Below are 144,179 nucleotides of genomic sequence, written 5' to 3' on the forward strand. Positions count from 1 at the left end.
ATTGGTATCCGGAGATTTTGGTGGCCATTGTGCGCTGGAAATGAAGCGAGGAACCTCATTTTCTAACCATTCTTGGGTGGCACGTGCTAAGTGCGATTATGCTGAGTCCAGTTGAAATGTCCAAGGTCTGCGGCCAAAATGTTTGTTTGCCCACACCCTCCAGAATATTTTCGTTATAATATTCGGCGTTTATTCTGATGGTACGGTCGATTAATACGAGCTAAGAGCTCCCATTGGCTCTTATGGCGGCCCACACCATTACCATGGCCGCCGCTTGAATTCTGGTGGGCGGCAAACCGAAGGTGTACATTTTCATCTGACCTCTTTGGCAAGTAAACACGATCATTTTGTTTGTTTACAAACTGCTGGACAACGAATGTTTTCTCATCGCAGAAAACCACATTCGGCAGTTCATCACTTTCGGCCAAGCGAAGCAACTCCTTAGCTCGTTTGAGTCTATTTTCTTTATGTTGCGGTGTAAGTTCTTGCACTTTTTGGATTTTTCAATGGATTTACCCCGAGCTCATTTTTCAATATTTTCCGAATAGAATATTGCAATATGTTCAGCTCACGAGCTATTTTTCGGCCACTGCGACGCGGGTTTCGATCAAGTTGCTTCTTTACATTTAGAACCATTTCTGCTGATGTTGCTGTTTTCTTCCGTCCACATCCTTGACATCGGGCTACGCTACCAGTATCACGGTAACGAGCGATGGTACGAGACACAATAGATTTATTCACATTTAAATGCAGGGGTGCTCTAACGATATCCACTTGTGGCTTTCCAGCCAAATATAAAGAAATCTCACTATCACGCTTGAATTCCATCACAAATAACTTTTTTCCTGAAAAATTCTCACCAGAATGCTTTTGTACGTTTGTAAACAATATAATGAGCTGTCACTGGAATAATTTTAACAGCTGTCGGACTAGTGCCTTAGAAATGACAGCAGTCTGAAGTTGGTCGCAGTTTTTTCATCTGTAAACCCCTTCTGATACCTCAACCGCAAAGGGTCACAATTTTCAATACTTTTATCTGTCATAACTTCCGAAACAATTCATCGATTTTTTACAACTAACTATATCTAAATATTTCTCGCAACCTGCATCCTGAGATGAATATGAAATTTATGATTTCGCATAAAATTGGATATAAATGTTCGATTTTCTTGTACCCATACCAATATTTTTAGGTTTATTAGATGAAGTATGAAAATGGAATACTTCGGTCGACTATATCTGGGGTTCCTCCCACACATTTTCTAAAAACTATTACATATTTCGTATAGAGTGAAGAGACTAACCAATATAGACCAAACCTGCCCAGTCGCAATATTGGCCTATTCTTTCGGAACCTACTCCATAGAGGGTCAACAATTTTTATAATCATAAGTCAAAAGATATTTAAATAATCTACCATCTTTTTGCAGGGGTAGGTACCAGAAGATGCGGTATTACCTAACCTAAGGCAAGTCCGACATAAAAATTAACAAAACAGAATTTTTACGCCGATTTACGTAAAATTGATGAAATTCAAATATGGCAAATATACTAAATACCAATATTTTTTGAATCTATGATAGTAGAACAAAAAAGTGCCGCATTTACTCATTACATTGTAATAAGTAAAATATATTCTTGTTTTAGATTTTTTATTAAATAACCTTTTATATTTAACCTACTGGTAACTCAATGTCCCTCTTCATAAAATATTAATAGTTTTGAGTTAATAGATGAATTAAAGGCTGGATCTGAGATATAAAACCCATTGTGCCTCGTCCCAGCCTAAAAAAAAATAAAATTAATGAATGAACATATTAAAAATCCAAACGGAAATCAACCCCTTTTGTGCCACAGAGATACAGGACCTCAAACTGGAGCATATGCAAATGTTGCAGTTTTGTTTGGACAGCCAATGTTGTTGCTTCTATGGCAGAATTTACGTTGATGTTGTTGCTATTGTTTATCCATGGAATTTTTAATCAGTCACAGCTGTTTTGAAAGCTGACTATTAGTCAGTCAGCCATTCAGTCAACACGACGATGAAGAAGAAAAAGATGAAAAAGAAACCTTGTTATTTTAACACCACCCAGGTTTTAGAAATTAACCTCCCTCATAATAACAGACCTTCCTACCTTGGCGTGGCATTCAAAAAACTAAACAACCCTTGCCTTTTTAGCAGGATCATTGCCCTCACCCCTCCGAATAGACTTACTGACTTGATTGACTGTATGACGACGACGCACTTGTCCTTTTTTTTGGTAGTTTGAAAACTGTTGATAATGATGGGCTTATTTACTTTCCGTTTGAACTTTAAAAATATTCCGATGTTACAATGTCAACGAGTATTGGGTTCCAATGTCACCAGTTGTTAAGTTGAGAATTATCGAGCCCATTTCACCCCTGTTAAAAACGAGGGCTTTTTTCTTTCATCAAAACGATTAAATTGTTAAAACATATCTAATTGGAAGTAACATATACACACGCACACACACATTTGCATACACGTACACACATTGTCACATTTCAGATACTCCTTTATTGGGATGTTTTTGCCTTTGAATTGTGGTATTAATGTTCATTTTGTTTTTAACTGCGAATGAAACCCATGTCCTTCCGCCTTGCCTTAATGTTTATTTAAACCTTGTTTATGGGGATTTGAAATTTAAATACCGCTGTTAATATCACGTCTAGTGGAGTGTCTAGTACGGATATTGGGTGTGGACTTGTTTGTAATTTCAGATGTTTGGATGGGTGGGTCTTCTGTTTATTTTGGTAAATCTTCCGGAAAACTAAACAAGCTTTCAAGTTCAAAGCGCATTTGTTTATGAAAGGTTTACCAAGAGGGGTGTGTGTGTGTGTGTTTATACGCTCTTGAAATAGTATGCATATGTTCAAATTAATTTTGAGTTTAGAATAGGCAAAATGGGTTGGTTAGTTTTTATGAAAACGTAATTAGACACCTTCTTGTGTTTGATTGGTTTATAACAATGTCTTTGATAATTAACTCAGATTAACTTCCTCAGACACTTGCCTAGGAAAGGAAATGGCCAAATGTAAACTGTACAAAAAATTGTATTTCATGTAATACAGTATAATATTAGAAAAACTAGTAAAGAAAGTCTTAAAGTCGGGTGGGGCCGACTTTATGATACCCTACACCACTTTGCTAATTTAGTAGAGCTCCACATAAAAATTAAAAGTTTTTATGGGAGAATTCAATCATACACGCTATGATAATAATTATAATTTAAAGTTCAAAGGACTAAATATGCCGAAGCATTTGTATCTTTTAAATTCGGAATTGTATTGCTCATTTGGTGCACAATTAATTTGAAATCGGAAAAATATATATGGGAGCTACATCTAAATCGGAACCGATCTCGATAAAATTTGGCAAAGATATTTCTGAGCTGTATTTGATATATTTCCCTGAATATCGTTGTTACGGAGTGCATATTACATTTGTGGGTAACAAAAATAACAAATCGGATGAATAATATATATGGAAGCTATATCTATTTCTGAACCGATCTTCACCAAATTTGACATACTAGCTTCTAGACTCAATTCGGTCGTAAGTGCCAAATTTCATCCAATTTGGACAAATATTAGACGTTTGGTGCACAATCCAAGGTAAATCGGACGAAGTTATATATGGGAGCTATATCCAAACCTGAACCGATCTCGATAAAATTTAGCAAATGTATTTCTGAGCTGTATTTGATATATTTTCCCAAATATTGTTGTTACAGAGTGCATATTTCGGCTGCGGAGGACAAAAATAACAAATCGGATGAACAATATATATGGGAGCTATAGCTGTATCTAACCGATTTCGATCAAATTTGGCATACTTATTTTGAGGTTCAATCTGATCGTGCGTGCAAAATTCCATACTATTCGGATTGATATTACACGTTTGGTGTACAATAAAAGGCAAATCGGACGAAGATATATATGGGAGTCATATTTAAATTTTGACCGATTATCTCCAATTTCAATAGGGTTCGTCCTTGGGCCAAACAAATGATTTGTGCAAAATTTCATCAAGATAGGGCAATAAATGCGAACTGTACTTTGTTTACAAAAATACATGGCCAGACGGACGGACGGACGGACATTCATAAATCGACTCAGAATGTGATTCTATGCATATCATCAAAAGGAACTATGGGTCTATCTCGTTTCCTTCTGCCTGTTACAAACAAACGCACAAAGACATAATACCCTGACCACCTTGTGGTGTAGGGTATAAAAATGTTGACCCTTTTGTGGGGGAGGTACAAGAAGAAGCGGGCCCACATCTACTATCTTCACACCACATCTTGTGCCAACAAAAATATTTGGAGTGTGAAATTTGGAGATCATCGAATGCGTATTTCGAATTTTATGAGAGTTACAATTATTCAAAATTTTGACCCTTTGTGGGAGGTTTGATTGTCCATTTTCGTACCTGACATAGCACTGACGAAAATACTAGGATTTACAAAGCCACCGGAAGCATTGTACCGATATTGCCAATCTCCGAACTCAATCGAAGTTTGATAATAATATTACGATGTACCAGGTTAGTTAGATCGACTCGAAATATCCTGAAACGGATGACATATACCCTCTGTAGCCATATGGCTGAGGGTATAAGAAAATGCCTTCCACGTGAGGTGAAGAAAAAAATTTTTAAATAAAAGCAACTGAATTATATATTCGTCATAGCAACTAAGGCCCAAAAGATCCGTTATATGAGGCTATAGCCTCATGAAGGACCTATGTAGAAACTTTTCTGCCACCGATGTTAATACCCATAACAAGCTTCAAATACCGAATTTTGGCAAATCCCTTAGAAAAAGTGAGTTAAATACACAAAAAAAAAAAACGATTATCGGGAAGTATCATCATGTGGGGGCTAAACGCAGACAATATACCTCTTTTTTAATACCAATCATCCTAGACACAATGCTAAATTTCAGATCTCTATATCCAATAAGATTGCGTGATTTAATCAGACAGCCATACCGTTAAATAGACTTAGAATTTTATGCTGATCATGATATATTTACTCTATGGGGTCTCCGACGAATATTACGATTTGCTACAAACGGGAGGGCAAATTTTTATAAGAAAATTTTAAATTATTCCAACAAAATTGAGAGTTTTCGAAGCATGTTGCATTGTTACTGGTTGTTCTACTTTGTTGAAAGTGACTGAAATAGGTTTCTCTCTCAAAATAATATTCTGAGTAAATTATGCTAGAACACTACTATATATCTCCAGTCACTCTTTTTATCCTTTTGAATATTTTGAATCGCCAGTTTGCCAGTAATTATCTCTTGATTTGAGGCTAACGTTACAAATCACAACTGCAGGGTCTCCTGTTGGCACAACAATAAAAAATGTCAACACGTGTAACTGCTGCTGCTGCTTCGGCTTTTGCCACACAGCCCAAGACCAACCGAGATACAATGTTGTGGCCAGAAAACCACCCCTGGCACCCCATAACTCAAAAATGGAAACATAAATAAATTTAAAAAAAATATGTGATTACCACCAAATGCCACCAACTGCGACCTACGCTACAGTTTTTTACGCTTTTCCTTTCGACCAAGAAAATAAAAAAAAGATTAAAAATTAATGCTATTGTTATCGGCAAACTACCAATTGTGAGACGTCGCTCAAATGGCATGGGAAAAAACAAATTGAAATTGCAAATACGACAAAGGATCGAATGTATGTTACAAATTTTGAAGGTAGGTAGGTGGTGGTATTTGCTTTGGGAACGACATGCGTTTTGCAAACACATTAACATCTATTTTGATAATGGGCCAACACTGGGTTTCGGGGGGTGGAGGTGATGGACGCATGTGTCCATCTATTCCATCATCGACCAGGCACGCCGGCTGGCAGGCAGGCAAACAAACAAACAAATGCAACAATAAACAAGTGTTTGTTTTACGGTTTGAGGCACGCTCCACGGGGAGCAAAGGTTGCATTGTAACCACATCGAACAGCACTGTTATGATTGCCAAGGAAGTTCGAGTTGGATGAGGACACGTGACCAAACGTCGTCGTCATCATCATCGTCGTATAGGCTATTCTAACAAAAGTACAACTACTTGAGATAAAACAAATAAAATTTAAAGATGTTTTGTTGCAAAGACAAAGGAAGGATTTTTCACAAAAAGGAAAATGCATTACGGAATATGAATGGGCTCGAAGATGTTAAAAGCTTTTTTTGGGTGGAACACTTGGGGAGGGAAAGTAGCGATGTAACAATGCAGAAGAATATTATGACCAGTCATGGAAATTATGGGCAGAATGATTCAGGAGAGGATGCAATTAAAAATATTTAGTTTTTCGAAGCTTAAACCAACTAGGTTTGAGCCTTTAAAACAAAGCGCCTAAAGGTATGCTTTACACAATATATTTGCAAGTTATTTAGCCATAAACTATGACTAAGTGGAGTCGACAAGAAATTTAATTGTAGTGGAAATAAAATACAATATTTTGGATATCACAATGGAACAAAGCCGAAGACTTCGTCATTTTTACATCTCAACCTGGTTTATTTCGCCAGGGCATGCAAAAAAGCTTTGTAAAGTCCCAGAACAATTTTTCCTCTAGAAAAAATATACCTTTTAACTTCGAATCATAAGGTCTCGGAAAAGTGGGTCGGCAGGTTTCACCTAATGGATGGGCCAAGTCAATCTATATTAATAAAAGAGAATTTCGGGTCACTCATGGTCCGTAGGATGTTTTTTTTTTTTGTAAATTCGTACTAAAACGGTGTGAATAGTATTAAGAAGTGCTAAATATGGTACCCTTTGTATTTGAGAAAACAGTAGAGCTAGAACTGTTAAATATGGAATGAGGAAGAGTAGATGTACCAAAGCGTTTTCGGAAATTCGCACTATAAGTGCACCAAAAGTACTAAAATGTACTACACATGGTACCATTTCGTATCATGTGAACGGATAGAGCTAAAAAACTTGAAATTTGGAATGGGAATCAAGGTTGAGGGGAAGATTCGTTTGGAAGTATGTACTGATGGATAAAAAAAGTACTAAATGGTACTAAATGTGGTGGAACGGATGTAGCTGGAATCCTGAAATTTGAAATTAACATTACTGGCGTAGGAAATTAGCATTACATGGAGGAAGTTTTAGAAATTTGTATCTATGTGCATAAAAGTATTAAATCGTACTAAATTTGTTACAATTTCGATTCGGGAGAACCGATAGACTGGGATTCTGAAATTTAGAAATAAGATTAATATTGCATTCTAGGACCGAGGAATGTAGGCGGTTTTGGAAAATCGTGCTTATGTGTACTAAATGGTACTAAATTTGGTACAATTTCGAATTGGGTGAAAAAAAAATGGAGCTGGTATCCTGAAATTTGGAAATAAGATTACTGTGGGAGTGTAGGACTGGGATATGTATGTAGTTTTGAAAATTTGTATTCATATGTACTAAATTTGGGACAATTTGAATTTAAGTGAACCGATAGTGCTTGAATTCTGAAATTTTGTACTAATTATGTACTAATTTTGTATAAATTGTATTTGGATAGAATAGAACCGATAGAACTGAAATTCTGAAATTTGGAAATAAGGTTTCTATGGGAAGGTGTGATTAGGGCATGGAGGTAGTTTTGGAAATTTGGTTTGGGGTATGTAGGAAGTTTTAGAAATTCGAACTTATTTGTACTAAATTTTAATACAATTTGGATTTGTGTGAACCGATAGGACCGGAATCCTAAAATTTGGAATTAGGGTTGGGGTCTGCACTAAATGGTACTAAATCTTTAAATATATTAACCAGTAAAGAAAGTCCTAAAGTCGGGCGGGGCCGACTTTATAATACCCTACACCCCTTTGCTAATTTAGTAGAGCTGCGCATAACAATTAAAAGTTTTTATGGGAGAATTCAATCATACACGCTATGATTATAACTATAATTTAAAGTTCAAAGGACTAAATATGCCGAAGAATTTGTATCTTTTCAAGTCGAACTTGTATTGCCCATTTAGTGCACAATTAATTTGAAATCGGATAAAAATATATATGTGAGCTATATCCAAATCGGAACCGATATCGATAAAATTTGGCAAAGATATTTCTGAGCTGTATTTGATATATTTCCCTGAATATTACGGAGTGCATATTATGGCTGCGGAAGACAAAAATAACAAATCAGATGAACAATATTATGGGAGCTATAGCTATATCTAAACCGATTTCGATCAAGTACTTATTTTCAGGCCTAATTTGATGATATTTCCCTGAATATTGTTGTTAAGAAGTGCATATTACGGCTGTGGGTAAAAAATACTACAAATCGGATGAACAATATACATATATGGGAGCTATAGCTATATCTGAACCGATCTTCATCAAATTTGGCATATTAGCTTCTAGACTCAATTCGGTCGTAAGTGCCAAGTTTCATCCCACTTGGGCAAATATTAGACGTTTGGTGCACAATAAAATATAAATCGGGAGATATATCCAAATCTGAACCGATCTCGATAAAATTTAGCAAATGTATTTCTGAGCAGCATTTGATATATTTGACCAAATTTTGTTGTTACAGAAAGCATATTACGCCTGCGGAGGACAAAAATAACAAATCATATAAACAATATATATGGGAGCTTTAGCTACATCTGAACCGATTGCATACTGGCATACTTATTTTTAGGCCTAATTTGGTTGTATGTGCAAAATTCCATACTATTCGGGCTGATTTTACACGTTTGGTGCACAATAAAAGACAAATCGGACGAACATATATATGGGAGCTATATCTAAATTTTGACCGATTATTTCCAATTTCAATAGGGTTCGTCCATGGGCCAAACAAATGTTGTTTGAAATGCATTTTTGTTTACAAGAATACATGGACAGACGGACGGACGGACAGACGGACATGCATAAATCAACTCAGAAAGTGATTCTATGGATATCCTCAAAAGTAACAATGGGTCTATCTCGCTTCCTTCTCCATGTTACAAACAAATCCACCGGCTGAATACCCTCCACCTTTTGGAACAAATTGGTCAATCCTCAAAAAAATTAAATCTGTTAAAAATTATGTTAAAATCTTGAAAATACCGGACGTAGCCGTTATATTAGGGCCTATACGATGACGTGGACCTGCATAGGCAACTTTTGCCATAAGCCATTACAATATTCAAATGCGAAACTTAAAAAAACAAAATTCGGTGAATAATGTCGCTAAAATCATAAAAATACCGAATATCGGCCATACGAAGACGTGGACCTGCACAGACAATAACAGGATGTAATATCCATTACGAACTTCAAATACCAAATATTAAATATTTTCAGTGAATAATGTCGCTTAAATCACCAAAATACCGAAAATAGCGAGGGGCTATACCAATTCGTGGACCTACATAACCCTTTTTCAATACCAAAAGTCCTGCAGAAATGATATACATTTGACTAAAATTTTATTAAGATACTTCATTTCGTTCGGAAGCTATAGAGATTTCCACAGACGGACGGACATCCCTAAATCGACATAGAATTTTACGGTGATCCAGAATATATATACTTTGTAAAAAAAATCCGTCGATTATACTGCTCACAGGAAAACCTATGTAGGGGCTTTAGGAAGACGTGGTCCTGCATAAGTAATTTTTGTCACAGGTTGTACTCCTCATTACGAACTTTAAATACGAAATTTGAAAAAATTCCGGTAAAAACGTTTCGGTAATATCATCAAAATACCGGATAAAGGGAGGTACCGTTATATGTGGTCTAAATGAAGATGTGGACCAGCATAGTCAATTTTCCCTCATAGGTTGTAGTACCCAATATAAGCTTCAAATACGAAATTTGAAGCAACTCTAGTGAATAATATGCCTAAAATCATTAAAATACCAAATATTGGGAAGTATTGTTATATACGAAATTTGAAACAATTCCGGTAAAATGTCGTAAAAATCATAAAAATATCGAATATCGGGGGGTATCGTAAAGTACTCGAAAAGAACTCCTTGTGTGGATTTTTAGACAGTTCCATTAATAAATTTGACTAAAATCATCAAAAGACCGAATATCGGGGGGTACCGTTATATGGGGGAAATGCGACATCATGGACCTATAGAGCCCATCTTCGAACTTGACCTGCCTGCAGCCAAAAGACTGATCTGTGCAAAATTTTAGCTTCTTATCTCAAAATCGTATAAAAAGGCCCTGTTCAAATATATCCTTCAAAAATTTAGGAACCATTTTGAAGTCGATGATGTTGAACAGCCAAAGTTTGTTTAGGAAATCCATTATTTTGTAGGGTACAAGCAAGATATCAAGGAAGAAAAACGCCACAGATCCGGAGTGTTTTAATCCTTGTTGATCCTTGAAATTAATTTTAACCTCATTTTTAGTGAAGTTACCCTCTTTAGATTTATATATACAGGTTCCGATTTAAAACATAAATTTCATTCCAATAAACTTTAGACTCCTTAAATTCATTAACTTCCTTGCATTCCTTTGAATAGCCTCAACGTAGAGTTGACATTTAAACTTTATGACATAGCATCGCAGCTATTCAAGTGTCCATAATTGGGCTTTAATTCACTTCAAATTCCCTTTTGTTCCATAAACAAAACTTAGTGTCAAGTATTTTAATATTTATACAGATACAACAGCAAAAGAAAAACAGACAACAAAATGTTAAATAGCTCTCCGGTTGTAGCGATGCCAAAGTCTAAAGGAATTCTGCCTTCTAAATTATTTAAGTTTTTTTACTCAAATGTCTCCTTGCCCCCTTGACCCCTACAGAGAGGGTACTTAGCATAACTTCTCCGCTGGAGATGACGGCGACTTGGGGGAAAAAACAACTCTTTTGATTTTAAACAAAATAGAGAAACAACAACACCACCAACAATCTATGGCTTGGGTAAATGACAACAACGGAATGGAATGGAACGGAACCAAAAAAAAAAAGCCAAAAACATAATTGCAAGTGAAGTGCATAAACTTGACTATGCTGCCATGGAGGACTGGCTGGCAGGCTGACTGACTGTCTTTGACTTGACTACTTAGCCCATAGTCACTTTGGTGTTGTTATTGTTGTTGATGGTGGAGTTTACTTGGCCCTTGCCATCATCCAGTTTGCCTTGAACGTAGTCGAACTTGGAGCCAGCATAAGTTGCAGATGTCATTGTTTTCCATCCACGGTCAGGGCACTCACTACACTATGAACCGTAAACAAGTCGTAATGCAACGTGATTGTCAGCAGCCAAGACAACAATGTCATCCTTAAGGTAAAGTACCAGTACCAATGAAATGGAGAAAAACCAACACACACACAGAGGCACATACACGAACATCATCATCAACAAAACAAAGATACCACGAAATAAAATCAACTACAGAAAACAAATTCAACTAAACATCCAAATCACTGCCTACAAATTGGCCGGGTGGATGGATGGATGGATGATTGTGGTTGTGGCATGGGTCAGGGCATAGTGTTTTGAGTTAGGAAAAAAATTGGAAGCCAAATATAGTGGAATTTACAGGGCGAGATGAAAAAAACTGCAACCAAATTCAGACTGCTGTCATTTCTATGCCACTCGTCCGACAGCTGTTAAAATTATTCCAGTGATAGCTCATTATATTGTTTACAAGCGTACAAAAGCATTTTGGTGAGGATTTTCCAGAAAAAAAGTTATTCGTGATGGAATTCAAGCGTGATAGTGTGATTTTTTTATATTTGGCTGGAAAACCACAAGTGGCTATCGTCGGAGCACTCCAGCATTTAAATGTGAATGAATCTTTGGTGTCTCGTACCATTGCTCGTTACCATGATACCGGTAGCGTAGCCCGACGTCAAGGAAGTGGACGGAAAAAAAGCAACATCAGCAGAAATGGTTCGAAAAAAAAGAAGCGACTGGATCGAAACCCGCGTCGCAGTGGCAGAAAAATGGCTCGTGAGGTGAACATATCGCAATATTCCATTCGGCAAATATTTAAAAAAAAGCCAGGGGTAAGGCCATATAAATTCCAAAAAGTGCAAGAACTTACACCTCAAATGAAAAAAAAATAAACTCAAAAGAGCTAAAGAGTTGCTTCGCTTGGTCGAAAGTGGTGAACTGCCGAATTTGGTTTTTTCCGATGAGAAAACATTCGTTGTCCGGCTGTTTGTAAACAAACAAAATGATCGTGTTTACTTGCCAAAGAGGTCAGCTGAAAATGTGCACCCCCGGTTGGCCACCAGAACTCAAGCGCTGGCCATGGTTATGGTGTAGGCCGCCATAACAGCTGATGGTCACTCTCCGCTCGTATCATTCGACCGTGGCATCAGAATAAATGCAGAATATTATAGCGAATATATTCTGGAGGGTATATTAAAGCCTTGGGCACGCAAACATTTTGGCCGCAGACCTTGGACAATCCAAGGGGACTCAGTACCATGCACTCAGAACGCTCCACCCAAGAATGGTTACAAAATGAGGTTCCTGGCTTCATTTCCAGCATTTAATGGTCACCAAAATCTCCGGATACCAATCCGTTGGACTATTGTTTCTGCAGTATTTTGGAAAGCCAGGTTGGCACTAAAAAAATACCAAAGAGTCGATCACCTCTTGGGCAACGTGATACTGTTTCATTGGCCGTTTGAAGGCTATAATTCGTTCCAAAGCTGACCAATTTGAACAAATCTAAACTTAATCTAAAATTTGATGCTATTTCCGACATTTTTTGCTTTCATTCATTTCATTTAAAAAAATGTAAAAATTATGGCGTTTGACTTTTTGCAGTTTCTTTATCTCACCCTGTATTTTAAGAAGTTAAAAAGTATCAGTCGGTTTTGTCGACAGGGATATGCCCTCAGCCCATGTCCGCTTATCTTATATATGTATGTAATAACGCCGAGACAGAACGGCTTGAATCTTGAAATTTTGCACGAGGGTCAGTCTTGGTACGTAGACGAATGATAAGGCAAGATTTTTGGAAATTCATACTAAAAGGCTACAAATAGCACTAGAATGCACTACAAATTGTATACATGATATTGGACAAACAGAATGGGTTAAAATTCTGAAATTTGGATGGAGTGGTGGAGAACAGGAACTTTAAAGTTACAAAAAATTCTATAATAGGGTACTCACAATCTTAAATGGTACTATGTGAACGGATAGAGCTAGAAATTTGGTATGATAATCAGGGTTGGAAAGTATGTTTTATATATGCGGGCTGTACTAAATTTGGAATAGTTTGGTTTAGTGAAGCTGAAATTTTGAAATTTTGAATTGGAGTCCCTGTTGGTGGTTGGTCTGTGATAAAAAGGTGGTTTTGGAAAAATGTGCTACAAGTGCCCGGAAAGTACTAAATAGTACTATATTTGGTACAATATGGTATTGGCCAAACATATAGTGCTTGAAATCTGATATTTGGTATTACGGTCGCTGTTTATGTCTAGCCTAGAGAAATGGAGGTGATTTCGAAAATGTGTACCATAATTGTACGAAAAATATTAAATAGTACTATGTTTGGTATTGGAGGAAGAGCTAGAGATACAATTCTGAAACTTGATATTTAGATGGTTGATGGCATTTGTGTCCGACATTTGGCGGTGGTTTGGAAATGCGTCCTTTATTTGCCCGAATAGTGCTAAATGGTACTAAATTTAGTAATGAGTGAAGGAATAGTGCTGAAATCCTCAAATTTGATATAGATTTCATTTTTGGTGTTTTTGTTAGTGTATGGTGTTGGTTTCGAAAATGTGTACCATAATTGTACGCAAAGTACTGATTAGTACCATGTTTGGTATTGGGTGAGAGATACAATTCCGAAACTTGATATTTAGATGGTTGATGGCATTTGTGTCCGAGATTTGGCGGTGGTTTGGAAATTGGTCCTATATTTGCCCGAAAAGTACTAAATGATACTAAATTTGGTATTGGGTAAGAGAATAGGGTTGAAATCCTCAAATTTGATACTGATGTCTCTGTTGGTATTTGGAATTGAGATATAGTGGTGACGTTTTAAATGTGTACCATAATGCACGAAAATTACCAAATAGTACTAAAATAGGGCATGTGGTGAAGGAATATAGCTGAAATCCTGAAATTGGATATAGATGTCACTCTTGGTGTCTTTTGATAAGATATGGAAGTGTCTTTGGAAATGTATAATTGTTCGAATATAACTAACTGGTACTAAAATTGGTACTGGGTTAAGGGATAGAACTGAAATCCTGAAATGTGTACGAAAAGTATAAAATGGTTGCAAATCCGGTATTGGGATATAGATGTCACTATTGGTGTCTGTGGTTCAGAGAAGAAGCTACTAAATGGTACTTAATTCTGTAATGAGATAAATTACATAGCTTAAATGCTGATGAAATTTTTATTAAGGTCACTGTTGGTATCTGAGGTTGAGATATGAAGATTCTTTTGAAAATATTTTACGGAACTAAATAATACTAATTATACCCTCAGCCATATGGCTAGAGAGAATATATATCATTTGATACGGCCAAAACGTGTATCATGGTAATAACAGTTTTAGACCCTAGGTATCATTGGACCAAATCCGTTTCTAGATATTTGGAGTCGATCTAGAAATGTAATTATTCAAAATTTTGACAATTTGTGGGGGAGGTATTTGATGGAGTGGACCGATATTGCCCATTTTCACACCTGACCTAGCACTGACGCAAATATTAGGATTTGCAAAGTTGGAGCAAATTTGGATTATCCTTTCTCTTCCTGTGCAAAAAATATATTTTTTGAAAATTTTGACCTTTTGTGGGGGAGGTACCAGAAGGAGTGGACCGATATTGTTCATCTTAACACCAGACCTTGGGTTAATATAAATATTGGGATGTGTGAAATTTGAAGACAATCGGACTCTTACATAACATTTTATGAGAGTTATAATTATTCAAAATTTTGACCATTTGTGGGGGAGGTACTTGATGGAGTGGACCGATATTGCCCATTTTCACACCTGACCTAGAACTGACGCAAATATTAGGATTTGCAAAGTTGGAGCAAATTCGGATTATCCTTTCTCTTCCTGTGCAAAAAATATATTTTTTGAAAATTTCGACCTTTTGTGGGGGAGGTACCAGAAGGAGTGGACCGATATTGCCCATCTCCGAACTCGATCTAAGTTTGACAAAAATATTACGTTGTAGCCAATTTGGAGCAAATCGGATACTCCCTTCGAGAGTTATCGTGCGCACCAGTCAGACAGACGGACGGACGGACGGACATCGCTAGATCGACTCCAAATGTTCTGAAACAGATTTGGTCCAAAGAGACCTAGGGTCTAAAACCGTTATTTCGACTAGGCACGTTTTGGCCGTATCAAATGATATATACCCTCTGTAGCCATATGGCTGAGGGTATAATGAGTATCTCACCCACATATTAACATTTTCTAAAAATTATCACATATCTCATATAAAGTGAAGGAAGTTGTAGATATAGTCCAAAACCTGGCACGACGCAATATTTACTTCATATTTATTTTGATCCGATTCGAAATGGACAATATTGGCCCATTCCTTCGGAACCTTCGCCATAGAGGGTCTACAATTTGAATAATCATAACAGAAATAAAAATATATTTAAATAACCGAACCATGAGTGAGCGTATACATCTGTCGGCAAAACAGACTGATCCTTTTTTTTCAAAAATTAAAAATCATGATAGAGTTACAAAGTTCTTAAACAAATTGTTGCAAAAAAATATATATAAAAAAACAAGTAAAAAAGGCTCAAAGTTCCACCGGACTGAACTTTTTATACCCTCCACCATTTGAAAGAAACTTGAAAAATTAAAAAAAAAAAATATATGGAAGACGTACTCCTGCATAAGTAATTTGTGGCATAGGCTGTAGTAACGGTTCCGCACATTATATACGAAATTTGAAACAGTTCCGGTAAATGATGTCGCAAAAATAATGAAAATCCCGAATATCTGGGGGAACCGTTATATGGGCGCTATACGAAAACGTGGACCTATTTGGACAATTCTCTTGTAAGGGTTACCGTACTCACAAAAAGCTCCTTATATGCATTTTCATTTTGCGTTGAAAAATGTGGCTTAAATCATAAAATTACCGAATATGGGGGGGTACCGTCATATGGGGACATACGATATCGCGGACCTATAAAGACAATTCTCTTTTAGGGGATAACCCACTCACAAGGAACTCCTTGCGTAAAATTTTAGACAACTCCATTGAAAAATGTGGCTAAAATCATCAAAGTACCGAAAATAGGTAGGTACCATTATATGGAGCTATACGATATCGTGGACCGATATAGCCCATCATTGAACTTGACCTGACTGCAGACAAAAGCAAATCTGACTGTAGCGTGATTACAACAGACAGACGGACGGACAGAGCCAAATCGTCTTAGAATTTTATGCTTGTTGGGTCTAAAATTATTATTTCGATTAGTTACAAACGGAAAAACATCGACTATGATAGTCCTAGAAAAAATAGTCTTGAAAATAATTTTAGAAAAATATGTTCCTTAAAAAAATTTACAGCTCAGAAAGACCTAGAAAGAAATCCGGCTCTTTTTTATCAAAAACGGCATATAAAATTTCAGGTGTAGGGTAATTGGGAAATTGTAATTTTTTTATAGGTCCTTAAATCTATGATCGTTAATTTAACCCACTGTGCTAGGGCTGAAGTCTTAAATTGTTTAGTTAGCTATCGGCCGATTGCTTGATGCTTGATGCTTCTGCTGCATTGTTTTCATTTTATTTAATGGACTTCTTTAACCGTACAAAAATCAACAACAACTAACAGCAGCAGCTAACAGCCTGAAAATAAACTTTGACGTTTTTTCTATAGAAATTGAAGATGGCAACCAAGCGACCAGGAGACAGACAGACAGACAAACAAACATTTGAAACGAAATGAAAATGTTCATAGAAATTACTCTGAAATGACATTTAATTTATTTTCATTATTTTTATGCACTTTACTCTTTTGGCCGCACTTGGGTGTTTTTAGAGAAATGCCAGGGCGATGTCAGTCAACGCTCTTAACAAAAAAAAAAAAAAAAAAAAAAAAAAAACACACACATAAAGATACGAATTTTGTATGGAATTTTAGTGGGGATATCTTGGTCCTTAGTAGTGCCAAGAAGAAGTCAAAGGTAGCTTTTGTCCCTCGTTGTTGGAAGTGACAAAGATGTCATGGCGGCTACTTAGTCTTTATCTTCCTCCACCACCTTCATCGTAAACTATTGCATTCGATGAAATTGCCCTTTAGAAGCAAGCATTATGTTTTGGTTGGATAGATTACTTGGAGCAGCTTTATTTTTCATGTCTATCAAATTTTGCTTTTATTTTTCCAAATCGCCTTGTGTCAGGGAATTTATCTCAACTGCAGACCACGAAGGCGATTAAAAAAATATTTTCATTTATTTTTATGAACATTAAGACCATTCATTGCTGTAAAAAATAAAAAAAATAAAAGCAAATGTCTTCCTTTAAGGAACTCCTCCATTACATTATGACACCTTGCGTGCTGCACCTGATTACGGCTGTGGCGTGTTGCAATCAAATGCATTATTTTTTTTTTGCAATGAATCCCAACACTCATTTCTAATGAAAATGTTATTTTGAAACGAAACAAGATACAATTCTCGCAGAGTTTCAATCAGGGAATACCATGAAATGAGAATGTGGTTCCATGGAATTCTTATGCCCTACCACCCTCTAGTTTTCAATTGAAAAACTCAAATCCCAACAATACCACTTCCACTTGAATGATGATTGTGAACTTCTCTGGGAAGGTAAATATAACCACAGCAAAACAATGAAAGAGAGAAAAAATAATAAAAACAACAATAACAATGTCGAATGGCTAAGCGTGTCATAAGCACATCTTCTAACGCTGATGTCATTCTTAAGGATGTGTCTTGGATGTCTGATTCTCACACTCACACAGAGGTTTTTGTTTTGTTCTTTCGTTACTTGGAACGTCTTTTCTTTCTTTTTTTATTTTTTTTCTTTTCTCGACTGAAAAGGGCCATGCATGCATCCATGTCGTAGTTATTTCATATCCTGAATATGTTTCCGTTCTTCGATTTGGTATTTTTCCATATGAGTTTTTCTATTACTTTTTGTCAACATACATTGGTACATACATATTTGTACACATATGTACGTATCGAATTCACTCTACATATAGCAGTAGAAGATTTTAGAGAAGGCTGCATTCAGTTCCAAAAAGGTCTTATAAAATATAATGGACACGGCTTAATCGTCGTAGATGAAGACCAACTTATGAATTCTTAATTAATTATTTCAGGGGATCAAAAACGGAGAGAATAATTTAATAAACACGTTTCTATGGTAGTAACGTCAACGTGATGTTAGAGGCTTAAATTATTTTTGACGTTATATAAATATATGTTAAACCGGAATCCGTGAGGCTCCATTCGAAAGTTTTTCTATTCTCAACGAAACCAAAATAAACAATTTTAGCGAATGGAGTGGAAAATATGGTAAAGACATTCAAAATAAAAGAAAATCATTCATAATATGGACCTCCATGAAATTTATGGCGAAAATGTGTTGGTGTACCCTAAGAAAACACCTTCTTTATAATAGGCCTATGCAAAAACTTGGACTTGTATTAGCTAATTTTCTCTACGTAAGAAGAACTTAAAATACTAACATTTGACGAAATTTAATGGAAAATATGAATGAAACGTAAAAAAGGACTTGAACACAGGGCTTACTTTATGTAGAGACTACGAATTTTTGAAGTAATTCAAACTCTCCATAAAGTTTCAAAACTCTATGCTTAATGTTGCGAAATATAGCTTGACAACTTGGGTCCCATAGTATATGGTTCAGGTTATATAAAGGCCTAAAAAATAAGAATAAGACACCGAGTCTCTTATGAGGTTTTTATTAACAAACTTTCAAATTTACTTGGAGTTTTCCACAACCCAGATTTTCTATTGTAAAGCGATATGCAAGAAAATGTATAGCAATTTCGGAAAAAGTGCTTAATTTTTTGAAAATAAACAAGTAAAAAAGCAGTTAATTTCGGCCGGGCCTAACGTTTAATATCCTCCGCTATTTGGAAGGTACTTGAAAAATTTCAAAAAAAAAAAAAAAAAAAAATCCGAAAACTACCACTTGAAAACTGTTGCATGAAAACTATACGAAGACGTGGACCTGCATACGAAATTTTTTGTCATAGGCTGTAGTACCCATTACGAACTTCAAATACGAAATTTGAAACAATTCCAGTAAATAATGTCGCTAAAATCATGAAAATACTGAATATCGGGAGGTATTTTTATATAGGAGCTCTACGAAGACGTGGGCCTGCATACCAAATTTTTTGTCATAGATTGTAGTACAATTACGAAATTTGTAATAATTACGTTAAATAATGTCGCTAAGATCACAAAAACACCGAATATACAATATCGAGGTCCTATGTATATTCTCTTCTAGGGGATAAAGTACTCAGAAGTAACTTCTTTTTTTTTCAGACAATTCCATTGAAAAAATTGGCTACAATCATCAAAATACCGAATATCGGGAAGTACCGTTATATGGGGGATATACGTTATCGTGGACCTATATAAACACTTCTCCTGAGGGTGGAAAGTACACACAAAAGAATCCTATAATCATCAAAATGTCGAATATCGGGGGGTTCCGTCTTCGAACTTGAGTGTAAAAATTTTGGACCAAAATATTTCTCGAGTTTTGCCTTATTAAGGCGAAGATCATATGTTTTATGATTTATGTGTTTGTTTTCTCTTTCGAGACGAGCTTAATGATCTAAAATTTGCAGTGAAAACGAAAGCCAGATAGACACTATCACACACTCACCACTATGCGACGCGTTTCGCCGTTGGTTAAGCGGCTCATCAGGCATATTTGGTGTGCCCTTGTAAGCCATCATCCACACCAAATATGCCTGATGAGCCGCTTAACCAACGGCGAAACGCTTCGCATAGTGGTGAGTGTGTGATAGTGTCTATCTGGCTTTCCTTTTCACTGCAAATTTCAGATCATTAAGCTCGTCTCGAAAGAGAAAACAAACACATAAATATTTCTCTTTTATGTGTTTGTTTCTCTTTCACATTTTTATCTGCAGAGGCACTGTATACCGAAATTCAACAAAAAACAAGGAATCCTAATCCGAATATTTGAAAAATGTGGAAGGGGGGAACTTGTCTTCCTCCGGTCTGTGCTCTTGTTGTTATCATCCTAGAGTACAAATTTCATGTAATAGAACCTAAGATTTGCATTTAGATGTCTGTAGACAGGTCAAGTTCGAAGATGAGCTATATCGGCCAACATCTTTGTATGGCCCCCAAATAATTGTACCTACCGATATTCGGTATTATGATGAGTTTAGCCAAAATTTCTAGCGGAATAGCTTAAAGTCGGATGGATGGATTTTATTTCCTGCGACAGAATATTTTGTATACGTTTCCAATATTTGGCAGTTTGATCATTTTAGCCTCAGCTTCTAACGTAATGATATTAAATTCCGTAGTCACAGCTGTAAATGAGTTCTACACATAGATTCATATTTTCCTATAGCTCCCATATAACGATTTCTCAAAATTCGGTATTTTACTGATTGTAGCCAAATTTTCCACCGAAAATACTTAAAATTCGGTGTCTGGATTTCAATAAGATTTTTTTTATGCTTGTTGCAAGTTTTATATAGTTCAACGTTTCTCACTTGCCCACATTCTTACGATAATCTAATCGGATATACTCTATATTTAAATATCGCGAAAAAAAATCACAAAAAATCTATTATTACAACAAAAAATTCTCTAAAAAGGTCTCAGAATAAAAAAATGGCTATAAATTCAGGAATATATATATTTTTTAAAAATTCCGCAATTTTTTTCCAAAAAAATCAAGGAAAGTAAAAAATTACTTAAATATCCACCCTTATAAAAAATAAATAAAAATAAAATAATAATAAATAAATATCCACGATTATAAAAATTTTAGTGGAGTGGGCCGATATTGTCCATTTTTGCACCGGACATAGAATTATAGTTCCTTGTTCTATTAGGTAAATTGTTTTTGTGAAATTGTTGAGTTTCTGTGTGTGAGGTACCAGAAGGAGAGGACCGATATTGCCCGAACTCGATCTAAATCAAGTTTAGACCAAAACAGATACTCCCTTCACGAGCAACGGTAGACACCAACCAGACAGACGGGCGGGCGTATCGACTTCAAATGTCCTGAAACGTATTTGGTCCAAATAGACCTAGGTTAAAAACCCGTTATTTCGATTATGCACATTTTGACCTCATCACATGATATGTAGCCATATGGCTAAGGTATAAATAACGATTATAACAATGTCCTCTCTTTTGGTTTTAAGTGACCGAAAACTGCTGGTTGCAAGGAAATTTGTGCCAAAGTGTACTGATAACAAAACAATTCTAAAATATACTAAAACTTTTGCTTTTTGTAAGGAGCTAGAATCCTTAAATATTTATGCAAGAGTTTAAGACAAGGTCGTCGACTGTTATATGCCAAGTTCTCTGTAGAATTTGTGCGAAGTATGGTGAACATTATTTCGCATTTTAAAAGGATTTCAAAGAGTTATGATTTTTATAAGAGTTACATTTATTCAAAATATTGCTCCTTTGTGGAGGAGATACCAAAAGATTTAGACCGATATTGCCAATTAAGTCACTTAACCTTGACCTCATAAAAATATTTTTAAATGTGCCGATTTTTAACAAAATCGGATACTCCCTAATAATATTCCTAATTTTTTCCATTTGTGGCGGTACCTAAAGGAAGAAAAGTAGTCTTATATATTCGAACTCCAACTAAGTTTGACGAAAATATTATTCTGTACATCAGCCATATCCCTGAAGGCACATTAGAAAACTTGTATCCTAATTTTCGTTTAAATAAAACGGTTGTGCAAAGTTTGAGATTCCAAAATCTTGACAATTTAAAAATTTTAATTTATTTAAAATACTAAGACATTAGTTAAATATTCTTAATTATATTCTCATAGTATTCAAATTACATGTACCACTCCCAACTCTATATTTTACTACTTCATTTTTGGGCGCACTCAATCAAATTAATATAGCATCGGTGGTTCAGTGGTAGAATGCTCGCCTGCCACGCGGGCGGCCCGGGTTCGATTCCCGGCCGATGCAAATACAATTTTTTGAAGAACAATATAATAATATATTTGAGAGCTATTTGTAAGGGTCTAAAGAACCAAGTCTAATTAGGTAATGTCTAGAATTAAAAAAAAAATAAATTTGAAAAAAAAGAGAATCGCCCGAGCAGGGACTTGAACCCTGGACCCTTGGATTAAAAGTCCAATGCTCTACCGACTGAGCCGACATGAGAAACGTGATCCCCTCTCTCTTGCTGTATACTTGTAGTGGGGAATGAATATAGATATGGATGAAGTATTTTCAGATGGGCAAAGAGATCCCAAAATATATAAAAGCAAGATATGTAGTACTTTAAAAATTTTAATTTATATTTATATAATATCTTTACAAAGTTCTATGTATGCCAATGACATATCATTTTATGACTGTAGCGATCCATATTGTGACTTAAAACTCATTGTTACATCAATACCCATACACCGACATGATTCTTTCCAGTCATTCCCACCTTGCCATTTTTAATTTCTATGTTGAAATATTGCAACCATTTCCGTTTCCTTTTCCACAGAACAAAAAACCGACAAAATGTGATGGGTATGTAAGTAAGTACATACATTCACTTATATCCATTATGTTTGCCGAAGTCATAACACCATACGAAGAGATGATATCTGTAGAATTTGTGTTATCTCTTGTTGTGCAACTGGAATCCTTACAACAACGGTGATTCTTATTATTTTCTTTTTTGGTTTCACATTTTCTTTATCCAACGCAACCCACTTCGTGTAATCAGTGCAAGTTATTTGTCAAGTGAATGCATGAATACCAAGCAGTTGGGTAGGTAGAGATTTCGAGTTTATGAATGCCTTTGAGTTATTTTCAATAATGCTGTTGGGAATTGCATTCCTTGGAGGTGTGTTCCAAAATTAAATTGTATGCCTCGGGGGATTTTTAAGAACGTATGTGGGGAATGGCGGCGCAATTTATAAAAAAATTAAAAGCAAACAAATTAGGAAATATCAATGTGATTTGTAGACAAATATATATCCCCTCAAACTAGAAACTAGTTGTCTGATCAACACAACACACTACAGAAGGCGCAACACAAAATTGCCTAATTTTTAGAAATTTTCCACACATCTAGAAAGTACTTATTCTATGCCAAATTTCGTTGCTATATCGGAGACCAATATTTCCAATTTCTGCTCTAAATGTAGTGCTGATCGAAACATTAAGATGTAAAATTTGAAGATGATGAGGGAATTTCTCCGCTATTATATTATGTTTATTCAAAATGTTGTCTTCATCAGCGTAAAATTCTACGACGATTTAGCCCTGTCCCTCCGCCCGTTTTCTGTAATCAGGCTAGAGTTAAAACGAATTAAAATAGGAAGCTTCAATTTTTCGCAGATCAGACTTTTGTTTGCAGGCAGATCACGTTCGAAGATGGTATATATCGGACCACGATATCGTATAGCCCCCATATAACGGTACTCTCCAATATTCGGTATTTTAAAATTCTGAAATTCTACACAAGAAGTTTTTTGTGAGTATTTTACCCCCTGAAAAATAATTGTCTATATAGGTCTACGATATCGTATACAACGGTAGCACCTACAATGGCACCCCCCGATATTCGGTACTTTGGGTGATTTTAGCGACATTTTTTACCGCAATTGTTTTAAATTTCGTATTTAAAGTTCTTAATGGGTATTACAGTCTAAGACAAAAGAATAAAAAATCAGAAAGTTTGGACCGGGCCGAAGACGTGGATCTGCATAGAAAAGTTTTGTCAAACGCCATTACAATATTCAAATACGAAACTAAAAAGAATCCGGTGAATAAAGTCGCGAAAACATAAAAATATTGAATGTAGGGAGGCACCGTTATATGGGGGGATATACGATGAGGTGGACCTGCATAAGCATTTCTTGTCACACCGTTTTATGGGGGCTATGTGAAAACGTGGATATGACTCATTTTCGAACTCAACCTGTCTACAGGAAAAAATACAAATACAAAATTTTAGTCCTCTATCTCAATTAGTTTGAAAGATAGCGTGATAGCAACCAACAGACAGGCAGACAAAGAGACATCCCTAATTCGACTTAGAATTTTATGATGATCCGGAGGAGTTACAAAAAGAATGACAAAGTTAATATCCTCTTCTTAGAATGGTGGAGGGCATACAAACTGTGACCATTTGTGGAGGAGTTACAGCAGAAGTGAGCCAATATATATCACACCTGCCCATTATATCTTGATGGAAGAATTATTGGGATTTGTAAAATTTGAAGAGACTAGGATGCTTATATTACATTCTATAAATGTTTCTATTATTCAAAATGTTGTCCATTTGTGAGGGAGGTACCAGAATGAGTCGCCCTATATTGTCCCTTGTGGCACCAAAACTCTCTGATTCTTTCTCTTTTTATAAGGCAAATTATTTTCTTTGGAAATTCCGAACTTTTGTGGGTTGTGGATCTATATTGCCGAACTCGATCTAAGTTTGAAGATAATATTACGAGGTACAAAGTTTGGATCAAATCGGATATTCCCTTCGAGAGTTATTGTGCGCTCCAGCTAGTCAGAGAGATAGACAGACGGACGGAAATTAGAAATTAGAAGAATTGATTAGCATGTTATTCGAGATATAATTATTACAAATTTTGACTTTTTGTGGGGGAGGTACCAGAAGAATTATGCCGATATCTACCAACAGATTTTGTGTTGATAGAAATATTGAAATCTGCTGATTTTTAAAGGAATCGGGTGCTCATTTCGAGTTTTACGAATTTCATGGCTATTCAAAATTTTGACCCTTTGTGGGGGAGGTACTAGAAGAAGTGGGCTGATATATCCCACCTTCGCACCAGATCTTTTGTGAATAAAAATATTGGAACGTATGAAATTTGAAGATAATCAGACTCTTATTTCTCATTTTAAAAGATTTATAATTATTCAGCCTTTGTGAGGGAAGTACTTGAGGGAGACGGCCGATTTTGTCCATATTTGTACCTGACATAGCACGGACAAAAATATTGGGATTTGCAAAATTTACACCAAATCGAATGATTCTTTCTCCTTCTATAGGGTAAACTATTTTCTATGACAAATTTGACCTTTCATAGGGTAGGCACCAGAGGGAGTGATTTGCCCATCTCCGAACTCGATCTAAATTTCGCAATAATATTACGATGTACCAAATTTGGGACAATTCCCTTGGAGAATTATCGTGCTCACCAAACAGCAGACAGGCGGAAGGACACCTTTAGATCGATTTCAAAGGTCCTGAAAACGATTTTGTCCAAATAGACCTAGGGTCTAAGCCCATTATTTCGGTGAGGCATTTCCAGAAAAAAAGTAATTCGTGATGGAATTCGAGCGTGATAGTGTGATTTCTTTATATTTGACTGGAAAACCACAAGTGGCTATCGTTAGCGCAATCCAGCATTTAAATGTGAATAAATGTTTGGGTTCCTCGTTCCCGTGATACTGGTAACGTAGCCCTTCAAGGAAGTGGACGGAAAAAAACAGCAACATCAGCAGAAATGGTTCGAAAAGTAAAGAAGCGACTTGATCGAAACCCGCGTCGCAGTGGCCGCAATGTTCCATTCAGCAAATATTGAAAAATGAGCTCGGGGTAAAGCCATTGAAATTCCAAAAAATGCAAGAACTTACACCAACAGAAAGAAAATTGACTCAAAAGAGCTAAAGAGTTGCTTCGCTTAGCCGAAAGTGGTGAACTGCCGAATTTGGTTTTCTCCGATGAGAAAACATTCGTTGTCCAGCAGTTTGTAAACAAAGAAAATGATCGTGTTTACTTGCCAAAGACGTCAGTTGAATGTGCATCTTCGGTTGGCCACCAGAACTCAAGCGCCAGGCATGGTGATGGAGTGGGCCGCCATAACAGCCGATGGTCGCTCTCTGCTCGTATTAATCGGCCGTGGCATCAGAATAAATGCCGAATATTATCGCGAAAATATTCTTGAGGTGTCTTGGGCACCCTTGGCCGCAGACCTTGAACATTCCAACAGGACTCAGCACCATCGCACTGAGCACGCGCCACCCAATAATGGTTACAAAATGAGGTTCATTTGCTTCATTTCCAGCGCACAATGGCCACAAAAACTCGGGATACCAATCCGTTGGACTATTGTGTCTGGAGTAATTTCGAAAGCAAGGTTGGCACTATACCAAAGTGTCGATCACCACAAGCAAGCGCTTCGCCGGAAATGGGCAAAAATACCGCAGGGCAAACTTCGAGCAGCGTATGACGGTTTCATTGGCCGTTTGAAAGCCATAATTCGTGCCAAAGGTGACCAATTCGAACAAATCTAAACTTATTCTAAAATTTAATGCTATTTCCGACATTATTTGCTTTCGTTCAATCAAATTAAAAAAAAAAAGTAAAAATTATTTCGTTTGACTTTGTTACATTTTTTTCTCACCCTTTATACCCTCATATGGCGTTTGTTCTATTTTTAGAACACCACGTTCATTTGTTGGATTCTTTTTTTTTTTTTTTGTTTGCCTGATTGTGGCTTGTAATATCTCTTTGATAGTCGGGTTTGAAGGTCCTTTCATAAAATAATATCAACTTTTTAATTGCGATTATTTAAGACAATTTGTGACCTCTAAAAGTTGTCTTGTTCTGTTCAATTTTAGATCCTTGAAAAATGTATAAAATATTGCAAAAATTCAAATTTAATAGCACTCGGCAATTGTGTCACTAAATCACTTGCCTGCAATTCCCAATGTGCCGGCCTACCTGTCTTTTGTTATATCAACAATTATTTTAAATGATTAACGTTGTAAACAAATATAAATAAACGAAAAACAAATAATTTTCCTATGAATTTCGGTTTCATAAACACGAACATGAATGGATGACTGGCTGGTGGGCTATCCGTCCGTCCGTCCGTTGGAATGGTTGGTTGAATGGATGGCTGCTGTTACTATAATTATTATGGCAGTTATTTATACATAATTCTTTGTTTAAATTTGTCTTTTTTTCGTCGTTTAAATTTATTTGATTGTGGGTTGTATTTTTGTTACTGCTGTCGATGTTGTTGTTGCTGTTGGTAGTCATCGTCAAAAGGTGTCATTAGAGTTTTCTTCATGCCCGCTGGAAGAAGACACACTCGCATAAATCCATCCATCCATCCATCAGCAGCAAAATGCTGTAATGCAGTTACATGCAATTGAATCGTTGACGCCGACTGCAACGTGCCACAACTTACAATTACGTGATTGGTGCACGTTTTCTTTCGAACCAGCGACTTCCCCAAACTAAGTGTGGAAGAGGCCCATGGTTTGTTTTTTTTTTTTTTTTCTATCTAATTTACGCGAAGGATTAGTGACAGCTGTAGGCGCTTGACAACAGCACGCCGTTCCAAATGACGCGACGCGCTTGCCTATCTAAATAAGCCATGCCGGACTAGGCGGATATTAAATATTTATTATGGCCACAGATCAAAAAACCCCAAAGGAAAAAAACCTCCGTTCCACACTAGGAGCGCGTGTAACATACCCACATAAGTTATGGGTGGTCGACATGACACCACCACACGAAGTGACCAGTGTCGGGTGCCTTAATGTGATTGTGATTTAAAATCACAAAAATTATTTCATTTGTTTTGCCACATGCTCATTCGCTCGGTTCGGTTCGGTTGTTAGTTGGAACGTGGTTGACATACAATTTCATTAACACCAATTAGTTAAATTAGACCCCGGGGACTTATGTGCATCAGGACTGACCACAAATGACATCAAATGAAAGTTACTGCATCCATGGTCCGTATTCAGAACTTTCGCTCTGTGTGGCATTTGAAACAATGCAACTCGTTATGACATGAAAATGTGTCCCTTAAATACTCGTAAATATTTATAATGAAATCTGCTTGTTGTTGCTGTTAACTTCAAACTTGACAGTCATACTGGAGTATACTGTGGGATGGTTGTGCATAACATATATACATAAAAATCAAACGGAAAATGCGAATTATTCAAGCCTAGCAAAAAAGAAAACAAGTCAAGAAAATCTAAAAGTCGGGCGGGGCCGACTTTTTGATACCCTATACCCCTTTGCATATTTAGTAGAGATTCGTATTACAAATAAAAACCAGTGAAGAAAGTCTTAAAGAGATACCCTACACCACTTCGCTAATTTAGTAGAGCACCGCATAACAATTAAAAGTTTTCATGGGAGAATTCAATCATACAGCTATGATTATAATTATAATTTAAAATTCAAAGGACTAAATATGTCGCAGCATTTGTATCTTAAATTCGGTCTTGTATTGCCTATTTGGTGCACAATTCATTAGAAATCGCATAAAGATATATATGGGAGCTATATCCACATCGGAACCGATCTCCATAAAATTTCGCAAAGATATTTCTGAGCTGTATTTGATATATATCCCTGAATATCGTCGATACGGAGTGCATATTACGGCTGCGGAGGACAAATATAACAAATCGGATGAACAGTATAAATGGGAGCTATAGCTATATCTGGACCGATCTTCACCAAATTTGATATACTAGCTTCTAGGCTCAACTCGTTCGCATGTGCCAAATGCCATCCCATTTGGGCAAATATTAGACGTTTGGTGTACAATAAAAGGAAAACCAGACGAAGTTATATGTGGGAGCTATATCCAAATCTAAACCGATCTCGATAAAATTTAGGTATTTCTGAGCTGCATTTGATATATTTCCCCAAATATTGTTGTTACAGAGTGCATATTACGGCTGCGGAGGACAAAAATAACAAATCGGATGAACAATATATATTGGAGCTATAGCTATATCTGAACCGATTTCGATAAAATTTGGCATACTTATTTTCAGGCCTAATTTGGTTGTATGTGCAAAATTCCATACTATTCGGGCTGATATTACACGTTTGGTGCACAATAAAAGGCAAATCGGACGAAGATATATATGGGAGCTATATCTAAATTTTGACCGATTATCTCCAATTTCAATAGGGTTCGTTCTTGGGCCAAACAAATGATCTGCGCAAAATTTCATCTGGATCGGGCAATAAATGCGACATGCATTTTGTTCACAAGAATACATGGACAGACGGACGGACGGGCTGACATGCATAAATCAACTCAGAAAGTGATTCTATGGAGATCCTCAAAAGTAACTATGGGTCAATCTCGCTTCCTTCTGCATGTTACAAGCAAATGCACAAGGACATAATACCCTGACCACCTTGTGGTGTACAAATAAAAAATATAAGAAATCGGATGAACAATATACAGGGTGAGATAAAAAATTCCAACAACAATTTTTTTTTTTTAAATTTATTGAATGAAAGCAAAAATTGGTCACCTTTGGCACCAAATTTGGCCTTCAAACTGCCAATAAAACCGTCACACGCTGCCCGAATGTTGCTCTGCGGTATTTTGGTCCATTCACGGCGAATCGCTTGCTTGCGATGATCGACACTTTGGTATTTTTAGTGCCAACCTTATTTTTTTTAAATACTCCAGACACAATAGTCCAACGGATTGGTATCCGGATATTTTGGTAGCCATTATACGCTGGAAATGAAGCAAAGAACCTCATTTTGTAACCATTCTTGGGTGGCGCGTGCTGAGTGCGATGGTGCTGAGTCCTGTTGAAATGCCCAAGGTCTACGGCAAAAATGTTTGCGTACCCAAGGACTAAATACACCCTCCAGAGTATTTTCGATTAATACACAGTCGATTAATACGAGTGGAGAGCGACCATCGGCTGTCATGGCGGCCCACACCATCACCATGGCCGGCGCTTGAGATATGGTGGCCAACCGAAAGTGCACATTTTCCGATGACCTCTTTGGCAAGTAAACACGATCATTTTGTTTGTTTACAAACTGCTGGACAACAAATGTTGTCGGTAACGAGCGATGGTACGAGACACAAAAGATTTATTCACATTAAAATGCTGGAGTGCTCTAGCGATAGCCACTTGTGGTTTTCCAGCCAAAAATAAAGGAATCACACTATCACGCTTGAGTTCCATCACGAATAACTTTTTTTCTGGAAAATTCTCACCAAAATGCTTTTGTACGCTTTTAAACAGTATAATGAGCTGTGACTGGAATAATTTTAACAGCTGCCGGACGAGGGGCTTAGAAATGACCGCAGTCTGAAGTTGGTTGCAGTTTTTTCATCTCTTCCTGTATATGGGAGCTATATCTATATTTGGATCGATTCTTAAAAATTTCTATCGGGTTTGTCTTTAGGCCAAACAAATGGCTTGAACAAAATTGTATCTCAATCAGAGAATAAATGCGAGCTGTACTTTTTTTACAAATATATGGAAAGATGGACGCATATGCCTAAATCGGCTGAGAATGTGATTCTATGAAGATTATCAAAAGGAACTATTGGTCCACTTCGTTTTCTGTCTGTCTGGCTGGTACGCACGATAACTCTCGAAGGGAGTATCCGATTTGATCCAAACTTGGTACATCGTAATATTATTGTCAAACTTACATCGTGTTCGGAGATGAGTAAAATCGGTACCTCCACCACAAAATGTCAACATTTTCAAAGAAAATAATTGTCTGCACAGAAAGAGAAAAGATAATTCGATTTTGCTCCAACTTTGCAAATCCTAATATTTGCGTCAGTGCGAAAATGGACAGTATCGGTCCACTCCATAAAGTACCCCCCTCACAAGGGCTCAAAATTTTGAATAATTACAACTCTTATAAAGTGTGATGTAAGAGTCAGATTGTCTTCAAATTCCACACATCCCAATATTTTTAATAACCCAAGGTCTGGTGTTAAGATGGAATATATCGGTCTACTCCTTCTGGTACATCCCCAACAAAAGGTCGAAATTTTGAATATCCATGAAGTTCATAAAAAGTGAAATTAACAACCGATTTCATTCCAGACTTGGTACATCTCAATATTTCCATCAATGCAAGATCTGTTAGAAAGATGGTAGAGATTGAACCATTTCCTTTGCTACCTGCCCCACATTGGGTTCAAGATTTTCAAAAACAAAACGCTCAAAGAAAGCGAAATAATCATCCAAATCTCTTAAAATTTCGTAGATACAAACATTTTTGCTAACACAATATCTGCTGTAAAGATGATATATATCTGCGAACCCCTTCTGGTACCTCACCACAAAGGGTAACAATTTTTTTTTTTTTGGCCATACCAAAATTTTTATGTGTATTAGATGAATCATGAAAATGGAATACTTCGGTCGACTATATCTGCTACCTCTAGCACATTTCAACATTCTCTAAAATTTGTTATATATTTCAAATAAAGTGAAGAAAGTAGACAATATAGTCCAAACCGGGCTCGTCGCAATGTTTATATCATATATTATCAGGTCCGACACTAAATGGTCAATATTTATCCATTTCATCGTAGCCTACTCCATAGAGGGTCGACAATTTGAATAATCATAATAGAAGTCAAAATATATTTAAATAATCGAACCTTGGCTCAGAGTATACATCTGTCGGCAAAAAACGACTGATATTTTCTAACTTGTTTTGTTTCTTTTTTATCGAAAGTGGAGAATTTTCTCAACGAAACCCCTTTTATTTTCCATTCCGATCTTCTATATAAAATTCTTAACCTTTCACTGAACAGTCCCACTGTTCATTAAAATTTCATGAAAAACATATCCTGCATTTAGCATACAAAAAAATGCAAGTTTTGTAAATTTATGACACCCACACGCTGTTCATTATGTGTCGCATAATTTGTGGTTTTGCCACTTGTTCATGATGCATTGTGGCGGCCATCTGCACATGTGTATGCACCTATGTCCGTTGCTTCGTGGTGCCACGAAACACACAATTTGAAATAATCGCCTACCTACCTTAACTGACGACATTGCATCATTTGTTGCATTTTGAAGAGTAGTTATTGGTGAACACTTGATTTGATGTTTGATTGTCGGATGGTCGTTCGGTTGGTTGCACCATCCATCCTCTCCATTGTCAATTAGTATTGAAAATTATTTGTTGTTTCAATTAAAAGTTCAAGTGTTGACTGCAACTAATCACTCATAGAAACCATAAATTATGAGTTGACTCGAGTATTTATTTTTTTGGAGGAATTCGTGTGGAATTTTATTCCGGTAATGGGTGTGCGTATGACGATGATGAAGTGTCGTTTTGTGGTTATCGAACAGGTATTTTGAGAGGGTTCTTGTTTTTGGAAAATAAATTATGAAAAACGTTTGCTGCGCATAGTTTGAAAGGGATAACATTGGCAGAAGTTCGACTATGTACTTTTACTAGACAATTTGATGACTTCAGTCCTAGTTGTCAACCGAATTGACTTTAATTTTAAATCCACACTTATTTTAGAGCGTAAGGGCTTTGTCTGCAGAATAGATATATTGGTAAATCTACATCTAGTTTTTTCTGCCAACGTATTAAGGGGTCCCTCGATATCATGAAAAAAATTATAGCCATACTGTGTAGATTTTATAAAGAACTAAATAGTTTTGTTCGTAGGTTTCCTTTCTTCATTTTTATACCCTATACCACATAGTGGTAAGGGTCTTATGTCTTTGTACAGATACAGAAGCGAGATAGACCCATAGTTACTTTTGAGGATCTTCATAGAATCACTTTCTGAGTCGATTTATGCATATCTGAATGTCAGTCTGTCCATGTATTTTTTGTGAACAAAATGCAGTTCGCATTTATTATCCGATTGATATGTCGTTTTCCAAATAACATTTGTTTGGCCCAAGGACGAGCCCTTTTGAAATTGGTGATAATCGGATCAGATTTAGAGATAGCTCCCATATATCTTCGAACGATTTCGGGTTAATTGTGCACCAAATGACTAATATCAGTCCCAAAAGTCCTGAATTTTGGCAGATCAAATTGAATTCAGTCTAGAAGTAAGTACGTCAAATTTGGTGAAATCGGTTCAGATATAGCTATAGCTCCCATATACTATATATTTTATCCGATTTGGTGTTTAAGTCCATCACATTCGTAATATGCATTCGACAACAATAATATTTGGTACCAGATATCAGATACAGCCCAAAAATACAAGAGCTCTTATAGAGCTCGGAAATACCTTTGCCATATTTTATCGGTTCAGATTTGGCTATAGCTTCCATATATATTCTTAATACGATTTCAGGTTTATTGTGCAAAAAATGGCTAATATCAGCCCAAATGGACCGAATTTTGACTCTTCCGAAGGATTTCGGCCTAAAAGCAAGTGTTTAAAATTTTGGTTAAAATCGGTTCAGATATAGCTGTAGCTCCCGTATATATGTTTTATCCTTTTCATAACTTTTCTAGTTTTGACTTAAATAAGGGGATGTTGGATTAGATTAAAACTAAGTATCTTAGAAATTCTGTCTGAGAAAAAGGTCCGTGGACCAATAAAGGCTCAATCCTTTTCTCCTACTCCTACAAATACTCAAAGTCATGTTTTATTCGGTCGGCCTGTTGTAATCATGGTATTACGTCATAGAAGGCAAATTTTTGCAAACATATATATTTCCACAGTAGGCAGGTTAAGTTCGTAAATGGATCATGTCGGTCCAACTTTTCGTATAGCCCACATATAACGGTACCTCCCGATATACGGTATTTTGATGATTTTAGCGAGATTTTTACCGGAATTGTTTCAAATTTTGTATTGGAAGATCGTAATGGGTACCTATTAAAAGGCCCGCATCTTCGAGTTCCCCCCCCCCCCACGCACTTTGTATACCCCATGTATAAAAGTAAGGGGGCGTTGAATTTGGATCAATACAGGCACACTCCTTTTGGTACCTCCCCACAAAGACTCAAAGTCACGTTTTGTTCGGTCGGCCTGTTGTAATCACGCTATTACGTTATATAAGGCTATAATTTTGCACCATGTGTATTTTGCCAGTAGGCAGGTTCGTTAATGGGCCATGTCGGTCCACTTTTACGTATAGTCCCCATATAACGGTACCTTCCAATATTCGGTATTTTGATGATTTTAGCAACAGTATTTACGGGAATTGTTTCAAAATTTTCTATTTAAAGCTCGTAATGGGTACTACATCCTATGACAAAAAATGCATATGCGGTACCTCACGATATTCGGTCTTTGAATTTCGTAATGGTTGCTTCAACCTAAGACACAAAATCTATACAGATTAACGACTCCGTAAAGCCCCTTAGATGATATAAGCGAAACTATCCAATGGAATTGTTTTAAATTTCGAATTTGAAGTTCGGAATCGGTACTACGTCCTGTGACAAAAAATACTTATCCTCGTCTTCGTATAGCCCCTTAATAACGGTTTTCATTCTAATGATATTTTCCTACGAAACTTTTTTTAAAAAATTTCAAAAAATTGTACTTGTTTTTTTTTAATTTTTCGAGTTCTTTCTTGGGTTTCTCAATTGATGGAAACTCAACTTGAAATTGAATTAAATTGAATGGATGTAAAATTTCGACATGAAACTTTTAAATTAAAAGAAAAAAATATTTTTCACATGCAAGAGACACACAAACATTTCTTTTTTTACTTTCAAAAAATTCAATCTATAACTTCATGCATTACAAAACTTACAACATGATATTATTTGTTGTTAATTTGAATTTAAATAGTTTTCATTTTATTATTTGAAGCAATTCACGCTATTATCGACCGTGACGAATGTGTATTATGTGTGTTATTATGCTACGAGTTCCAATATATTTATCTGAAAGTGTCGATCACATGTTTCCGTGGTGTAGTGGTTATCACATCCGCCTAACACGCGGAAGGCCCCCGGTTCAATCCCGGGCGGAAACAGAGTGAAATTAATTTTTGGGGAATTAGGTATTACTTATTTCAATAAATCAATTCGATACACATGGCGCATATAACGAATCGAACACCATATAGTCATAGATGTGACCATATAGCCATAATATAAAACTTGTTAGGCCTTGATATTATTCTAGAAAAGAAGAAAAATAATGTCTCTGTAGGACCTGTGATTAAATTATGTATATGAAAATATATATAAAATTTGTCGATATTGAATATTTATATACCGTCCATCATGTCAGAGAATACATTATTTTATGTAGTGCTTCGAAATTATGTAAATATGTTTTTTAAGGACTAGCAGAACTTAATCGAAGATTTTTCAGAAACATTTTTTAAAGTACTAGTAGCTATAGTCAAGATCTTTAGAAGTATTTGTTCAAAATTTTCACGGAGAGATATAATTTTGGATTTTACGGAATATTTTTTCAAGGACTAGCAAAGTTATAATCGTATATTTTTTAGAGTATTTTTCATGGAATAGCAGATATATTGTCATTGTTTCTTTGATAATATTTTTTTTAGCATGGATTCTTTCAAGAATTACCAGAGTTATAATCGTGGAATCTTTAAGAATGTTTTTTTCATGAACTAGCAGAGCTATTATAGTGGATTTTTGAAGAATAGTTGTTTATAAAAGTATATTTTTTCAATGACTAGCAGATCTCAAATAGAGAGCTTTTTTTGGAATATTTTTATGAAGGACTAGCTACAATCTTGGATTTTTAAAGATATTTTGCAAGGACTTGTGCAGCTATAAAAGTGGACTTTTAAAAATAATTTTTAAAGGACTAGCAGAACGATAATCGTGATTTTTAAGAAGGGGTTTTAAGGGCTATCTGAGGTACAATCGTGAAATTTTTAGAATCATTTACTCAATGAGTAGCCGACCTATAACCGTTAAGAATACTTTTTCAAGAACTAACAAAACAATCATGAATATTTACCAATATTTTTCTGAGGATTATTAGAGCTATATGCGGGTATTGTTTTCGTAATATTTTATCAAGGACTAATTATATTCGTGGATTTTTGAGAACGAGCATATATCCATTGTAAGAAAAATAATTATCAAAGAGAAGCAGAGCTATAATCGTAGATTTTTACGAATATTTTCTCATGGAATACAAATATCTCAATTTGTATACCGACAAAAACGATTTCCTTCTTTGTTATTAAGGAATTTCAATTAAGTATATTTCTTCAATAAACCAATTTGTCTTTGAACGAAATGTACTTTATTCAAAATCCCGAGAAACCATAAGACTGGCTATTTAACCGTAACACCCCATATAACTGTACATCAAGATATTCGGTATTTTATGATTTGTGTCACATTTTTCTTCGGAGTTATATTAATTTGGTATTTAGAGTTCGAAATGGGTACTACCTCATATGAGATAAAATTTCCTGTGCAGATCCAGTTCGTATATCCCCCATATAACGCTCCCTCCCTATATTGGCCATTTTGATGATTTTATCTATTTTTTCAACAGAATTGTCTTTCGTATGGTCCCATATAACTTCAACAGCATTCATATATTCGGTTCGGAATTTTTTTGTTTTTTTTTGGGTTTTGTAAGTTTTTTTTTTTCCAAATGGTGGAGGGTAGATGATTTTTACTTGTTAGCTCTACTTTCATAATGTACATAGACTTTCCCTTAAATATGGGTGCCGTAGTCCCACTTCTTCTGGTACCCAATATTATGTAAATCAAACACAGTACACACGTGCGCAATTTTTATCCGATATATAATATTATATAAAAATCTGAAATTTAAAAAATACGATCTGTTTCCGCCCGGGATTGAACCGGGGGCCTTCCGCGTGTTAGGCGGATGTGATAACCACTACACCACGGAAACACATAGTTATCGACATTTCTCTGAAATTCTCAGAAAATGTATGATTTTTATGTTTGCAACTGCTCGAATTTTCGATATTGGACATAACGGTTCCTGTGGTTTCCGTGGTGTAGTGGTTATCACATCCGCCTAACACACGGAAGGCCCCCGGTTCAATCCCGGGCGGAAACAGTAGACATTTTTATTGATAATAATACTCAATAAATTAGACATAATATGACCTTGCATATTCGGAAACTGTGAAAAAACTCCAATTGAAGTTTAAAAGATTGTTAATTTCAATTTATATCAATAATTTTGAAAACGGATTAGGAATTAAAGTTTTTCGCCTTCAATTCTCTCGTTCAAAATAAAAAAAAAGATGTTAAATTAAGTACATTTGATTGATTTGGAATTATTTCGAATTTCGTATAGCTCCTATATAACAGTGCCCCAATACTCGGCATTTTTATGATTTTAGAGATATTATTCACCGGAATTGTTTCAAATTCCGTACTTGAATTCGTAATGGATAGAAAATTGCTTATGCAGGTTCACTTTTTTGTATAGCCATTATAAAATGGCACCACTCTTTATTCGGCATTTTTGATGATATAAGTGACATTATTCACAAGAATTATTTTAAATTTCGTATTTGAAGTTCGGAATCGCTACTACAGCCAATGACAAAAAATTGCTTATGAAGATATTCCGGTTCGTATAGCTCACACATAACGGGTTTTAGTTCATTCACTTTAGAATTTTAATAAAATTTCCCAAATGGTGGAGGATATTAAAGGTGGTGCTTTTTTACTTGTTTTATTTCAAAATATTTATATTTCATACACTAACACTTCTTTCATTTTTTTTCATAACAATTTTATTTATTTCAATTAAAAAAAATTTCAATCTGTTTCCGCCCGGGATTGAACCGGGGGCCTTCCGCGTGTTAGGCGGATGTGATAACCACTACACCACGGAAACTGTTAACGGTGCTGGTATTCTGTAGCGAGAGCTTTGCATAGTTTTGTCGTGATATATTACAATCTCAATAGGCCAAAATCTGTGCATAATGATCAGCATAATTGGATAACAATCAGACACGAATAAAATTCTATACAATGCGAAATTAGAAGTCATTCCTCATTGCCTACATACATACATACATATCCACCAATAGACCTAGTGAACCGTGCTGGCCATAAAATATGTAAATATACATATTTATGAGAAAGGGTTGTGTTTAATGGAATGAATTTAAAATTGAAAAAAATCTTCCGTCTAAAATTGTGAATAATTTTTTCTACAGTTTTGAGTAGTCACCTGAAGCAAGTATTTTTTTGCGGTACATATCTGTATAGATGTTAGCATGATGTTTTTTTTAGCAATATGCAGTGGTTCCACATGTATGGGAAGGTGTGATAAAATGTTTCTATGTAACTAATCGATCTTATTATACCCTACAACACTATGTGTTGGGGGTATTATAAGTTTGATTGGGCCAAAAATTATGTAACACCTCGAAATATTGGTTTCCCATATAGGAAAGTATATATGGATCTTCCTAGCTCGCCGAGCTGAGTCGATCTAGCTATGTATGTCCGTCCGTCCGTCTGTCCGTCTGTCCATGTTAATTTGTAATCACTCTACAGGTCGCAATTATGGCCCGATCTTCACGAAATTTAAAATGTAGGTGGGGTTAATGTCAGAATAGAAGCCTCGCCAAATCGTTTAGGGGTTGAAATGGACCAAATACTGAAAAAATGTCGAATTTTGCAGTAGCTATACAGGTCGCAATTATAGAACAATCGACGCGGAATTTCGCATGTAGCTAGAGTTTAGGGCGGGGAAGAAGCCTACCAATTTGGGTGGTCATCGGATAATATTTAGCGGGTAAAATAGGCCATATCTTTTGTGTTGAAAAAATGCAAAATTTTTCATTAAACTGCGAATATTTTAAATCCCGGCGAACTCACGAAGCCATCACAAGGTTACTTCTGACCTTTACATTTTGATGTTAACATCCAACAAATCGGATATATAGCAAAATATGTGCGATATATATGTCTATCAAAGAAGATATGCTTGAAAGATCTCTTATATGTCGAGAATGGCTGAACTGATTTCGACAGTTCTCATTAATTCAGAATGGCCTCTTGGCAGGAAAGAAAAAACGTCTAAAAAATCGCATAAGAATGTCTCTCTAAAGATGAAAATATTGATTTTTTTAACATTTTCTCATATTTTTGGCATATTTTCATTTTGAATTAAACATTTGGTAATATTTCTACAGCTAACAAAACTAAGTAGTTAGGATATCAGGATATAATATACAGATCGCATTTATGGCCCGATCGTTACGAAATGCATGGGGATAAGATGAGGGTCAGAATAGAAGCCTACTCTTTTTGGAGATGATCGCCATATATTTAGGAGTTGAAATGGACCAAAAAAAACTGCAAAATTGTCAGCAGGTCGTAATTATTGCCCGATCCTCGCGCACATTTGAATGGGGGTTACCGGACATTGCAAAAGCTAAGCAGTTTTGGATGGCCATCCAAAAATATTCAATGTGTGAATAGTTTGCCAACTTTTGTAGACAAAATACGAAAATGTCCATTCCAGTGACTTTTTGGAGAATTCACAAATACAGGAAAGACGCACTTCTGACTATTTCGTTAACGCTGATTTCGTTGAAGAATATAGTCAAATGTCAGTATCTCATATAGATGCGTTTCAGTCAAAAACCAATAACAAATGTTAATATTTTGCCACTTCTGAGAGATTATAGGTCTTTGGGAAATATTAGTTCCAGATCTAGGAAGACCATTTACGTGCAACATCTTCCAATAAATTGGAAATGAGCAAATTAGTTAAAGTTGCTATTATTCGAAAATTAGAGAACGAAACCTGATGGTTTTCTTTTATTATTTGTCACAATATCTTGTGGAATTCTTTCGAATATCTCGCCTATATAAACTGTATCTTTTATTATAGTGTTGTAGGGTATTCAACGGTCGGCCCCGCTCGACTGTAGCCTTTGCTTACTTGTTTTAATATCAGTTGGCCAGAAATCATTTTTTTGATGGAACACTTTTTTTTTTGTGGTACATAGCTGTATAGATGTTAGCATGATGTTGTTTTTTTTAACAATATGCAGTGGTTCCATATGTATGGGAAGGTGTGATAAAAATGTTTCTATGAAACTACTAATCGATCTGATTTTTTTAAAGTAGCTTCATAATAAGTAAAAATAATGTAATCATAAAATTGTGAAGATTTGTCCACGTTTAGGCATAGTCCCCATACAACGGTACCCTCCGATTTAAAGATATTTGAAGATTTTAAGTACATTTTCAATTGAAATGAACTGAAATTTGAAATTTGGTTTTCTTAATGGATACCTGATGTTCCTACTGAAGGATTTTTACTGAATTTTTTACTCGATTTTGCTGAAATTTTACATTTTTGTTTGAGATAGGACAACGAATTGATGTGCCACAAATTGTTAACATTGAAGATATTTTTGATATAGCTCCCATAGAAGCCTACATCCGATTTGAGAGATTTTTCAAGGTTTTGGAAAATTTTTTCAATGGATTTTGATGCAATTTGACATTTTGTATTCCGAATAGAATATATACCCTATATCTAAATCTTAGCAGATCTCGAAAAAATTGGCAAAGGTATTTTCGAGCTCTATAAGATAGTTGGTACCAAATTACATTGCTGTCGAATGCATACCATGAATGTAAGGGACTTAAAACCCCAAATAGGAAGAAACATTTATATGGGAGCTATAGCTATATATGAACCGATTTTCACCAAATTTGAAGCAGTTGTTTGGAATACAGTCGGATGTGTCAAAATTCAGGTCAATTGCACTGATATTGGCCATTTGGTGCACAATAAACCTGATATCGGATAAAGATATATATGGGAGCTATATCCTAATCTGAACCGATCTTGAAAAAATTTGGCAAAGGTATATCCGAGCTCTATAAGATATCTGGTACCAAATTACATTGTTGTCGAATGCATATTACGAATGTGAGGGACTTAAACAACAAATCGCATAAAACATATATATGAGAGTTATGACTATATATGAACCGATTTGATGTACTTGTTTCTAGACTGAATTCGGGCGGATGTGCCAAATTTCAGGTCGATTGGGCTGATATTGGCCATTTGGTGTAAAATTAACCCGAAATCTGAACCGATCTTGATAAAATTTGGCGGAGATATTTCCGAGCTCTATAAGATATCTGCATATTAAAAATGTGAGAATTTAAGCACCAAATCGGATTAAACATATATATTGGAGCTATAGCAATATCTGCACCGATTTTCACCAAAATTTAATCGAAAGTGACAAAATGCAGGTAATTGGACTAATATTGACCATTTAGTGCACAATTAACCCGAAATCGTTGAAGATTTATATGGTAGATTTATCTAAATTTGAACCGATTCTCACAGACGGTCTGACATGCACAAATCGATTCAGAAAGTGATTCTATGAAGATCCTCAAAAGTAACTATCGCCCTATCTCGCTTCCCTCTCCATGTTACAAAAAATGCACAAAGACATAATACCCTTACCGCTATGTGGTGTAGGATATAAAAACCCGCGATAATTCGACTGACAATTTTCAAAGAAATATGAAAAATATTTTTAAAAATTTTCCGATTGGTCTATGTAAAAATATTCTGAAAAATCGACAAAAACTTACTTGGTCCTTAAAAAATTTTAAACTTACACGATTGTTCCTTGAAAAATATTTTTAAAAAATTCTCCTTATAAATATTTTCCAAAAACTACACGATTGACCATTCAAAACATTTATTAAAAAATGCACGATTGGTTCTTGAACAAATATTCTAAAAAATCCACACTTATTCGTCGAAGGACTCCTGTTCTTAAAAAGCCCACGTTTGAAAAAATATTCGTTAAGGAGAGATATATTCTATCTGACCATATATTATTAATGTAGATCGCAATAAATTTCAAATAGGACGAGGATATATATGAAAGCCATTTTCAAATTTGAACTGATTTCGAACGGATTCATCATGGCAAACGAACTTTGTAAAATTTTGTTTTAATTGGACAAAAAAAAAAATAAAAAAAAAAACAAATAAAAAAGCTGTAAGTTCGACCGGGCCGAACTTTGAATACTCTCTAGCATTTGGTACAAATTTGGCAATTTTCAAAAAATTTAATCCATTAAAAATTTTGTTAAAATCTTAAAAATACCGAATGTAATCGTATATTAGGGTCTATACGACGACGTGGCCACCATACGCGACTTTTGTCATAAGCCTGTACAGACAATTTTCTGGCATAGGCTGTAATATCCATTACGAATTTCAAATGCGAAATTTAAAATAGTTCCGCTAAATAATGTCGCTAAAATTATCAAAATGTCGAAAATTGGAGGGTACCGTTATATGGGGGCTATACGAAGACGTGGACTTGCACAGACAATATCCTATCATAGGCTGTAGCATTCATTACGAACATAAAATACCAAAATTGAAAGAATTCCGGTGAATAATGTCGCTAAAATCAACAAAATTCCGAATATCGCGAGGTACTGTTTTATGGCGGCTATACCAAAACGGGGACCTACATGGCCCATTTTCAATACAAAAAGTTCTGTCCTATATGTTCTGTCCTGCAGACAGAACATATACTTGAGTAAATTTTTTTCAATATACTTCAATTCGTTCGGAAGCTAGAGTGATTTCCACAGACGGACAGACGGATGGAGATCGCTAAATCGAAATAGAATTATATGCTGATCAAGAATATATATACTTTGTGGGGTCTAAAATGTATATTTCGAGGTGTTACAAACGGAATGACAAACTTAATATACCCTCCATAATATGGTGGAGGATATAAAAACATAAATGTTCCAAAGAGATGCGTAGGTTGTAACTATATCATTCGAATGGTAACACCCTTTCCAAACGACAAACTAAAAAAAGATAACTGCACCAGACATGAATGCGTAGCGAAATATTAAATCAAATATGATTCGTTATACATTGAAGTGGACAATAATGGTGCGCATCGCTCATGATTGGATTGAGTTCGGACATCATCATTTGATTGGAAGCATACAGACAATAACAACAACGGCAATAATGCATCATAGTGCAATAGTGTAACAAAGAAAGTGCAAACGTCATAAAACATTGTGTGTGTGCGTGTGTGTGTTAGTCCATGTTTAGCATCATAATACCGAAAACGTCTAGACCGTACCAAATTGAATCAAAGAGGCTGATTGTAAACGGTCAGTTTTTGTTCCTCCTCATCTGCTTCGTGACGTGAGTTTCCTTTGTGCCAGGGAATACAATATTGATGCTGATGTTTGTGCGAACAGTAGAAAGAAATTCCATGCTTTATTGATTTTTCAATCAAAAGCAGAGAGTTGCAGATGGTAGTGGTCAATAGGAAAAAAACAACAACAAAAAAGTGAGGAAGACATCACAATAACTAGGTTGATGATGATGATAATAATAATATTTGTAATGGAAATGACTTAACAATTTCTGGTGTAGATTTTGAATATTTTGCATTTTTTTGGGGCCAAAATAAAAAAAAAACCAAAAATACTAAAGGGCATTTTGGAAATATTTACAAATTTTGTTAGATGCACGCTTCCTGGTTAGATGTTTATCATAATTTAACTTACCACAATAAAAAAGGGGTTTGATTAAAATCCCAGTTTGAACATTGACTGTCATCCGAGACCTTGAATGTTTTATAGTTTTGGGAAACAATCTGAAATAAAAAAGAGAAGAAATCGTAATTGGTGGGAATTGTTTTAATATTATGCATTTTTATGTGTCACACGTTTCCGTGGTGTAGTGGTTATCACATCCGCCTAACACGCGGAAGGCCCCCGGTTCAATCCCGGGCGGAAACAGAAAAGATTGATTTTTTCTCAAAATAAAAAATATGGAATTATATTCGAATGGCTGCCCCACACATCCCACCGGTACATGAGAGAAATTGGGTAATAAAGCAGCCGTTATAGGAGGGAAAGGGTGCTATACTATATCGTAGACCTATATAGTCCATCTTCGAAATTGACCTGCCTGCAGACATAAGACTTATCTGTGCAAAATTTTAGCTTGCTATATTAATTTGTTTTGATTCCAGCGTGAATACAACAGACGGACGGACAGGGCTATATCGGCTTAGAATTTTACGCTGATCAAGAATATAAATACTTTGTTATATGTAAATTTTTTATTTTCATTATGAATTACGAACTTAATATACCCTCCATACTATGTACGGCGGAGGGTATAATAATATTCCTATAATCGAGAGGAAAAAATTTGTAAGGCATTTCTTAACCCATAAAAGATTACAGGGCAGATCCAAATATGATCAGCCGAATAGGATGGCTTTTGGTACATACGACCGAATTCAGCGTCGAATATAAGATGCAGATTTCATATGTTAGTTCCAACCGATTTCGAAGTTAAAAGTTAATTTGTAAAGGTTAGGTCTACTAAATAAATCAAGTAGTCTGGTATTGAAAATGGAAAATATAGGTCCACGATTGGTTGTAAATCTCGAAACGGAGTAACCGAATAAATATGTATACAAAAAACCAGTAAAGAAAGTCCTAAAGTCGGGCGGGGCCGATCGGATGAATAATATATATGGAAGCTATAGCTATATCTGAACCGATCTTCACCAAATTTGACAAATGTTTTCTTTTTATGTTGAGCAATTGAGCAACAGGTACTTGAGAACCCTTAGAACCCATTATGACCAACAAATACCAATTTTAAAACATATTCGTGTGAAAAAACAAGCAAAAAACATAAAAATACCAAAAATCGGGAGGTGCCGTTACATGGAGACTATACCAAAGCGTGGATCCATACATACAATATTTCGCCAAATCCGTGAAAAAATGTGGCAAAAATCATCAAAATACCGAATATCGGGAGGTACCGTTATATGGGGACTATACCAAAACGTTGACCGATATTTCAATACCAACCATCCTAGACACAATACAAATTGTGTATATACTTTATGGGGTCTACGACGAGTATTTAGGGATGTTACAAACGGTATGACAAAGTAAATATACCCTTTTTCCAAGGTGGAGGGTATAACAAATCGTTTAATTTCATCAATTTTGAGCTTCATTTAATGTAGTTAAAGAATGTAAACATAAGAAGATGGCTTCATATTTTAAATTATGGACCGGATTTGAACAATATAATCTATTATTTCTTTTATCTAAAAAGAATCAGAAAAAAAAATACTCTATATATATTTTTTTCTAAAATATATTTTTCCCTTCACGTGAAGGTATATTTATAAATTTAACAGCTTTAAATGAAATATTTCCAAAGTCTTCAAAATCCCCAAAATCCGGCTGGTGATTGCCAAATTTCAGTCAATTCAGCTAACACAGAGATTAAGGCAAAATGCTAGGCGTAAACATTTTTAAATATCAGCCAATATTTGAAAGAAAGTTTAAAATCGAATGGCAAAATAGGTCAAATTTGTCTAGCAAGTGTAGCCAACTTTGAATATTAAATATGGGTGTACCTTTTTATAAAACAATAGGTTCTCGATTTTGCGAGTTCTTTATGTGTAAAATTTCAGACAACTCCATTGTCCAAATTCTTCAACATACTGAAAAATGAGGGGTGGGGGAAGTGTTGCATTTTTGTGATGGCTATACAATATCGTGGACCGATGTAGTCCATCTTCGGACTTGACCTGCCTGCAGACAAAAGACTGATCTGTGCAAATCTTTAGCTTTCTAACTTTATTCGTTTTGACTCTAGCGTGATTACAACTGACGGGCGGACGGACAGGGCTACATCGTCTTAGAATTTTACGTTGGTCAAAAATATATATATAATTTGTTAGGTCTAAAATTATTATTTCGATGAGTTACAAACGGAATGACTAACTTAACATACCCTTCATACTATGTATGGCGGAGGCATTTCGGCTTTCCTTTTTATGATGGCATTTATATAAAAAAAGTATAGCTAACTGTTTCCGCCCGGGATTGAACCGGGGGCCTTCCGCGTGTTAGGCGGATGTGATAACCACTACACCACGGAAACATATGTAACGGTACATTTCTGTTATCTCCATCCCCGCAACTGATATCGATGTTGAGTTTAAATGTCCATAACCCAGTAACCGGTTGACCTTGATCTACAATGTGAAGGGAATATGTAAGTAACATTTCACGCTCACATATCGAGTACGAACCGAATGTGTATATAAGGTATGGGTCAGTGTGTACCATTAAAAGTGAATGTTGTACTAATTGTCATGATTTGCATTGAATGCTGGACATAATGACTGTGCAATTGTAATGTTGTGTTTATTATTCAGGTCACTCTTCGAAGTTGTGTAGGGCTTCTGACTTAACAAAATAATTGCCAGATGTTTGAACAAATGTATCGTTATACATGTTTCCGTGGTGTAGTGGTTATCACATCCGCCTAACACGCGGAAGGCCCCCGGTTCAATCCCGGGCGGAAACAGTTAGATTTCATTTTTATATATAACCACCATCATAAAAAACAAAGCCATCAAGATATAGAGATGGTACACCCATATTTAATATTCAAAGTTAGCTACAGTTGCTAAACAAATTTGAACTATTTTGCCATTCGATATTAAACTCAAAATCTTTGAGATATTTCTGTCAAAGATTGGTTGATATTTAAAAATGTTCACACCTAGCATTTTGCCTTAAAATCTGTTTAGCTGAATTGACTGAAATTTGGCAATCACCAGCCTGATTTTGGGGATTTTAAATACTTTGGAAATATTTTATTTAAATGTGTTAAACTTAAAAATTTAGCTTTACGTGAAGGGATAATATATAAGTGAGGTTTTTTTATTTTTTAGATAAGAGGCAATTGGAGTATATAGTTCAAATTCGGACCATAATTTGAATTAGAAAGCCTTAATTATTAAAATTTTGGGCGATTTTATCGTATTTATTTGTTTAGTTTCTAAATAATGATAAATAGGGTATTTTAAAATGGCTGTAACTCCTTATCTATTAAAGTTTCGGCTGTAAAAACTCATTGTGTCTTTCTACCCTTTAACTAAATTAAATGAAGCTCAAAATATAAGAAATTGAATGACGGCCTTTTTATTTAATAAATAAAATAAATAATAAGAAATTTTTTCGAGCTTTAGGCCATTTTCGGATTTATTTATATTGATTACAATAATATGTTTCCAATATTTCGCAATTATCAAATTGCATCTTCAGGGGCAATCTATTTTAGAAAACATAATTATTAATATCACAGCATTTTGTTAGGGGCACAATTATTTTCCGAAAAAAGAGATTGAATGACTTTTAATATAAATATTTTTCATTGTCGTAAATAGAGTTTAGTTAACTGCTCTCAAGGGCCTTTTGCTCAATTTTTATTTTTTTAAGAACTTGAAAAAAATATTTTCTTTTGGAAAATTATTCATTTCTTTCTACAATTGCCTAAATCATAAATTTAGCTCCTTTTCAATTGATTCTTGTGTGCTGTTCAATTGTTGGGTTTTTCTTGCATATCTGCTTGTTTTTTCCATTAATTCCATTAATTTCTGACGAAGGTAGATAAAACAGTTTCCGTGGTGTAGTGGTTATCACATCCGCCTAACACGCGGAAGGCCCCCGGTTCAATCCCGGGCGGAAACAGTCGTTACCTTTTGTTTTATTGAATTTAAAGATGTGTTTTAATATAGACTTTTAAAGCTTTTGATAAAAAATCGATACTTTACAAAATATTTTGCTACTGTTTCCGCCCGGGATTGAACCGGGGGCCTTCCGCGTGTTAGGCGGATGTGATAACCACTACACCACGGAAACTGTTGTATCGATCCGGGATCTTGACAGATCAGACCGTTATTTTAAATGTAATAAGAACTTTATTAATTATACCCTACACCACAAGGTGGTCAGGGTATTATGTCTTTGTGCATTTGTTTGTAACAGGCAAAAGGAAACGAGATAGACCCATAGTTCCTTTTGATGATCTTCATAAAATCATATTCTGAGTCGATTTATGCATGTCCGTCCGTCTGTCTGTCGATGTATTTTTCTAAAGAAAGTACAGTTCGCATTTATTGCCCTATACAGATGAAATTTTGAACAAATCATTTGTTTGGCCCAAGGACGAACACTATTGAAATTGGAGTTAATCGGTAAAAATTTAGATATAGCTCCCATATATATCTTCGTCCAATTTGCCTTTTATTTTGCACCAAACGTGTAATATCAGTCCGAAAAGTATGGAATTTTGCACGTACGATCAGATTGGACCTGAAAATAAGTATGCCAAATTTGATCGAAATCGGTTTAGATATAGCCATGGCTCCCATATATATTGTTCATCCGATTTGTTAGTTTTGTCCTCCGCAGCCGTAATATGCACTCTGTAACAACAATATTCGGGGAAATATATCAAATAAAGCGCAGAAATACATTTGCTAAATTTTATCGAGATCGGTTCAGATTTGGATGTAGCTCCCATATATAACTTCTTCCGATTTATTTTTGATTGTGCACCAAACGACTAATATTTGCCCATATTTGATGAAATTTGGCACTTACGACCGAATTGAGTCTAGAAGTATATCAAATTTGGTAGTATATCAGTATTTGGTGAAGATCGGTTTAGACATAGCTATAAACTCCCATATATACTGTTCATCCGATTTGTCATATTTGTTACACACATCCGTAATATGCACTCCGTAAAAACGATATTCAGGGAAATATATCAAATACAGCTCAGAAATATCTTTGCCAAATTTTATCGAGATCGGTTCCGATTTGGATATAGCTCCCATATATATTTTTATCCGATTTCAAATTAATTGTGCACCAAATGGACAATACAAATCCGAATTTAAAAGATACAAATGCTTCGGCATATTTAGTCCTTTGAACTTTGAATTATAATTATAATCATAGCGTGTATGATTGAATTCTCACATTTTTACTTTTAATTGTTATGCGCAGCTCTACTAAATTAGCAAAGTGGTGTAGGGTATCATAAAGTCGGCCCCGCCCGACTTTAAGACTTTCTTTACTGGTATTAAATATGGATTTATTTTTAAAGAGTTATTCGAGTTTTTTCCTCTTTTAATGGTTTAAACAACAGTTTCGACGGTATAGATATCTTCAGCACCAATTGGGGTATTATCAATAGAATCTCCGCTCTACTTCAGGAGCAGACTGATATAAATATAATTGTTTTAAAAAAATTAAAGGAAGCTCGAAAATCCGTTATTTCACGGCCTTATCGACAATCATGTGTTTCCGTGGTGTAGTGGTTATCACATCCGCCCGGTTCAATCCCGGGCGGAAACAGTGAAGATTAAATTTTTAGTCAAACATTAATCTCTTTACACCGCATTAACAATTGGTGAGCAGAGTAAGTCATGGTGAGGAATAATAATAAATAATTGTTTACATCCCTACATTTAACTTTTTTGTCCTCGCAATTGTATGTATATGAAAATTTTAAAACATAAAGGACCTGCTGGCTATTCCTAGTGGCTATGAGCTTTCAAGGATTCCTATTTTTTTTTAATTTGGCTAAAATTATCACATTTTTTCACTAGCAATGACCAAAGGTAGATAAAACAGTTTCCGTGGTGTAGTGGTTATCACATCCGCCTAACACGCGGAAGGCCCCCGGTTCAATCCCGGGCGGAAACAGTTAAAATTTATTTTATTTTATTTCCCTTACCTTTTGAAATACCTATTGAGTTTCCTTTAGATATCATTCAACAATTCCAAATGATTAAATTATGCTAGATGGTTTACATACACCCTGAGCTTGTCAGACAAATGACTTTTCAATCTTGGTATAGGGCTGGATGGGAACACCTCATGGCGATTCCAACACACAAAGCCACGAGAATTCATTAAGAATTCTGTTTGCATGTTTGCCAGCTAAGAATTTTTGCACAAAATCCCTGTCAATGTTTTGCTTTGCTGAACAACTCTGAGACTTTGAAAAATGTATGAGTATCCTTGGCATTGATGTTTGCCAGCTACAAGGTAGGCAGTCAGACAGCTAGCTTGTCAGACGGCAAGTCAGTAGTAAAGGTAACTGGTATGCACATGACTCAACGTAGTAAGTGTTCCGCTGTAAATTATGTGTGTGTACATCGCTGCTGACTGGCTCAATGGTGTTGATAGCGCGGTTAAATTATGTTGGCATTTGGCAACAGGGATTTATGCACCACAAGGCAGCCACGAAGGAAGACATTGAGGCGTGCATTAAATGGAGTTAAAATAATTTAAAAATGGTGCAATAAAACATAGTAGAAGGTACAGGTAGTCAGATGGTCATTTATATGCGTATACAAGGTGATATGAAAAAACTGCAATCAATTTCAGACTGCTGTAATTTCTAAGCCACTCGTGAAACAGCTGGTAAAATTTTTCCAGTGACAAGTTCACAATTGTATAAAAGCATTTTGGTGAGGAATTTAAGCGTGATAGTGTGATTTCTTTATATTTGGCTGTAAAACCACAAGTGGCTATCGTTAGAGCACTCCAGCATTTAAATGTGAATAAATCTTTTGTGTTTCGTACCCTCGCTCGTTACCGTGATACTACCGTAAAACAGCAAATCAGCAAAAATGGTTCGAAAAGTAAAAAAGGGACTTGATTGACTTGGCTTGAACCCCTGTTGCAGTAGCCGAAAAATGGCTCGTGAGCTGAACATATCGCAATATTCCATTCGGCAAATATTGAAAAATAAGCTCGAGGCAAAGCCATTGAAATCCCAAAAAGTGCAAGAACTTACACCGCAACAAAAAAAATTATACTCAAAAGAGCTAAAGAATAACTTCGCTTGACCGAAAGTGGTGAACTGCCGAATTTGGTTTTCTCCGATGAGAAAACATTCGTTGTCCAGCAGTTTGTAAACAAACAATATGATCGTGTTCACTTGCCAAAAAGGCTGGCTGAAAATGTGCACCTTCGGTTGGCCACCAGAACTCAAACGCCGGCCATGGTGATGGTGTGGGCCGCCGTAACAGTCGATGGTCGCTCTCCGCTTGTATTAATCGACCGTGGCATCAGAATAAATGCCGAATATTATAGCGAAAATGTTCTGAAAGGTTATCAAAGCCTTGGGCATGCAATCATTTTGGCCGTAGACCTTGGACATTCCAACAGGACTCAAAAAATTAAAAATGATGTTGCAGTTTTTTTATCTCACCCTGTAAACGCTCGATTCGAAATATTCGATATAGTCCAAATATGGCACGTTTTAAATTTATATCAGACTCAGGTCAGATACGAGTTGTAAAATATTGGCCAACTGCTTCGGAATCTCCCCCATAGAGGGCCAACAGCTAGAATAATCATAACTCATGGCTGGGGGTATAGATCTGTCGGCAAAATCGACTGATACTATTTAACTTGGTCCTTAAAAATTTAAACGCTTCGTTGCTTTTTTATGAACTTCATAGATATTCAAAATTTTGAGCGTTTGTGAGGGAGGTACCAGAGGGAGTGGACCGATATATTCCATCTTACTGCCAGATCTTGGGTTGAAAAAAATAGTAGGACGTGTGAAATTTGAAGACAATCGGACCCTTACATCATATTTTATGAGAGTTGTAATTATTCAACATTTTGATCATTTTTAAGGGAGGGACTTGATGGAGTGAGCCGATATTGTCCATTTTCACACCTGACCTAGCATTGACGCAAATGTATGGATTTGCAAAGTTGGAGCAAAATCTGATTATGCTTCCTCTTTCGGTGCAAAAAATATATTTTTTGAAAATTTCAACATTTTCGGTGGGGGGGGGGGGGGGGGGGGGAGTATCTAAGTTTGACAAAAAAATTACGAGGTACCAAGTTTGGACCTCCTCCTCCTCCTTTCGAGAGTTATCGTGCGCACCAGCCAGACAGACAGACGGACGGACGGACATCGCTAGATCGACTCCAAATGTTCTGAAACGGACTTGGTCCAAAGAGACCTAATGTCTAAAACCGTTATTTCGACTAGGCATGTTTTGACCGTATCAAATTATATGTACCCTCTGTGGCTGAGGGTATAAAAATTCTTAAAAATCTTTGAGTTATAATCGATTTACAGTCAAGCCTTAAAAAATCCAATATATTTTTCATGTTAACCTTGAAAAAAAATTGTACACATTAAATCCAATTAGGTAGTCTCCTAGAGATTATCCGCAAAATTTAGAATTTTATCAAGGGATCCATAAAAATGCAATTTAAAAAATTAAGGATTTTTGTTAGTAATTCCCAGAGTTTTTTGTTAAATCCCAATTTTTTGTCATGGTAGTAGCCGGAAAGTACTTAAATATATTTTTTTTGAATAAGAAATTTTAAAGAACTATTTCTAAAGAAAATGAGCGAATATTGGCCAGCAACTCCTTAAAATATGTTTTTATAAACATTCACAAATATTATCCAGGAAGCTTAAGGAGTTTAAGGTTGAGAGAAAATCGGTGTATTATTTCGCTGTTATGAATGTTATTGCCAAATTTGGACCTAATCCAATAATACCTTCACGAGTTATCGGCTGGATTGATTCCAAAGAGACAATGTGTCTACACCTGTTTTTACGATAAAGTAACATGCAAAATATGCAACAAATCCTGTACAGGGTGAGATGAAAAAAACTGCAACAAAGTCAAACGCCATAATTTTTACATTTTTTTTTAAATTTTATTGAATGAAAGCAAAAAATGTCGGAAATAGCATCACATTTCAGAATAAGTTTAGATTTGTTCAAAATGGTCACCTTTGGTACGAATTATGGCCTTCAAAGGGCCAATGAAACCGTCACACGCTGCCTGATTGTTGCTCTGTGGTATTTTGGCCTATTCACGGCGAAGCGCTTGCTTGAGGTGATCGACAGTTTGGTATGTTTTAGTGCCAACTTTGATTTCCAAAATATTCCAGCCTCAATAGTCCAACGAATTGGTATCCAGAGATTTTGGTGGCCATAGTGCGCTGAATTTGAAGCAAGGAACCCCATTTTGTAACCTGTTGGAATGTCCAATGTTTGCGTGCCCTAGACTTTAATACACCCTCCAGATAATATTCGGCATTTATTCTGATGCCATGGTCGCGGAGAGCGACCATCGGCTTTTATGGCGGCCCACACAATCATCATGCCCAGCGCTTGAGTTCTGGTGGCCAACCGAAGGTGCACATTTTCAGCTGACCTCTTTGGAAAGTAAACACGATCATTTTTTTGTTTACAAACAGCTGGACAACGAATGTTTTCTCATCGGAGAAAACCAAATTCAGCTATTCGCCACTTTTGGCCAAGCGAAGCAACTCTTTAGCTCTTTTGAGTCTATTTTCATTCTGCTGCGGTGTAAGTTCTTGCACTTTTTGGAATTTCAATGGCTTTACCCCGAGCTCATATTCAATATTTGCCGAATGGAATATTGGAATATGTTCAGCTCACGAGCCATTTTTCGGCTACTGCGACGAGGATTTCAAGTCGCTTCTTTACTTTTCGAACGATTTCTGCTGATGTTGCTGCTTTCTTCCGTCCACTTCCTTGACTTTGGGCTACGCTACAAGTATCACGGTAACGAGCGATGGTACGGGACACAAAAGATTTATTCAGATTTAAATGCTGTAGTGCTCTAATGATAGCCACTTGTGGTTTCCAGCCAAATATAAAGAAATCATACTATCGAGTTCCATCACAAACAACTTGTTTTCTGGAAAATTCTCACCAAAATGCTTTTGTACGCTTGTAAACAGCTGTCGGACGAGTGGCTTAGAAATGACAGCAGTCTGAAGTTGGTTGCAGTTTTTTCACCTCACCCTGTATGGTTTGTAAAAAATTAAAAAATGTGATCTCGGGATCCCTTTCAGATAAAGTGAGACCCTTAACAATAAAATTACCAATTTTTCTGCTTAGTCGTAATGCCCACAGTATATGCTTATAAGAGTTTATTTCCCTAGTTGAATGCCCATGAACACGGAAGTATGTCACTGGCCTCCCCTTTTTCCAAATAAACTTAACTCGTTTCGCTACTCTCAACCCTAACATCCTTGAATGAATGTTACATTTGCAAAACAAATCAATTTGGCTCAAAAACTTTGAATCTATTGACAAAAAAACAACAATTTTTCCGAACAATATATTTTTAATCCTTTGGTCGTTGTTTGACTGCAGTTTTTAGTTGTTTTCAGTATCATCGCCGTCCTCGTCATCATCCATCCATTCACTCATACATTTTTGTTTTGGCAAATGCCACAAAACTTCGTCTCATTCGCTTTGGTCGAAATCAAAATCATTTTCATGCAAAATTACATCGTCTAGAAAAATGGCAAACGGATTACTTTTAATCCGTTTGTTTCCGCTGCATTCTTCATTTCGTCTGCATCGAGAAAAGTTATTGCAACAACAACTGAATAGTTCTGTGAATTTTGTTTTTTGCTGGGGTAAGGAGAGGGTGTGGATTTAGTGAAATTGTGTAGAAATGTTCTATTTGTTATTACAATTCTTCAGGAATTAAGTTTATTTCTCTGTTCATGTTTGCATTTCAAATTAAAATCCCCAAAACTTTGCCAGTCCAGGGCCAAATGTGAATAAGTTTTGTAATTAAAAGCGGTAGCAAATGTGGAATAAGTTATTCCACAATGCAAAGTTATTTCAAATAATTGCGAGAATTCAAATCATTTGGGCAGTTTTATTTGTTGAAATATCAATCAAACAATTTTGGATGTATTCAATTGCGAGATATGTGGTTTCCGTGGTGTGGTGGTTATCACATCCGCCTAACACGCGGAGGGCCCCCGGTTCAATCCCGGGCTGAAACAGGCAGTTCCTTTTTTATACCCTACACCACATAGTGGTAAGGGTATTATGCCTTTGTGCATTTGTTTGTAACATGGAGAAGGAAGTGAGATAAACCCAAAGTTACTTTTGAGGATCTTCCTAGAACAACTTTCCATGTATTTTTGTGAACAGAACAGATCGCATTTATTATCGGATTGAGTAGAAATTTTACAAGCAATATTTGTTTGTCCCAAGGATGAACCCTATTGAACTTGGTGAGAATCGGTTTACATTTATATATAGCTCGCATATATATCTTCAACCGATTTCAGATTAGTTGTGCACCAAAAGGCCAATATCAGTCCAAATGACCTGAATTTTGGCACATCCTACCAACATCTAGAAGCAACTACATCAAATTTGGTGAAAATCGGTTCAGATATGGCTATAGCTCCCACATATAATTTCATCAATTTTGGTGTTAAAGTCCCTCACATGTCTAATATGCACTCCACAAGAATGATATTTGGTGCCAGATATTAGATACAGCCCAGAAATGGATCTGTCGAGATCGAATCAGATTTGGATATAGCTCTCATATATATCTTTATCCGATATACATCTGGTTAATTGGGCACCAAATGGCTAATATCAGTCCAAATGAAGTGAATCTTGGCACTTTCGACGAAATTCAACCCAGAAGCAAATACTTCAAATATTGGAGAAAATCAGTTCAGATATACCTAAAGCTCCAATATGTATGTGTCATCCTATTTGGCGTTTTAAGTCCCTTACATGCGTAATATGTTCTCCACAACAATGATCTTTGGCAATAGATGCCTTAAATTTTGTCAAAATCGGTCAGATTTGGATATAACTCCCACATATATCTTTAATCGATTTCAGATTTATTTTGCACCAAATGACTAATATCAGTGCAAATGGATAAAATTTTGGCTCTTCGGACGGAATTCAGCCCAGAAGCAAGTACATTAAATATTGGTAAAAATCGGTTCAGATATACATATAGCTCCAATAACTATTGTTTCATCCGATTTAGCGATGTTCGTCCGTTTGTCCGACTTTGGAAATCACTCTATCTTCTAAACAAAATGACGTATGTTGATCAATCTGCAGGACTTTTAGCATCGAAAATGGGCCATGTAGGTTCATGTTTTGGTATAGCCCCCATATAATGGTACCTCCTTATTTTCGGTATTTTGGTGATTTAAGCGACATTATTCACCGGAAATGTGTCAAATTTGGTACTTGAAGTTCTTAATGGATACTACAGCATATGAAAGACAAAAGGTCCACGTCTTCGTATAGCCCAAATATAGCGGGCACCTCCCAATATTCGGTATTTTGATGATTTTAATGACATTAGTTATCGGAATTGTTTCAAATTTGGTATTTGAAGTTCGTAATGGATACTACAACCTAAGACAGAAAATTGTCTGTGCAGGTCCACGTCTTCGTATAGCACCCATATAGCGGTACCTCCCGATATTCGGTATTTTTATGACTTTAGCGACATTATTCACCGGAATTGTTTGAAATATGATATTTGAAATTCGTAATGGGTATTACAGCCTAAGACAAAAAATTTTCTATGCAGGTCCACGACTTCGTATAGCCCCCTCATAGCGGTACCACCCGATATTCGGTATTTTGATTATTTTAGCGACAATATTCACCGGATTTTTTTCAAATTTGGTATTTCAAGTTCCTAATGGGTACTACAGACTATGACAAAAAATGTTTGTATGCAGGTTCAAGTCTTCGTATAGCCCCCATATAACAATGCATCCCGATATTCGGTATTTTTGTGATTTCAGCAACATTATTCACCGGAATTGTTTCAAATTTCGTACTGGAAGATCTTAATGGGTACTACAAGAAAAAAAAAGACAAAAAATTGTCCGTGCAGGTCCACGTCTTCGCTACTTCCCGATACTCTATTTTTTCATGATTTTTGCTTCATTATTCACCGTAATTGTAACAAATTTCGTATTTGAAGTTCGTAATGGGCACTGCAGCCTATGAAAAAAAAAAAAAAATCGTATACAGGTTCACGTCTTCGTATAGTCCCCATATAATGGTTTTCATTTAAGTGGTAGTTTTCGGATTTTTTTTTAATTTTTCAATTTCCTTTGAAATGGTGGAGGGTATTAAAAGTTCGGCCCGGCCGGCCTTAGCTTCTTTTTTACTTTTTTTTTTGAAAATTGCCAAATTCGTTCCATGTGGAGGAGGGTATGCAAAGTTCGGCCCGGCTGAACTTACAACTTTTTTACTTGTTCCATCAAATATTTATTTTTTTTTCAGTTGACCCTCCGAATTGAGCTTGAAACACATTTCTGCTTATTTTCCAGATTTAGACTTTTTGAATACTTCTATTAAAATATATAATATTTTCAACCTTGTTATACTCTAAGCCTTATGGCAACAGAATGGTATAAAAACTTCAATACGTTCAAAATGTGCCTCACCGAAGTGAGGGTTTTAGCTCACATGCCTAGAAATAAAGGGTTTAGAACCCCCATCATTTTCAAGTTATTTGAAATCGAGGTTGTTATATCAAATTGTAATATTTTTTCAAACTTACATGGAGTTAAAGTTGGAAAGATGGGCCGATATGGGTCCTTTTGGTAGCACCATAAAATGTGTGAAAAAGGTATCATAAAAAGGGTTAAAAGTGTCAGATTTTGTAAAACCTATTTTTTTTATACATTTTTAATTTTTTAGAACATTTTGATTGAAAGACTTATTTTGTCGGCTGTTATAGAATTTTATATGTTTTTTTACAAGCTGCAAAATGCTGCAGAACTTAACAAGCCAAAATTAAATTTTTAATATTTCTCAACTGACCATGATATCATTATTTTAACGATCGGAAGCTAAGTGGATGTGCGGCAGATTAAACTAATAAAATATCAAAAATATGATACTCAAACATTTATGATGGCATATTGTGGCGGAGAGCAGCCAGCCCTCATTGGCATTCATCAAGGAAAACTTGAATTGTTAAAAAAAAATACAAGAACATCAACAGATCATGTGAGACTCTTATGGGAGGATGGGGGGATTTTGAAGAATAATAATAAAAAAATCGACCATAAGTGGACTTGGACAATTGGCACGCTTGTTTAATTACGGCACAGAATCTTGGCATTCGTTGCTCTGAGGCGGGCAGTGAAGTAACCTTGTAAGATGTTTCGTTGTAGTTTTGTTGCTTATTATTTTTACTTTTTTTTGCCCTGGCTAATAAAATTGTTGAAATTGCTCGCATTTTGCCCGACATTAAAATGAACTTTAAATTAAATATGCATGGCACGTCCATTTTGCAAAAAAAAAAAAAAAACAGAAGTCGTCCAAGAAACATGCATACATATGGACATCAAAAAACCAAAAAAAGCTAAAACTAACAACAAAATTATTTTACAAGAAGATGACCTCAACGTCCATAACTTCGAGCTAAGAATCACTGAATAGAACTAAAATAAAATGGATTAAGTTTTCTAACGAAGTATGCATGTGCGTGTGTGTGGGAATGGATGGAAATATACAGGGAGATATGCGGGCCACGCGTACTATTCATCCACAATATGTGCAGATTTAAAAACTCTTTTCGTTCAGATTTAAATGCGTGTAACCCTGACCAAAGTCATAGTGAATATAAAGTTTATGGAGATGGTTATGGTTGTGAAGATAGCTCGCCAGTCAGCCAGCCAACTAGCTAATCCGTCACATATGCATGTGATGAGGGCACACTGACGTCAATGGGATTAAAAAGGCCTTACACAGATCTTCGTTATAGTCTTTTCACGATCTTCTATCTCTATTTTCTGGATAGAAAACATTTTACAGATTTCCTGTGAGGCTTCTTTGACTATATTATAACCTTTAACAGGTCCTTTTGGAACGGAAGACTTTCCCAAGGCTTCTATGGAAAAAGACCTTCCACAGGTCTCTTATGGAAAGGAAACCTTCCATTGATCTTCTATAGATAAAAGAGTTTCCACAGATATTCTATGGATGAAAGACCTACCGCTGGTCCGGGTAGAATAGAAGCCAATTCTGGTCTTCTATGAACAGAAGACCTTCTATAGATGTTCTATGGATGGAAGACATTTCACAGGGCTTTTATAGACAGAAGACCTCCAACAAGAATTCTATGGATAGAAGTCCTGCCACAGGTCTTCTATAGATAGAAGACCATCTATAGTTCTTCAATTGATGGAATACCTTCCACAGGTCTTCCACGACCAAAACACCTTTTACTGGCCTTCTAAGGAGAGAAGACCTTACAGAAATCTTCTATGGAAATAGCCCCTTCCTCAGGCCATTTATAGACAGAAGACCTGCAACAGGAATTCTATAGACAGAAGTCCTGCCACAGGTCTTCTATGGATATAAGACCGTCTATAGTTCTTCAATTGGTAGAATACATTCCACAGGTCTTCTACGAACAAAATACCTTTATCTGGCCTTCTAAGGAGAGAAGACTTACACAAGTCTTTTATGGAAATAGCCCCTTCAACGCGTCTACTATGAATGGAAAACCTACCATGGGTCTTCTATGTGTAGTAGATCTCCAACAGGTCTTCTGTGAATATAATACTTTCCGCTGGTCTTCTATAAACGAAATCCATCCACAGTTCTTGTATGAATAGAAGTCTTTCCACAGATCTTCCATGTATAGAATACCTTTCATAGGTCTTCCATAGGTCATCTTTGGAAAGATGGCTGTGCACTTTTACTGGTCTTCTATGAACAGAAGGTTTTCTAGGGCAGCCGATTTAAAAAAAACCATCTATAGGTCTTTTATTAATAGAGTACCGCCCATGTAGGTCTTCTATATATAGAATACTTTCTATGAGCAGAAGACCTTCCACAGGTCTTTTAAGGACAGGGCACCTTCCACAGGACAGGACTTCTAGGGATTTCTCGCATTTCTTCTAGGTATAGAAGACCTTCCAGTGATCCACTGTGGATATAAGACCTGGCACAGGTCTTCCAAGGACAGAATACCTTCCACAGATCCCTTATGTATAGAAGAACCCAATTGGTTTTCTATGGACACAATGCCTTCCATATGTATTCTATGGATAGAAGACCTTCCACAAGTCTTCTTAAGATAAAACAAGTAAAAAAGTAGGTAAGTTCGGCTTGGTTGAACTTTTAATACCCTCCACCATTTGGAAGGAACTTGAAAATTTTCAAAAAACTTCCGCAAACTACTACTTAAATGAAAGCTCTTGTATGGAGACTATACGAAGAGGTGCATCTGCTTACGAAATTTTTTGTCGCAGGCTGTAGTACCCGTTACGAACTTTAAATACCAAATTTGAAAAAATTCCGGTGAATAATGTCGCTAAAATCATCAAAATACCGAATTTCGGGAGGTCCCGAATATAGGGGCAATATGAAGACCTGGACCTGCATACTAAATTTTTTTCCATAGGTTGTGGCAACCATTAAGATCTCCCAATACGAAATTTTAAACGATTCCGGTCAATAATGTAACTGAAATTATCAAAATATCGAATATCGGGAGGTACCGGGGGCTATACATAGACGTGGACCTGCATACAAAAATTTTATCGTAGGCTGTGGCACCCATTACGAACTTCAAATATGAAATTTGAAACAATTCTGTTCAATAATGTCGCACAAATCATAAAAATGCCGAGTACCGGGAGGTAACGTCATATGGGGGATATACGAAGATGTGGACCTGCATATGACATTTTTTTCCATAGGTTGTAGTGACCACTAAGATCTCTTAATACGAAATTTGGAACGATTCAGGTGAATAATGTAGCTTAAATCATCAAAATACCGAATATCGGAAGGTACCGGGGGCTATACAAGGACGTGGACCTGCATCCATAAAATTTTAGTCATATGCTGTAGTACCCATTACGAACTCTAAAAATGAATTTTGAAATAATTCCGGTAAATAATGTCGCTAAAATCATGAAAATATCGGATATCGGGAGGTACTGTTATATGGGGCTATACGAAAACGTGGACCGACATGCCCCAGTTAGGAACTTAACCTGCCCACTGGTAAACTATGCATGTATGCAAAATTTTAGCCTTCTATCTCAATTCGTTCGAAAGATAGCGTGATTACAACAGATAGACTGACAGACAGAGGAATAGACAGACAGTCGGACATCGCTAGATCTCTTAGAATTTTACGATGATTCAGAATATATATATATACTTTGCAGAATATATATATACTAATATAAATATTTCGAGGAGTAACAAACGGAATGACAAAGTTAATATACCCTCCCTCCTTATACTTGCCTTCTATGGCCAGTCTTTTAGGTCTTCCATAGTTGGAGGTTTTCATTTAGAACTAAGAGATCTTGCATAGTTTTTTTTTATATAAAACATCTCCGTTCAACAACGTTCTTTTAAGTTTACAAGTTGTTCACACCCAATGTGCCGCAGCTTCCTTCCCCCCACATCCGTCCCCCTTGTAACAGCAAAAAATCACATTTTCTCCACACATCAGTGTCTGGAAATTGATTGCGTAAATTTGCCAACTTTGAACTTGAAGATAATGCAGAGATCTCTCTCCATTCTAAAAAAAGGAAAATAAGAAACTTCCAAAGAAAGTTCAGAAGACGGAAGACTATGTCAATGTGTCGGTTCGTCTGTCTGTCAGTCTGTAACATTGGCAAATTTAAGATAATAACACTGGAGCAGAAGTATCTGCCGCAAATGTCTTCAGTAGAAGCCTTACAACAGCGTTATTGGAAGTAGTTGTCAGGCATGTGGAAAAAAGGCAAATTTATTCAGTAGCATATTTTAATAGTAGCAAAGTTTGTTTTATCATCCCCCGCATCCCCTCTCTTAGATTTGTGGTGTTGTAAAGATCGTAGGAAGATAGTGTCACGTCCACACACACTCTCGTTTTGTGGGGGTTAAAATCTTAAATAATTTATTAGATACAACTTATGTGGGTTGTAACAACAGTCTATTGGTCGTTTGATGGGGGGTAGTGGGGCAAATTTGCAAGTGAAGAGCAAGCAGTGACCATAAAACAGGAATATTAACTAAGTATGACAATGTTGTTGTATTTCTTTTACAAAAAAGGAATTTTGAATTTTGTCCAAATTGTTAAAATTGCAAATAATTGAAATATGCAACTCTTCTGTATGTTCCACAGATGGGAGAAAATCTCATTCCCAATAACATTTCCTAACACGCGTACTTCATTTCCAGTCCTTGGCCACCCTATAAGCTTTACTCAACCTAATTCAAAAAATGGAAAGTTAATGGAAATTTTAGGAAATTTATTATCTCCCAAAAATAGACGGTGTCAATAGATTTTGGCAAACAAAATTCTATTGTTTGGCGATATTTTGTTTATAAACAATAAACCATACACATACATATGTATCCACACACACATGCCAATACATGTGTGTTTAATACAAATGTCTTTCAAGAGATTTTATGGAATAATGGATGTCCCGTTCATGTGTTTTTGACAACAAAATGGCAAAGAATGGAATCTTCTTGTTTTTTTTTTCTTCTCTTTTTTGGCCAGATTTTTCGCAAACAACCAAATAAAATGTTGTTATAACAACAGCAACCAAAACACCGAGCTAAACGTGCGTCATACATTACGCTTAAGTACGGCGTCATTTATTGACATATCACCACCATCATCCATCCACCTCCTCACCTTTGATGTTTGACTTCTTTGGTCATAAAACTTGGTAAATATTTATACCCTACACCACAAGGTAGTCAGGGTATTATGACTTTACGCGTTTGTTCGTAACATGGAGAAGGAAGCGAGATAGACTCATAGATCCTTTTGATGATCGGCCAAGCGAAACAACTCTTTAGCTCTTTTGAGTCTATTTTCTTTCGGTTGCGGTGTAAGTTCTTGCACTTTTTGGAATTTCAATGGCTTTACCCCGACCTCATTTTTATACCCTCCACCATACTATGGAGGGTATATTAACTTTGTCATTCCGTTTGTAACTCCTCGAAATACTCATGTCAGACCCAACAAATTATATCTATATTCTTCATCAGCGTAAAATTCTAAGTCGATGTCCGTCTGTCTGTCTGTGTAATCACGCTATCTTTCGAATGAATTGAGATAGATGGCTAAAATTTTGCACACATGTTTAGTTTTCCAGTAGGCAGGTTAAGTTCGTGAATGGGCCATGTAGGTCCACGTTTTCATATAGCCTCCATGTAACGGTACCTCCCGATATTCGGTATTTTGATGATTTTAGCGACATCATTCACAGGAATTGTTTCAAATTTGGTATTTAAAGTTCGTAATGGATACTACAGCGTAAGACAGAAATGAGTCTGCGCAGGTTCACGTTTTGATATAGCCCCTATATATCGGTACCTCCCGATATTCGGTATTTTGATGATTTTACCGAATTTATTAAACGGAATTGTTTCAAATTTGATATTTAAAGTTTGTAATGGATACTATAGCCTACGACAGAAAAATGTCTGTGCAGGTCCACGTCTTCGTAGAGCCCCCGTATAAGGGTGACCTCCCGATATTCGGTATTTTGATGATATTATCGACATTATAACCGATTTTTTTTTAAGTTTCGCATTTGTACATTGTAATGACTTATGTCAAATGTTACCTACGCAGGATCATGTCGTCGCATAGACCCAAATATAATAGCTACATTCGGTATTTTAAAGATTTTAACAGAAGTTTTAACAGAATTTTATGGTTTTTGAGAATTGCCAAATTCGTTCCAAATGGGGGAGGGTATTCAAAGTTCGGCCCGGCCGAACTTACAGCTTTTTTACTTGTTCAATATTTGTCCGTCCGTGTATCTGGCCATGTTTTTTGTAAAAGAATTACAGGCCCTATTTATTGCCCGCTCCAGATGAAATGTTGCAAAAGTCGTTTGTTTGGCCCAAGGACGAACCCTACTGAAATTGGAAAAATTATATATAGCTCCCATATATATCTTCGCCCGATTTGCAAGTTGTTGTGTGCCAAAAGTGTAATATCAGCCCAACTAGTATGGAATTAAGACCTGGAAATAACTGTGCCAAATTTGACCGAAATCGGTTTAGATATAGCTATAGCTTCCATATTTATTGTCCTTCCGATTTGACATTTTTGTCCTTAGCTGTCGTAATATGCACTCTGTAATAACGATATTTGGGAAAATATATCAAATACATCATGAAAATACCTTTCCCAAATTTTATCGAAATCGGTTCAGATTTGGATACAGCTCCCATATATATCTTCGTCCGATTTGCCTTTTATTGTACATCAAACGTGTAATATTAGCACAAATGGGATGAAATTTGGCACTTACGACCAAATTGGGCCTAGAAACAAGTATGTCAATTTTGTTGAAAATCGGTTCAGATATAGCTATAGCTGTCATATATCCGATTTGCTATATTTTGTATACCCTACACCACATAGTGGTAAGAGTAATATGTCTGTGTGCATTTGTTTGGAGAAGGAAGCGATATAGACACATGGTTACTTTTGAGGATCTTCAAATCTTCTTCTGAGTCGATTTATGCATGCCAGTCCCTCTGTCCATCAGCCTGTCCATTTTTGTGAGCAAAATGCAGGTCGCATTTATTATCTGATTGGCATAATTTTTTCCAAACAATATTTGTCATGGACGACCCTATTGAGATTGGTGAGAATCGATTCAAATTTAAATATAGCTCCATATATATCTTCAACCGATTTTGGGTTAATTGCGCACCAAATTACCAATATCAGTACAAATGACCTGAATTTTGGCACATCCGACCGATATCAGTCTAGAAGCAAGTACATTAAATTTGGAGAAAATCGGTTCAGATATAGCTATAGCTCCTGTATATATGTTTTATCCGATTTTGGTGTTTAAGTCCCTCACATGAGTAATATGCACTTCACAAGAATGATATTGGTACCAGATAAATTATAGAGCTAAAAATACATCTGTCAAATTTTATCGAGATATATATACCGATATCAGGTTTATTGTCATCCAAATGGCCAATGAACTAAATCTTGGCAATTCCGACTTAATTCATACTAGAAACAAGCACTTCAAATTTGGTAAAAATCGGTTCAGTTAAAGCTATAGTTCCCATATATATGTTTCATCCGATTTGGGATAATAAGTCCCTCAGATGCGTCATATGCACCCCACAACGATAATCTTTGATACCAGATATTAGATACAGCTCAGAAATATATGCTTAAAATTCTATCAAAATAGGTCAGATTTGGTTATAGCTCCCATATATATCTCTAACTCTAAATTTTATTGAATGAAAGCAAAACAACTCGGAAATAGCATTAAATTTTATAATAATTTTAGATTTGTTGGAATTGGTCACCTTTGGCACGAATTATGGCCTTCAAATGGGTAATGACACCGTCACACGCTGCCCGAATGTTGCTCTGCGGTATTTTGACCCATTCCCGACGAGGTGATCGACACTTTGGTATTTTTTTAGTGCCAACCTTGCTTTCCAAAATACTCCAGACACAATAGTCCAATAGATTGGTATCCGGAGATTTTGGTGGTCATTGTGCGCTGGAAATGAAATGGAATATCCAAGGTCTGCGGCCAAAATGTTTGCGTGCCCATGGCTTTCATACACCCTCCAGAATATTTTCGCGATAATATTCGGCATTTATTCTGATGCCACGGCCTATTAATATGAGCGCAAAGCGACCATCGGCTGTTATGGCGGCCCACACGATGGCCGGCGCTTGAGTTCTGATGGCCAACCGAAGGTGCACATTTTCAGCTGACCTCTTTGGCAAGTAAACACGATCATTTTATTTGTTTCCAGACTGCTGTACAACGAATGTTTTCTCGTTGGAGAAAACCTAATTCGGTAGTTCACCACTTTCGACCGAGCGAAGAAACTCTTTAGCTCTTTTGGATTTATTTTCCTACTGTTGCGGTGTAAGTTTTTGCACTTTTTGGAATTTCAATGGCTTTACCCCGAGCTCATTTTTCAATATTTGCCGAATGAAATATTGTTCAGCTCACGAGCCATTTTTCGGCTACTGCGACGCGGGCTTCGATCAAGTCGCTTCTTTACTTTTCGAACTATTTCTGCTGATGTTGCTGTTTTCTTCCGTCCACTTCCTTGACGTTGGGCTACACTACCAGTATCACGGTAACGAGCGATGGTACGGGACACAAAATATTTATTCACATTTAAATGCTGGCGTACTCTAACGATAGACTTGTGGTTTCCCAGCAAATATGAAGAAATCACACTATCACGCTTGAATTCCATCACGAATGACTTTTTTTTCTGGAAAATTCTCACCAAAATGCTTTTGTACGCTTGTAAACAATATAATGAGCTGTCACTGGAATAATATTAACAGCTGCCTGAGGAGTGGGTTGGAAATGACAGCAGTCTGAAGATGGCTGCAGTTGTTTCATCTCACCCTGGATTAGAGTCTATACGACGACGTGGACCTGCATAGGCAACTTTTATCATAAGCCATTACAATATTCAGATGGGAAACTTGAAAAAAATGTAATAAAAATCATAATGGTGCCTATACCAAAACGTGGCGCTGCACAGAAAATTTTCTGGCATAGGCTGTAGTATCCATTACGAACTTCAAATACCAAATTTGAAACAATTCCGGTAAATAATATCGCTAAAATCATCAAAGTACCGAATATCGGGAGATGCCGTTATATGGGGGCTATACGAAGGCGAGGACCTGTACAGACAATTTTCTTTCTTAGATTGTAGTACCCATTAGGATCTTCCAGTACGAAATTTGAAAAAATTCCGGTGAATAATGTTGCTGAAATCATCAAAATACTGAATATCGGAATGTATTGTTACATGGGGGATATACGAAGAATTGGACCTGCATGCAAAAATATTTGTCATAGGCTGTAGTACCCATTGGGAACTTCCAGTACGAAATTTGAAATGATTCCGGTAAATAATGTTACTTAAATCGTCAAAATACAAACTATCGGGAGGTACCGTTATATAGGGGCTATACGAAGACGTGGACCTGCATTCAGAAAATTTTGTCATAGCAGTACCAATAACAAACTTCAAATACCAAATTTGATACGATTCCGGGGAATAATGTCGCTAAAATCGTCAAATACCAAATATCGGGAGGCACCGTTTTAATGGGGATATACGAAGACGTGTACCTGCACAGACAATTTTCTGTCTTAGGCTGAAGTATCCATTACGAACTTAAAATATCAAATTTGAAACCATTCCGGTGTATAATGTTGCTAAACTTATCAAAATACCGAATATCAGGAGGTACCGTTGCATGGGGGCTATAAGAAGACGTTGGCCTACATGACCCATTTTCAATACCAAAAGTCCTGCAGACATAATACACATTTCAGTAAATTTTTATCGACTTATTTCATTTCGTTCGGAAGCTAGAGTGTTTTCCACAGACGGACGGACATCGCTAAAACGACATAGAATTTTATGCAGATCAAGAATATATATAGTTTCTGGGGAGTAAAATGTATATTTCGAGGTGTTACAAACGGAATGACAAACTTGATATATCCTCCATACTATGGTGCGGGTTTAAAAACGGTGTCACATTGTCGGTCTTACCAGCCATAGCTATTTATTAATTCTGTTTTTTGCTTGTCTTTTGTTTGTTTCCTTTTGTTGTCAAAGTGTTGCTGTGTTTTTGTTTTCTTTTTGTTTGGACTTTTGGACAAATATTTTATTATTCTGTCATGTTTAAATTTCAATTTTGCTTTGATTATCGTCCGCATTTGTTATTTGTTAGTTTAAGAATGGCGAGCCATTATCCGTTTTTAGTTATTCCATGAATGAATAAAGTTTAGTTTTATTCTTCTCTGGTACATGGCGCCGCGTGTCCTTAAAATGGAAGAATTTCCCTTTTCTGCCACCATTTTTATCTCTTATTTGTGGGGAGTTTTCACTTTCATTTCTGTAACATTGAAGAAAATGGTCAGTTGCCTGCTCGCTCAACTGGTATGGTGGGTGGGTGGTTGGATGTTTGAAAATTGCAATTTTGTTTTGACCACTCATTTTAATTTGTTTTTCAAGTGAAAAACGTATTTGTCCTGCAATACGTTTATCTTGGGTAAAAAGTTTTCAACTGAATTCAACTCTTTTGCGAATCTTAATTAATTAAGTAGTTGTTTTATTTTTGTTGACCAGAAAAATGTCCATTTTGTTGACAGATTGTTGGTAAATTGTTTTAATTTCCCTCTTTAAAATAGTTTTGCTAATTAAAATCACTTTGTAGCAGTTATTAAATTGAGTTGGGGGATGAGAGAAGTTTACTTGTGGGCAGTTGGGAGAAATTGTGCTGAAAGAGTAAAATAATTGACTGTCTGATTTATCAACGCCTAGACGAAGCGGCTGATTATAGAATCTCGAAAATTTGGGTGAAGGTCGCTTTTGATCCGGAGGCGTCAGAAAAGGCTTGGTTTTTGGAAAATAATACAAATACGGTACGAAAAGTACTAAAAGGTACGAAATATGGTACCCTTTGTACATGAGGAAGTAGTTGAGTTAAAACTCTTATATTTGGAATGATGGAGTGTATAATAGACGTACCAAAGGGTTTTTGGAAATTCGGACTGTAAGTGTAAAAACTGCAACCAACTTCAGACTGCTGTCATTTCTAAGCCACTCGTCCGACAGCTGTTAAAATTCTTCCAGTGTTAGGTCAATATATTGTTTACAAGCGTACAAAAGCATTTAGGTGAGAATTTTCCAGAAAAAAAGTAATTCGTGATTGAATTCAAGTGTGATAGTGTGATTTCTCGGGAAAACCACAAGTGGCTATCGTTAGAGCACTCCAGGAAGTGGACGGAAGAAAACAGCAACATCAGCAGAAATGGTTCGAAAAGTAAAGAAGCGACTTGATCGAAACCAGCGTCGCAGTGGCCGAAAAATGGCCCGTGAGCCGAACATATAGCAATATTCCATTCGGAAAATAATAAAAAATTAGCTCGGGGTAAAGCCACTGATATTCCAAAAAGTGTAAGAACTTACCAATGGCCAAGGCCATCGCCGCAACAACAGCCGATGGTCGCTCTCCGCTCGTATTAATTGACCGTGGCATCAGAATAAATGCCGAATATTATCGCGAAAATATTCTGGAAGGTGTATTAAAGCATTGGGCACGCAAACATTTTGGCCTCAGATCTTGGACATTCCAAGAATGGTTACAAAATGAGGTCCCTAGCTTCATTTCCAGCGCACAATGGCCACCAACATCTCCGAATACCAATCCGTTGGAATATTGTGTTTGGAGTATTTTGGAGAGCAAGGTTGGGACTAAAAACTACCAAAGTGTCGATCGCCTCAAGCACGCGCTTCGCCGGGAATGAGCCAAAATACCGTAGAGCAACAATCGGACAGCGAGTGACCGAGTGGCCTTCATTGGCCGTTTGAAGGCCATAATTCGTGCCAAAGTTGACCAATTCATATAAATCTAAACTTATTCTAAAATTTGATGCTATTCCCGTGTTTTGATCTGGTGGTGGTTTTGGAAATATGTACTTTTATTGCTCGAAAAGTACTTGATATTGCGATAAGCATTGGTGTTTAGGATTTAGATATAGAATGGTTTTGCAAATAACCAAAATTATAAGAAAAGTACAAAGGGTGTACAGCTCAAATCCTGAAATTTGATACTGAGGTTATCTAGGATAAAGAGATATAGATTGTTTTGGATATGCGTACTAGATTTGGTATTGGGTGAAGGTATTGAGCAGAGATTCTGAAATTTGATATTGAGGTGACTTTTGGTTTCAAGGGTTAACATATGGAGACGTTGAAATAGTTTTGAACAGAAAAATTGGATGTGGAGCCGTTGTGCAATGATTTTACTAATATTCTCCTGGTACACTTCAAATGAAATGAGAAATTGAAAATGAAATTTGATACCAAATTTAGTGAATTTTGGTACACATATTACCCAAATTTTCAATAATCCTTTGGTTCGTCTATCCTACACAACATCAAGGATCCTAATTACAAATTTCATATTTCCAGCTCTATCCTTTCCCCAAATACTATATTTATTACCATTTATATATTCTCGTACTCTTTTTGTACGTATTTTCAAATCTACCTCAATATATCAACCCATCTACACAAAAATTAATCCTACTATCGAATTTTTGATTTCTAATAATAAATATTTTCCAAATGCCAAATTTATTACAATTAGTGTTTTCGTACTTTTTTAGTGTGTGTTTCCAAAATAACCTCCAAATCTCAAGCTTACTGTGACCTTAATGCCAAATTTTAGTTTTCAAGCACTACCCTTTTACCCAATAACAAATTTGGTACCATTTACCACTTTTCGTATACTTGCAGTACACAAAAACCCCTTTATTGTAATCCTTCCCACCAGCAGATACCCCAATAACAAAATTTTACATTTCCCGATTTATCCGCAAATTGTACAAAAATATAGTACCATTTAGTAAAGTTCTTAGTAGTCATTTCGAAAACCACATCCTATATCACCCCTTCTTCTAAACTTGATTCTTATACCAAATTTAATTGATTTTCATCTACCCCACACCCCACCATCGACCCTCAATACAAATTTCAGAATTCTAGCTCTATCCCTTTACAAAATAAATACAATGGATTCAATATTAGTACACTTATACTTCGAAATTCCAAAAACCCAACCCTCTTCCCCTTTTTGACTTTGGAAACCACTTTAAATTATAAAGAGATCGCACAAAGATGCAAGTTTAGTGGGATTGTAGATAGAATATTGCGTACTACGTTTTGGAATGGTCCTCATATAAGGGTGTCTGCCGGTATTTTGATTATTATGCTATATTTTACAACAGAATTCTGGTATTTATTTTTGTAATTGAGATGGACATAAAAGATGTCTAAGTCGATACCAATTTTCTTATAATCCCCAAATAACAGAAATGCCGGATTTATAATATTTTTAAGATTTTAAGGGTATTTCCGATGTTGTATGCCTCTCCTAAACGTCAATCTACACAGACAAGTTTTTCAAATAACAAATTTGAATCTATTCCGTTGAAAATGTGGTTAAATCGTCCAAAAATTGGAAACTTAAACAATATTGACCCATATAGACAATGTTATGCTTCAGGAGGAAAAATCATTCCAAACTTTAAATACCAAATTCCAAACAATTCTTAGGGGCCGCCGCACAAAAAGTATGCGACTTGTTTCCGCCCGGGATTGAACCGGGGGCCTTCCGCGTGTTAGGCGGATGTGATAACCACTACACCACGGAAACATGTACTGGACTGCTGATATACATATTCCAATTCGTTGACAAACTATTTATTTAAAATATTTTATTTGGGGCCATGCCCTACATAGGCTTGCCTAACAACACAACAGACAAGCAAAGCAGAAGCACAGCACAGCACAGTTCGCTCTATAAATAGTTGTTCATATATTTAGTTATTTTAAATTCCCATCGTCTCAACAGGTCTGCCGATTGTTGTTGCTGTTACACTGCGGTCTTATCAATTTTTTTAGTTGTCGTCAGTTTATTTCAAGTTTGTGTGTGCATGCGATAATTATTTGTACCTATAAAAAATAAAAAAACTAAATCTCGCCTTCACTTTCAGTTTTAAATTGACGACAAATGGAGACAACAACAAAAATAACAATTATTTTAAAAACCATAACCACTTGAATGAATGACATATCAATCGCTTGTCATTTGCAATTCAGTTTTCTGAGGGGCGATAATATTAAACCACTTGAAAATATCGGTGTGTGTTTGTATCATTTTAAATACTTATAAGTTTATTTTAATACATTTCATTTAATAATCGAAAAAATTGCTCAATAAATGCTAATATATGCCAATAGAAGATGGAATAAAAATAACTTTACGACAGCCATAAATGTCGGTCATAAATTGTTTTTGTTTTTATTTTTTATAAATAACCAGCCCACGCCATTGATGGACGATAGTTTTAAGGGCCAAAGACATATGTCTGAGAAATCAATAAATCAAAGAAATTAATGTGATGTCCATACCACAGCATATGTAGTCAAATTTATTAATCAAATGTCTCTGCTGCGATACTTTAATAAGTATTTAATAAAAAATATAAACGTTTACAAATTACTAATTTATCAAAGGTCAAATCTATAAGTTGGCATAAAAGTTTGCCTTCCTAAATATTCAAAGAACGAATTTTGCTCTAACGGGTACTCGCGCTCAAATTAGAAAATCTCAGAGCTCCGACTTTTAAACAACCAAGTTTGTCTTTATTTATATAATAACAAATGTCGGCTACGTCGCCAGCGAAAAGTCCACCTTTATTTAGCGAAAAGTCCACCAATTTGAGATTTATTCCAACAACTCGCGTTAGGCTTTTTTTAGAAAATGCAGAATTTGTTCAGTCAATCCACATCAAAACCACATAAGTCGTACTTTTCTTTCTGACTTTCAAGTTTTTATACCCTCCACCATACTATGGAGGGTATATTCATTTAATCATGCCGTTTGTAACTAATCGAAATAATGATCTTAGACCCAACAAAGTATATATATATTCTTGACCAGCGTAAAATTCTAAGACGATTTAGCCATGTCCGTCTGTCTATCTGTCTGTCTTTTGTAATCACGCTATTTTTCGAACGAATTGAGATAGAAGGCTAAAATTTTGCACACATATTTATTTTCCCAGTAGGCAGGTTAAGTTCATAAATGGGTCATGTAGGTCCACGTTTTCATATAGCCCCCATATAACGGTACCTCCCGATATTCGGTATTTTGATGGTTTTAGCGACATTATTCACCGGAATTATTTCATATTTGTCATTTAAAGTTCGTAATGGATACTACAGCCTGAGACAAAAAATTGTCTGTGCAAGTCCACGTCTTCGTATAGCTCCCATATCTATATACGGTATTTTGATGATTTTAGCGACATTATTCACCGGAATTGTTTCAAATTACGTATTTAGATTTCGTAATGGGAACTACAGTCTGTGATAGAAAATTGCCTATGCAGGTCCAGGTATTCTTATAGGCCCCATATATCAGTACCTCCTTATATTCGGTATTTTGACGATTTTACGTACAGTACTCACCGAAATTGTTTGAGGTGTCGTATTTGAAGTTCGTAATGGAAGCTACAGCCGGTGACAGAAAATTGTCTATACAGGTCCAGGTATAGCTCCTATATAACGGTACCTCCATATGTACGGTATTTTGATGATTTTGGCTATATTTATCACCGTTTATTTCAAGTTTCGAATTTGAATATGGTAATGGCTTGTGACTAACAATGCCTATGTAGGTGCACGTCAAATGTCAAATTTCAATGTCAAATTTCGGGATTCCAGCTCCACCCCTTTCTTTACGTAATACTAAATTTTGTAGCATTCAGTACTTCTCGAGCATTTACAGGGTGAGATGAAAACTGCAACCAACTTCAGACTGCTGTCACTTCTAAGCCAGTCGTCCGACAGCTGTTAAAATTATTCTCGTAACAACTTATTATATTGTTTACAAGCAAAACATTTTGGTGAGAATTTTCCAGAAAAGAAATATTCGCGGTAGAATCAAGTGTGATTTCTTTATATTTGGCTGGAAAACCAATCATTAGAGCACTCCAGCATTTAAATGTGAATAAATCTTTTGTGTCTCGTACCATCTCTCGTTACCGTGATACTGGCAGCTTAGGCCGACGTGAAGGAAGTGGAGGGAAGAAAACAGCAGCAGAAATGTTCGAAAAGTAAAGAAGCGACTTGATCGGAACCCGCATCGCATTGGTCGAAAAATGGCTCGTGAGCTGAACATATCGCAATATTCCATTCGGCAAATATTGAAAAATGAGCTCGGGGTATAGCCATTTAAATTCCAAAAAGTGCAAGAACTTACACCTGCAGCAGAAAGAAAATAGACTCAAGAGAACTGGAGAGTTTTTTCGCTTGGCCGAAAGTGGTGAACTGCCGAATTTGGTTTTGGTTTTCTGCGATGAGAAAACATTCGTTGTCCAGCAGTTTGTAAACAAATAAAATGAACGTGTTTACTTGCCAAAGAGGTCAGCTGAAAATGTGCACCTTGGGTTGGCCACCATAACTCTAGTGCCGGCCATGGTGATGGTGTGGGCCGCCATAACAGCCGATGGTCGCTCTCCGCTCGTATTAATCGACTGTGGCATCACAATAAGTGCCTAATATTATCGCGGAAATATTCGGGAGGGTGAATTAAAGTCTTGGGCACACAAACATTTTGGCCGCAGACCTTGGACATTCCAACAGGAGACATGACCATAGCACTCAGCACGCTCCACCACCTAGCATATTTACAAAATGAGGTTCCTCGTTTCATTTCCAGCGCACAATGGCCAGCAAAATCTCCGGATACCAATCCGTTGTACTAATGTGTCTGGAATATTTTGGAAAGCAAGTTTGGCACTAAAAAATACCAAAGGGTAGATCACCTCAAGTAAGCGCTTCGCCGGGAATGGGCCAAAATATCGCTGAGCAACATTCGGACAGCGTGTGACGGTTTTATTGGTCGTTTGAAGGCTATAATTCGTGCCAAAGGTGACCAATTCGAACTAATCTAAAATTATTTTAAAATTTGATGCTATTTCCAACATTTTTTTGCTTTCATTCAATGAAATTAAAAAAATATTAAAAATGATGGCGTTGGACTTTGTTGCAGTTTTTTATCTCACCCTGTATGTTAAGCATTTTGACTATTTTTTGCACATTTTTCAACTGAATCGTCTGGAATTTCGTATTTGAAGATAGTAAAGGGTTCCTAAGCATCTCCGAAGAAAAAACAGTTAATTTCCGTCCGCATATCTCCCATACAAACCTATATTCGGTTATTTTAAAGGTTTCCCTAATTTTTTCAACGGAATTGTCTAAAAAAATGTATTTGAAACTGCCCTACAAGAAAGTCTTCATATAAGTCCCCAATTTGATTTTGTATATTTTCCATGGTGGAGGGTATCAAAAATTCGGAGCGGTCGATCTTACCACTATTATTTATTATTCTTTATGGTATTTTATTGGGAAAAGCTATTTTTTTTTCAACGGAATTGTCTAAAATTTTGTATTTAAAACTGACCTACAAAAAAATTCTTCATATAAGTCCCCAATTTGATTTTGTATAAATCATGGTGGAGGGTATCAAAAATTCGGACCGGTTGAACTTAATACTTTTTTACTTTTTTATAAATAAAAGTTGATGATATATTTTTGGTATTCGCAGGAGAACTTCCGCTCGAAATAGATAAGGAAGCGAAACTTGCATTTCGGAGCTCCGATGTTAAGAGATCCGAGTTGATCCAAATTCAAGGAGCAATTAGCACCGAAATTCGTTACAAGCTCCTAAGGCAAAAATTAATCCATACAGTCATACAATCATATTGCTGTTTAAAAGTGTTAAATGCAATAGCTCAATAACTCACGTCATGTTCAAATATCCTCGCAATATTTTAACCTCAGCATTGCTTCAACCACGCACATTAAAAATATCAAATTTCTTGTAAATATTCAAAATACACATACCTTTGGAAACCACCTTAAAGTCCGACTTAACCTGGAACTGCTTGTATTGTTATTTCAATTTTTGTTGTTGTACCCAACCATACTTGAAATTGAAAGATTGTGATTTGTGAGTGTGTGACTTGATGGCCCACTCCAAGCGCTCTTATCCATCCATCTCTCCAAACACTCATATCGATGATGTTGATATATGGGCGCTCCATCACTCCCATTGGAAGACAACAACCAAGTAACATACGTTCAATGGTTGGGTGGTTGGTATGACGGGAATGTCAGTAAGCCAAGTAATGTGTTCGTGTGTGTGTGTGCGTGAAGATTTTAGCCACTTTTTCAGCTGTCAATCATTCAATTCCATTTCATCCATCAACCCAGCGTCGTCATAACTTTGTCCAACAAAGCTTAGCTAAAACATGACATCGAAGCGTGCTTCAGATGTCAATCAAGGAAGGGTATTGTGTTACCCTTTTTTTTCGTTAAATGTATTAATAAATTTATGCCATTCTGTAATGAAATCAATTTGGTGCGTTTTTTTGTTGGCCTGGATGTTTGTCTGGGCGTTTTGTTTTTTTTACTTTCTTTTTGTTATGGAAATCGAAACATGTAAACATCATAAATTCCATTTTGCTAATAAAACTCATATTAATATTTTCTTATTTTGCACCATTCCGGAAATTTGGTTTAGGGGCGTGAGTACCCACAAGAATTATATGAATTTGGTATATCATTTTGGTAATCACTTTTTTAAGGCTTTTCTGGAGTTTGAAGAATTAGACCTCTCTTCTGTAAACCAACGAAATTTTGAGGAATTGATGTTTCATAAATTGAGAGCATTATTATTAGTGTACCCTACACCACATATATACCCCTACCACTATGTAGTGTAGGGTATACTAATAATAATGCTCTCAATTTATGAAACTTCAATTCCTCCAAATTTCGTTGGTTTACAGAAGAAAGGTCTAATTCTTCAAACTCCAGAAGAGCCTTAAAAAAGTGATTACCAAAATGATTTGCCTTTGTGCATTTCTTTGTATCATGGAGGGTCTTCATAGAATCACTTTCTTAGTCGCTTTGTGCATGTCAGTCCGTCCGCCATCTGTCCATGTATTTTTGTGAACAAAATGCAGGTAGCATTTATCATCCGAATGAGATGAAATTTTCAAAACAATATTTGTTTGGGCCAAGGACGAACCTTATTGAAACTGGTGAGAATCGGTCCAAATTTAGATATAGTTCCATATATATCTTCGACCGATTTCAGGTTTATTGTGCACCAGATGGTGCATTCATCCAAATGGAATGAATTTTGGCACTTCTGACCAAAATCAGCCCAGAAGTATGTACTTCAAATTTGGTGGAAATCGGTTCTGATATAGCTATATCTCCCATATTCTTCATATGCTTCATCCGATTTGGGGTTTTAAGTCCCTTACATGCGTAATATGCACTCCACAACAATTATCTTTGATATCAGATACAGCTGAGGAATAATTGCCGAAAATTTTGTCAATATAGGTTCAGATTTTTATATAACTCACATTTATATCTTTATCCGATATCAGGTTTATTGTGTACCAAATGTCTAATATCAGCCCAAATGGACTGAATTTTGGCAATTCCAACGGAATTCAGTGTAGAAGCAAGTACATCAAATTTGGTGAAAATCGGTTCTGATATAGCTCCCATATATATGTTTCACTGCAAAACAAGGATAATTGATACCGGATATCAGATACAGCTCGAAAATACCTCCTCCAAATTTTATCGATATCGGCTCAGATTTTTTTGTACCTTCCCTTTATATCTTCTTCCGATCTTACGGTTATTGTCCACCATACATGAAATATCTGCCCATCTTGGATAGATTTTTTCATAATCAACAGAATTTTTCCATTTGCTGAAACTCGGTCCGGTATATCTATTGCTCGAGTAAATATTTTTATACCCTCAGTCATATGGCTAGAGAGGGTATATATCATTTGATATGGCCAAAACGTGTCTCATCGAAATAACGGTCTTGGACCCTAGGTCTCTTTGGACTAAATCAATTTCAGGACACTTGGAGTCGATCTAGCGATGTCCGTCCCTCCGTCTGTCTGCCTGTCTGGCTGCTGCTCACGATAACTCTCAAAGGGAGTAATCGATTTGATCCAAACTTGCTACATCATAATATTATTGTCAAATTTAGATCGAGTTGGGAGATGAGCAATATCGGTCTACTCCTTCTGGTACATCCCCCATAAAAGGTCAACATTTTCAAAAATAATAATTTGCTGCACAAAAAGAGAAAGGATAATACGATTTTGCTCCAACTATGCAAATCCTAATATTTTTATGAGTGCTAGGTCAGGTGTGCAAATGGACAATATCGGTCCACTCCCTCAAGTACCTCCCCCACAAAGGGTTAAAATTTTGAATAATTACAACTTATATAAAATATTATGTAATAGTCCGATTGTCTTCAAATTACAAACATCAAAATATTTTTATTAACCGAAGGTGTGGTGTGAAGATGGGATATATCGGTGCACTCCTTCTGGTACCTCCTCCACAAAGAGCCAAATTTTTGAAAAATCCATGAAGCTCATAAAACGAGAAATTAACATCCGATTCCATTCAGACTTAGTATATTTTAATATTTTTATCAATACAAGATCTTTTATAAAAATGGCAGAGATCGGACCATTCCTTCTGCTACCTCCCCCACAAAGGGTCAAAGTTTTGAATAACCAAAACGATTGTAAAATTCGAAATATTCATCCGATTATCCTCATATTTCATATATGTCATTATTTCTACTAATAGAAGATCTGTTGTGAAGATGGAATGTATCGGTCCACTCCTTGTGGTACCTCCCACAGAAAGGGTCAATATTTTGAATATTCATGAAGCTCATAAAACACGAAATTAACATCTGATTCCATTCAGATTTGGCACATCTTTATATTTCTATCAACACAAGACGTGTTAGAAAGCTGGTAGAGATCATTCCTTTTTGTACCTTCCCCAAAAAGGTTCAACATTTTGAATAACCGAAACTATTGTAAAAATCGAAATATGCGTCCGATTATCTTCATTTTTCACATATACCATTATTTCTTTCATGAAACTCATAAAATGCGAAATTAACATCCGATTATATTCAGGCTAGGTACATCTCAATATTTCCGTAAACACAAGATCTGTTATAAAGATGGTAAAGGTCGACCCACACCTTCTGGTACCTCTCCCATAAAACACGAAATAACCATCCGATTCCATTCAGACTTGGCACGTCGCAATATTTCCAGATCTCCAGATCTTGTATTATCTGTTATAAAGATGGTAAATATTGGACCATTCCTTCTGGTACCTCCCCAACAAAGAGTTAAAGTTTTTTTTTTTTCGTTCGTTCTCACGCCTCTCACACCCGCCCCTGCGTGAGATCTACACCTTCCACAAAAGGTTCAAATTTTTAATAACAAAACGTCCTTAAAATCCGAAAAAAGCGTCCGATTCTTTTCAAACTTCACACATCTCAATATTTCTACGAATACAAGATATGGCATGAAGATGATGGATATCGGCCTGCCCCTTGTGGTAGCTCCCCCACAAACGATCCCAATTTTAAATATGTACATACATCTCTAATAACTTGCGAAGCAAGTCAGCGATTCCATTCAAACCTGGTATATCTTAAGATTTCCCTCAGAAGGAGATCTTATATGAATGAATGTTTCTGCCCACTTCCTCCGATACCTCCTTCCCCTCAAAAAGTTAAAATTTTGTTTCAAAATTGTTCGCATAAAATTGAAAATAAATGTTCTTTGTTCACATAATATTTTTTTAGCATTCGATCCACTATATCTTGCACCTCACCCACGTTCAATATTCTCTAAGAACTATCACATATCTATTATCAAGTGATATAGTCCAAATATGACACGTTGTAATATTTACATCAGAGAGGAATTGGATGATATTGGCCAACTCCTTTGGGACCTCCACATAGAGGTTCAACATGATGAATAATAAAAGACAATAGCTGAGCGTATACATCCGTCGGAAAAAATCGAATGATACTTTTTGACTCTTTTGGTATTTTAAGAATTAGAGCACTTTTATAAACCAACGACATTTCGAGGAATTAAAATTTCATAAATTAGGAGCATTATTATTATTTTTTTTCTTTTGTGAAATAAAATTATATTCGTATTTGTAAAATTATCATCTACATGTCTAATCCATTTCAACACAAACAACAAAAAAATATACATAAATTAACGAAAATTTATGTACCCTTCATTTAAATTTATTTGTTTATCTGCCAAACAAAAGACATCCTTTTAGCATTTCAACTAATTCCGCAAATTAATTTCATAAGAATGACTCATTACCAATTTTCTTTGAATTTCATCTTTTACGGCTTTCCTTTATGGACATTTTGAACATTCCATGAAGTTTTCACTTTCATTTATTATTTCCCAGAAACTTGGGCACAACATATTTTCTCATTTTCCATTTCCAAATGAAATGTGTGTGGGTGGGTGTCCTGAAACTACTGCTGCTGCTTTCCCAGAGTCAAGTCGAGTCACTTGGGCACAAAATTGAATTGGTCTTTTTCATTTCTAGGACAAAAAAATGATATTCATGGTAAATGTTGCGCAACTGATTTGTAATGTGAGTGAATTTGAATATCGTTCTCTGTCATCGTCCATGTCCCAAAAGGACGACCTTATCGGTTTCAAATGAACAAGCAATTCTGGGTTAGTGTGCCACATGAATGATAAAGAAGTGGGAATTTTAATAAGTTTTTGCTTTATTTTGAAATTAAATGCAGTTAAAACAAAGGGGGTTTGCATTGTCGTGAATTGAATCGATAAAGATCACTTCTGCGTTTTAAGAACTCGAAATAGCAGCCTGTGTCTATTTTAGTTGGTAAATGTGATTCGAAACTTAAAATTATCAATAGATGGATATTAATGCTTACAGTAGTGAACTTTTATACCTTCCCCTTCTTGAATATTGGTTGGAGACCCATATAGTATGTACTTATATTTTGGAGAAGGTAGCGAGATAGACCCATAGTTACTTTTGAGGATCTTCGTAGAATCACTTCCTGAGTCAATTTATGCACGTCAGTCCGTCTATCCGTCCATGTATTCTTGTGAACAAAATACAATACAAAATATCCGATTGAGATGAAATTTTCCAAACAAGGTTTGTTTGGCCCAAGGACGAACCCTATTGAAATCGGTGAGAATCAGTTCAAATTTAGATAATTGTGCACCAATTGACCAATATCAGTCCAAATGACTTTAATTTTGGCACATCCTACCAAATTAATTCTAGAAGCAAGTACATCAAATTTTTTGGAAATCGGTTCAGATATAACTATAGCTCCCATATATATGTTTCATCCGATTTGGTGCTTGTGTGTTTATTTAAATGCATTTTGTTACCCATTATCATTAAAAATGTTGAGCCAATATGGGAGAGGTTCCGAGGGAGTTGGCCAAAATAGCCCGATTTGATGTGAATAATTGCAAATCAAAATATTAACTTTTTGTGGGGGAGGCATCAGAAGGAGTGAACAGAAAAATTCCATGTGTGCCGCAGATCTTTTGTTTAGGGAAATATTTAGACATACCAGGTTTGAATAGGGGGCTATACGAAGGCATGGACCTACATGACCCATTTTCAATACCAAAAGTTCTGCAGGCTAATACACATTTATGTAAAATTATATCAACCTACTTCATTTCGTTCGGAAGCTAGAGTGATTTCCACAGACGGACAGACGGATAGACGGACGGACATTGCTAAATCGACATAGAATTTTATGCTGATCAAGAATATGTATACTTTGTGGGCTCTAAAATGTATATTCCGAGGTATTGGAATGTGTGTGATATGAAGAGAGTCGGATGTTTATTTTGCAAATTATAAGATATATAATTATTCAAATTCTCTTTGTGAGAGAGGTACCAAGAGGATGTGGTCCGACGTATTCTATCTTCATCTTCAAAAGTCTTGCACATCTGAGTAAAATGCTATTGACCTGCTTCATTTTGTTCGGAAGCTGTGGGGTCTAAAATGTATACTACGAATGACAAACTAAATATAGCCTTCATAATATGGTAGAGGGTATACAAATGTTAATATTTTGTTGGAGAGGTACAAGAAGGATCTATATAGGATACTCCCATTGCTCAACATGATATTTGTATATTTTGAAGAAATGGGCCGATATTGCCCTTCTCCGAATTCGATCTAAAATCGACTCCAAATGCGCCAAAACGGATTTGGTTCAAACAAAAAAAAAAAAAAATTATATCTACCCCTTGGAGCAACAAGACTTATGGTATACACATTGACCTTTTGTAGGCCGGGACTTAAAGGACTTAGTCGATGTTGTAAATTTGCGTAACTTAAGTCTGTTTGAAATATTTGAAGGTTGATAAATTTGATCAAAATACGTCTCCTGAATGTTATGAAACCTATTTCATCCATGGGGTCTAAAAAAGTTACTTTGATGATATAATTTTTAATCCGTGTCGAATGACATATGACCCCTGCATTCATAAGGCTGAGGGTATAATTATCAACTACTATTAACACTGACGTAGCTAGAAAGTCTTTCCCTAACCATTTCGATTGGCGCCCAACTGATAAAATTTGAGATTTTCAGGCAAAATACTCCAAAAATATCCTAAAATTTACTATTTCTGGCTCCCAGGCTACGTCTGTGGCTATTTTGATCTAAAATCTCATGTTGGCCATCAGACTGTATTTTGTGCGAATCCCAAATTCGAAATATCGCCTAACGGTAAATATATGTTTCCGTGGTGTAGTGGTTATCACATCCGCCTAACACGCGGAAGGCCCCCGGTTCAATCCCGGGCGGAAACAGTGAAAGTTTTTTGTAAATATTTTAATTCAAGAAAGTGTTAGGAGATTGAATTTTTAAAATCTTATAAGCATTTTAATGACGATTTCATGTAAAATCAGTACGTGCCACATAAAGGACGCTATGCTCAATCGGGTTGAAAGTTTAAGGTTTGGAATGCGAAATTTCTTATTAAATGGACGTAATGAACAGAACAGTCAATAACTCCGCTTTAAATCGGGTGAATTAAATTTGAGAAGAAAATAAAAATGTAAATCTCATTTTTTCAGATTCTGCTCTTTTAATCCGTTGCCTTTTTATACCCTCCACCATACTATGGAGGGTATATTAACTTTGTCATTCCGTTTGTAACTCCTCGAAATACTCATATCAGACCCAACAAAGTATATATATTCTTGATCAGCGTAAAATTCTAAGTCGATTTAGCGATGTCCGTCTGTCTGTCTGTCCGTCTGTCTGTCTGTCTGTCTGTCTGTCTGTCTGTCCGTCTGTCTGTTGTAATCACGCTATCTTTCGAATGAATTGAGATAGGTGGCTAAAATTTTGCACACATGTTTATTTTTCCAGTAGGCAGGTTAAGTTCGTAAATGGGCCATGTAGGTCCACGTTTTCATATAGCCCCCATATAACGGTACCTCCCTATATTCGGTATTTTGATGATTTTAGCGACATTATTCACGGGAATTGTTTTAAATTTGGTATTTGAAGTTCAAAATGGATACTACACCCTAAGACGGAAAATTATCCGTGCAGGTCCACGTCTTCGTATAGCCCCCATATAACGGTACCTCCCGATATTCGGTATTTTGATGATTTTAGCGACATTATTCACGGGAATTGTTTCAAATTTGGTATTTGAAGTTCAAAATGGATACTACATCCTAAGGCGGAAAATTATCCGTGCAGGTCCACGTCTTCGTATAGCCCCCATATAACGGTACCTCCCTATATTCGGTATTTTGATGATTTTAGCGACATTATTCACCGGAATTGTTTTAAAATTGGTATTTGAAGTTCGTTATGGGAACTAAAGTCTGTGACAGAAAATTGTCTGTGCGGGTCCAGGTCTTCGTATAGCCCCCACATAACGGTACCTCCCTATATTCGGTATTTTGATGATTTTAGCTACATTTTTCACCGTTTATTTCAAGTTTCGAATTTGAATATGGTAATGGCTTATGACCAACAATGCCTATGCATATCCACGTCGTATAGACCCCAAAATAACGGCTATATTCGGTATTTTTAAAATTTTAACAGAATTTTTTAAGGATTTTATTTTTTGAAAATTTCCAAATTCGTTGCAAATGGTGGAGGGTATTAAAAGTTCGGCCCGGCCGAACTTACTGCTTTTTAACTTGTTTTTGTTTTCAATGTCAACTTTTTTTTATTCCTAATGTCCTTCAAGAAAATTCAAAAAAATTAAAACAATTTTGCAACAATTGTTATTGACATCTTCTTCTTTTTTTTGGGGAGACGTTTGAATAACCAAATGAGGTCATAACGACATTAATCACCAGAGTAACCTTTAAGGCCATGTTGGCACTACAACGAAAAATAGATCCAACAGTTATCTGGTTTTATGCGTTTTTTCTTTCCGAAACACATTAAAGAAGAGAAAACCGAGAATCATAACTAGAAACGCTGTGTTTTGCCAACGCAAAATAAACGAAAATCGATACTTTCCATTCATTGCCCGAAATGCTGATGACGCTGAAGACAGCTCCGTTCTCAGCTCTCTGTCACTGAAAAAAAAAAAACAATAAATGATGATTTTATTATTGAAAAGCAAAAGAAAAAAGAAACGGATTCACACAGAACAGTCAATAACCACGCTTGTAATACGAGCGAGCAAGCGAACGGCTCCTACATTTTTCTGCAATTCCGATTGCTGTGTTGGCTTACCAAATGTCGTCATCAATGTAACAGCCAACGCTTTGCAGACTTTTGTTTTTTTTTTTTTTCATGGGATAATTTGGAATTTTGCCAAAAACTGATAAACGTTATGGGATATGAATCATTTTTAGCGGTTGTTATTTTTAAGAATGATTTGGAAAAGAGAGGAAGAGCGGAGGCTGGCATTATGATTGCCAGTGGAAAAAAATCGGAAAATTTTATGAATGAAAACCATAAACTAGACGAGGTTATTTATAGAAAACAAAATACGCAAGTAGAGGTGCGCAACGCAGGGTTTGAATATTTTTTTCAATGACCAGCAGACCAATAAGCTTAGATTTTTTAAAAGACCTTCCCACCAATAAACGCGTATTATTTAAGGAATATTTTGCAAGGACCTTCAGAACAATAAACGTGGGTTTTTTAAGGAATAGTTTTTCAAGGACCTTCCCACCAATAAACGTGGATTTCTTAAAGAATATTTTTCCAAGGACCTTCCCACCAATAAATGCGTATTATTTAAAGAATATTTTCACAAGGACCTTCAAAACAATAAACGTAGATTTTTTAAAGAATATTTTTTCAAGGACCATCAGACCCAGAAACGTGGATTTTTTAAAGAATATTTTTCCAAGGACCTTCTAATCCGGAAACGTGGATTTTTTAAAGAATATTTTTTCAAGGACCTTCTGATCCAGAAACGTGGATTTTTTAAAGAATATTTTTTCAAGTACCATCAAAACCAGAAACTTGGATTTTTAAAAGAATATTTTTTAAGGACCATCAGACCCAGAAACGTGGATTTTTTAAATAATATTTTTTAAGGACCTTCTGATCAAGAAACGTGGATTTTTTAAAGAATATTTTTTCAAGGACCATCAAACCCAGAAACGTGGATTTTTAAAGAATATTTTTTAAGGACCATCAAACCCAGAAACGTGGATTTTTAAAGAATATTTTTTAAGGACCATCAAACCCAGAAACGTGGATTTTTAAAGAATATTTTTTAAGGACCATCAGACCCAGAAACGTGGATTTTTTAAATAATATTTTTTAAGGACCTTCTGATCAAGAAACGTGGAATTTTTAAAGAATATTTTTTAAGGACCATCAAACCCAGAAACGTGGATTTTTTAAAGAATATTTTTTCAAGGACCATCAAACCCAGAAACGTGGATTTTTAAAGAATATTTTTTAAGGACCATCAAACCCAGAAACGTGGATTTTTAAAGTATATTGTTTAAGGACCTTCTGATCAAGAAACGTGGATTTTTAAAGAATATTTTTTTAAGGACCATCCCAACAATAAACGTGGATTTTTTAAAGAATATTTTTTCAAGGACCATCCCAACAATAAACGTGGATTTTTTAAAGAATATTTTTTAAACGACCTTCCCACCAATAAACGTGGATTTTTTAAAGAATATTTTTTAAGGACCTTCCCACCAAAAAACGTGGATTTTTTAAAGAATATTTTTCCAAGGACCGTCCCACCAATAAACGTGGATTTTTTAAAGAATATCTTTCCAAGGACCTTCCCACCAAAAACGTGGATTTTTTAAAGAATATTTTTCCAAGGACCTTCCCACCAATAAACGTGGATTTTTTAAAGAATATTTTTCCAAGGACCTTCCCACCAATAAACGTGGATTTTTTAAAGAATATTTTTCTAGGACCTTCCCACCAATAAACGTGGATTTTTTAAAGAATATTTTTCCAAGGACCTTCCCACCAAAAACGTGGATTTTTTAAAGAATATTTTTCCAAGGACCTCCCACCAATAAACGTGGATTTTTTAAAAAATATTTTTCCATGGGCTATCAGATCAATAACGAGACCCAAAACACAAAAGCTTCTATGTCTATTAACTTCAACCAATTGTTTTGGGTATTTTGAGTGACAACATTTGGGCATACGTTTCCGTGGTGTAGTGGTTATCACATCCGCCTAACACGCGGAAGGCCCCCGGTTCAATCCCGGGCGGAAACAGTGTCTATTTTTTTTTTAAGTCAAATACAATGAGAACAATATACTACAAAGTCAGCATCAAAAGGAGGAATATATATTTTTGATTTCCAATTGGTTTATATAGACTTAAACATATATTTCAAAAAATCCTTTTGTCGATAAAAATTGCCTCAATTTGTATTAACTTTTTGTATTTGCATTTTAAATACTTTCATGTCCATCTCTCTCCATTTCCATAGTCCCATCGCAAAAAAATGCCTCTCTCCCCCTCCATCGCAAATTCAATTTGTTTTTCCTCTTCGGTTATTTTTATGCGAAAAAACATTCCTTTAGTTTGCATTTGACCCAACCAACAATATTTGGCCATAATTCAAAATGAATCTTGACATTTGTAGCCCCCACCAAATGCTGGCGGTTGCAGAGGCCGGGTAGGCGGGCGGGCCAGTAAAATAAATAAACAAACAAACAAGGGACATAAATGTTATTATACAAGTGGTTGTCGCCACTTGTACGCTTTGGCGGAAGAATGTTGGCTATTTGAACACGCATATTGGTCATATGTATCCATCCATCCATTCATCCGGCCAGTCATTCAGATTTTGGACAGAGTAGAAAAAAACACAAAGAAAATAAAAGAGAATTGTGGTTCACAAAATAAACAGAAAAAAACGTTAAGATCAACAAAGCAACATTAAATATTTTTATTGGACAAATAGAAATAAAACAGGGGCGAATTGGACAGGACTAAAAGGCGACTAAAATGTTTTTTTTTCCCTTTTAGGAATTTTTATTAAATTTTGTTAATCACCTATACCACAAAAATAAAATTATAGATCATCCAGTTAAAAATCCAATGCCGACGGAGGCAATCGATAGTATTCTATGTTTTGAGAGGTAAAAGAATTTACCAGGATGAGGGCAAATTGCCTCAACTAAATTTACATATCCATTTTAAGAGTTCAGATCACTCTGACATTATTGTGTCTATTAAATCTAATAGGCTCTGCTCTCTACACAGAGATTTAAGGTACAATAATTCTGTACCTTTGAAAGAAAAAAATATATGTATTTTAATAATAGTTAATACTTTTTGGAAAGTTACCTGTAAGGTCTTCCATCTTGCAATTATTAGAAAAAATTGCCCAGCCGATCTTAACGAATTAAAGGTCAAAGTTCAACTTTTAATTGTGTGGATTTTTATGTTTTTATACCCTTCGCCAGAGTATGGAGGGTATATTAAGTTTGTCATTCCGTTTGTAACAGCTCGAAACATACATTTTATCAGCATAAAATTCGATGTCGATTTAGCGATGTCCGTCTGTTTGTCTGTGGAAATCACTCTAGCTTTTGAACGAAATGCAGTACGTTGATAAAATTTTACTCAAATATGTATTATGTCTGCAGAACTTTTGGTATTGAAAATTGGTCATGTAGGTCCACGTTTTGGTATAGCCCTCCATTTTTCGGTATTTTGGTGATTTAAGCGACATTGTTCACCGGAAATGTTTCAAATTAGGTATTTGAAGTTCGTAATATACACTACAGCATAAAACAGAAAATGGACTGTGTAGGTCCACTTCTTCGTATAGCCCACATATAACGGTACACCCCGATATTCGGTATTTTGATGATTTTAGCGACATTATTCACCGGAATTGTTTCAATTTTGGTATTTAATGTTCGTAATGGATACTAATCCTAGGACAGAAAATGAGCCATGTAGGTCCACGTCTTCGTATAGCCCCCATATAACGGTACTTCTGATATTCGGTATTTTGATGATTTTGGCTACGTGGTTTTTTTTAAGAATATTTTTTCAAGGACCATCGGACCAATAACCGTGGATTTTTTAAAGAATATTTTTTCCAAGGACCATCAAACCAATAACCGTGGATTTTTAAAGAATATTTTTTCCAAGGACCATCAAACCAATAAACGTGGATTTTTAAAAGAATATTTTTTCAAGGACCTCCTGATCAAGAAACGTTGATTTTTTAAAGAAAATATTGTCAAAGACTTTCCGATCAAGAAACGGTTATTTTTTAATAATATTTTTTAAGGACCATCAGACCAATAAACGTGGACTTTTTAAAGAATATTTTTAAGGACCTTCGGAGCAACAATCTTTGATTTTTTAAAGAATATTTTTTCAAGGGACTTCTGATCAATAAACGTGGACTTTTTAAAGAATATTTTTTCAAGGGCCTATCCACCAATAAACGTGGATTTTTTTAAAGAATATTTTTTCAAGCACCTTTAGAACAATAAACGTGGATTTTTTAAGGAATATTTTGTCAAGCTCCTTCAGAACAATAAACGTGGATTTTCTAAAGAATATTATTTCAAGGTCCTTCTGATAAATAAACGTGGATTTTCTAATGAATATTTTTTCAAGGACCTTCTGATCTATAAACGTGGATTTTCTAATGAATATTTTTTCAAGGACCTTCTGATCTATAAACGTGGATTTTCTAATGAATATTTTTTCAAGGACCTTCTGATCTATAAACGTGGATTTTCTAATGAATATTTTTTCAAGGACCTTCTGATCTATAAACGTGGATTTTCTAATGAATATTTTTTCAAGGACCTTCTGATCTATAAACGTGGATTTTCTAATGAATATTTTTTCAAGGACCTTCTGATCTATAAACGTGGATTTTCTAATGAATATTTTTTCAAGGACCTTCTGATCTATAAACGTGGATTTTCTAATGAATATTTTTTCAAGGACCTTCTGATCTATAAACGTGGATTTTCTAATGAATATTTTTTCAAGGACCTTCTGATCTATAAACGTGGATTTTCTAATGAATATTTTTTCAAGGACCTTCTGATCTATAAACGTGGATTTTCTAAAGAATATTTTTTCAAGGACTCTAATATAACGGCTACATTCCGTATTTTTAAGATTTAAACGGATTTTATTTTTTTTGAAAATTGCCAAATTCGTTCCAAATGGTGGAGGGTATTCAAATTTCGGCCCGGCCGAACTTACAGCTTTTTTACTTGTTTAATACTTTATTTTGGACAAAAAAGTCTCACACAACTTTATTTAATATAAGTTCCTTTTTCCACATACGAAGTGGCGGATATTTGCTATTGGACGTATACTTTTCCAGAAAATAGCAGATGAAGTCCTTCAGAAGCGTGATTATGAATTTTTGAAAATAAAAGTTTAGGCGATCCCAACCCTCAAATCCGCCCTCCCCCCAAAGTCTCTGTACTACGCAATTTGCTAAAATTGTCACATATTGTGTACGAGATTGTTGCTCAGCATCATCGCTGCTGCAAGAAACTAAATGAAAATCTATTTGCAATTTGTGCGTACTGATGCTCTGAATGGCAAGTGCATTCGTGACGATGGCTGGTGGAACCGAATATGAAAGTGATGAAAAACAGCTGCTATGAATAATGATTATGTTTGGACTTACGCCAGCCACACCCCCACAAATCTCCCCTCATGACATTCTAAAATAAACATTTATTTCAATTTCTTTGTGGGGGCCGGGGGGATAGTGTTCGGTGACCTCTCAGGCACAAAAACTATGAAATTGGCCGTTAAGAAACGGTGGGGAGAGGGCAAATAAAAACCAAGAGTCGGCCAAAACGCACATTGCAATCGCTGTAATTCCAAATTAAATACTACAACCATGAGTATTGAAATGGATTTGCAGTGCCTGCCGTCGAAGCAATAACAACAAAAAACAACAACAACAGAATTGTGGCGGCCACTTTGAATGGGCGCAATGGGAGCGCAGGCGCATAATCCTCAGTTCTGTCATTCGAAAGATAATATTTAATAAATTTATCAAAGTGTTTTTATGTGTGCGAATATGTGTGTGTGTGAGTGAGTCCTTATCAACACTCATATATACCAACGCACATTCATTTTTATTGACTCACAGTGGTAACTAACGCCTCCATGGTGCTCTTGTATCCTGACAATGGTGGTGATGATGATGCTGCTGCTGTGTTGTGTTGTCGTCATCATTTCTTGTGTCCTTTCGTCCCCCACAATGTGTAAGCAAAGATTGTGGTAGGCTCCTTCCTTGTGGCGGGAGCAGGGTATTTTGCTGGGCCAGGCGGTTGGGGATAGTTGTGGCAGTGAATGGCTGGTTAGTTGGCTGGCTGACTGGATGGCCATTGTATAGAATATACAGAGGACAACAAATAGTGTACTATTATTCTTAGTGTCCTTTTTGTGCAGAATTATCCTTTCTATGAACTACAGTATATTAGCCCGATGATGACAACAGTTGTCTGTGTGGTGGGAGAGAGGGAGGTAGGTTGCTTGGTGAGCAGAGGAGCTCATGCAGGAAGCAAGGAGTGCGATTGTGCGATTTACTCACACAGGCACACACACACACTCGCTCGCTCACTTACAGGCAATTTGTTTTTGTCATTTGTGTTGTTGGACTACAAAACAAAAACAAAAATGAAAAAAATAGCAAAGGATACTATTACAAGAGAAAGTGTTTTATACTATGGCCAAGCGTGTGTGTGTGTGTATGAGTGTATGTGTGTAAATGTGGTGAAATGTTGGTTCGTTGGTTTTGCCATGTCTCTTCTTCTGCTGCTTTGGCTGCTTTATTGTTCTTGTGGCTGCTGCGTTTTTTTGTTTTTTTTTGCCCACTGTGTTACTGTCTTTGCTCTTGTTGTTGGTGGTGCTGCTGCTGTTATTGTTCTTTTGGTCTCCTCAGAATTTGCTGGCAACCAGAGATTTTTCGGCTATAAATACCATTGTTACCAAAGGATATTGAGTCAAAAACTAAACTGTCTTATCCTCGATAAGTACTGGCAAGCAAAAAATATTAAAAAAAAAAAAAAATAAATTGTAAACGGCGCGAGTTATCTCAACTGTCTTTTTTGCCAAAGTTTGAAAACAATTTGCATATTTTTGAAAAAAAAGAAAACGAAGCCACGGAGAAAATATATCCATAAGTTGTGATGTAAGTGTCGCTAAAGTTATGAAAGAGACATGGAAAAATCGTTTTAAAGAAGATGTTATAAAAATGAAATGTTAATAATATTAACAGAAATCAAGGACACCATTGCGAAAACTCCATGGATTACTCAGAAGTTACTAAAGTTTTGAAAGTTATCAAATCAAAAATGAAAAAAAAAAAACTTATGTGGATGATTTAACAATGAAAAAAGTTTGGAGAATAGAATAACAGATTGAAGTTGAGAGAAGATAGTGATTAATAATTTGTTCAAGTTATGGAACTTTTTGTGAGTCACACTCTGTGTGTAGTGATGTGTTCATAGTTCAAGTTATGATAAAAAGGACTCAATGTCAATACGAATGAAAGGAATAAAATTACTTTTGCGAAATTTGAGTTAGACAATATAAATTTATTTTTATAAGAAATCCACACAGTGTACGAACTCAAAATTAAAAAAAATTAGAGTTATTCAGTCAATTCGAAACAATGAATTTTTTTTCAAAAAAAAAAAAATTTTGTGAAGAAGTCGGCAGTAAAATGAAGTTATCTCCAAAAAACTTAATATTTTTAATTGCGATATCGCCTTAATTGGAATTACAGCAGACTTCAGGGGGTCTGACTCATTATATATTTTGGGTTTTTAGAGTTTAGCGAGACTAGATTTTTTTTTTATTTTTTTTTTAGTGGAATAATATTGAAGCAAGTTAAAAAGCGTTATGTTCGACCGTGGCGAACCTATAATACCCTTCACCATGGGGTAAAAAAATCCTTTAAAAATAAATGTATCGTTAGTCGATATTCGAATTAATTTCATTTTAAACTACAAAAGACAGTGAAATCGGTGGGTGTTAAAGTCTTCAAAAAATATCATTTAGGGGCGGTAAGGTTACATGAGGATTATTCCAAAAGGTGGACTTGCATAGCCAATTTTTTACTACAGGTGTTGGTATCCATTGCCTGTTTTGAATTATAAAATTTAAACAATTCTGTAAAAAATGTTGCTAAAATATTAAAAAAAACCGAGAAGTACTATTATATGGGTGCAATAGAAAAACGTCGACCTATATAGACTGTGTTCTACCAACAGATGTAGAACCAAATACCAACTACAAATAGAGAATTTTAAATAACTCCAAAAAATATCTGGCTAACATCGCCAAAATACCGAATATTCGAAGGTATCGATACATAAGAAAACGTGGACCTTCACAGGATTTTGCCCCCCTTACAAATACCAAATTCAAAACAAAAATCTGTTGAGAAATGTCATCAGAACCAAATATCGGGAGGTTTGGCTATATGCGACCTATAGAAAAGTGTGTACCACCATAGATAATTATCTGCTACAGACGTTGGAATCTATTGCAAACTTTACCAAGTAAAAGAGCAGCTAAGTTCGAGCGGACCGAACTTTTAATACCCTCCACCATTTTTAAGGATCTTGAATAATTTCAAGAAATCCGTTGAAAAATACCACTTAAATGAAAACCATTATATGAGGGATATACGAAGACGTAGAGCTGCATAATTAAATTATTGGTCATAGCCTGTAGTATCGACTCCGAACTTCTAATACGAAATTTGAAACAATTCCTCTGAAATATGTTGCTAATATCATTAAATTCCGGATAAAGGGAGGTACCGTTATGTGTAGGCCATACGAAGACGTGGACCGGCATAGACAATTTTCTGGCAAGGTTGTAGCAGTCGTTACGAGCTTCAAACTTTAAATACGAAATTTCAAGCAATTCCGAACAAAAATGTCGCTAAAATCATCAAAATACCGAATATCTGAGGGTACCGCATTATGGGAGTACCGTTATATCGTTAACTAATAGACAATTCTCTTCTAGGGGATGAGGTACTCAGAAACAACTCCTGGTGTGGGTAATCTGACAATTCCCTTGAAAAATTTAGCTACTATCATCAAAATACCGAATATAGGGAGGTACCGTTTTTAATGGGAATTCTCTTCCAGGGAGTAAAGTACTCAGAACGAACTTCTTGTGTGGATTTAAGAAAATTCCATTAAAAACATGTGGTTAAAATCATCAAGATATCGAATCTGGATGTACCGTTATATGGGGGATATACGATATTCCCTTCGGCAAATATTGAAAAATTAGCTCGGGGTAATGCCATTGCAATTCCAAAAAATGGAAGAACTTATACCTCAAAATAAAGTCAAAAGTGCTAAAGAGTTGTTTCTTTTGGCCGAAAGTGGTGAACAGCCGAATTTTAGTTTCTCTGATGAGAAAACATCCGTTGTCCAGCAGTTTGTAAACAAACAAAATGATCGTGTTTACTTGCCAAAGAGGTCAGCTGAAAATTTGCACCTTCGGTTGGCTACTAGAACTCAAGCGCCGGCCATAGTGATGGGGTGGTCCGCCATAACAGCCGATGATCGCTGTCCGCTCGTATTAATCACAATAAATATCGAATATTATAGCGAAAATATTGTGGAGAGTGTATTAAAGCCTTGGACACGCAAACATTTTGGCCGCAGACCTTGAACATTCCAACAGGACACAGCACCATGTTTCTGAAAACCATGATCTCTTTTCTATATTGAAAGTATTAAATTGTGTATTCTTTTTCGTACCCTCACGAAAGGTATACACAACATATCGCATATAAAGTGAAGAATGTAATTAAAACCTGTCGACAATATACACCCACTCTTTCGGTACCTGAAGAAGACCATCATGGTTTGAGAAACAATTTATATGACAATATGGAAAATTTGATTTTGTGGCAAGAGTAGTGTTTTCGACCAGAAGGTTTTTTTTCTCACAGAGAGCTTTCACATAGAAGACCATAGGATTTTGGTATACAATAAGTTGTTTATTTCTTACCTATAGAAGATCAAAATGTCTTATTCTCTACAGAAGACCGGAATGTCTTCTTTTATAGAAGACCGAAAGGACTTCTCTATAGAAGACCGGGATATCTTAACCTATGGAAGGCCTTCTATGCATTAACCGCATAGTTCCTTAGTTCCACACTTTTGGAAAATGAAGTACATTTTTGAAACGTGTGTTATACACAGTACTACATACATTTCAGTTTTTGCAATCCGAGACTACAAATGTTCGATTTTATTTAATATTTTTCTTTTTTTTATATATATAGCCTTTATGGTAAAAAATGAAAATTATTCCCCTTCCCTTTTTCTAGCTAGAAAAAGAAGAAAATATGATTCATTGTACCTTAACCCCACTAGCATATTTTTTATTGGCACACACTGCCACCCACGTCCCATTTGCCACTTACATGATTTAGATACTCCTTTCTTATCGTTAAAGACCAAAGCAAGTGTGTTGCAATTCTTCCACTTGTCATCATGGCCTCCGCATTTGTGGGAGTTGTTATTGCCGCTATTCCCCACCCAGCGATAAATCATTTGGAGTGACATTAAAAAAATAAGTACTTGTCCCCAATTTTATGAGAGCATCATATTTGCAGGATCATTGCAAATGCGTGGTGTGGGGGCAATGAAGGAAGGCAATTTGTTGTCATTAAATTTTTATTGACACATTAAATACATTGTTTCAAAAGGGATTGAGACAGTTTATTAAATTTGAAATAAAATTCTTAAAATTTAGAAAATATCAAAATAAAAAAAGGAATTACCGAAAGTGCCCAAAAATGAATGGGCTTAATTTGAATTTTTGATTGCAATTTAAAATAATAGTGGAAAGTAGATGTAGAATCTAGAATCCACTCATGAAATTTCTTTGAGTGGACATTCACTCTCTCGCACCAATACACACTCATTTTTTGTTTTGAGCATCCCTGATGTAGATTGTTTTGAATTTTTGATTGATTCTTCTATTTTAAAAACATAGTATTGAGTGACGATTTCAAAAAAATTTCGTGCAAGCTACCATAACACAAAATTTCATCACGCATCGGTGGTTCAGTGGTAGAATGCTCGCCTGCCACGCGGGCGGCCCGGGTTCGATTCCCGGCCGATGCAAAACAATATTTTTTTAAATAAAAACTATTTTTTGTTTTTATACCCCCCACTATTGTATGGAGGGTGTATTAAGTTTGTCATTCCGTTTGTAACACCTCGAAATATATATTTAAGACACCACAAAGTATATACATATATTTTTGATAAACAAGAAAATTCTATGTCGATTTAGCGATGTCCGTCTGTCCAGATAACCGTTTTCAATGCCTTAGATCTAAAAAGTTTAAAGTTTAGCATTTCAAAAATATGGAAGGCTTATAGTGGTACGAAGTAAATCTTTGATACCAGGGGATTTATATTTTGATTTTTTTTATGGAATAGCTATTCAATAAAGGACAAAGCCATTTCCTCAGAGAAGAAACAATCGTTTCCTAACACAAAATATACGAATACATGATAAAGTGTTCTCTTCAGAATAGACTAGAATGTCCTCTGGCAGAAGATCCCCTCACAGAATATGGTATTATCATTGAACACCGATGGCTGTCTTCGTATAGGAGACCAGCAGGTCTTCTCCCAGAGAAGGCCAAGGATCTTCTTATAGAAAACCAGAATGTATTCTCAAAATGAATCAGAAGGTCTCCTCAAAGAAAAACAGAAGGTTTTCTTATGAGAACAGAAAGGTTCTTATAGAAGACCTGAAGATCTTCTCCAATAGAAGAGAAGAAGGTCTTCTCCGATAGAAGACCAACAGGGTTTCGTCTTAATGAAGATCAGAAGGTATTCTTCCAAAGAAGACCAAAAGTTCTTCTCATAGAAAATCCGAAAATTTTCGAATTAAAGACTAAAGTGTCTTCTTCCTAAGAAAGCCAGACTTTTTCTTAGTTAAGAGAGAGGCCAAAAGGTCGTTTCGTAGGAGTCCAGAAGTTCTTTAAGCAGTCTCCTTCTCATAGTAGAGCGAAATATCTTCTCCTTCGTCTCCTTGGAGAGCTGGAGGTCTCCCCACATAAGAGCTGGAGGTCTTCACATAGAAGAGCTGGAGGTCTTCACATAGAAGAGCTGAAGGTCTCTTCTCATAGAAGAGCTGGAGGTCTCTTCTCATAGAAGAGCTGGAGGTCTCTTCTCATAGAAGAGCTGCAGGTCTTCTCCTAGAAGAGCTGGAGGTCTTCTCCTAGAAGAGCTGGAGGTCTTCTCCTAGAAGAGCTGGAGGTCTTCTCCTAGAAGAGCTGGAGGTCTTCTCCTAGAAGAGCTGGAGGTCTTCTCACCGAAGAGCTGGAGGTCTTCTCACCGAAGAGCTGGAGGTCTTCTCACCGAAGAGCTGGAGGTCTGCTCACCGAAGAGCTGGAGGTCTTCTCACGAAGAGCTGAAGGTCTTCTCACCGAAGAGCTCGAGGTCTTCTCATAGAAGAGCTCGAGGTCTTCTCATAGAAGAGCGGGAGGTCTTCTCATAGAAGAGCTGGAGTTCTTCTCATAGTAGAGCTGGAGGTCTTCTCATAGAAGAGCCGGAGGTCTTCTCATAGAAGAGCCGGAGGTCTTCTCACAGAAGAGCTGGAAGTCTTCTAACGGAAGACCTTAATGTTTTCTCATAGAAGAGCAGGAGGTGTTTTCCTAAAGATGCTGGAAGTCTTCTACTAGAGGGGCTGGAAGTCTTCTCCTAGAGCAGCTGGAGGTCTTCTCCTAGAGGGCTGGAAGTCTTCTCCTAGAGGAGCTGGAGGCCTTCTCATGGAAGAGCTCATTTCATAGAAGACTAAAAGCCCTTACCACAGAAGAAAGAAGAAGATCTTCTTATAGAAGACCAGAAGATCTTCCTATAGAAGACCAAGAGGACCAGAAGGTCTTCCTGTAGAAGACAAGAAGTTATTCCTATAGAAGACAATAAGTTATTCCTATACAAGACCTATAGAAGACCAGAAGTTCTTCTTATAGAAGACCGAATTGTCTTCCTTTGCAATAGAATACTGAATGGTCTTCCTATAGACTACCGACTTAAAGGTCTTCCTATAGAATACCGACCGAAAGGCCCTCCTATAAAAGACCCAAAGATTTTCCTATAGAAGACCGAAAGCTCTTCCCATAGAAGTCTTCCCATAAAGGACCCAAAGAACTTCTTATAGAAGAACAGGAGTCTTCGTTTAGAAGACCAGAACATTTTCATAAAGGAGAACATAAGGTATTCGCATAGAAGACCAAAAAGTGTTCTTGTAGTATTCCGAAAAATGGTCCTATAGAGTACTAAAAGTTGTTTCTAGGGAACACGAGAAAAAGAAGACCGAAAGGTCTTCTTACAGTAGAACCAAAAAAGTACTCCAATAAAATTTTTTCAATTCAATTTTTTCTATTGAAGGCCAGAACGTCTTGTTCCATGGAAAACCATAATGTCTTCTCCTTTAGAAGATCAGAAGGATATTCTAGTATATTTCTTTTTTTAAAGGTATTTTTTTTAAAGAATCTCGAATTTGGAATTTTTCCCCCATCTTCTTGCAACAGCATCTAGTTTCAAACCATTATCCCTTCGTGCACCTTCCCTATGAGATATGTACATAAGTAGAAAATATTCAATTATGTCACAAAAATATTTGGAACCTACTTAAAAAAAGAGTCTTGAAGGTATTACCTAAACGGATGCCGGTATTCATTGCCAAACATGAAACCTACTTCTGCACTTGAGATCTCCATCTTCGAATGTTTCTGTTGTTGCTTCTGGTCCAGTAATGTAATAAAACTCTTGAAAAACAACTAAAGTTATTTTGGGAGCTGTATTACGAAATCAAATATTTTTTTTTAATAAGGTGTTTTTTGTTGTCGTTGCTCTTATTGTTATTGTTTTAGTTTTTTTTTTCTGTAATGTGCACTTAATAATGATTACGAACCAATTTCATTCGATATCTGTTTTTTTTTTTGTGTCTTGCAGTTATCTGTTGCATGTTGCCTTGTTGTTGGTTTTTTGGTGGTCACGACACAACAACCTAAATACAACGACAACAAGTCGAAGCAGCTGGACTCGGCGCATAAAACACATCAAGACCTTTAACAACTCCTGTGGTTCATCTGATTTTGTTTTCGCAGCAGCTAGTCCTCTCCCTCCTACCTACCTTGTGATTGAGCAGAGGAAAAAAGTGAAACTTTTTGCCCAACACCAACAAAAAAAGTCAATTGTAAAAAAACCGTAAATTTTATAAACCGGAAACATACAAAATGCATTTTAACAAACGTGCCAGCAACGAAAGTCTTTTGACCGCCAGCACCTCATCGTCGTCGGCCACAGAGTTGTCGCCATCAGCTTTACGGTTGTCTTCTTCTCTGTCATCATCGTCATCAGCGGCAGCAGCAACAACAACAACATCACCCAGTTCCCCAGCTATGGCTTCCCATGCCGGAGTTCGTTTGGGCTTGTGGTGCTTCCTTTTGCTGGCTGTGGTTTTGATGGCTCAGCAACAACCTTGCGAAGGCCGTTATTTGCCCACAAGGTCACGAGGTGATGATTTGGATAAATTGCGTGAGTTAATGTTGCAGGTGAGTGAAAATAACAATAAAAACAACAATAATGAGAGATATTCACATAAATACACACGCCCCTCAAAATACATTCGTAATGATAATGACGCTGTTGACTTGATAGCGCAGGAATTTGAATTAAGGTTTTTTGGATTTTTTGCACAGAGTGGTGCAACAGGTTGTAAGAAACGGGGGTCTCGTTTTGGGCCTTAATTTGTGGGGATTATTGACAAAAACACATTTTTCATGATTTTTTTAAGAACCATCTATCCAAAAAACGTGGATTTTTGAAAAAATATTTTTCAAGGACCATCAGACCAATAAACGTGGATTTTTTAAAGAATATTTTTTCAAGGACCATCAGACCAATAAACGTGGATTTTTTAAAGAATATTTTTCCAAGGACCATCCCAACAATAAACGTAGATTTTTTAGAGAATATTTTTTCCATGGACCATCAGACCAGTAAACGTGGATATTTTAAAGAATATTTTTTTCAAGGACCATCAGACCAATAAACGTGGATTTTTTAAAGAATATTTTTTTCAAGGACCATCAGACCAATAAACCTGAATTTTTTTAAGAATATTTTTTCAAGGTCCTTCAGACCAATAAACGTGGATTTTTTAAAGAATATTTTTTTTCTGATCAAAAGCCTTGGATTTTTTAAAGAATATTTTTTTAAGGATCTTCTGATAATAACCTTGATTTTTTAAAGAATATTTTTTCAAGAAACATCTTTTCCATTTTTATACCCTCCACCATGCATAGTATGGGTATATGAAGTTCGTCATTCCGTTTGAAACTCATCGAAAAAATGATCAGGAATACATATACTTCATATATTCTTGATCGGCGTAAAATTCTAAGACGATTTAGCCCTGTCCGTCCGCCCGTCCGTCCGTCTTTGCTTTTGTTTGCAGGCAGGTCAAGTTCGAAGATGGACTATATCGGCTCACGATATCGTATAGCCCCCATATAATATATCTCCGATATTCGGTATTTTGATAATTTTAGCCACATTTTTCAATAGAATTGTCTGAAAATCCACACAAGGAGTTATTTGTGAGTACTTTACCCCCTGAAAAAAACTGTCTATATAGGTTTACTACATAATATAATTCCATATAACGGTACCCCCGATATTCGGTATTTTGAAGATGTTTGCAACGTAATTCAACGTTTTTTTTTTAAATTTCGTATATAATATTGCGGAACAGTTACTACAGCCTATGACATAAATTACTTATGCAGGACAACGGTTTTCATTTATTTTTCAACGTTTTTTTTTTTTTTTTTTTTTTTTTTTTTGAAAATTTTCAAGTTTCTTATAAATGGTGGAGGGTATAAAAAGTTCGAGCCGGCCGAACTTAGCTGTTTTTTAACTTATTAAATTTTCTTTCTTAACGTAATATTTAATAATTTTTATTCTAATACAATTCTTTGTCTTCTAACTATCATCCTAAAAATTCCAAAATTTTGATCTGCATCTTCATCAGCATCATTAACTCTCTTACAAATACTCTCAGTCCTCCCCTCACAAAAGAAACAACAATAATGAATATTTCGTAATCCCATTGTGTGAAAGTGGTCTGGAAACAAAATATTCCATGTGAAATTTTCGCATGTCATTTGTTCGAGTGGCAAAAAACAACGCCGGCTTGTTAAAATCGATTAGTTTCGCTTTCAAGCTATTGTTGGGCCATGGAATAATCTTAAGTGTTATTAATGAATGCTGAACAAAAAAAAAAGCAGAATTCAAGTGGTGTACACAACTTACCAGCAGAATATGCTTATTAACAAGCAAAAAATGTATTTCATTGAATTGATATTGGAATCGATTACACCACCATAACGTTCGTTTATTGAGTTGCGATGACAAGTGGCTGAATGTCCAGATATCTGTTGAGGAAGATAGAGAAGATAATTTGCATTATTAATTAATATTTATATTTTTTCAATTTTATATGTAAATATTTAATGATTTCCGAATTAGAATAGTTGATTTCACCAACCAGAACTAATGGCTAGTTTTATTGATCCGCAGTGATTGTAGTTTTATAGGACATTAAATCTACAGATGTGCGAGATAAATCAATGATAAATAAATTTAAATGTTACTTTTGTTTATTGATTTGAAAATTAAAATTTATGAGTCGGACCACAACGTGGGTATGGTGAGGAGGACCTCTTCCTAACTTCTTAGAAAATAAAAAGAGGTTTTCTTACAAAGGTCTTTTGAATATTAAATTCTCTTTGTATTTCTCTACATGGACGATTTTTGGAACAGTACTAGATTTTTGGAACAGTAAAAATACCCTCTTTCAAAAAAAAAAAAAAAAAAAGCATGAAAATGGTAAAATTTTACATAATTTTTTTGTAGGTAGTAAGGGTCATCTGTTAGTGATTAAAAAATCCCCCTTCCTTAAAAAAAAGTAAATTTTTTTCAAACCCAAAAATAAAAATTAAATCTCGAAACGAAATGGGTTAATAGTATTTTGCTAACATCTTTCAAAGGGTCCTCTGTCTAGAAAATATCTGAAAAAAGAAGATCTTCGAAAGATGTGCGGCCTATAAAAGAAATTAAAAGAACTTCTGTCTTTTGAGGATCCTGCAAGTGATTTTAAACATAGCTTGGCAGTAAAGGCTTTTTAAATGTTTTTTTTTCAAGAGCAGACTTCAAGAAGGACCTTGAAAGGTCTAGAAATTTTTTGAAACCACCACTCATAAATTTAAAGCCTTTTACCCATAGAAGTTCTGAGGACTAAAGCTTATGTTTGTAAAATATTTTAACAATAAAACAAAAAAATCTTCTTTAGGAGAATTCTGGCTATTCTGTCCATAGAGAACATCTTTTTTAAAGATATTTTTCAATTGCAGACCTCTAAGGAGTCTCCCGCCAAAAAAGCGACCTTGAAATGTCTGCTATCCTTGGAAAGGTATGGAAATTTTTAAACTCCCACTCAATAGAATCCCTTTTACCCATAGAATGTCGGAGGGCTATAGCTTATGTCTAGAAAATATTTGGAAAAGAAAGAATTGGAAAAATCTTCTTTCTCTTGAGGATCCTGGAAGAGATTCTGTTCATAGAGGACACCTGGAAGGTACCTTGTCAGTAAAAGGCTTTCTAAACATATTTTTTCAATAACAGGCTTCAGAGAGGTCTCCTATAGAATAAAAGGACCTTGAAAGGTCTTACATTCTTGGAAAAGTCTAAAATGTTTTTTAAACCTACACTCAATAAAAGGTCTTTTCCGAGGTCGGAGGACTATGAATCAGATATTTTCTGAAAAAAGAAGATCTTCGAAGGCATACTGTCTTTTGGAGAAATTGGAATTGAGGATACTGAAAGTAAATCTGTCCATAGAGATCATCTGGAAGTTAGCTTGTCAGCAAAAGTTTATTTAAAGATATTCTTTCAATAACAGGCTTCTGAGTGGTATCCTGGTCTTTTATCAATGGAAAGATCTAGAAAATTGAAACTTCTACTTGATAAAAAGCCATAGATGGTCGGAGGACTACATTTTATGTCTAGAAAATATCTGAAAAAAGATGATCTCCCCTTTTGGAGAAATTGGAAAAGTCTTCTGTCCATAGAGGAAACCTGGAAGGTAGCTTGTCAGTAAAAGGCTCATAGAAGGGCTATAGATCTCTTTGTTATAGAAAATATCTGAAAAAAGATCTTCGAAAGGCATACTGTCTTTTGTAGAAATTAAAAAAATATTATGTCTCTTGAAGATCATGGAAGTGATTCTGTCCATAGACGACACCTGGCAGGTATCTTGTTAGTAAAATGCTCTCTAAAGATATTTTTCAATATCAGAGGTCTCCTGCCAATAGAGCGACCTTGAAAGGCCTTCTATCACTGGAAAGGTCTAGAAATTTGAAATCTCCACTCAATAAAAAGCCTTCACTCAAAGAAAGCCGGAGGGTTATAGCTTATGTCTAGAAAATATCTTAAAGGCTTTTACAGATATTTTTCAATGGTTGACTTCTAAAAGTTCTCCTGCCAATAGAGAAATCTTCAAAGGTGTTCTGTCCCTGGAAAGGTTGCAGAAATTGGAAAAATCTTCTGTCTCTTGAGGATCCTGGAAGTGATTATATTCATAGGACAGTAGCTTGTCATTAGAAGGCCCTTTAAAGTTTTTTTAATAGCTGACCTCTGAGATGTCTTTTGCCAAAAGAGAAACCTTGAAAGATCTTCTGTCTCCGAAAGGTTGCAAAAAACTTTTGAAACCTCCAGTCAATAGAAACCCCCTTTTCCATAAAAGTTCTGAAGTAGCTTCGGTTAGAGGCTATAAAACTATTTTGCAATGTCATTTTTGTATTTCTAATCACCCAACTGTCGCATTTTCAAGTGAATGGCTTTATTAAAATTTCGGCCAGCAGTTCTCCTCGACTTAATTTTGCCAACATTCAAATCTTCATTGAGACTACATTCACCAAAAAAACAAAGATCTTCCAAACGTAATTTGGCAATAAAGAAGTGCGTACAAGTGTTGCGATAACATCACCAAATTCAAACTCTTCGGCGATTGCTTTAAATTATTTAAAAATAGACATCGACATCTTCAATTGTGGAGCAATACTAAACGATGGTCGTTGGTGATGCTGATGATTTTTCTCCGAACAAGTTTAACTGCATTTTTCTTCGACGTTTGTTTAAAAATAAAATCGAATAGTGGTCAAAATGCGAAATAATGCGAATTGTGGTCATCACTGCGAATGAATGGATGCGCAACACCACCAATTGTTTATGCAATCGAACGACAATCGTGCAACAACACACAGCGACAGAACGGGTGAGCTGCAACATTGTGGTCAAGCATCATTGCAACAATCGCACATAATAACCACCACAACAATAATAACAACAACAAATAAAAAAAATTAAATTTAGTGGTTCATCATTAAAACAAGACAGAAGAAACACTTCTCTCACAACTCGCACCGCATTATTCATAACCAACCATTTTGTTTCGTTTTAATTCAAAAACACGCACTATTCTTAATGGACAAATATTTTCGTCTGCCAGCATCACTGATGCAACTCCTTCTGGCACTCAACTCCTCTGCAGAGCGATTTACTCCAAGCATGTTTGATGTATGATGATGATGTGCGTAATAATGACAGATAATGATTTCGGGGCTTTTAAGTTCTGCATCAGATTGAGCCTTAAGCCTACACGTTAATCATGTGACCAGACGAAGGTCTGTGCATGGAGATGAAGACATGTTCAGATTAAGTGTGATGGAATCAATTTTTTGAAATTTGTTGGAAAATTGATTTTCATAAACATATGTTTAAATCGGTAAGGAAATTTAATATCATTGCAATTTATTAATGCGAAAGTTCAGAAGGTCTTCTCATAGACTTTCTCAGAGAAGAAGTCTTGCAGATCTTCTCAGAGAAGAAGAGTTGAAGATCTTTTAAGAGAAGAAGAGCTGAAGATCTTCTAAGAGAAGGAGAGCTTAAGATCTTCTCAGAGAAGAATAGCTGAAAATCCTCTCAGAGAAGAGGAGCTGAAGATCTTCCCAGAGAAGAAGAACTGCAGATCTTTTCAGAGAAGAAGAGTTGAAGATCTTCTCAGAGAAGAAGAGATGAAGATCTATTCAGAAAAGAAGAGCTGAAGATCTTCTCAGAGAAGAAAAGGAAGATCTTCTCAGAGAAGAAGATCTGATAGAAGAGCAGAAGGTCTTTTCATAAAAGAAGACCAGTAGATCTTCTCATAGAAGGCCAGAAAATCTTCTCATAGAAGAGCTGAAGGTCTGCTCATAGAAGAGCTGACGGCCTTCTCAGAGAAGAGCTGGCAGTCTTTTTTCGGAGAAAAGCTGATGGTCTTTCCAGAGAACAGCTGATGGTCTTCTCAGAGTAGAGCTGACGGTCTTCTCATAGAAGAGCAAAGGGTCTTCTCATAGAAGGCGAAGGGTCTTCTCATAGAAGGTCTTCTCATAGAAGGCGAAGGGTCTTCTCATAGAAGAGTTTGAGGTCTTCTCATAGAAGAGCTTGAGGTCTTCTCATAGAAGACCTGCAGGAGGTCTTCTCATAGAAGGCGAAGGGTCTTCTCATAGAAGGTCTTCTCCTAGAAGAGCTTGAGGTCTCCTAATAGAAGAGCTTGAGGTTTCCTAATAGAAGAGCTTGAGGTCTTCTCCTAGAAGAGCTTGAGGAGGTCTTCTCATAGAAGAGCTTGAGGAGGTCTTCTCATAGAAGAGCTTGAGGAGGTCTTCTCATAGTAGAGCTTGAGGAGGTCTTCTCATAGAAGAGCTTGAGGAGGTCTTCTCATAGAAGAGCTTGAGGAGGTCTTCTCACAGAAGAGCTTGAGGAGGTCTTCTCACAGAAGAGCTTGAGGAGGTCTTCTCATAGAAGAGCTTGAGGAGGTCTTCTCATAGAAGAGCTTGAGGAGGTCTTCTCATAGAAGAGCTTGAGGAGGTCTTCTCATAGAAGAGCTTGAGGAGGTCTTCTCATAGAAGAGCTTGAGGAGGTCTTCTCATAGAAGAGCTTGAGGAGGTCTTCTCATAGAAGAGCTTGAGGAGGTCTTCTCATAGAAGAGCTTGAGGAGGTCTTCTCATAGAAGAGCTTGAGGAGGTCTTCTCATAGAAGAGCTTGAGGAGGTCTTCTCATAGAAGAGCTTGAGGAGGTCTTCTCATAGAAGAGCTTGAGGAGGTCTTCTCATAGAAGAGCTTGAGGTCTTCTCATAGAAGAGCTTGAGGAGGTCTTCTGATAGAAGACCTGTAGGTCTTCTCATAGAAGAGCTTGAGGAGGTCTTCTGATAGAAGACCTGTACGACTTCTCATAGAAGACCTGTACGTCTTCTCATAGACGACCTGTAGGTCTTCTCATAGACGACCTGTAGGTCTTCTCATAGACGACCTGTAGGTCTCCTCATAGAAGACCTGTACGTCTTCTCATAGAAGACCTGTACGTCTTCTCACAGAAGACCTGTAGGTTTTCTCATAGAAAACCTGTAGGTTTTCTCATAGAAAACCTGTAGAACTTCTCATAGAAGACCTGTAGAACTTCTCATAGAAGACCTGTAGGACTTCTCATAAAAGACCTGTAGGACTTCTCATAGAATATCTGTAGATCTGCTCATGGAAGACCTCCAGGGCTTCGCATATCTTATATCTATAAATTTGTAACTAATTTTGTTGGGTCGTTGTTGATCAACCTGTCGGTCACTCACTCTTTTAAAAGTGAGTCATATTTCTAGTTGGAAATTCATTGCAACATTTGTTGTTCCGCTTGACGCAAAAGAAAGCCAGCCGCTAAAGACTTCCTCAATTAGGGTTTCTTTATACTTGAGACAAATCATTTCTTGTGAATTTCTTTAAACAAAAACATAATTAAAACTGAACTAAATACTCATTTAAATATGGATTAGAGACATGATTAATGATGATTGTATCTGCCGAGTTTGGGTTGTGTAACACTTGTTTTTGTTTTATAGTCAAATCCATCTTCGAACAAAAAACCTAAAAAATTTGAATATCAAACATGTTGCTTGAGTTGATAGGCAAAAAAGTATTTTCGTTTTTGTGATGCTTCTTAAAAATCGAAATTGCAAACATAAATACATATTTAGCGCTCTCTCTCTCCCCCTCCCCCATAAAAATTTAACACCCCTGTCTATTCGCCCATTAATTGTTAGATGATGACCACAAACTGTTTTTAAATGACATCGATATGTCAATAACTTGTTAAGTCGTTTCATGGATTTGATGGCGTTTTTTTTACCCTCATCGTATTAGGATGTTGAGAGGAATGATTGTTTTTTTGTGCGTATGATGAGATTGGCACTCATACATGTTGGTCCATTGATGATGTTGGCACTCTACACTACTACGACGGGGAGTTATTGGAAATGTGTTGGTACAAAAATATGTATATCTCCAAAATTGGTAGATGCTATCATAAAAATTTTTGGGTTCTTCAAAGTTGGTGTTCGCTTCGAACCAATTTGACCATTTTTAATATTCAAGACATTTTTATGACCCAAACCCCTATCAACCCCTTTGCTATGCTCAGCAGTTGTATCCAGCACTGTAGAGTATCCAATAAGCCACATTGCCGTCTTCAGCCATTGTTTTACCTGTTTGATTTTTAATAGTGAAAATGATACTGTCAGGTGTTTAAATAATCTTTAAGCTGACACCTGTTGACGATGAGTATGGTTTATTGTTTATCACTTGTTGCGAGATTGCAAAACATTTCGAAATATTTAAAAATCCATATATGTATGTTAGCATGATGAAGAATTTGATCGACATGACAGGCTAGTCATATTTATTTTGGTAAAGTAATTGGGAATTATTGAAAGTTAACCGAATGACACACATATGTATGGATGACGAGGAGATGCATGGTATGAGGCAATAATTTTATTTTTGCGCCAAAGACCTTCTTAAGTTAGGTAGAAGAACTCTCAACGACAAAGATAAGGAGTCCTTCAAATATCTTCTATAAATAGAAGAGAATTCAAATATCTTCTGTAAATGAACTCAGAGTTTCGAAATACTGCCTAAAATTCGAATAGAAAGTGAAACTTGCTGAATTCTAATACATAATAAGAGGGAGAAGGCTTTGTTAATTTTTAAGTGAGAGTACAATTGTCCGGAAATCTTGCAAATTCTACTACTGCCGAATACTTTTCTAGTCTTGCTATGTATGTGAATTTTATACCCTACACCATAGTATGGAGGGCACACTATCCTCCCTATATTCGGTATTTTCATGATTTTTAACAGTATTTTTCTACGTATTTTTATTTTTATACCCTCCACCATATTATGGAGGGTATATTAAGTTTGTCATTCCGTTTGTAAGACCTCGAAATATACATATTGGACCCCGCAAGGGATATATATTCTTGATCATGATATATCGATTTAGCGATGTCCGTCTGTCTGTGAAAATCCATCTAGTTTCCGAACGAAATGAAAAAGGTTTGTAAAATTTTACTCAAATATGTATTATGTCTGCAGGATTTTGGTATTGAAAATGGTACCTCCCAATATTCTGTATTTTGATGATTTTAGCGACTTTATTCATCGGAAATACTTCAAATTTGGTATTTGAAGTTCGTAATGGATACTATAGCCTATGACAGAAAATTGTCTGTGCAGGTCCTCACCTTTGTACAGCCCACATTTAACGGTACCTCCCTAATTTGGGTACTTTGGTGATTTAAGCGACTTTATTCGCCGGAAATATTTCAAATTTGATATTTGAAGTTCGTAATGGATACTACAGCCTACGACAGAAAATTGTCTGTGCAGGTCCACGTTTTGGTATAGCCCCCATAGTACCACCCTATATTCGGTACTTTGAAGATTTTAGCGACATTATTCATCGATTTTTTTTTCAAGTTTGAATATTTTTATGGCTTATGACAAAAGTTACCTATGCAGATCCCCGACACTTATATAACGGCTGCATTTGGTATTTTTAAGATTTTAACAAAATTTTTAACGGATTTAATTTTTTGTGAAAATTTCTAAATTAGTTCCAAATGATGGAGGGTATTCAAAGTTCGGCCCGGCTGAACTCAGAGCCTTTTTACTTGTCTAAATTCTAAATTCTCTCCAAATAATCGGCCCAGCCGAACTTATGCTTTTTGACTTGTTACGGCCAAAACGTGGCTCATCGAAATAACGGTTTTCAACCCTAGGTCGATCTAGCGATGTCGGTCTGACTGTCTGGCTGATTGAAGCGCACGATCACTCTCGAAGGGTCCAAACTTGGTGCATTGTAATATTATTATCAAACTTAGATCGAATTCGGAGACGGACAATATTCGTCCACTCCTTCTGGTACCTCCCCCACAAGAGGACGAAATTTAAAAAAATATATTTTTTTTCTGCACAGAAAGAGAAACGATAATGCGATTTTGCTTCAAATTTGCAAATCCTTATATTTGCGTCAATTCTAGGTCAGGTGCGCAAACGAACAATATAGGTCCACTCTATCAAGTACCTCCCTCACAAAGGGTCAAAATTTTGAATAATTATAACTCTTATAAAATGTGATGTAAAAGTCAGATTTTTTTTTCAAAATTCACGCATCCCAATAATTTTTTTTTAAATCAAGGTCTGGTGTTTAGATGGAATATATCGGTTCACAACTTCTGGTACCTCCTTCACAATAAGTCGAAATTTAAAAAAAAAATTTTCACACATCACAATATTTTTATTAACCCAAGGTCTGGTGTTAAGATGAAATATATCGGACCATTCCTTCTGGTACCTCTCCCACAAAGGTTCAAAGTATTAAATAACCAAAACAATTATGAAATTGAAATTAGCATACTGTTCTCTTCATATTTTACACATCCGATTTTTTTACTAACACAAGATCTGCTGGGATGGGATATATTGGTCCGCTCCTTATGTTACCTCTCGCTCAAATGGTCAAAATAACCATGAATCTTATAAAACGCGAAATTAACATCCAATTCCATTCAGACTTGGCACATCTCAATATTTCTATCAACATAAGATCTGTTATAAAATTGGAAGAGATCGGACATTTTCTTCTGGTACCTCTACCGCAAAGGGTCAAAGTTTTGAATAACAAAAAAGGATCATAAAATCTAAAATAAGCACCTGGTTTTCTTCAAATTACACACATCAAAAATTTTGAATATTTTTGAAACTCATAAAACACGAAATTAACATCCGATTCCATTCTGACTTGGCTCATCTCAATATTTTTATTTGTGCAAAATCTGTTACAAAGATGATATAGATCGGACCATTCCTTCTGGTACCTCCCCCGCAAAGGGTCAAAGTTTTGAATAACAAAAACGATCATAAACTCTAAAATAAGCACCTAGTTTCCTTCAAATTACACACATCAAAAACATTTTAATAGCATTAGTTCTGGTGTTAAGATGGGTATCGGTCCACTCCTTCTGGTGCCTTTCCCAAAAAGGGTCGAAATTTTGAATATTCATGAATATTTTGACTTGGCACATCTCAATATTTCCATTAACATAAGATCTGTTATAAAAATGTTAGAGATCGGACTATTCCTTCTGATACCTCCCCCACATAGGGTTCAAGATATTGACAACCAAAACGGTCAAAGAATGCAAAATAAGCATCCAATTCCCTTCAAATTTTCCACTTACAAATATTTTTGCCAACACAAAGTCTGTCGTGAAAATGATTTATAACTGCGAACCCCTTCTGGTAGCTCACCCACAAAGGGTCTTAATTTTCAATAGTTTAATCTGCTATATCTAAATATTTCTCTCGACCAGAAACCTAAGATGAATATGGAATTTTTGCGGAATTTATGATTTCGCATAAAATTGGATATAAATGTTCGATTTTCTTGCAATTTTGGCCATACCAATATTTTTATCTGTTATGAAAATGGAATACTTCGGTCAACTATATCTGGTACCTCACGCCTATTTTAACATTTTCTAAAAATTATTACACATCTCATATAAAATAAGGAAAGTAACCTATATAGTCCAAACCTGGCACGTCGCAATATTTATATCATATTTATTTAGGTCCGATACGAAATGGACAATATTGGCCCATTCATTCGGAACCTACTCCAAAGGGGGTCAACAATTTGAATAATCATAACAAAAGTCAAAATATATTTAAATAATCCAACATTGGCTGACGGTATACATCTATTGGCAAAACCGACTGATACTTTTTTCATTTTTTTTTTTTTTTGAATTTTTATTCGTGAACTAAAACTTCGCTGAAAAGTTACTATCCAGTTTCTACTAAATGTGTTTTACTTGTTAAAATAATGTCTAGCCAAAATTAAATTTAATAATTAATTAAATATTACTTAAATTACACTATTTAAACAAAAGTTATATTTTATATGGTTTTTATTATACTTCGCTACGTACTAAGGTCGTGCGTAGTCTTCGCCCGTTAAGGTCATATGCATAAAACACACACAAAAACCTAATGTGTCAAATTTATGACAATGGGTCAAACATTATTTCCAGCTAACGCATAACTAAACCTCATCTAAACCAAGAGATTCTTAATGTAATGCATACTTGCTATGCCATGTCGGCTAAAAATGGAGGAGGTTGTCTATACAATTCTTAAGGTCAAGTGTATGACCTGGATTTTTGCCAACACACACAGCGTTTGAAAAATTATTACACCTCCGGAATGCTGCCCTTTTGGCTAAGCAGATTTAAAAACAAACAAACATCCAACAACACTTTTGTTTGGATTAAAAAGAAGAACCATGGTTGGAGTTGGAAACTGACGACCATTTGTCTGACTGCTCTGACTGGCGAAACAGCCATGAATCCATCAAAAAATTTTACAACTTTTGCTGCGTATACTTACAATTAATGCCAGTACTTGCTTGCTTAGCTAGTTAGATGGCTTGGCTAGCTGGCTGGATGATAAACTACTTTAATGTCCAACATAAATTAGACCATAAAAATTTCATTTTAACGACAAATACTGCTGACTTGTCGGGAAATACTAGCATACAGCATTGCGGCAGGGCGTAAGGCACCACAAGAAGTGTCATTTGTCACAAAATAAAAATTTACATAGAAGCCAGTATGAAAACTTAGTTTGAAGATGATGATGATGTGTACTTTAAGTGAGGGAAAAATTAATTAGGTACTTGATTCGGTTGTAATTAAAAATAATTACTGCAAGACTTTGGCGCAAACGTGGTTGGGCCATAATAAGTTGTAATCAGCTTGGCAACATGATTAACACCCATATCAAAGTTAGTCGTCAGTCAGGTAGCCAGTCACTTGGCTGCTCATTATCACTCACTTGATGGTTTGCAATATTATGACCCTATTGTTAAAATCTCCCAAGAAGTTGTAAAACTGGGGTCCTAAAAGCAAATGAACAAAAAATTAATAATATGAAATTAATATGTGTGAAGAAGGGGGAAGACAGACCTTATATGCCCTACATAGGACAAAGTTTGCATTTTATGAGTCTTTAATACCCTTATGGAGGTCCTATTAACAGAAAACCTCCAAAATGACATTCAAACTCAAGCTCAAGTTCATGGGAGTTGCTGCAACGCCAAGGAGTCTCCATGATCGGTCGAGGGTGTTTACAGACGTTCTGAAGGTCGGACAGTTTCCACAGAAAAGTTAGAAGCCCACGACGTACCCATAGACAAGTTGGGGTTCACGGAGTTTCATAGATAAGTTGGAGGACCAGGGAGTCTCTATAGAGTTGGGTCCCAGGGATTTATTATAGACGAGCTGAAAAGTGGCGGATATTTATAGACAAGTTGATGGTTTAGGAGTATTTGTAACGAACAAGCGTCCAGTTGGTCTCCATATACGACCTGTTAACCGTTTAGTCTCTGTAGACGTTTTGGTGGCCAGGGCGCCAATATAGACGAGTTGGCGGCCTGGAAGTCTATATAGACCTATATAGACCAGCTGGCGGCCAGGAAATCTATACAGGTGACCAGGGAGTCTTAAAGACCAACTGGAGGCCAGGTAGTATATATAGACCAATTGGATGCCGGGAAGTCCATATCGACGAGCTGGTAGCCAGGGAGTCTTTATAGACCAACTGGGGCCAGGACGTCTATAAAGACCACCTAGTGGGCAGGAAGTCTACATAGACCAATACAGAGTTGGTGGACACGGAAGTCTATGCAGACCAACTTTAGGCCACGGAGTCTATATAGATCAATTGGAGGCATATCGACGAGCTGGTGGCCAGGGAGTCTATAAAGACCAACTAGAGGCCACGACGTCTATAAAGACCAGCTGGAGGCCAGAGAGTCTACATAGAAGAGCTGGTGACCAGGGAGACAATATAGACCGATCTTGACGAGCTGGTGGCAAGGGAGTCTATAAAGACCAACTGGGGCCAGGGCGTCTATAAAGACCAGCTGGAGGCCAGAGAGTCAACATAGAAGAGCTGGTGGCCACGGAGTCTATACAGGCATATATACGGACTATAAAGAACAACTGGGGGCCAGGGCGTCTATAAATACCAGCTGGAGGCCAGAGAGCCTACATAGAAAAGCTGGTGGCCACGGAGTCTGTACAGGCATATATACAGACTGGGGGCCTGGGCGTCTATACAGATCAGCTGGTGGCCAGGGAGTCTATATAGTCCTATATAGACCAGCTGGTGGCCAACGATTCTATATGGACAGATCTACACCAGGTAGTGACCAGCGAGTCTATATAGACCGATATAGACCAGCTGGTAGCCAGCGAGTCTATATAGGCCAATATAGACCAGGTGGTGGCCATCGAATCTATACATACATATATAGTCCAGCTGATGGCCAGCGAGTATATAAAGACCTATAAATCATCTGGTGGCTAGAAAGTCTATATAAACCTACATAAACCAGCTGGTGGCCAGCGAGGATATACAGACCTATATAGATGGCCAGGGCGTCCACGTCGACCTATATAGACCATCTGGTAGCCAGCGAGTCTATGTAGACCAACATAGACCAGGTGGATGAGCTGGTGGTCAGGAGGAACTGGAGGCTATATGGACCTATGTGGACGAGTTGGAGACCAGGTGGTCTATATTGACCTATAAAGACGAGCTGGTGGCCAGATGGTCTATATTGACCTATATAGACGAGCTGGTGATCAGGGAGTCGATATAGTCATATAGACCTATTTGGAGCTATTTTGACCTTTTTCCTTGAATTCCATAGTAGGCTTGCACTTTAACTTTCTTATAAAAATTATAAAAATGCTCATACGTTTTTCATAGTTATTGCAATCTTAAAGGTCTTGAGCAGATAATGTTGCAACCTCTCAAACCACTCTTACAATTTATATATATATGTAAATAACTATATGTGTAAGTATGTCATGCCGTTATGTAGGGTAAAATAATAACTATTCTTCAAGGTCTAATAACAAATATTGCTGGAATTATAATAAACAAAAACAATTTCCAACAGCAATCTTCGTCCACGTTTTCAATTTATGTATAATCATCATTGCCAAGTGGCACCGACAGCGTTCCTCCACCAGCGTATTATAATTGTGTGGCGCTAACACTTCTTCGGCTATGTCCATTTTGCCACAATTGCTTCAGAAAACCAAAAACAACTTCAAATAATAACTGAAATAAGATAATTACTCATGAAAAACAAAACAACTACATTTTTTTCGTTAGAAAAAAAAAAAAATAAATAAAATCCACTTGAAATAATTAACGCATAACAAGACTTTAATGGCACTTTTATGCAAGAAGCCACTTAAAAATAACCGCTCGCATAATTCTCTAACACCGCTCGGATCATTTAGATCAACGATAAGTAGTTAACGTTTTAATGATCGCCATTAGCAATTATTTTGCTGAGAAGTTGTAAATTGAAAAAATAAGTATTCACTATTTACAAAAAGTAATATAAGAAATATGAATTGAGTCTTGGTACCTAGGAATAAAAAGCTCCCAAAATGGAAGTGGCTGAAGATAAGTCCAAAGGGGGGAAATTCGTTGAGAAAATAATATTTTGCATTTAGCAATTCCACTTTTTTTCCCTTAACTCCAATTTCTCTTCATTTCAAAATTGCTGTTCCGTAAAATAGCCCCAGACCAAATTTGTAAATGGAACACTGAGGAGCATAATTTTAATAATGAATTTGAATATGTTATTAGGTATGGGATCTAATGTGGTTTTTTGTTTTCATTTTTCAAAAACTCGACTCACAAAATGTTGTAATTTACTTTACATACATTTATTCATTATTATGTTATGGTATTAATTTATTACTTGGAAAATATGTAAATACCAAAGAGGGGGAAGTATACCTAGTCATCACAAATGGTCAAAATTGGAATATATGGGCTCACAAGTTTTCTTAATAAATAATAGAAAAGCCAGGCTCGTTTCATCTGCTACTTATCCCTCGATGTAACATATTTGGAAATCGTGAATTTAATGTATGAATCATATAAGGCGAGAGAGAACTTTTCGATTTTTGTTCAATTTAAAAAAAAATTATTCAATAGTGGAGGGAATTAAAAGTTCGACGAGGCCGAACTTAGCTGCTTTTTTACTTGTTTAATTAATTTTTTCTGTCCGTAATTCTTGGATTTTTGTTGTCCCAGAAGCGGGATAGAACTTTTGTTTGAAGATGAAAATGTGTACTTAAAGTGGGACAATTGATTCGACACTTAATTCGGTTGTAATTAAAAATAGTTACTGCAAGACTTTGCCGCAAACGTGGTTGGACCATAATAAGTTGTAATCAGCTTGGCAACACCCATTTCAAAGTCAGTCGTTAGTTAGTCAGGCAGTCACTTAGTTGCTCATTATCACTCCCTTGATATTTTGCATTATTATGACCATATTGCTAAAATCTCTCAAGAAGTTGTGAATCCGGGGCCATAAAAAGTACAATGAATAAAAATAATATGTGTGATGAAAAGGAAAGACAGCCCCGATATAATCTACGTAGCACTAGATTTTCGTTTTATGGGTCTCTAATAGATATAATACCCCTATGGGGATTCTATTAATAGAAAACCTCCGATCTCCTTTTAATATTCAAGCTCAAGAACTTGGGTGTCTCTACAGCGTCAGGGAGTCTCGATGATCGGTAGAGAGTCTTTGCAGACGTGCTAAAGGTCGAAGAGTTTCTTCAGAAAAGATGGAAGCCCAGGATATACCTATATACGAGTTGGGTCCCGGAGAGTTCTCATAGAAGAGCTTAAGCACAGACGGTGTATATAGACAAATTGGTGGCTTGGGAGTCTTTGTAGTGTCCAATTAGTCTCTATATACGACCTCTTGACCGGCTAGTCTCTGTACACCTATATAGACCTATATATACGAGTTGGTGGCCATGAAGCCTATATAAACCTATATAGACAAGCTGGTGGACAGGAAGTCTATACAGACCAACTGCAGGCCATGGAGTCTATATAGGCCAACTGCAGGCCGGGGAGTCCATATAGACCAACAGGTGCCAGAGAGTCGCTATAGACCAATGTAGACTAACTGTGGGCCAGGGCGTCTAGATAAACCTATATAGACGAGCTGGTGGCCAGTGAGTCTATATAGACCTGTATAGATGAGCTGGTGGCCAGTGAGTCTATATAGACCTGTATAGATGAGCTGGTGGCCAGTGAGTCTATATAGACCTGTATAGACGAGCTGGTGGCCAGTGAGTCTATATAGACCTGTATAGACGAGCTGGTGGCCAGTGAGTCTATATAGACCTGTATAGACGAGCTGGTGGCCAGTGAGTCTATATAGACCTGTATAGACGAGCTGGTGGCCAGTGAGTCTATATAGACCTGTATAGACGAGCTGGTGGCCAGTGAGTCTATATAGACCTGTATAGACGAGCTGGTGGCCAGTGAGTCTATATAGACCTGTATAGACGAGCTGGTGGCCAGTGAGTCTATATAGACCTGTATAGACGAGCTGGTGGCCAGTGAGTCTATATAGACCTGTATAGACGAGCTGGTGGCCAGTGAGTCTATATAGACCTGTATAGACGAGCTGGTGGCCAGTGAGTCTATATAGACCTGTTTAGACGAGCTGGTGACCACTGAGTCTATATAGACCTGTATAGACGAGCTGGTGGCCACTGAGTCTATATAGACCTGTATAGACGAGCTGGTGGCCACTGAGTCTATATAGACCTGTATAGACCAGCTGGTGGCCAGTGAGTCTATATAGACCTGTATAGACCAGCTGGTGGCCAGTGAGTCTATATAGACCTGTATAGACCAGCTGGTGGCCAGTGAGTCTATATAGACCTGTATAGACGAGCTGGTGGCCAGGGCGTCTATATACCCCTATACAGGGTGAGATGAAAAAAAAAAACTGCAACCAATTTCAGACTACTGTCATTTCTAAGTCACTCGTCCGACAGCTGTTAAAATTATTCCAGAGACAGCTCATTATATTGTTTACAAGCGTACAAAAGCGTTTTGGTGGGAATTTTTCTAAAAAAAGTAATTCGTGATCGAATTCAAGCGTGATAGTGTGATTTGGCTGGAGAACTACAAGTGGCTATCGTTGGAGCACTTCAGCATTTAAATGTGAATAAATCTTTTGTGTCTCATACCATCGCTCGTTACCGTGATACTGGTAGCGTAGCCCGACGTCAAGGAAGTGGACGGAAGAAAACAGAAACATCCGCAGAAATGGTTCGAAAAGTAAAGAAGCGACTTGATCGAAACCTGCGTCGCAGTGTCCGAAAAATGGCTCATGAGCTGAACATATCGCAATATTCCATTCGGCAAATATTGAAAAATGAGCTCGGGGTAAAGCCATTGAAATTCCAAAAAGTGCAACTTACACCGCAACAGAAAGAAAATAGACTCAAAAGAGCTAAAGAGTTGCATCGCTTGGCCTAAAGTGGTGAACTGCCGAATTTGGTTTTCTCCGATGAGAAAACATTTGCTGTCCAGGAGTTTGTAATCAAACAAAATGATCGTGTTTACTTGCCAAGTGTTCAACCTTTGGTTGGCCACCAGGACTCAAGCGCCGGCCATGATGATGTTGTAGGCCGAAATAACAGCCTATGGTCGCTTTCCTCTCGTATTAATCGACCGTGGCATCAGAATAAATGCCGAATATTATTGCGAAAATATTCTGGATGGTGTATTAAAGCCTTGGGCACGCAAACATTTTTGCCGCAGGCCTTGGACATTCCAACTCAGCACCATCGCACTCAGCATGCGCCACTCAAGAATGGTTTCAAAATGAGGTTCCTCGCTTCATTTCCAGCGCAGAATGGACACCAAAATCTCCGGATACCAATCCATTGGACTATTGTGTCTGGAGTATTTTGGAAAGCAAGGTTGGCACTAAAAAATACCAAAGTGTCGATCCCCTCAAGCAAGCTCTTAGCCGGGAATGGGCCAAAATACCGCAGAGCAACATTCGGGCAGCGTGTGACGGTATCATTGGCCGTTTGAAGGCCATAATGCGTGCGAAAGGTGACCAATTTTAACAAATCTAAACTTATTCTAAAATTTGATGCTATTTTCGACATTTTTAGCTTCCATTCAACAAAATTAAAAAAAAAGTAAAATATATGGATTTTGCCTTTGTTGCAGTTTTTTTTATCTCACCCTGTATAGTCCCCGTATAACTGTTCCACCCTCAATTCAGTATTTTGAGGATTTTAACGATATTATCCAACGGAATCGTATTTAAGATTCCTTATGGGTACTATAGTTTATGACACATAATTACATATGCATGCCCATGTCTTCCCATAGGCCCCTACTAAAATGGTAACTTTTTTTGATTTTTTTGAAAAATTGCAAAAAATTCATTTCAAATATTATCAACATAAATCCGTATTTTTTTCAGCTTCATACCTTTCCGATGATATAAGATGGAAAATGTGCACCTTTTATCTTAAGGCCACATTTTTCGCACCACTTGATTTTCAAAATTTTTTTTGGGGATTCCTTCCCCCTCTCAAGTGTACATGATGAAATTTTCATATTTTGTAAACACCTTTTGTTTTGTTGGAAAAAATATTACAAATTCGCTACTTAAACCCCAAGAAAGAAGAGATAAATAATCGCTACCCACTTGTACTACTTACCATTACACTTAGTTATCATGTGATTAACATAATCACCAGCAAAGAGTTGGCATTTTTCTTCGTTTTTTTTTGGTTACTTTACAAAACATTGGAATGTACTCAGGCCTCTGATTTGATGGGATTTTCATATCTTCAAAGAAAAAATGGAGAAGAAGAGGAAAGTGTGTAAACCTAATATTTTTTTAGCATGGCATTTTTAGATAACTTTATGGTACTTTTTTCTTCTTTTCTCTCCCTTTCCTCAAGATGGGCTTGCCACACATGGTACATGTTCCCCTTACATGTGTGCCAGGTAAAAATAGTATATTTTCAAAAACTGTGAAATATTTAGTGTCTATGAATGAAATGAAAAAAAAAAAAAACTAAAACACAAATTGTAAAGTAATTGCAACATGCGAGCAGGCATCCCAACATAAAACAATTCACTTCCATCCACAAATCCTAAAGTTGGCGAGAGCAAAGTAGACACAAAAAAAATCAGGTGAAACAATACGCAGCCAAGTTAACAACAACAAACAAGTCAGTCAGTCACTCAGTCAAGTGGCTTAAGAAAATGAAAATAGATTTTCACGAAAATGTTGGAGAAGTAGGAAAAAAAACTTAATTAACATACACACATTTGTCTGGCATTTCGAAATGTATTTGAAATTGAAACTAAGCCAGCTTGGGATGGAGGTTTGGTTGGTTGGTTGGCTGACTGTTCGGTGCATCCATCCAACCAGCCATTGGATCATCCTCGGATTTGGTGTACTGGCACTGGAATTATGAAAATTTTGTTGCAGAAGAAAAATCTTCCCACATTATAATTTGTAGCTAATTAACACTTTTAGCGATTAACACCACCTGTGGCAAAAAAAAATTAAATACAATTATTTAGTAGATCGTGGTATACCCTATAATCCAATATATGAACATGATGGTCCTTTAATTTATAAAATTTAAATATTAAATATTTTTCTTAAAAGTATATTTTCAAGGACCTTCAGACCAATAAACGTGGATTTTTTAAAGAATATTTTTTCAAGGACCAATAAACGTGGATTTTTTAAAGAATATTTTTTCAAGGACCATTAGACCAATAAACGGATTTTTTAAAGAATATTTTTTCAAGGACCATTAGACCAATAAACGGATTTTTTAAAGAATATCTTTTCAAGGACCATTAGACCAATAAACGTGGATTTTTTAAAGAATATTTTTTCAAGGACCATTAGACCAATAAACGTGGATTTTTTAAAGAATATTTTTTCAAGGACCATTAGACCAATAAACGTGGATTTTTTAAAGAATATTTTTTCAAGGACCATTAGACCAACAAACGTGGATTTTTTAAAGAATATTTTTTCAAGGACCATTAGACCAATAAACGTGGATTTTTTAAAGAATATTTTTTCAAGGACCATTAGACCAACAAACGTGGATTTTTTAAAGAATATTTTTTCAAGGACCGTCAGTAAACGTGGATTTTTTAAAAAATGTGTTTTCAAGGACAATTAGACCAATAAACGTGGATTTTTTAAAAAATAATTTTTCAAGGACCATCACACCAATAAAAGTGGATTTTTAAAGAATATTTTTCAAGGACCATCACACCAATAAAAGTGGATTTTTATAGAATATTTTTCAAGGACCATTAGACCAATAAACGTGGATTTTTTAAAGAATATTTTTCAAGGACCATTAGACCAATAAACGTGGATTTTTTAAAAAATAATTTTTCAAGGACCATCACACCAATAAAAGTGGATTTTTAAAGAATATTTTTCAAGGACCATCACACCAATAAAAGTGGATTTTTAAAGAATATTTTTCAAGGACCATTAGACCAATAAACGTGGATTTTTTAAAATATATTTTTTCAAGGACCATTAGACCAATAAACGTGGATTTTTTAAAGAATATTTTTTCAAGGACCATCCCAACAATAAACGTGGATTTTTTAAATAATATTTTTGAAGGACCTTCAGAACAATAAACGTGGATTTTTTAAAGAATATTTTTTCAAGGACCATCAGACGATTAAACGTGGATTTTTTAAATAATATTTTTGAAGGATCTTCAGAACAATAAACGTGGATTTTTTAAAGAATATTTTTTCAAGGACTATCAGACCAATAAACGTGTTTTTTTTTAAACAATATTTTTTCAAGGACCATTAGACCACTAAACTTGGATTTTTTTAAAGAATATGTTTTCAAAGGACCATCAGACCAATAAACGCGGATTTTTTAAAGAATATTTTTCAAGAGCTATTAGACCAAAAAACGTGGATTTTTTAAAGAATATTTTTTCAAGGACCATCAGACCAATAAACGTGGATTTTTTAAAGAATATTTTTCAAGAGCTATTAGACCAAAAAACGTGGATTTTTTAAAGAATATTTTTCAAGGACCTTTAATCAATAAAATCGGATTTTTAAAGAATATTTTTTCAAGGACCATCAGACCAATAAACGTGGATTTTTTAAAGAATATTTTTTCAAGGACCATCAGACCAATAAACGTGGATTTTTTAAAGAATATTATTTCAAAGACCATTAGACCAAAAAACGTGGATTTTTTAAAGAATATTATTTCAAGGACCATTAGACCAAAAAACGTGGATTTTTTAAAGAATATTATTTCAAGGACCATTAGACCAAAAAACGTGGATTTTTTAAAGAATATTATTTCAAGGACCATTAGACCAAAAAACGTGGATTTTTTAAAGAATATTATTTCAAGGACCATTAGACCAAAAAACGTGGATTTTTTAAAGAATATAAAGAATATTTTAGAATATAAAGAATATTTTTTCAAGGACCTCCTGATCAATTAACGTGCATTTTTAAAGAATATTTTTTAAAGAATATTTTTTCAAGGACCTCCTGATCAATTAACGTGCATTTTTAAAGAATATTTTTTAAAGAATATTTTTTGAAGGACCTCCTGATCAATTAACGTGGATTTTTTAAAAAGTATTTTTTCAAGGATTTTTAAAGAATATTTCTTCAAGGACATTCTGATCAATAAATGCGGATTTTTAAAGAATATTTTTTCAAAAACCTTTTGATAAACAAATGCGGATTTTTAGGGAATATTTTTTCATGAACCATTTTCATTTTCCATTTTATATATGTTCTCATTGCCACAAAGCTATATAGGGTGTCCATAAAAATTACCACAACATTGAATTTCAAACTAATTCCCTTTCCATTTTGTTAACTCTTTTCCCTCTTTGCAGATTTTGGAGTCCAGCAACGAAGATCAGCGACCACCAAATGAGGCAAATGGCAACACCATGTCGGCCCAACGTGCTAATTGGCTCAACAAGTTGAGTGGCGGTGGTGGTAGTCCCTTGGATGGTTTGGATGCCCGGAAATATGCTCCCCATGGTGTTTATGATAATGGACGTTACTATTAGATTAGTGCAGATCCCAGAGAAGAAGCTACGGCTCCCATAAATAAACAACAACATAACACCTGTGTGACAACAACAACACCTATAAACCTCCCAAATAGCAGACAAATTAGCAAAAACCTGCGAAAAAAACAGAAACCAAAGAAGCAACCAAATGCGAAACTGTTAGTGAAAAAAAAAAAACAATGATGCAAACTAAGCCACTCAAGTAGCAAAATCAAATTAAAAAAATTAAATCAAAAACCCACTGTAGCATTCTTCCCAAGTGTTGTGTATGAAATTATGAATTTTACATTACGTCCCGAAAAATTTGCTCAAATTTATGTAAATTATAAAAAAAAAAAAAACAAAAAAAAAATGTTTCTATGTCCATAAAAATTCCCTAACCTAATCCTATATTTCCTTCATAGAATAAAAATATTTAACCATTTTTGGCAGCTATTATTGAATGTATTTTATTTTCCTAAATATTTATTGTATCATTGTAATGTCTGTGTAAATTGTTGATTGATTTCCCCCCGCCCCCTCCGCCTCATACAAAATATATTATTTTTAGTTTTTTATTCTTCTTCGTCTCGAGTCTGTGTTTCAATGTGTCTCTCAATCAAAATGAAATGAAAAAAATTACAAAAAAAATAAATTTAAATTAAAATAAATGATTTCAATGTAACCTGAAAACAATAATTTTTATGTAGCGAATATCGATTCCATATTCCGATCATATTATTACTATTCTATATACAATGTAATAATATAAAAAAAAGAAAACATTTGAAATATATACATGTATAATATAAATATTTAAAATTAATTATAAAAATAAAGGCGTTAAAAGAATAAAAAGAAGAACTAAGTGAATTTTTTTCGAATTTTAGATCAAGGCAATTTAGTTAAGAAAAAACTATCGGACTACGCATACAGGGTTGCCCATATTCGACGGACCCACCTGGCAACGCCATAACTTTTGACAGAGATGTCACATCGCTTAATGACATACCGCGTTTCAAGCGTCAGTCCAAGCAGATTTTGACCATGAACCAATACACGCCACGCGAGCGCTCTGAAATAGTTGAAATTTACAAGAAGTCAATTGTGAAAACTCAACGTGCTTTTAAAACATTAAAAAATGTGAGAAGTGCGCCTTCTAAGAACACCATTAAGCGTTTATACGAGAAATTTTCGACTGGCCGAGAATATCGCTGCCGTACGAGCCAGTGTTGAGAGGTCCCCAAGAACATCCCAAAAACGCCGTTCTCAGCAGTTGGGCATGGCTCGGTTCACTTTACAACGGATTATTCGCATTGATTTGCATTTGTTCCCGTACAAAATTCAATTGACGCAAAGAATGTTGCCTGCGGACAAGCCTCGTCGATTGGAATGGGCCCAAAGGGCCAAAAGGTCCTTCGAATATGGGCAACCCTGTATTGTAGTATTTTGAAAAGGTTATGGTGTCTGCCATAATTAAGTATACATTTTATGAGCTCCATACGGAGGTTTGGGGGTTATATAAAGAATACGTTTTCAAAAATTTGATTATTTAAATAATCCCATTATTGTCACTTTTTGGGTTTCGGGTCCAATATCCGAGTTTCGGGACCGTCTCCCAAGAAATAAATATTTTCCCAGAACTGAGAGATAATGCCTACTCCTGAAAAAAAAATTTAAAGAAAAACCGAAATTTTTTTCTAAAATAGACTTGTTGCACTTACTTGAAAAAATGTCTCTGGGAAATAAAACAGACTTGTTGCATTTTCTTGAGAAAATGTTTCAAAGGATGAGCTGAAAATCCCTATGACACCGGTGTAAAGGCCATTCCTTGAAAGTTTAAGGATACTTGGTGATATCTTTCGAATTTCTGATAATACAAAATTTTATGGTCTCTAAAGGGAAATACAAGACAAGTAAAAAAGCAGTAAGTTCGACCGGGCCCTCCACCATTTGGAACGAATAAGAAAATTTTCAAAAAAATAAAATCCACTAAAAATTCTGTTAAAATCTTCAAAATACCTAACATCGAAAGGTGCCGACATATGGGGGAACATACGATATAAATATAATTTTCTTCCAGGCGGTAAAGTACAACAACTCCTTGTGTAGAATTTCAGAAAATTCCATTGAAAAATGTGGCTAAAATAATGAAAATACCGGATATCGGGGGTACCGATATATAGGGGCTATACTGATATAGCCCATCTTCGAATTTGACCTGCCTGCAGACAAAAGACAGATCTGTGCAAAAATTTTAGCTTCCTATCTTTATTCGTTTTTACTGTAGCGTAATTAAAACAGACGGACGGAAAGGGCTATATCGTCTTAGAATTTTACGCTGATTTTCGACGAGTTACAAACGGAATGACGAATCCTCCATACTATGTATGGTGGAGTGTATAAAAATGTTGTTTATGTCTAAAAAATTACATATGTATAGCCACAAAGGGTATACATCATTTGATACGGCAAAAAAGTACCAATCAATCGATCTACGGGGTGTCCGTCTGTCTGGCTGGCTGGCTCACACGATAACTGTCGAAGGGTATTTCCGATTTGATCCAAACTTTGCACATTATTATAGTATTGCCAAACATAGATCGGGTTCGAAGTTAAGCAATATCGGTCCACAAGAGGTCAAAATTTTCATAGAAAATAATTTACCTAATAATTTACCACTCCTTTTGGTACCTCCCCCATAAAATGTTAAAATGTTTAATATTGGAAATATATGTTCGATTTTCTTTACATTTTGAATATTCCAATATTTTTATAAGTATTAGATGAAGTGTAATACTTCGGCCCACTTTATCTGGTACATCACGCACTTTTGAAAATTTTCCAAAAATTATCATATATGTCAAATAAAGTACATACGACATATATAAAGGTTCTCCAATAATTTCAGATATATTTGGGAAATTTTAATATAGAGCTTTGAAAATCTATGGAGATCATAGGAATATTTTAAAAATCATTGGTTGAAAAAATCGATCATGCCGGACCACTTTTTGGTATAGCCCCTATAATGACATAAACCCCGCTTCCAAATATGTTTTACGCTTCAGTTATATTTTCCATTTAATTTCATCAAATTTTGGTTTCTAGAGTTCTTATGATCAAGAAACGCTACTAACAACAAATTATCAATAACGATCCACAGGATATATTCAATATAAGTATATATTCCGATATAGCCTCCATATAAATATAGAGATAAGCTCTGGAAAAAATTAAGCAGGATGTAACTGTAAATGGGCGCCACTCCGAAACACGGACTTACACTGAAAATCTTTGTGAATTGAAATGGAATATAAAATAATTCTTGAAATCAGGTTCGGTAGACCCACATGACCCAATTTAAATCATCGATTAAAATCCAAAGTTATTCATAAAATTTCTAAACTTATGTTTAATCTGTCAAAAAGCTGTTAAAACCAGTAAAGAAAGTCTTAAAATCGGGCGGGCCGATTTTATGATACCCTACACCACTTTGCTAATTTAGTAGAGCTCCGCATAACAATTACAAGTTTTTATGGGAGAATTCAAAAATACACGCTATGATTGTAATTATAATTTAAAGTTCAAAGGACTAAATATGCCGAAGCATTTGTATCTTTTAAATTCGGTCTTGTATTGCCCATTTGGTGCACAATTAATTTGAAATTGGATAAAGATATATATAGGAGCTATATCCAAATCGGAACCGATCTCGATAAAATTTGGCAAAGATATTTCCGAGCTGTATTTGATATATTTCCCTTAATATTGTTGTTACGGAGTGCATATTACGGCTGTGGGTAACAAATATAACAAATCGGCTGAACATTATATATGGAAGCTATAGCTATATCTGAACCGATCTTCACAAATTTGACATACTAGCTTCTAGACTCAAATCGGTCATAAGTGCCGAATTCCATCCCATTTGGACAATTATTAGGCGTTTTGTGCACAATAAAAGTAAATCGTACCAAGTTATATATGGGAGCTATATCCAAATCTGAACCGATCTCTATAAAATTTAGCAAATGTATTTCTTAGCTGTATTTGATATATTTCCCCAAATATTGTTGATACCGAGTGCATATTACGGCTGCGGAGGACAAAAATAACAAATAGGATGAAACATATATATGGGAGCCATGGCTATATCTGAACCGATTTCGATCAAATTTGACATACTTATTTGCAGGCCTAATTTGTATGTGTAAAATTCCATACTATTCGGGCTGATATTATACGTTTGGTGCACAATAAAAGGGAAAATGGAACGAAGATATATATGGGAGCTATATCTAAATTTTGACCGATTCTCTCCAATTTCAATAGGGTTCGTCCTTGGGCCAAACAAATGATTTGTGCAAAATTTCTTCTGGATCGGGTAATAAATGCGAACTGTATTTTGTTTACAAAAAAAAAACATGGATAGACGGAAGGACGGACGGACATGCATAAATCGACTCAGAATGTGATTCTATGCAGATCATCAAAAGGAACTATGGGTCTATCTCGTTTCCTTTTGCCTGTTACAAACAAATGCTGAAAGACATAATACCCTTACCACCTTGTGGTGTAGGGTATAAAAATAAAAAAAATAGCTACCACTTTTAATATGTACATTTTGAAGGTAATTTTCTTAAAAAATGGGAAAATAATTTTCTGTTCTGTAGTGGAATGACCTATGTCTCTGGACCCCGAAAAGTTTTTAGCACAGATTTTGGAATGGTAAGAGTGTCAGCTATAATTTGGAATCTATTCTGTTTAGTTGGGTTCTTTTCCCACTTTTTGGGGGTTTTATAAAAAATCCAGGTCCAAAAAATATCGATAATTTGACTATACCTTCTGAACCGATTCAAATCCATATTTTTATAAGCTTTTCAACGACTTTTATATTGTGTATATCGGGTAAGTGGATCCTGGTCTAGCCCTGAAAAAAAAAATCAAAAATATTTTACGATAAAATTTTGTGGAACATTCTGAGTTGGTATGGAATTGTGTTTTAAATATTAAAAATGCCTAAATTCAGAAAAAAAAAAAAAAAACGTTATATGGGAGCCATATCTGGATCTGGCACATGCCAAGCGTGAACCGATTTGTTCCGTTTTCAATAACAAACTTCCTATATAAAAGTCGTTTTATGTATAAACTTCATACAACGGTACCTCCTGATTTTCGGCATTTACCACAAAATCAGCTTCATTCGGTATTTCGGCTTTTCAGTGAGTAGGATCTTCTTTCTTCAAAACATTCAACCTTGTTTTATTACGTGACAAATTTTGCGCCTTCCTCGATTAAATATTTTGGACATTTTTTATGGCTTAGATCATTTTAAGTTACGACTTTTTAAATGCACTTTAATTGTGGTGTAAACATATACTTAACCAAATCTCAACTCTCCGCATTGTGCCTTTCTCGTTTCTTCACACATTTATCATCGTCAAATTTTGAAGAAACGAAACGAAAAAACCCTCCTTGATCATCTTGGAAACTAAAACCCAATTACTTTGCTGCGGAATGAGAATGGGCCGACAGACAAGGGTATTTTTTATTTCTCACCTCGAAAGAAACATAACTTTTACCACCTGGCTTGTTTTATTTATTTTTATTTTTTTCTGTGCGAAATTGATGTGATGTCTGATGTATGGTTTGTCCAACCCCATCTTCAGGAAAATTTATCTTCAACTTTGGTTATTTGTTTGGAGCCACTACTTCGACTAAGGCTGAGCCTCCAGACTGGTTCGTTTACTCTGGTGGGTAACAAGTGTTTCAGACAAAGTGTTCAAGGCATTTTGTTGTTCAATTCATTTGGCGTTTTTTTACTGGGGGACCTGCTTCAGCTGATTCCACTGGCATCCAAAGTCAGTCCAGAGTGTTGCGGCTGAAGCTGCTGCTGATTGTTGTTGGCTGCCTGCTCTGAACACTGGCATTTTTCATTCATCCATTGCTGGCTGTTATGATTTAACATTTGCTGCCGTCAGCCTGCCATACTTCTTCCAATAACAACAACAACTTGATGTCCAGCTGAAGATGATTTTATTTTTGTTTTTTTAAGTGTTACATCACTTTGCTTACAATTTAAGCCTGCATTCATCCATTCAACTCCAATCAACGCGACCATAACGTTGATTTGTAGCGGATTGAATAGCTTGGGTCGGTTGTTTGTGTTAAGATTTGCTCTGGAAGTTCCTTTCGAATATTTAGTCTTAGACATAAATGAATGAAAGAGGAAACTCAACCCAGGTCGCTGGTAATTGTTTTTTTTTTTTTTTTTTGGGCATCGATAAATGAAGAGTTTTTCGGAATTTATATTTCTTTTGGTTACACAGTGACTTAGAATGGTTATAAAGAGTAAAGTAATTGACTGACTGAAAGACGGACTTAACGATCCATCAACGCCCATCCGAAACAGCTGAAGCTAGAATCTTGAAATTTTGGGTGAGGGTCACTCTTGGTACGACGGGGTCTGATATGCCTGGGTTGATATGAAAGGGTGCGAAAAGTATTAGAAGGTACTAAATTTGGTACTTGAGGAAGAAGTGGAGCTAGAACTTAAATTTGGAATGAGGATCACTCATGGAGTATATGATACATGCGTGGGTAGAGGCTTTTTGGAAATTCGCACTATATGTGTAAGAAAAGTACTAAAATTTACTACTTTGGGTACCGTTTGGTACCATGTGAACGGTTAGAGCTAAATACTTGAAATTTGCAATGGGAATCAAGGTTGAGGAGGTCAGAAGTGTGTGCTCATGCTTACGAAAAGTACGAAACATTACCATTTTTTTACTAAATGGTACTAAATTTGGTAAAATTTGGGTTAACCGATAGAGCTAAAATTCTGAACTTTAGAAAATAAGATCACCTTTGCATTCTAGGACTGAGGTAGGCAGTTTTGAAAATTCCTATGTATGGTACTAAATTTGGTACAATTTAAATTTTGGGAGAGCCCACAGTTGGAATCTCTGAATATCCTGAATATTGAAAAAGACCACTGGCGGAATGTACGGCTAGAATTGGGATATGTAGGAAGTTTTGTAAATTCACACTTATCTGTGCTATGTGGTACTAAATTTGGCACATTTTGTATTTCGACGAATCGACAAGAATGGAATGGAAATTTCGAAATTTGAGCACGAAAAGTACTAAATAGTACTAAATTTGGTACAATTTAAATTTTGGGAGAACCAATAGGGTTGAAATCCTGAAATTTGGAAATAAGATTACTATTGCATTTTAGGGCTCAGGTATGAAGGTAGTTCTGGAAATTCGTACCTATGTGTACTAAATTTGGTGTAATAAAGATTTTCTGCAGAAGAAATAGATTTGGAATTAAGATAATTATTAATTTCTAGGACTGAGGTATGTAGGTAATTTTAGAAATTCATTTTTATGTGGTACTAAATTTGGTACAATTTTTATTTAGAAGAACCGAATTAAGTTTGGAATTGGGATTACTGTGGGGTGTAGGATTGGGCTATATTGAAAGCTTTGGAAATACTACGTACTTATCCGTACTAACTAATAAGGACTGCTATCATTTTTAAGACACTCATCCGACAGCTGTTAGAATTATTCCAGTGAAAGCTCATTATATTGTTTACAAGCGTACAAAAGCACTCTGGTGAGAATTTTCCAGAAAAAAAGTTATTCGTGGCGGAATTCAAGCGTGATAGTGTAATTTCTTTATATTTGGCTGAACACCCGCAAGTGGCTATCGTTAGAAAACTCCAGCATTTAAATGTGAATAAATCTTTTGTGTCTCGAACCTTCGCTCGTTACCGTGATACTGGTAGCGTTGGAAGAAAAAAGCAACATCACCAGAAATGGTTCGAAAAATATAGAAGGGACATGATCGAAGCCGAAAAATGGCTCGTGAGCTGAACATATCGCAATATTCCATTCGGCAAATATTGAAAAGTGAGCTCGGGGTAAAGCCATTAAAATTCCAAAAAGTGCAATAACTTACATCGCAACAGAAAGAAAATTGAACCAAAAGAGCTAAAGAGTTGCTTCGCTTGGCCGAAAGTGATGAACTGCCGGATACCAATCCGTTCGTCTATTGTGTCTGGAGTATTTTGAAAAGCAAGGTTGGCACTAAAAAGTACCAAAGTGTTGATCAAGCGCTTCGCCGGGAATTGGCCAAAATACCGCATTCGGTTTCATTGCCCGTTTGAAGGCCATAATTCGTGCCAAAGCTGACCAATTCGAACAAATCTATACTTATTCTTAAATTTATGCTATTTCCGACATTTTTTGCTTACATTAAATAAAATAAAACATGTAAAAAAGCTGTAAGTTCGGCCGGGCCGAACTTTTAATACCCTCCACCATTTGGTACAAATTTGGCAATTTCCAAAAAATAAAATCCGTTAAAAATTCTGTTAATATCTTAAGAATGCCGAATGCTTATACGACGACGTGGGCCTGCATAGGCAACTTTTGTTATAAGTTATTACAATATTTAAATGCGAAACTTGAAGAAAAATCTATTTATAATGTACCTAAAATCATCAAAATACCGAATATGGGGGCACCGTTATATGGGGGCTATACGAAGACATGGACCTGCACAGACAATTTTCTGGCATGGGCTGAAGTATCCATTATGAACTTCACATGCGAAATTTGGAGCAATCCCGGTAAATAATGTCGCTAAAATCATCAACATACCGAATATCGGGGGGTACGGTATATGGGGGCTATACGAAGATTTGGGCCTACATGGTCCATTTTCTGTTTAATGCTGCAGCATCTATTACGAACTTCAAATGCCAACTTTGAAACGATTCCGGTAAATAATGTTGCTAAAATCATCAAAATACCGAATATCGGGGGGTACGGTATATGGGGGCTATACGAAGACGTGGACCTACATAGATTATTTTCTGTCTTAGGCTGTAGTATCCATTACGAACTTCAAATGCCAACTTTGAAACAATTCAGGTGAATAATGTCGCTAAAATCATCAAAATACCGAATATCGGGAGGGGACTATATGATTTCTTGGGCCTACATGGTCCATTTACGAACTTAACCTGCTTACTGGCAAAATATACATGTGTGCAAAATTTTAGCCTTCTATCTCAATTTGTTCGAAAGATAGCGTGATTACAACAGACAGACAGGCAGACGAACAGACAGACAGACAGGCAGACAGATAGACACACAGACAGTCGGGCATGGCTAAATCGTCTTAGAATTTTACGCTAATCAAGAATATATATACTTTGTTGGGTCTGACATGAGTATTTCGAGGAGTAACAAACGGAATGACAAAATTAATATACCCTCCATAGTATGGTGGAGGGTATAAAAATGTAAAAATTATGGCGTTTGACTTTGTTGCAGCGCAGAATATTATTTTAAGGGCTGTAGGTGTCTTTGGTTAATATATGGAGGTGGTTTTGGAAATGTGTACTAAATTGGGTATTAGGTGAAGACATAGAGCTGAAATCATTAAATTTGATAAAGATGTCACCGTTTGGTGACTGTGGTAAAGATTTGGAGGTGAATTTAGAAATGTGCACTTGAATTGAACTACTTGGTACTATATTGGTTACTGGATGAAGGGATGTGCCTGGAATGCCGAAATTTAATATTGAGGACTCTTTTGGTATCTGGTGTTTAGATCTGATGGTGGTTTTGGAAATGTGTGTTATTATTGGTCGAAATGTACGAAATGGTACTAAATTTGGTATTGTGTGAAGGAATAGAGCTGAAAATCTGAAATTTTATCCGAACAATAAAAAAACGAAAAATTGTCAAACAGAACAAATTGTGTTTTTGGTGTACTAAAAAGCCCTAACACAAACTGTTGGAATGAATATAAAATTTTAAAGTGTACTTTTCGCTGACGAAGCAGCTGTCACCTGCATGCTAAATATAAGAAATGAAGAATTGGATAGAGAATAAAACAGTGATAATAGGGCCTTTAAAACTGATAATCGATCAGACCCACTATACTCGACTTAAGCTAATATAACAGCGGTTGCTCTATTGCAGCTTAGAGCTTGGAACTTATCTTGGCAGTAACTTCTTCAACATTTTTCGTGCGCTTTGCATGATCCAAAATCTTTTCTAAATTTCTGTAATAAGAAAAAAAAATACTCCCCACCACCAGCACCACTGTTCAGCCCAAAAGAAGAAGGTGCTGCACCTTGCAATGACTAAATCTCGTGCAGAGAAAAATAAGGTCCTAAAAAACTGCCCCATGGAAATTTAATGATAATAATTCGGGATAATAAATTATAATGTAAAAACTATATTACGAAAATAAATGAAAACACACAGAGACTAGTCTCTAAGTGTTTTTTCTTCTTGTGTGTGGTCGTTGTTGTCGTTTTTATTGCCTTCTTTTTTGGGAAGACAAAATGAGGTTACATAAAGCCAACAACCGTCATACAATGAACGGACGGTTACGCTTGCAATGCAACACAATCTGAAAGTTAGCTTTTCTTTTTTAAAAAAACTATTTTGGGGTTTCTTTGCCATTAGGTCGAGGAAATTCGGTATGCTTTCGTATGTATGTAAGAGTATGTGTAACAGTTTCATTTTTTTTTTTTTTTTTTGATGAATATGAATTTAAAACTTAAATTTAAATTTCAAGTGCTGGTAGGGTAAGTACCATGCAGATCACTCACTCACCATTCATTATTATTGTATTTTTTTGTTGTTGTTAGGTGGGAGACTATCATTATGATGTGTTTTGATTTTGAGGCATGACCAGCATTACCGCCCCCAAAAAAAGCGAACAACAAAAACAAACAGATATTAGGAACATAAAAACTGAAAAGGTACTAGAGCAGAGATGAGAATTTTGCTACATTTGTAAGTTTTTGTACACAATAGGCAAATGGTACAAAACATATATGGAGAAGATAAAACACGCACCGCTGATGCAGTCTTGTACTCGTAAAAGTAGAAAACCATTCAGTCTTCCAAATCCCTTAGCAGATATAGGACATACACGTTATCGAATTCATCTTCTATGAATACAAGACCATTAAATAGTATTCACTTTCATCAGATCGCAGACCTATTAAATGAACTTTTTCCGCAAAATAGGTCTCTCATGGAGCCTTCGAACTTGGAACAGAAATGGATTACAACAGTAAGGACTTTCAAACAAAGATATGAGCAACTTACCACTAAAATGGGCACGGATATCTAATCTAACAAGAATACCCCAAAATTAAAAATTACAGATCCCTAACTAACCAAGAACTGTGTAGGTCAGGCCATGACATGGCGAACCTCCACAGTTTGGATGAATGGAGAGCGATAAAAATAAACACAAAACTACATCGCTTCGAAAGAGGCAAACAACTTGGACAAGGCGACTGACTTGGCTGTAAATACGGGAGGGGTCTACTCACTTAAGACGACCTGCGAAATTGTATATGAAGGCATACCACGGCAAAACCAACAGCTGTGCGCCCTATTCGAAAAAACCAAAACCCTGAATCTTAGTCAAGAGATCGTTCCCTCTGGTTTTAGGAAGGTGAATCGTTCCAAAAACGGGCAGATTAAATATTGTCACATTTTCGTCGCAAATACGCGATTCGCTCGAATAAGCCACACAGAATGCTCCCCCAGAAGGGTCATACATCGATCAATACTCCAGCGCAATATTCTATTGAGGTTGCTTATCTGGTGGGTAAAGAAGGACTATTACGTTCATGGAGGATCTAAAACCGGTGTTAACATTTCTTTAATGAAGTTTATTAGGCGAGACGCTTCTCAGATAACGAAGAGGGAGATAATCCTCATCAAAATGAATTTGAAGCCAGTTCGAAAATTGGAAAAATCACTAATTACTCTCATGGAAAGAAGACCAGGTCACCTTAAAGCGAGAGTTTCGAGGCAGTAAGTAGTGTTCCGGCTAATGGAAAAACAGCTTCCACTGTCACACCAACAGTGAAAATGTAGGCTCCCGTCAAAAAAAAACTCAGAGACGATAACTGCCTCGATTGTTCGGAAGGAAACTAAGGCCTATACATCACGCACAACAATGAATGAACCACACCCAGAGTCGAGGAAGTGGTCAATAGGTCAGGCCCTTTTGTCTCTACCTTCAGCACCCGCTCCTGCAAGAAAATTAAGTCCTCCCATATCATCTTCGTGAAGCGGTCATCGGCCGAAGGTAAAATCTGTAAAAGTCGGTTGCTTCGAATATCGTTTGAGGAAGATAATCTATCGTAGGGGTTTTTTGAGGGTGCAAGAGATTAAAACATAACTTCTAAGTATGTAACAGAGAAAATTATGCGATGTTTTAAGAATCAGTACAGAGTTAAGGCGGAATCCCTTATATTGGCCAGGAAGGGATCCACTGAGTGTCGTTTTTCGAACCGCGGGAAGATACTACCACATAGGAACCTTGGGAGGGTATTGGGATACATTTGCAGAATCTGACCGATGACCTGTTCTTAACCACGGCTTCAGATTTTGACGATTGTATAAATTATATAACAAGTGTCGTGCAGGAGAGCTATGAACAATCCTGCCCTCTTACTTTTCCAGGCAAGAAATGTCTACCAGTCTGGTGGACAACACATGTGGCCATTTAAGGAAAGTAAGTAGTAGGTCTGACAAGACTAAACAAAATACGGATTGGGAAGACTATATAAGGCGTTTAAGACGTATAATAGTGATATTAAGAAGGTCAGGCCCTAGTCCAGATGCGACCAGATTCTGCAGTCTTTTTGAAGTATCCTTAATCCATTGGAAGTATTAAACATGAAGGTGGGACGTGGACTATCTCTGTTAGCCAGTACAAACTTCCGAGTACTTCTGGGACCGTCACTATCAAACTCAAGATGATATTCCTATAAATCATTTAATGCCTCAAAAATGGAGAGAGGAACGGGGGCAGGGGGCTTTTGCGGGAGCCTACATAGAAGAAAGTCCCTCAAACTTTTCAACGACTGCAGCGTCTTCCAAGACAAAAATCTTTGCTCCCAAAAAGCCCATAGATCTGTTGGCTAAAAGAAACTTAAATTCATTTACCATCTAATCAATGGCAGAGTAGAAAATAACTGGAAATGATTAATTTCTCCAGTGAGCTCTATTGGTTTTCTGGCCATGTTGTCAATGAAACAGCGGATGAATTGACAAGACGCGGATTCGAGTTCATCGGCTTGAAGTAGATTACTCTGTGTAGCCACATTCATGTCTCTTCTTCCGAAAGAAATTTGGCCAACACTCTCTCGGAAAAGAACTAGGTCACTCACCTCGATGGCAAAATCTGACTTAAAGCTTGTGGTTGGAAACATTACAGGTCACTGAAGGCCATGCATTCCTAGTGGGGCGACGTTGACATTGATTACTGCTGGCTCCGTTAAGACAAGAAGGAAACTGAAATATTTAATCTGCCTCTGTCCAACACTCCCCGGCGTGAGGCATACCCTTATGGGAAAACGAATTATCCGCAATCTGTTTTCATTATTCGCCGCAGAACTAGATGATATTCCTTAATTGACCAGAAGATTGAAGTGGCTACTAACGACTTTTTGTACCCATATAGCTACAGAGGTTATACATCATTTGATACAGTCAAAACGTGCCTAATCGAAATAGGTCTCTTTGGACAAAATCCGTTTCAGGACATTTGGAGTCGATCCAGCGATGTCCGTCTGTCTGGCTAGCTGGTGCGCACGATAACTCTCAAAGGTAGTATCCGATTTGATTCAAACTTGGTACATTGCAATATTATCAAACTTAGATAGTGTTCGGAGATGGGCAATATCGCTCCACTCTTTCTGGTACCCCATAAAACGTAGGAATTTTCAAAAAAAAAAAACTATTTTACTGCACAGAAAGAGAAAGGATAATCCGATTTTGCTCCAACTTTGGATATCCAGATATAAATATGATCATAACATCCGAAATAAGCTTCCGTTTCACAAGATGTGCTGTGAAGATGGCATGTATCGGTGCACTCCTTTTGGGACCTCCCCCACAAAGGGTCAACATTTTGAATATACATGAAGCTCATAAAACGCGAAATTAACATACGATTTCAGTCCAGACTTGGTACATCTCAATATTTCCATCGACACAAGAGCTGTTAAAAATAGGGTTCAAAATTTCGGACACACAAACCTTTTTGCTAACACAATATATGTTGTGAAGATGATATATATCTGCGAAACCCCTTCTGGCACCTCTCCTACAAAGAGTCACAATTTTCAATTCTTTTATCTGTCATAACTTGCGAAAGAAGTCAGTTATTCTTTACAACTTGCTGTATATAAATATTTCTTTCAACCACAAATATGACGTGAATATGGAATTTATCGGAATTTATGATTTCGCATAAAATTTGTTCGATTTTCTGGAAATTTTTCCCACATCAATATTTTTATCTGTATTAGGTGAAGTATGAAAATGGAATAATTCGGTCGACTATATGTGTAACGTCACGCTTATTTCCACATATTTCATATAAAGTGAAGGAAGTAGTCGATATAGTCTAAATCTGGCACGTTGTAATGTTTTTATCAGTTTTAAGTCAGATACGAATTGGTCAATATTGTCCAATTGCTTCGGAACCTCCTCCATAAATTGTCAACGGTTTAAATAATCATTACTCAAGGCTGGGGGTATACATTAGTCAAAAAACCGACTTATACTATTTAAGTTGTTTTTTTTACTTTTTGGTCAAAAGTTTCCAAAAACAGTACCATTTACGAAATACTCTTACACTTTTTCATTTCAACATTTACCATCTCCACTTGCGATCATTATCTACAGTCAAGGAGCACTTCATTCATAACACTTGATGGGGGTCGTACGTTCGTTCGCTCGCTCGCTAGTCGTATGGTTTGGTCTCATTTTACAATTAATTGTAATAATAAAAACATCATTTTCACCAAACAAACAAAAAAAAAGAGCTCTTCAACGAAACGGCAGACTGACGGACAGACAGACAACGAGACAGATATACTTTAACTGAAGGCATGCATCTTATCAACGACAGACAGTGGTAAAGATCTGTTTTATCTCCTCAGGCAATTTGAGGTGTGTGTTGCAGGTTATGCCAGTGGTGCCAATGGCCCTTCCGCCCTCCCCCTCGCCCTTTTTTGGATAATAATTAAGTGATTTTAAATTATTCAAACATATATTACTTTGGAGAAGCCTTTTTTGGGGAATGTTCGTGAATGTGTTTTTGTTTTTTTTTTTTCGTTTTGGTTATTACAAAATATTTTATTTCAGCTGTCACTTCGTTTGGGTCGACTAAAGAGGAAAAAAATCCAAAACATTTATGAATCTGCATATCAGATGCTGGTAATCTCCATGTATTTATTTTGTTTCTTATTTTTCCACAACAAAAAAAAGGTTTGCACTAACAAGTGCTTCCGTCTCAGCTGGGCCATTCCCATTTGCTCCCAGTTATGCCAGCTAGCTTGGCTTTTTGCAGAAACCGAAAAAAAATGAAAGTAAGGGAAACACACATGTGTGTGTCTGCGCGTCACGAATTGAAGAAGTTTCATTACCTCCACTGCCTCGTTTGGGCCAACCGAAAAAAAAAACACAATTGTTCATTTAAGTTTGGCTAAATGATGTTTTATTGCCATTGTCATTGATTTATTTGGAAGTGAGGAAATGTTGACTTTTATATTTATTTATTTTTTTTCGTATCTCTCTACGAAGTGAATGCAAATCTTTGGAAATTGATTTATGTTTTGTAGGGAAAATTTGGGAAGATTTCCAATTCAGGAAGCCACATTGAAATCTTTACATTCTACTGGGATTTGTGGCATGGAGGATGGGGTTACGTAATTTTATAGTTGTGTAAATAATAACCTATATATGCAATTGCTAAGGTATACTGAAAGGTTTGGATAGCTACTGTTTAAAAATCTAAATTCTCGTCATAGCACCCTTAACCCATTTCGTTCCTAGATTTAATTTTGATTTGTGTTTTTTGAAAAAAAAAAAAAGATTTTTTAGGGTACTGATGTCAAATTTACTAAGAAAAGTTTTTCAATTTTTCGTTTCCCAGAAAGCCGTTTTCGAAATTTCGAACAGTCACGTTTAAAAGCATGCAAGCCATATTTTTTATACTTTGTGTAAAGGGTTCATATATTGGCAATAATTTCTCATAATTACGCCTTCCTTCTATTTTTTTTAAATTAATTTAAAAAGTATCCAAAAATATGGGTTTCAGAACTAATTGTGAAATCGCAAAGAAATCAACGTGTTTTTGGTCTAGAGTAATCCTCGTGAATTGGGTACCTCAATTTTCGCTGCCAGTACTGGACGGAGTAACACCGAATACGATCATGGACCAGCGCTTAAACTGGAACACATGGAGGAGGGTGCTAAAAATTGGCCTCATTGCACTGGATTCATGCAGGAACGCAATAAGGAAGAGCTGGGAGCTTAGACCACAAGTCGCATATATAATATACGTCGCATTGGTCATAGCTTTTATGACGAAGGGCTGTAACGTGACGATTTCATAGCCTACATTATAATAATTCTCATTAACTTGGTAATGCCGGCCACATATAGTGTTCGGTTTGGGCTCAATGAGGCAGGCTTGCTACTGTAGGCGGCTTGCCAAGGATAGTTTGAGATTTTCTAAATCATTTTCTGTCCTTCGACTAACAAAATCGTTGGCTTGGAATATATTTTCCCAGACTGACTGTCATAAAGTTGAGTGACCAGTTATTCATTTACACAAGGGCTTCGGCTCGCCTTTCCGTATCATAGCCCAAACACTGGTAGTGAAGTAAAGGTAGTCATAAACCGCAATGCTAGGTAGGATAGTCTTCTAGCCATTGTAGACTATCCAAATAGCTACACCCGAATGTAACCCCATTGAGCTGCCAAAACCGAACGAGTTTCCTGCAAATCCACCTGCAAAGGCCTAGGTATCGGTTGCCGAACCTGCCTTTATCGAGCAGCCGAACCCGAACGAGATCCGACCACCTACACCGTAAGCTCCGATTACCTCTCAAGCGTCAACCTCCTAAACGCCGACGTCATTAAGAGCACCAATCGTTCTTCTTGATAACATTCAAACCGTCGACAACCGACGACAATAAGTTCCCGATAACCATCAAATCGTCAACATGCCGAACGCAATATCGTAATTCCCGATCTTCAGCACTAAACATTTGCTCCTGAGCATGTAAACAGCGAGTTGCCGAACCCAAACGAATCTCAATCCGTCCACTAAGACCTGAACAGCTGTTTCCGAAGACCTGAATATCAACATTCCTAAACACCTACATCGTAAACCCCGAGCACCAATCTAGTTTTTATATCCTCAGCCATATCGCTGGGTACATATAATTTGATATACGGCCAAAACGTGCCTCATCCAAATAATGGTTTAGACCCTAGGTCTCTTTGCACCAAATCCGTTTCAGGACATTTGGAGTCGATCTATGAATGTCCGTCCTGTCTCAGTGGCTGGATGATGCGCACGATAACTCTTGAAGGGAGTATCCGATTCGGTCCAAACTTGGCGCATCGTAATATTATTGTCAAACTTAGATCGAGGTCGGAGATGGGCAATATCGGTCCACTCTTTCTGGTACCTCCCCCAGACAATTTTCCTAGTCGAAATTTTCAAATAATACTTTACTGCACAGAAAGAGAAAGGATGATCCGATTTTGCTTCAACTTGGCAAATCCTAATATTTCTATCAGTGCTACATCGGATAGGAAAATGGAAAACATCGGTCCATCAAGTACCTCCCCCAAAACAGCCAAAATTTTGAATAATTGTAACTCTTATAAAAGTATGATGTGAGAGTCCGATTGTCTTCAAATTTCACACATCACAATGTTTTTATTAACCCAAGGTCTGGTGTGTAGATAGAATATATCGGTCTACTTCTTCTGGTATTTCCCCCACAAAGGGTCAACATTTTGAATATCCATGAAGCTCATAAAACGCGACATTGACATCCGATTCCATTCAGACTTTGCACATCTCAATATTTCTATCAACACAAGATCTGTAAAAAAGATGGTAGAGATCGGACCATTCATTCTGGTACCTGCCCCACAAAGGATTTTAAATAACCAAAACGTTTATAAGATCCGACATAAGCATTCGGCTTCCGTCATATTTCACACATCTCATTATTTCTACCAACACAATATCTGCTGTGAAGACGGGGTATATTGGTCCACTTCTTCTGGTGCCCACAAAGGGTCAAAATTTTGAAAATCCATGAAGTTCATAAAACGCGAAATTAACATCCGATTCCATTCAGACTTCGTATTTCTCAATAGTTCGATTAACACAAGATCTGTTATATTTAATATTCATCTTATCGTTTTTCAATACGAGTATATTGTAAAACACCCGATTTTATCCCCAGATAAAGCAGACATCTACTCTTCTTATTTCATAAGTGTTAGTGAGTCTCTTTGGATACTATACTTTGGAGAAGTATTATTTTTATTTATTTCATTTAAATTATGAATTTGTTAAAATATTATATTTTAAATAAAATTCTAACTCTCCTATATGCCATCAAGCCTCCCGAACCTCTGCCAAACTTTATTTACATTTCAAACAATGGACATCATCATAATTTGTCCTTAGACTTTCTTTGAAGACGTTATTATTATTATTTTTTTTTTGCTTTCGCCCCATTCAATGTCGGACAAAAGACCTGTCAAATATTTTGTCTCCTTCTAAATGATGTTTTTATTCACGGGTAAATATTTGGCCAAACGAAAGAAAAACTTTTTTTATAAATGCAAAAAAAAAAAAAACGAAACATCAACAATGGCTTTCAGAGATTTCGATGGGGATGGCCAAAAGGAAGATAACGTCGATGATGGCCAAAAAGAAGATATCATCGATGATGATGCTGATGGAGGTGAAGGCATACACGTTATGAACATTTAGCCGCCGTCGAAGGTTGTTTGATAGGTGGTTACAAAGGCTGGCATGGGTTGGTTTGGTGACAACAATATGACATGTGGACAACACTGTCTCAGCATCAGCTTTACCGTCACAGTTGTCAGAGAAAAGAGCGAAAAAACAACGATATCATAATTAGGTTGGACATGGAAGCATATTTTTTTTGGTGTGGAAAGGAGGGGACGATTTTATCGTATGATGATGATATGGCAAAATTGGTAGAGGTGGAAGAGGAAGGTGAAAGGTGCGGGCAATCATCTATGTAAATTGAATTCGAACTAAATAGAGGACATTCCAGTGATGTCCACTGTACGATATCAAGTGGTAGAATGGAACTATATTATATTTTTTTCTTTCGGTTCTGTATTCTGTCAAAATATATACATGGCACGTATTTCGTTTCCTATACTTTGTATGAAATATGTGCAAATTTTTGGAAAATGTGAAAATATGCGTGAGGTGCCAGATATAGATATATTCTACTTGATCTAATTTTGATCAAATATATGAACAATTTAAAGGGAACCGAACTCTTATATCCAATTTTGTACAAAATCATAAATTCCGAGAAATTACATATTCATATCCGATTTCTGGTTAAGAGATACATTTAGATATAGCAAGTTGTATAGAATCGCTGATTTGTTTCACAAGTTATGCCAGATATAAATATTGGAAATTGTGACCCTTTGTGGGATAGGTACCAGATGGGGTTGCTAGATATCTATCATCTTCTTTAAATTTAAATTTCATCTTTGAAATTTTGAAACCTTTGTGGCGGAGGTACTAGATGTAGTGGACCGATATATCTCATTTTCACATAAGATTTTGTGTAAGTAAAAATAATGGCATGTGTGAAATATGAAGCGAACCGGATCCTTATTTTGGATTTTTTAAGAGTTTTTTGGTTATTCAAAACGTCGACCCTTTGTGGGGAGGAACCAGAAAGATTTGGTCCGATCTCTTCCATCTTCATAACAGATCTTATGTAAGTAAAAATATTGAGTTGTACCAAGTCTGAATGGTAGCCTCTTATGAGCCTCAAGGACCCTTTGTGGGAAAGGTACCAGAAGAAGTGGACCGAAATATTCCTTCTACACACCACACCTTGGGTGTGATTTTTTGTGATGTGGGGAATTTTAAAACAATAGAACTTTTAAATAGCATTTTATAAGGGTTATAATCATTTAAAATTTTGACCCTTTTTGGGGAGGTACTTGATGGAGTGGACCGATATTGTCCAATTTCTCATCTGACGTAACACTGATGGAAATATTAGAATTTGCAAAATTTAAAACAAAATCGGATTATCCTTTCACTTTCTGTGCAGTAAGATATTTCTTTGAAAATGTTGACCTTTTGACGGGGAGTTACCAGAAGGAGTGGACCGATATTGCACAACTCCGAACTCGATCTAAATTTGACGATAATATTACGATGTTCGAAGTTTGGACAAAATCGGACAAAATGTCCTGAAACGGATTTTGTCCAAACAGACCAAGGGTCTCGATGAAGCACGCTTTGGCCGTATCAAATAATATCTACCCTCTACCCATATGGGTGATAGTATAAAAAGGATTATCAACATTATAAAGCTTTGAAGAGTTTTAAAGAGTTTTGGATTAAATCAAAATCCCCAAGTTCAGAAAGTAGGTGTCGTCGGTCCACTTTTTGGTATAGTGCCTATATAAGAATTTAAGAATATTCCCCGATTCACATAAGGGTATATCCCGATTTCCTTAAAAATTTTTTTCAATATTGATCTACGTTTTGCTACAGCGAAATATTTAGAGGGTGAAATGGATAAACAGAAAAATTTACGGATTTTCCAGTCGCTCTTTGTCGTTGGAGTTTAGAGTTTAGGACATCCATGTGTATTGCTCTTATGGCCCTTAAAAATATTATAGTAAAAATCCACATATGTTGGGGTGATGTTCCTTGAAAAAATATTGAGCATTTTTGAATGGCCATCGGATAACTTTTATGTGCAATTATGAACACCTATCAGCACGACAGAAGGCAATTCCAACAGGTCAAAACCCAAACCTAACCTTTTTGTCGGTCTGTGTGACTTTATTTCATTAGGGAATCACATGGTCGGCCCCCACGACATAGGCTTTAATTACACTATATGCCAAAAATGCAAGGATTCCAACGAATATTTATCAGAAAATAAGATTACTGATGCACCAATATTTTCAATTTTTTTGCTTGACCTAAATTTGATATGAATATTATGATGTGCCAAATTTCTGGTCAATAGGTTTTTTTTTGAAAATTTTAAAATCTTATGTACCGAAATCGGTTAATTCGACGAATATCCTTAAAATGATTTCGACCAAAGACCCAGGGGATGGATCTAGGATCGTTATTTCGACGAGGGACATTTTGGGGTGTAAAATGAGATTTATTGTCGCAGTTCTGAAAAATCACTAGTATATGGAAAATTTTTGAAGAATTTTGTGCTAAAGATACTGTCGAACTTTTCAATATAAGTTTAGAAATATATGTAGATGAAAATGTACTTACGTGAGGTCAAGGGATTGGACATTCCTGCATTGATGCATTTTCAAAATTGTTTTTGTTTTTCATTTGGAACGCTTCTTTCTTGTAGATGACTGCACATACATCCTTCGTTTTTTATGTAATTTCCTGATATATTCTGTGCCACCATCAGTTGATGACGATTAACTGAAAAAAAGTAATAATGAAAATTACTTCCTTAATCATTTTTAAATTCAAGAGGTGTGCCTAAAACTAGTTTATATTGACGTCAACATATTCTCATCAACATCATCCTTTGTTTTAAAAACAAAAACACATCCATCTCATTTCAATCTCGTTTTAAATCACTTCCTCCTTATTACCGCCAAAAAGTGTAACGTTATCCGTTTCGCAATCTTATGAACATCAATTCTTAACAATAATTACACACATTCGCATTCACAGACTCAAATACATTAACATTTATCATTACACACACATCCTTCTTCGATTTGACCTCGAAAATATAAAACGTTAACATTTCCTTTTGTCATTTATACGTTTTTTTGGAGGTTGTCTTGTGTTTTTATCTGCAAACAATGGCCAAGAATAACAACAATGGGAGGCTTTTTGTTGACGTAAACAGCAAACTAGGAAGAATTGAGTTTTGAAAAGAATTAAATTCGAAGGCGACAAGTGTCTTGCTTGGTGTTATTTTTCAATTCAATCTTTTTTTTTTGGTGGGGAACAAGTTTATTGTTTAGGGCTTCTTTAAAAGCAGCCAGGGTTATGAATATAGAGGAATATAAGAAAACTTGTTTCAGTTTTGGGGGCTTGGGTAGCAATACAAAAAAAAAAAAAAAAACAGAGAAATACGCCAGTCAGTTTTGTAAAAGTAAAATATTCTTTAAAAAATCCACGTTTATTGGTCTGATGGTCCTTGAAAAAATATTCTTTAAAAAATTCACGTTTATTGGTCTGATGATCCTTTGAAAAAAATATTCTTTAAAAACCTATGTTAATTGGTCTGACAGTCCTTGAAAAAATATTCTTTAAATATGATCCTTGAAAAATATTCTTTAAAAAATCCAGTAGAACCGTATTTTATTGGTCTGATGATCCTTGAAAAAATATTCTTTAAAAAATCCACGTTTATTGGTCTGATGGTCCTTTGAAAAAATATTCTTTAAAAAATCCAGTAGAACCGTATTTTATTGGTCTGATGATCCTTGAAAAAATATTCTTTAAAAAATCCACGTTTATTGGTCTGATGGTCCTTTGAAAAAATATTCTTTAAAAAATCCAGTAGAACCGTATTTTACTGGTCTGATGATCCTTGAAAAAATATTCTTTAAAAAATCCACGTTTATTGGTCTGATGGTCCTTTGAAAAAATATTCTTTAAAAAATCCACGATTATTGTTGGGATGGACCTTGAAAACATATTCTTTAAAAAATCCACGTTTATTGTTGGGATGGTCCTTGAAAAAATATTCTTTAAAAAATCCACGTCTGATGGTCCTTGAAAAAATATTCTTTAAAAAATCCACGTCTGATGGTCCTTGAA

General features: G+C 36.0%; 1 protein-coding gene and 17 non-coding genes across 18 annotated transcripts; 12 read left to right on the top strand and 6 right to left on the bottom strand.

Annotated features, from left to right (window-relative positions):
* Positions 1–22,117: 22,117 nt before the first annotated feature.
* TRNAG-GCC (transfer RNA glycine (anticodon GCC)) lies at positions 22,118–22,188 on the top strand. The gene has a single exon. It is a non-coding gene; the product is annotated as a tRNA-Gly (tRNA).
* Positions 22,189–22,313: 125 nt separating this feature from the next.
* On the bottom strand, positions 22,314–22,387 carry TRNAK-UUU (transfer RNA lysine (anticodon UUU)). The gene has a single exon. It is a non-coding gene; the product is annotated as a tRNA-Lys (tRNA).
* A 12,484-nt stretch (positions 22,388–34,871) lies between these two features.
* TRNAV-AAC (transfer RNA valine (anticodon AAC)) lies at positions 34,872–34,944 on the top strand. Its single transcript has one exon. It is a non-coding gene; the product is annotated as a tRNA-Val (tRNA).
* A 1,810-nt stretch (positions 34,945–36,754) lies between these two features.
* Positions 36,755–36,827, bottom strand: TRNAV-AAC (transfer RNA valine (anticodon AAC)). The gene has a single exon. It is a non-coding gene; the product is annotated as a tRNA-Val (tRNA).
* Positions 36,828–36,925: 98 nt separating this feature from the next.
* On the top strand, positions 36,926–36,998 carry TRNAV-AAC (transfer RNA valine (anticodon AAC)). Its single transcript has one exon. It is a non-coding gene; the product is annotated as a tRNA-Val (tRNA).
* A 719-nt stretch (positions 36,999–37,717) lies between these two features.
* On the bottom strand, positions 37,718–37,790 carry TRNAV-AAC (transfer RNA valine (anticodon AAC)). Its single transcript has one exon. It is a non-coding gene; the product is annotated as a tRNA-Val (tRNA).
* Positions 37,791–43,674: 5,884 nt separating this feature from the next.
* On the top strand, positions 43,675–43,747 carry TRNAV-AAC (transfer RNA valine (anticodon AAC)). Its single transcript has one exon. It is a non-coding gene; the product is annotated as a tRNA-Val (tRNA).
* Positions 43,748–45,859: 2,112 nt separating this feature from the next.
* TRNAV-AAC (transfer RNA valine (anticodon AAC)) lies at positions 45,860–45,932 on the bottom strand. The gene has a single exon. It is a non-coding gene; the product is annotated as a tRNA-Val (tRNA).
* Positions 45,933–46,288: 356 nt separating this feature from the next.
* On the top strand, positions 46,289–46,361 carry TRNAV-AAC (transfer RNA valine (anticodon AAC)). Its single transcript has one exon. It is a non-coding gene; the product is annotated as a tRNA-Val (tRNA).
* Positions 46,362–47,457: 1,096 nt separating this feature from the next.
* Positions 47,458–47,530, top strand: TRNAV-AAC (transfer RNA valine (anticodon AAC)). The gene has a single exon. It is a non-coding gene; the product is annotated as a tRNA-Val (tRNA).
* A 98-nt stretch (positions 47,531–47,628) lies between these two features.
* On the bottom strand, positions 47,629–47,701 carry TRNAV-AAC (transfer RNA valine (anticodon AAC)). Its single transcript has one exon. It is a non-coding gene; the product is annotated as a tRNA-Val (tRNA).
* Positions 47,702–49,485: 1,784 nt separating this feature from the next.
* Positions 49,486–49,558, top strand: TRNAV-AAC (transfer RNA valine (anticodon AAC)). Its single transcript has one exon. It is a non-coding gene; the product is annotated as a tRNA-Val (tRNA).
* Positions 49,559–54,603: 5,045 nt separating this feature from the next.
* TRNAV-AAC (transfer RNA valine (anticodon AAC)) lies at positions 54,604–54,676 on the top strand. Its single transcript has one exon. It is a non-coding gene; the product is annotated as a tRNA-Val (tRNA).
* Positions 54,677–70,859: 16,183 nt separating this feature from the next.
* On the bottom strand, positions 70,860–70,932 carry TRNAV-AAC (transfer RNA valine (anticodon AAC)). The gene has a single exon. It is a non-coding gene; the product is annotated as a tRNA-Val (tRNA).
* An 11,074-nt stretch (positions 70,933–82,006) lies between these two features.
* Positions 82,007–82,079, top strand: TRNAV-AAC (transfer RNA valine (anticodon AAC)). The gene has a single exon. It is a non-coding gene; the product is annotated as a tRNA-Val (tRNA).
* A 3,810-nt stretch (positions 82,080–85,889) lies between these two features.
* TRNAV-AAC (transfer RNA valine (anticodon AAC)) lies at positions 85,890–85,962 on the top strand. Its single transcript has one exon. It is a non-coding gene; the product is annotated as a tRNA-Val (tRNA).
* Positions 85,963–90,703: 4,741 nt separating this feature from the next.
* LOC101892912 (uncharacterized) lies at positions 90,704–121,555 on the top strand. Its single transcript, XM_005185600.4, has 3 exons — positions 90,704–90,893; positions 97,720–98,321; positions 121,070–121,555. The coding sequence occupies exons 2-3, from the start codon at positions 98,004–98,006 to the stop codon at positions 121,247–121,249; spliced, it is 498 nt and encodes a 165-aa protein (XP_005185657.1). The 5' UTR covers positions 90,704–90,893; positions 97,720–98,003; the 3' UTR covers positions 121,250–121,555.
* Positions 94,799–94,869, top strand: TRNAG-GCC (transfer RNA glycine (anticodon GCC)). Its single transcript has one exon. It is a non-coding gene; the product is annotated as a tRNA-Gly (tRNA).
* Positions 121,556–144,179: the final 22,624 nt, after the last annotated feature.

Source organism: Musca domestica, unplaced genomic scaffold (assembly GCF_030504385.1).
Source record: "Musca domestica strain aabys unplaced genomic scaffold, Musca_domestica.polishedcontigs.V.1.1 19, whole genome shotgun sequence".
In the NCBI taxonomy this organism is placed as follows: Eukaryota; Metazoa; Arthropoda; class Insecta; order Diptera; family Muscidae; genus Musca; species Musca domestica.

Coding starts and splice junctions, on each gene's coding strand:
- LOC101892912 (XM_005185600.4), top strand. CDS start 98,004: ATGCATTTTAACAAACGTGCCAGCAACGAAAGTCTTTTGACCGCCAGC. Junction 98,322..121,069: donor TGCGTGAGTTAATGTTGCAG/GTGAGTGAAAAT, acceptor CCCTCTTTGCAG/ATTTTGGAGTCCAGCAACGA.